The sequence below is a fragment of the Fringilla coelebs genome, assembly GCF_963513975.1.
Source record: "Fringilla coelebs genome assembly, chromosome: 3".
Taxonomy (NCBI): domain Eukaryota; kingdom Metazoa; phylum Chordata; class Aves; order Passeriformes; family Fringillidae; genus Fringilla; species Fringilla coelebs.
This window is the reverse complement of record NC_140030.1, coordinates 76,358,096-76,502,274: the sequence shown is the minus strand read 5'-3', so window position 1 is coordinate 76,502,274 and position 144,179 is coordinate 76,358,096. Positions and strand designations below refer to the sequence as shown.

The 144,179-nt window shown below is 41.6% G+C and overlaps 1 long non-coding RNA gene across 3 annotated transcripts; it reads left to right on the top strand.

Moving 5' to 3' along the window:
* Positions 1-75,821: 75,821 nt before the first annotated feature.
* Positions 75,822-121,157, top strand: LOC311152365. 3 transcript variants are annotated; one of them, XR_014616059.1, is made up of 7 exons: positions 75,822-76,013; positions 92,471-92,574; positions 93,403-94,309; positions 94,481-105,537; positions 112,291-112,458; positions 115,138-115,369; positions 115,602-121,157. It is a non-coding gene; the product is annotated as an uncharacterized lncRNA (long non-coding RNA). The 3 variants fall into 3 exon arrangements; XR_014616060.1 differs by having other exon boundaries at positions 94,481-109,679; XR_014616061.1 differs by having other exon boundaries at positions 94,481-112,458.
* The last annotated feature ends 23,022 nt before the right edge of the window (positions 121,158-144,179 follow it).

The window sequence follows — 144,179 nt, the reverse complement described above, 5'->3', positions numbered from 1 at the left end:
TTTTTCTCCTTTTTTAAAAAAAAATCGTTTCTGTTGGATGTTTGCATAAAGGAAACCAGTATGTGAGTTGTATTTGAATGAGAAGGCCCAGTCAGAACATAAGCTCAATAATTAGGCTTGGAATCTCCTGAAATAGCTTTTGCAATCAAAAACATAGCCATCAGACCTAAGCCAGTTGTCTGGGTACCCACCGTAGCTAGAAGAGGGGTATCCCATGAGGGTAACTTGGCCCTTTTAAAAAGCACTTTTAAAATGAGCAAGATGATTTGTTATGCTAAGGTAATTTTCTGTCTTAGTTAGAGAATGCTTTGGATGACTTGTTTATTCCTACTCTTTGTATAACTTTTTTACTCTATATATACCCCTTATGCTTACTCTTTATATAGTCAGAGTTGACTGAGAGAAATCTAAGCCTGAGTTTGAGAGGCTGCCTGGGCATAACTGATCACAGAGCAGTGCTGGCCACGTTGCTGCTGATTGAGCATCTGTTTTACAGTCCAGCCTCACCAGGCATTCTGCAGCCTGGGCAGGGCCCTTTGCTTTTGTGGCACCCAACAGTGAATTTCTGCCACAGCACTAAAAAGTCCTCTGCAAACTGTTACTTTTCTCAGTCTTGACTTGAGTGTTCTCAATTGATTGCACTTTCTGCTTTGTCTTCAGATTCATATTCAAGCACTGTCGCATTTGCTGGTTTTCTTAGGAATTGTGCTGCTGGTGCTCTGACAGCTGAGTGCTGCCTCAGTGGTGGCATTACTGCGGGGCATTTGTGCTGTGCCTGCAATGACAGGCTCTGACATTCAAAGCTTGGCTTCATCCAGTTGCTTGAGGGGGGACGAGAGCGAATTCTTGCCTTCAAGCTGCAGCCTTGATGCCAAATCTTTTAAGGAAGCCTGCATCGCGGATGTGAGAGCTCCCCTTCTTCCTGCTCATTAGGTGGTAGGATCTGCTACAGTGCTTTGACTTTTACAATGCCACAGGCAAGAGTTGCTGCTGCTTTTTACATTTTTACCTGGATCATTGGCATTCTGCCTCTCTGCTTCTGACACTCGGATAAGGTATCGGATTCAGGAGGAGGCTGTAAGACACAGAAGCATGCAGACTGCTTTCCAAATCAGCCCTGATTGGAGATGAAAAATTAACTTCTTTTACACTTATTATGTATTTATGAAAGCATTGTCTCTCTGCAAACATTACCATTTTTACCAACGTATTATAAGCCAGTCAAAATGACTCATTCTTTGTGTGTGTATTGTTAAACATTCCTGCAATTTTTAATTTCTGAATGTTTATTTTCTGTGTGTGGGCTTTTTTTGTTGGTTTTTTGGTTGGGTTTTTTTTCCTGACTTGATACAATTGATCTTAGTGCCTTGTTTCCGATACCTAGCACTTGTCCTGCAGAGGAGAGAGACAGAAATAGAATGTCAGATCCCTGCTTGGCTGGAAAGGCATTTGTTCCCTTGCAGTGATGAAGAGGGTGACAGCTACTCAAATGGTGCTGCAAGCAGACATGTGAGGGAAAACCCAAGCCAGCTGTCATTGCAAAAACGCTAGCAACCTTATGCACCAGAGCAGTATAAAGAGCTAGAAAATGGTTCAAAAATTCATGCATTCCCTCCACCCAAGTAAAAATCCCATGTAAGTATGTGGTTCTAGATGAAAACCTAGCCTGATCCTGAGCTCTTTGTGGTTACAGGCCTCCCCAGTGAGCTAGCTCGCTGCCTTGCTTCCTCTCTTTGCTACTTCATCCCACTCCCAGGGGAGGAAAAAGGATTTTCTTCCTTTCAAGTTTCCCACACTCTACTTTGACTGGTTAAGTCTTTAATAATTCCCCATTTCTTCTTACTCAATTGCTACCCTTAATAACACATAGAGATATGGATTTTCTTTTATTTTTTTCTTACTGCTGAGACCCAACATAATTTTAGACCATAAATAATACTTTTAAACATTTTGTTCAGAACTGTACTCTGGATTACTTTATTACCTCTTTTCTTGTGGTCATTCTCTTTAGTCCCACACAGCATGTGCTCAAAGACAAAATGAGAAATTGCTGAGTACTTTCCTGTCCTGTTGTATTAGCATTTTGAACATGTTAATATATTTTGAGTCTACAAGTGGCCTTGCAGCTTGTGTCTTTTGAGTATTTACAAAGAGAAGGAACTTCTGGAGCTCATGTCTTTGAGCTGTAGAAGTTGTGCTGAACGAGTTGTGGGTTTGTTTTGTGTAAGGTGGTCTGTGATGGGATCTGAGACTTTTGCAGGGCTTCCAATGAATTATGCACAGCTCCACTCATTCTGCCCAGCCCTAGACACAAGACCAAAAGCTGAAATTCACCTCTGAGATTGAAATACCTAGAATGGTTTTACTGGAGCAATGAGAAGCAGAGGTGGCCAGGCACTCCCTTGTGTTGGGGATCTCAGATGAAGGCACCCTACAGTGGGAGTGAGCGGCAAATGGATTTTGTCACTCCACCATCCCTGGGCCTCTGAGACTAGCACTGGCTGTGGCAGTACTTAAGTACCTGTCACAGGTGTTATTTGTAGGATTTGGCAGTAGAATTCCACAGAGACTCAAGAAAATGTGAGCTCCTCTAGCTCTTGCTCTGTATTATCAATGGGGCCTTTGGGACTGGTGTCTTTCAAAACTTCCTACCCTCTTTCCAGTAGCTCAGGAACCTAGACCCCTTTTTGTATTTTGTTGTCAGGACTGTGCTCTTCAACAAGGCTTTTTCCATGCTATGGTACAACACCTGGAAACAATTAAAGAGAGGGCACAGGTAGAAATGCAACCAAATAGTAAATGCAATGGGAATTTTGAGATAGCTGCAAAAGGTGTCAGAGAGCAATGAGCCCAAGTTCTCAATCACACAAGCACCTCTGGATGCTCAATGACAGGTTTCTGGGGTTAGGACAGAGTTATTTGTGTTAGAATGCTATAATATAATCCCAGTGGGGAACCAGTGCACAACTGTGCAAGCCAGCATCAGCACTCCCCGATTGATGCCCCCATCCCACACACAAAGGAGTAGGCTCTGCCCTGGGTTAATCCAGGTGAAAATTTGTCAAAGAGTTTCCCTACTGTAATTACATAAGTCTAAGTATCTCTTTGAGCTTCTGACAGGCCAGGTCCTGGCAGGGGCACTGTCGATTTTCATGCCTATTGAACAGCATCAGACAGTTTTCCTGATGGCACAAAATAGCTGCTCTCAAAGCACTGCCCTATCTAAATTTGCTCAACTTGTGTCATGAAAGGAACTGGTGCACAGTGGCCTGCTTCAGCCTTTGTTAGCAAGGGAAAGTTAAATTGTGGATAAAGCACACCAGCAAGGAGGCGCACAAAATCACGATAATCCAATATTTGCTGAGTGTTGCTTGTGCGGCTTTTGTTGGGTGGTGTGCATGCAAAGGCTTTCAGCCCCAGAAAGATTTTGGAGTAGTTTTGTACTATCAGGAGGGCCACTGGGATCTTGCCTGAGAAGCAGAATTTCTGTGTTGTGTTTATCTTCTCTTTGTTTGATAAGCAAACATAGATATTTTAAACTCTGCTGTATCCATGTGGTTTTCTCATGGCTGTGGTCTTTCATACAGAGCAAAAAGTTCAACAGACTATTTGTTCCTGCTGTCAGATAACAAGCAAGGGCTGGCTGTACACAAGGAGATGGGACTGGGGTCAGCTTGAACTGAAATTTGCACTTGTTCCCTGAGTTAAGACAAACCAAAATCTCTTCTAGCTTTTTAGTTATAAAGTGAGGAGAAGATGGATCTGTCCTTATAAGACTTAGTGCTAAGTACTGCTAGAAACCATTCTGTCTTGGGAACGTTTTTTTCACCCTTGGCACTAAATGATTTTTTTAGCTCCATTTCTTAAAGCAATTTCATGCTTTAATAAAATACAGCAATTTTTCTATGTCGTATGTAGTAGAGTAGCTACTCTTGAGTAGACCAAATATATTTTGTTGCTTCTCTGTCCTTGCTGCAATACAAAATACCAACAGTAATTAGTCTGCAGCATGAACGAACTGATTAGTTTGGGGAGCAGATACATCTTAAAATGAGCGCCTCTGGAGCCAGATCTCCCTCCTAGTAAAAAGCTGACTAATATTAACAACAGCATGGCGTTCCTATTTTTTTTAGCTCTTTCTTTTTTTGTGTGTATGTCTTTAATTTACTGTCCAATTTAACAGAGCCATTTAAATTCACTGGATTTGATTTATCAAGTGCTCTGTTCCACGTGGGCAAAATAGAGCTACGAAGAGCAGGGATTCATCATACAGTGAATAGGTAGCAACCCTTCCTGATGGAGGGGGTGGTGTGGCTTGGGGCAAGATGGCAGGAGAGGAATTTGTCATCAGAACCCCACAGTGTTGGTTCTGCACTCCCTGCTCTCTGTCTGCAGTGGCTGCTGAAACAGCTGGATATTACAGAGCAGCACGAAGAGCCGTGAGCAGCCTGTTTTAGGGAGACACAGGCCAGCTCCTTGCTGCTCCTGCTCTGGATGGAGTGTAAGGGGGAATGAACTTCCCACTGTGCTGTGTGGCTTATGTGATGCCTCAGTACTTAAAGATTTTCAGATAAAAGGTACAATTAAGTCCTGGCATTATGCTATAACTTAAAGATGGTTGAAACTCTGGTTAAATCCAAATTTAATTAACTTTGTTTTAAACAAAGATTATTGTAAAACCTTTATCCAGCTGAAGCTTTATCTGCCAAGTTTCACTGCAGGCTATGCATTTGCATAGCAGAGTTTTACACATTCCTGAAATTTGTGGTTTGCAATGGAAAACCTGGCAGACTTGGTTATATCAGCATTAACAGACATTCAGTATAATTGGAAGTACTGTCCTTTGCCAAAAATTGTATCCTAAGAGCTTAATAGTTTTTTTTTTTTTCCCTTTTGCTTCAGGTCCTTGTACTTTAGTAGTGGAAGTTGCACCTGAATTTATACCTGGGCCATACAGGGCTATGAATTCCACCTCTTGTATCTTCTACCCATGATCTTGGGAAGAGAATGCAGCCCTCCAATTTAAGAGTAATGCCCAATTTCTGCCCAGTTTCCCAGCATGGCCTTGTGTATGTGAGCAACGGCCAAGGACACCCCATTTCTCAGGTCAAGCAGTATGATGCCCTTTGAAAATCCCTATGTCAGGGAAGAAAGGCAGAGGAGAGGTGGGAGGGATACTCATGTTTCACAAAGTCCACAAACTGCAGCCAGACTCAAAAGTGCTTAAGTACAGGCTGACTGCAAAAGGAATTCAATATTCCATTCTCCAGAGTGAATGATGCTGATCAAAGAAGCTGTGTCTAAAAAGACAAACTCTCTCCTGTCCCCTTCACTTCCAGACTTGAAGGGAAAAGTATAAGAGATCACTATGCTGCAGGAATTGCCAACCCTCATTTCCATAGGGAAAATACTTTTTTTTTTTCCCTGCCAACCTTCTTTCCTTATATCAAAATAGTGTTTATTTTTATAAAGGGAAATGCTTAACTTTACTTGCACTGTAAAAATGGCTTCAAAAAGGGCAAAATAAAACTATTAAGAGCTGCTAAAAAGCTCTAAACAGAGCTGCGTGCAATTTCTGGATAGAAGGGGGAGAATAGAGCGCTGAAGTGTAAGTCTCCTCCTGCCTCTGAGCTTCCAACCATACCATGATACCTGTGCTTGTCCCCAGGCAGCTGCTGCTGCTGCTGTTGTCAGAGTCTGTAGAGGCAGACCCCTGGTTTGACAGAGGACAGACATCATGTTGCCATACCCTGCTAAATGGGAAACAAGATGTTGTTCCTTGTTGCAAGGAAAGTCCAGGTGCACCGTGTCACGGTCCTGCCCATATCATCCCTGAGGACTCATCCTGCACACTTGGCTTTCAGCTGGTAAGGCTGTTAGTGCTGAGCACCTTCCCAGGGAGCATCCTGCTTTCCCTGCAGAGCAGCTGCTGCCTGGGAATGCTCTTTGTGGCTGTGGTCACCTCTGTGGTGGCTTGAGGTGGATGTTTTCCAACTCCTCACCCCTGCATGAGACGGGAGAGTATAGGAAATGCTTCTGTGCAGGGAGAGAGTTACAATCCTCCGGGCCTTCAGAAGGATCCTCAGAGAGGTTTACATTCAAAATACCAAAGCTGAAAGTATGAAAGCGTAAAACTGCATCAGATCAAATAGTTGTAATTATAGCAAGCATATGAGACAAAAACCATTGTCGTTTTATCTCTCTAGGGACTCCACACTTTTTGTTTGAGCCCTATTATTGGTGAAGTATGAAGCCTAAAATTATAATAATTAAAATGATTATAAAATCTTGGGGATTGTAATGGTTTTTTTAAATAGCTGGGAACAGCGTGTTCATTACTGAAGCAAAGATTTGGCTTTAAATTCACATCAGTTTAAAATATAGCAGGAGGGGGAGTGTGTTGATGTGAATGCAGTGAGCATGCCTGAGGGCTGGGTCTCCTTTTACCTCTCTCAGGCATCAAGAGGAAGGGAACTGTGGTGAAGGACAGTCCTGAACAACGGGCTGGAAATGTGTCACTGCTTGACCTTCTGGGAACCCGCTGGTGACTTTGTAAACACGAAGTTGATGGCTCCTGCAGCCCAAAGCTAGCATGTGGGAGCAGGTAATATATTATTTTCATTTTCTGGAAAGAGAGGCTGAGGGTAAAAAATGGAAGAGAACCACTAGAGGCATCAGCAATTGGAGCACAGGAGCCCTTACTGTCAAATGCACCTTCACTGCGTTACTTTACATTGTGTGCTTTCTGCCAGTGCTGCTTCTTGCTGCAAAGTCCCATTTCATTCTCATGGCAGAAGGTGGGGTGTCTCTTGCTGGGGCAGCAGCCTCTGCTAAATGTGGTAGCAAATCTCCACGAGTTGAGTCTGAGCTTTGTAGGTTGCCAGGGCTCAACTGGGTAGCTCAAAGAAGGAACATATTGAATGCCTGATATTCAAAATACTTTTCATTTTCAGATCGGCGCAACTTCTGGGATGAAATGGCCCCAAAATGTCAACCATGTCAGTTCTGTGTCAGAAACAATTGAAAGCTGAGTGTTAGCTTTGGGCACCCATCCAAAGCTGTGGGAGAGGGGAGGAAATCTATACCAGAGATTTCAAAGAGCCCATATGTCTCATCTAGGACTCAATGTCTGTCCTTTGCTGGATCAGGCCCACCTCTGTGAAGAAGCGACTAGGTAGCAACAAGGGGATGGAGGGGAAGGGGAGGAGAAAGGAAAGGGAATCAGAGAAACATTGATAAATTCTATTTGGTGAATAATACAATACATGTAGCAGCACAATGGCCTTTTCTGCAGGCAGATTATCCCAGGCAGAGTCTTTGCTATATTAAAAAGAGGGGGGAAAATAGAGCACCAAAGAAAAGGAAAGGCGGGCTGTACAGCAGCAATCAATGCTGCCCTTTGTGCTGCCTGACATTTGAGGGACTTGTTATCAACGATTGCTGGCTGCTTTATCTAAATGTATCTCCCCAGCTGCCAGGCACAGCGCTGATAGGCAGCGGGACGTGCCGATGGCCCCAGCTGATACCGCGGCCGCCCAATTCACCCGCCAGCCTTGCTGCCAGGGGCAGGATGGCTTCTGTCACACCGCTGGCATGCTGCATCTACTCCCAAAGGGGGAGGAGGGCCATTTCTCCCTCCCCCCTCTCCTCCTCATGCTTACCAGCCGCTTTTTTGTCTTTTTAAAGAAGAAGGAAGGAAAAAGTAACAGCCCAAACAGGACCAACATTTAAAAAAGAAAAATCAAAAAGCTTGGGATGAGAAAGGGATGTTTTGGGGAAAGGAAAATGCACTTATTTTTTTTATTTGTCCTATAACAGCTCTGTCATCTGCTGCTCTGGCAGAAATTCCCATATATGTGCTTGCCTTCTCTCTCCTGCTTTACTGCAAAAGAGTGATAAGAATAATCTAGTGCTTGGCTGCTAGGTTGTCTCTTAGTGTCAAAAATGCCTGTCTAATGTTTTTTTGTTTTTACACTATATATACTTGTGTCTATGGAATGCAAGGGGCTGTATGCACAATTTTGCCTGCAATTATTATTAATTTTTATGACCGGAAGATGATGAATGGACATAAAATAAATGTTAGATTGTGGCATCTCCTAAATCCTGGAGGGTGTATGTATTTAAAAATAAATAAAAGTGTTGCTGTCCACTTCCATCCAGAAACTATCTGATCTTAGGTGTAGATGTTGCTTAAAGCCAACTTAATTATTCCTAAAGTGTAGCCAGTTATTGACACGTACTAAAGTACGAAAGCTCTGAATTTGTGTGGCCTCTTATTCCATGAGACAGCTTAAATTATTGCCTTTACAGCTAAAAAGGTTTTGAGGTCTGTGTGGAAATGTCAGCTCATAGGTTTGCAATTATATTTACTCTTGCTGGGTGCTAATGAAGCCATTAAAAATGCAATACGGCAAAGCTGAAGGATTTCTTAAAAATGGCCATTTTCTGATGTCTGTGACTCCTTCTGGTGAAGCATTTGGAAAACAAAGTAACCTAGAAGCACAATAATAGAGGGCACTGTATGAACTGATTTACTTTTAATGATTCTTTGCCAAAATTTGAAAGTAATCAGAAGTCTCAAAAAGCAGGTGATTCCAAGAGAATAAATTCTTATCTCTGTCATGTTCAACTGTTTTTTCATGTCTGTATATTGCTACCTTGACTATGCTTGGAATATGTTTCATGTGCACATAGTGAAAACTAATGTTGACAGTGCATTTTGAGGAAATTCGGGCCTCTTTGAAGCATAATTTTCTTCTGCAATCACTTACAGCTACTTGCATCAAAAATCCAAGGAGGAGAAAAGTGAGCATGCATGAGGGGGTGTTGCAGACCATAAAAATTCCCCAGAAGAGCCAGAGCCAAAGCCCAGGTACCAATATATACAACCCAGGTACCTGTTCAATAGAAGATTACCCAGATATTAATTAAATACAAGATTTGCCTTTGAAAAATGGCACATTTGAATGCTAGCACTTCAAATGTCTAGGCTGAATATGGGAAATGGAGAGGGGTCATTGATAAAGCTCTGGCTCAGAAAGCATCATGATAAGAATTTACTTCACAGATCAGAGCTGGACACTGTCATTGCCCTCTGCAGATCCCAGTGTTGGCTGGGCCATGGAATTCTTTGTGGAGCCAATGCTACTGTTCTGTATAAGAAATAGGGACAATTTCACTATGCAGTATGGAGTGATCTTAAACGGAAGCTGTTCTGCCTAGCTCCCTTCATAAATTATCCAAAATATAGCAGAAGTGCCTTTAATAAATAACTGCTGTCCAGCACTGCGTGCCTTTGCCTTTCTGCCTGACAGCAGTGAGCAAGGGGAGAGCATTTCACCCTCCTGTTACTCCTCAGCCTTTTGCAGGTGCAGGCAGCACAGCTCGCAGAGCACAAACTCAGTGTGCAGAGAGTATAACCTTCCTGAGCATTTCTCTTTCTGTGGCATTAGGAAGCCAATTCCTCCCAAGAGCATGTTTATATCAATCTAAAATTCATTTCAGCTGAAATATTTATGATTTTGTGGGGGGGAGGCAGGAGGTCTGGGTGTTGAGTGTGGTCAGATCAAGTTAGCTTCAGCTGGCAAGGCTGACACAAGTAGTAATCTCTCTGTCCCTCCTCTCGTACCTAAATGAGCATTTATTCCAAGCCCTTTCTTAATGCTGTAACATAATTCATTAGGACAGCCTTAATGAGCTGGTAATTAGTCTGGTGGGAGGGGGGTGAGGAGGGGAAATAGAAATGCTAGACAGAGAGAAAGTCGAGCAGGCTGGGACACCTTAAAGAGCCCTGAGAGAGCCTTTTGTCAACAAAATGGATCAGGCTTGCAGGCAGTAAAACTTTCAAATGACCTTCGTGTCAAAATATTAGGCAGCTATTTTTTGCTAGATGGTGGTTTCATAAACATAAAAAGCACACATATCATTCAGAGTGTCGTAAAATTTGTCTCAAAGATGTGGTGTTTCCTTACCTCTTTTTTTTATCTTTTTTTTTTTTTTTTGGTTGCAAGACAAATATCACCTCTGTGTGGCATGAGTGGGGGATGGGGTAAGTGGGATGGCATGTGATATCACAAACTTCTGCTTAGTCTGAGCATAATGTTAATAGCAGCTCATCTTTGTTCTGATGGTTTTAAATGCTTGATCTTTCTTTTTAGGGGGTGGGGGGAAATAAAATATATACCATAGTATACATGCTCAAGACAGCTATTGAGATGGTGACATCTTCACTTGTAAAACTCAGGAAAATTACTTAGATGTTTATAATTTATGGCAAAACCTAGATGTTAATATTGCTCTGTGATTTAGAAGACAGATGTGGTATAATAAATACATCAAAGACAACAGCTCATTTCTGCAGAAGGGGAGCATCAAAACAGTTGGCTATTTAAGTGCTTTTTCTTCTGTAAAGTCTTCATTTCCAAGGTTAAATTTTGACATGAAGTTGGAGGGTAAAGGGGTGACTGTTTTCCACAAGGCAAGGAAATGATTACTTAAAGCATCCACTCATTTTGCATTGAGCTTGTCTTTAAGCTCCTTTCCTTTCTGTCCCCTATCTAACAAGTCCCAGAGCAGTGGGACTTCTGTAACTTGGATAAGTAGTAGAATGCTGATAAGGCATCACTTGAGTTGAACCATAGGAATGTGCAAACAGAAATAACTGGGGTAAATAGCCAAGTTAATAAAGGCAAAAAATAAGGCAGCAGAAGGATGGAAAAATGGACTTACTGATCTGTCACAGGGTTAACTATTTCTTTCTCCGCCATCACATCACACAATGCAGAAATGACAAGCTGTTCCTTCTCTGCCTGCTGTCTTTCAACTGTACTTCCCCTTTGACCGCCTGAACCACTTATCCCTTGTAAACAGCCATTGCAGTGATGTACTGGCAGCCAGGCTGCTGCTGGGAGGCCAGATCTTCCCCCAAGAAATGGCCATGGCAGGTGATCACACAGCTTGAATAAGGAAAAGCCAGGGCTGGCCTTAATGAACATCTAACCTAGCCAGCCACCAGGTTGTGACTGGGTGGAATTGCTCAGAATTTAAACTGATATCACATTAAGTATTTCTTATGTGGCTGGAAGTATCAGGACTGATCCTCAGACTTCCAGGTCCCAGTAATTTCCCACCTCTTTGGTGTGCCAAGCAGACTTGCCTGTGACCAGTTAGTGTCAGTGGCTGGAGACTGGCTGGGTCTGTGCCCATGAGCACAGGCCACATGGGACTGGCTGCCTCAGGGATCTACAGTTTAGTGGACTTTCCCTTCGAGATCTGAAGGCAATCTTTCCCACATAAAATGTGAAATGTAAAGGCAAATTTAAACAAGAATGAGATGATGCTTGACTTCTCCTCATAGACCAGAGCATAACAGGAAGTTTTAACCCTGTGTAGTTTCACACTGCTCTTTTATCCATTGTGTGAAAAAGAAAACACTTTGGACTTTCTTCTCCTTTCCTCTGCTTTAATTATTCTAAAGTACTTTGCTGGTGCTGTAGTTCTCTGTCAGAACTGAATCTGGATCACAATGACCTCTGGAGGACAAGTTCTTGGGTTAATAAATGAGGTCATTTTATAATTTTATTTTTTAAGCCAACAGAAAATATAGAGATGCTGTAAAATGCAATGCAACATACAGGCATGCACTCAGGAAGATTCCAAGTGGAGCAAAATATTGGTGTTGCCCTCTATTGAATCCTGCTGTCTGGCTATGTTAAACCTACCAATGAAACTTTATTCCATGTCTCCTTGCTATTTTTTTTTTCCTTTCTTATTTTCTTCTTTTTCTCAGCTGCTTACAGAAGAGACAATTTCTTTCACCCTTTAACATATTCAGGATGATCCAGGCTCACCAATAAAATGTTAAAGCCCAGTAATGAAACTGGATCTGTTCATAGGGTGCAGTGCAATGTTTCTGATACATAACACACCTATGACACCCAAAAAAGTGTCTCAAATAGTGTTTTTTCCAGCACAGTTGAGACCTGTAGTGTTCTATCACATGGATAACCAGTGGGGCTATAATCTATGTTTTGCTCTCTTTATTAGAAGGCTTAGGCTTTTTCTTACATTCTTTTTTTTCTTTTTGTTTCCTTTTTTTTTTTTTTTTTTGGTCTTCTTTTATGGAATTTAAAGTGTTTACTTTTATTCCCCAAACCTTGATCTTGAGAAATTGAATGAAATTTTCTCTGCTGGGTGCCTGCTGCAGAATGAAGTTCATCATTCTCAGGAAAAACAAAGTTTAGGAGGGTTAAGGAAAAATTAAATGCTAAATTCTGGCATCTTTTCTTTGCAAAGATCAGCCAAGACTTACATTCTTTTTAGAGGGATATCTTTTGCATCTTTCTCTCTGCTTTGACAAATTCAGCCAAATTCTTCTGGTTTTGAAAATCTGCAGCATGTATACATTCAATAAACATTTCTCAGGTGACAGGAAGATGTTGTAAGGAGAGGAAAAATAAAATTGGAGGGAAAGGCTGAGAGAAGAGCTCAAAGGAGCTGAAGTGCTGCTGGGAAGGGGGCTGGGGCAGCACATGTGGGATCAGGCAGGTTTTGAAGAATACATAGGGGATGGAGCTGTGGACCCAGCTTGCCAGACAGGAATTAATTGCCTGTGTTTAAGTGCCTGAGGAATGAAGGAAGGAAGGACCTTGGTGAACAGAGAGGGATTGTGAGGGAGAGGTTGGATAGATTAGAGCAGATGGTCTTATGGTGTGTCAGTAAATACAGTTATCTCTGTCCATCACAGCAAATGCCTCCCTCCCTGCTCCAGAGTACCTGGGAAAGCACCTCAGGTCCTTGAGTTTCAGGATTTGTCTGCTACCAGCAAATAGCCATGGCATCGATTGCCAAAGCCTTCCACCCCCTCCGAAAAATCAAATTGAGTCCCAAATTAGTGGTTCCTTTTAGCTTAATATCCCTGTGACTTGCCTCTACGTACCATGGAAGTAAATTAACTGTGAATTAGCGCCAGAGCCATCAGGAACTCGCACAGAAGTTAATAGTTCTGTCTTCATAGCAGGGACTAAATAATGTGCAGCAAAATAAGAGCTAGGCGAGTACATAGAAGAATACAAACAAAATATTGTAGACATGTGGTCTGTGCTGAGGCAAGAGTTCCCAAGGCAAAATACACGATTATGTAATTTAGAGCGGTAACCTAATGCAGTGGCAGTGAGGAAAGGCTCGGCAGGCATCCTTCATTCCGCTGTGTCCTAACTCTGCTTTGCCCCTGAATAATGATCTTTAACTTATCCATTTTGTGAGATATATTTGTCATTGCACTTTCCACCTACCTCCTGCACAGTGCTGAGTGTCAGAATTCACTGTACACCATCCCTCAGTAGCAATGGTATTTTTCTTGCTCTGGAAATGCCAAGGCTAAAATTGCCCACATAACCACAACTCTGGTCCCCTGTGTAAACACATTACAAGACAGTCTTTAATTACATGAGTTTACATTTATTTATTTTTTCCCTGCTGCATGATACTCAGAGGCATCTGGCCATATCATTCAAAGTGTGGCCCAGGCCTTATTTACCTCATATCATCCAAAGAGTGTGCTGAATACAAAATTATTTATTCACTCTTGGGTGTTTCAGCTGCGCTTTCAGCAGAACGTTCTGAGTACTTAATAGACACATGTGGATTCAAATTCACAGCACCCCTGTGAGGCAAGGAGGTGACAGTATTCCCATTTTACAGATGGGGAGCTGAGTCACAGGGAGATTAAGGTCAAAGGACCCACTGATTTTGGGGCCCCAGTTTGATGTTACAGAGTACTTAGTGTTTTTATAGCTCGATATATGTTCAAAGCACAGCTCCCAGAGACTTCAATTACAGCTTCCAGCACTCAGCACTTTGCAAATCAGCCCCCAGGGTTTCAAGTCAGGCATCCAGAAAATGAGGAACACACAGTTAGTGACCACCTGTGGTTTATAACTTGGCCAAATGTGTGTGGGTTTTCATGGTAATAGCAAAAGGCACCTCTCGTATTCCTGGGTGATGCTTTTCTCTCTCAGTCGAGGCATCTGATCCCTTCAGTAAAATACAGAGTGCTGCTAAGGCCTCTCAGTGGAGCAGTCCTGCACCCTGTGGAGGAGAAATGCAAGGGGACCACTGTCTTTACTGGCAAAACAATACTGCTCTCTTTCATCTAATTGGTGGCAACAGCTGAAATGTCCTTTGTTAAAGTTTTAACATAGCTTTTCAATTTCTAAGACACAGCAACTTCCCTTCAAAGTCTGAAGTCTCAGAAGACAAATTGTGAAAAGTTATGGGAGGCCAAAGTGTGACCTTAGACTGGGAGGTAGTGGGCATCAGGGGTCTGGTCTACTTCCAGTGCTCTCTAGCGGTGTCCTGAAAGTGAAGGGGTGATACACTGGGGCCAATGCTCTTCTTCTCCATGGTACTGGTGTGGGGAAAGGAGTGCTTTGAGCTGTGCTCAGTCTGGGACAAATTATGGCAGTCTGATGAAACCCCTGGAAGTGATAATTTTAACGGAGACCTCTGTGGTAGACCACAATTATAGCCACACAAGTGGTTTTCATTAAAAAAATAAATAAATAAATAGAGTAACATGGAGCTGAAATGCCCAGACATGGGTCACTGCCTTTAATAGTATTAACAATAGAAAGATAATGGCGAGCATGGTAGGGAGGATGCATTTTATGAATGAAATAATAAATAGGATTTATTTTCTTAAAATACAGAGAGGTGAAACTGAATTAATCTCAGGATTTTATCTACATTCCACACCTTGCTCTCTGTGCTGGCAGATGCTTATTACTGTGTAAGGTGAAACAGATGATGAAATGAGTTGCAGGTTGCTTCAATCTCACAAAGAAATATTTGAAATATCAGCATATAAAATTATGTAAATTGGGATGAGCTCTGGTGTGGGGAGAACAGAAAGCGTGATGCACTGAAGGGTGCAGGTGGCTTGGATTGAAAGAGGAAAACTCTTTTGAGAATTAGTCCTTAGAGACTTGTGAGATCCTGGAAAAACTCAGAAATTATTTCAAAGTCAGTAGAGCTGGAAGAAAGACACAAGACACCAGGAATGGGCCACTAAGAACTTACAAGATCCAGTTTCCTTAGAGGAGCAGTACGTGTGAAGAAATGGCTGCTCTTAATTTGCTGGGTTTCTTGTTTACTGTGAGTTCACAGTCCTGGTGATGAGTCCGTTCCTTAGCAGCAGCACACTTTGCTTGTTAGGTTTTTCCCTGTTCCACAAAATACCTGAAAGGGCTTGCTGGTAGACAGTCAGATCTCAAGGCAGTGACTCTTCCTGCATTGACAATACTTAAAATCTAACTTGTATGTTCACGCTTGTTGTTACCATCACAGGCCTTTCAAAGCACAATGGACTCTCCAGCACCATATTTATTATCATAAAAATTTCATTATGTGGAGGAAAACTGATCCCTCAGAAAAAGCAGTCAGATTTCTCCCTACTATTTCCAAATAATTCCCCATTTTGTCTCTAAGTTGGAAGGAATGTTCTGAAGAACAACATGTGAGACCATCCCTTAAAATTATGAAAAAAGAAAAAAAATAACCACAAGAAATGGAACAAGGAAGAAAACATCTGCCTTGCCTGAGCTCAGCTGAATCCTGCTCATCTTTTGTGAGCAGCTACCTAAAATTATTTGCCCTAGGTAGACAAGCAGAATTTGTTCCCTGGCAATGTTCAGAGGACTTGGAAGAGAGGCAGCCAATGCCTGAAGGAAATAAACCCATGCAAAACAAACTTTTTAGCCTCTCTTAACAACAGTCCTTTACAGGTTGCCTTTAATAGGCTTGCATTTATGACATTATTATTTGATCTTCCTTTTTGTATAATCTCTGCATGTAGGCTGAAGCAAGACTAAGAGTGCCTGAAAAATATAGAGGCTAATTACAAGAGTGTGAAAGTAAAATAATGAGAGCTTGAGAATGTGACTGATAAGCAGTTAGATAATAGACTAACAAGCAGGATGTCTGTAGTCCATCAAAGGGCTAATGAAGGTCTCTGTGTCCTCTGCTATTGCCTGAGGAGAATGTACAGATGGAAAATATCCATACTCAGAAATGGCCTGTAAGGATATACGCTATGTAACAACTGCATGGTGATATAACGATTGGATTCAGTGAGTGCTTAACCTATGGATAAAGTAATTAGTTATAAAGTGCACACTAGATGCTGATAACCAAGTGGGACATGCTTGAAACTAATGTTTACGAAGGAGGCTCATGGTTTGGTTTCACCTGCCCCACGGCAGCCTGCAGTGCTGCATTGGATTCAGAGCCCTGGGAAGGTGGCTCAGCAGCACTGAGGTGGACTGGTGCCTGGGGGTGGCTGTCTGGGGAGCAGGAAATTGGGCTGCTGCTCTTAGAGTTAATGGGGGCATCTGGCTCACATGCTCACGTGCAACCCCTCATGTGTCACAGTAATGCAGGAGGACCTTTGCTGATAACAGCTCTGGGGACATGGATGTCTCTGCTGTATTTTCAACCTCTGTCGGACTGGCTGACATTTCTTAGTAAACATGCAAATTCTGACCCTTTGGGGTGACCTGTTTCAGACAGTGAAATTGGGGAGCTAAGCACTTTGCCAGGCCCAGAATATGTCAAGAAAACAAAAGAACAAACAAACAAACCCTTGACCAGAAAAGATTAATAAAAAAAGACATTTTGGCCATTTGGTCATAAATAGTACTGTTCAATAGCACAAGAAATCATGCAGGCTGTGCAGGGAGACATAAAACCACTGAATTATGTATTAATATGTCATATAAAAGGAAAAAGTACTAAAGAAATACTGTTGGAAAAATAAATAAAACCACCATTAAAAGTGAACATGTCCCATTTGGTCAGTTATGCCAAACATAAAACAACAGAAAATGCCATTTAGAAGTTAACAACACTTTTAATTTTACTACTGACTTTCCCATTATAAACCATACAAAGGTGTGGTTAGACCATAGGCTGGGGAATTGATTTTATGTCCGTGCTCATCTAAATCAGCAGGTTTTCAAAACATGTATCTAGACCAGTATTTCTCTGTATATATGTAAGAAAGAAGAGAGGAAAAAAGGGTTGGAAAGCCGAGGTTGTGTGAGCTGGCCAGTGCTAAGATGGAGCTGTTACCCTCTCCAAGGGACTGCTTGAGTAGAAGGAGCCAGAGCTGAAATCTGCTGGTGGTGATCACAAGGCCAATCTTCTCCAGACATTTGCTCTGCAGAGGTGGGATGTGTGAACACATGGAAAAGCCACATCCTGCTTGCAGCAGGCCGGCCTGTCCAGCACATTGGAGACGCTGTTCAAAAGCACCTGGGGGAACAGTGCGGCCTTGCTCAGGTTTCATCTTGAATTTCACTCTGTCCCTCAAATGCCTCTGGTTTTAATGTGAGACGACAGGTGCCGTGGCAGGCCAGCCTGGTGGAACTGGCTGTGGAAGAGCGGCAGGATCTGGGAAAGGGGCTCCCGCACCCCCACAGCCGGGCCTGCGCTGGCAGGGCCCCAGGGCTGCCCCTGTGTCCGTGCAGGAGGGCAGCCGGGGCTGGCTGTGCAGTGTGTCCGTGCAGGAAGGAGGGCAGCCGGGGCTGGCTGTGCAGTGTGTCCGTGCAGGAAGGAGGGCAGCCGGGGCTGGCTGTGCAGTGTGTCCGTGCAGGAGGGCAGCCGGGGCTGGCTGTGCAGTGTGTCCGTGAGGGAGGGCAGCCGGGGGTGCTGTGCAGTGTGTCCGTGCAGGAGGGCAGCCGGGGCTGGCTGTGCAGTGTGTCCGTGCAGGAGGGCAGCCGGGGCTGGCTGTGCAGTGTGTCCGTGCAGGAGGGCAGCCGGGGCTGGCTGTGCAGTGTGTCCGTGAGGGAGGGCAGCCGGGGGTGCTGTGCAGTGTGTCCGTGCAGGAGGGCAGCCGGGCCTGGCTGTGCAGTGTGTCCGTGCAGGAGGGCAGCCGGGGCTGGCTGTGCAGTGTGTCCGTGCAGGAAGGAGGGCAGCCGGGGCTGGCTGTGCAGTGTGCCCACGAGGCCATGCTGGCAGCCCCGGTGCGGACAGGGCTTTGGGCCCACTGGCCTTGGGGAGCTTCTCCCCGCCATGGAGGGCAGGGCCACGGCCGGCTGAGGAGCCTCCCTGCGAGGGTCACTTGTCTTGCACGCACACACCTCAGGAGGGATTACAGTGAAAACAAAAATAGGGATGGAGAAAACATTTTGCTGGCAGAAAGTGCAGATGACATGGAAACTGCTGGGCTGCTGCTTCACGAGTTACGCTGGCCTGCCAGAACTGCAGTGCAGATATCCTCCCGGTGTGTTCTGAACAGCAAAACCCCCTTTGGTCAGCCCCACTGCGCTTTCCTTGCTCTCCTCGGCCTGCCTGCCATGGTCCCAGTAACATCTCTGTGGGGAGAGGGGAGGCTGGGAGCGGCGGCAGGGACAGCGGGGCTGGGCACAGTGCTCCAGCCCCTGCCCGCTCCCCTTCCCCTCTGCTTTCTGCGCTGGGGAAAGGCTCCAGACCAACATCTGACAAGAGGCAGTAAAACCTGCCAAAGCCCATCCTTCCTCTTGGGGTGTGGGGATGCCTGCACAATGCTCCACAGCTCCACGGTGTCATCTCTGCTGGGCTGTGGCTCCAGCATATGCATTTTCAAAGATGGTGCTGCAGGGCTACCTTCATCAGAGCCCAGCTCCAACATCAAGAAAACATGGAGCTTTGATTTTGTTTTGCTTTAATTTATAGTCCTGGGACACTGTTACAGAGCATGAGAGAGGAGAGAAAGAAAAAATAAGAGGGAAGTATGTAAATAATCACAATTAATCTGAAGGTCTAATGGCCTGCCTGCCTACCTTCCTGCTGTAATTTACCATATGCTCTAGTACTTGTGTGAGGTTCCCTGGCTCACGTGTTGTTAGTTTATGTAAGTGTGCACAGACCTTTGGCAAATTTGTATTTTTATTATGTAGAAGCTAACATTTAGCTTTCTTGTTGAGGGTATGTTGTAGCATATGTTAGTGTTTATGTTGCAGGGAAAATGAATCTCTTGACTAGAAAATATCTTCTACTATTCCAGTGATTTGTTATTTTGACCTTTTTTGTAATGATGTTTTGTCAATAGCAAAGCTGAGTGGGACGGACCAGGTAAAGGCTAGTCATTTGTGTGTGACACACATGGTATATCGCTTCTTCTGGGTTCTTGAGGGGATAATCACATCCAGATATGATTCAGAAGGTCAACCTGAATTGGAGGGAAATGATTTCTCAGGAGTGGGTATGAAATAGGATGTAGTTTGGTTTTCCTTTTTTTTTTCTTCCCCTCCCCTCCCCCCAGTTTAAGTTGGAAAAATGTATTAAAGGGATGCAATGGCTTTTTTTTCTTCGTTTACTGTGTATATATGTTACCCTCAGCAAATTTTTTTTCAAGACAATTTTATTTTTAGCTTTTTCATTGAAGAATCTTTAATGTTTTCAGTGGGAAAGATGTTTACATCATTGATATCTGTTTTCTCCAGGGCTAGTAAATAGGATCACACAATATGTTATTAATGGACCAAGGCCAATGTGACATGCAGTGATTTCCCACAATTAGTGAGAAAAAAATTCCTTAATGCTAGCAGAAATTTGAAGTTTTACAAAATTTGGGGTCTGTTTTTTCCCCAAAAGCCTGTGTGAGAAATGGAAAAACTTCTCTGAGCTCCATGGTGCCTGGATTTGGCAAAAAACTTAAGCCAGCCCTAATGGCTGGCATGAAGCCAAAGAAAGAAGGAAGTCCCTGCACTGGGCTCCTCTTGTGTCCTGAGACTGAAGTGTGTCCTCTGTAGTCCCACGACTGGAACGAGTGGGCACAGCTTGGAGTAGTTCTCTAACACTGCTCCCATGTCTGGAAAAGACATCTGCATGCTAAGGGAGAGAGTGGGAGAGGTCTGCCTTTTGCCTTGGTTCTCACTAATTTTATTTTACATCATTCCCATGTGCTCTGACCCGTGGTTTGTTTTTGGAAATATTCCTGTATTTGCAGAGAAGTCTGATTTCATTATCGGCAGTCCTGTGACTTTGTATGCTGTGTTCAGGTCAGATTCAGTAATTATTGTCTATAAGTTAATAGCTGTGGGTTTTTACGACCTCATGTGATGGCTAAGGCAATGCATTTGAATTCATAATGAACAGTGATAAAAGGTGCTTTTGCCTGTGTGACTATTTGCTTCTGCACTTGAAGCACCATGAGTTACTGCTTGTGACTACCATGCAAACCAGATCAGCAAAAAGTGGGAAAATCTTTTCAGTTCAGACATGAATTTTCCTTGGACTCCATACCCATATGGGAAATTTTCTCTTTATTTCCTGCAACCTAGATTTGACTGCACCAGAGATGTGTGCTATGCTCTCTGTCTTGAAAATAATGGGTCTATTGAGATGAACATCCAAAATAATTACTACTACAAGGATCAAAAAAGAAATGGTTGAAATACGCTTTTAAGCTTGATGTGACAGTATTTACAGAAACTAATGTTTCCTGGATCTCTACAAGTCATGTGTCTCAGAACTGCTGAACGTAGTATGAAAAGACCCTGACACTTAATGATTTATAGCACTACGGTGTTTCTGAACAAGCTGCAGCCCTATATCTACCAAGTACAGAACATGACCCGGGCAACAGGGAACCAAAACCTCATTTAGTTATACAGAAGCCTAAATTGAACAGTGATTGAAAAATCAACAGGATCTTGAAATGAGTCTTGTAGCCAGCTCAGCAGCAAGTGAAAGATTTTGGATGTGAAGAGTGTGTTTTTGACCAGGTTTAGACTGTGCTGAAGCTGGGACAGCTGGATTATGTCAGCTCCCACTCCAGGGAAGCCTGTGAGAAAAGACATGTCCATAAACTGGTAACTGTCCCTTTTTCCATTTTTAGCTGTTTTTTTTTTTTTGTCTTTGGATGCATCAGAACATCAGGAACAGGTTTTTGTTCCTTTCCAGAGTGTTTAATTGTTGCCACCCCTTCAGTGCTTTCTACTGCGATATCAGCAAACACAAATATTGCTTCCAAATGATTTGCCAAAAATGGCAAGAAAACAGCAAATTTAAAGTTCTCTGGCATAAAGCCATACATATGGATTCTCATTAGCTAATATTTGCTGGGTTTTGGTTTTCTTCCCCTTTAAGTGAAAAATTTGTTGACCCACTGAAAATAGGATGTCATGTACTTCCCTAACTGATATGTAATAGAAATATTCACATGAACTCTGTGTTTGATGGGCAAAAATACATGGAGGAAAGTGTCTGCACTATTGCAACAACTTTTTTATGGCACATGACTAGCTTTCATTCACGTTGTGAAAGCATGAGAATAAAAAGGAGGCTTGAATATTTTGCTACAAGGGTTTTCCTACAGTTTTGCTTTTTCTTACTTAGGTGCTTTCTAGCATGCAGCACAAAGAGGGATGTTTACCTAGGAAGTGCTAGGTTGTTTTGCGAGTAAAACACTGAGGAAAAAGATCTTCACTGTGGAAACAGCACTGTTCAGTCTCCAGTGTCTTAAGTACTTACCAGCTACTGCAGGGGAACAGCTATTAATAATGCACATATTAATACAGCCTGCTCAGCCTGTTCCTCTTGGATATGCATCAGCACATTCTGGGTGTATCCCCCAAACTGTAGCCACACACTTTCAATCTGTCTTAATCAGGTCTTAAGGGATTGGCTCCTACCTTTGTTTTCTAGGAAGGTTTTCATGTGACATGGGGTCTTTGCAAGACTGCTTTATAAGCTGAGATCCTAGAAACATGGAGTTTTGTTTTCCAAACATCTGCGGCCCAGTGTTCTCCATGACCAGATCTGTTAGCTTTCCTACACAAAAAAAAAAAAAGGTGTCCTGCAGTACAAACCAATGCCTTCTGATCTCTCTCTGCTGCCTGAGATTTATCTCATCTCCTGTTTTCCCTTGCTCTATAGTTTTCTTCAGAGCTCTTGGAAGAAAACATTTCTTTATAATTTTGTTCCTCCTAGTCAGGGTCAATGCTGGTGCTGATAGTCCTGACTGAGCAATCCATTCTGAGATAGAGATGCAGACCCTACTCAAAATTAAAAAAAAAAGGAAAAAAATGCACGGCAAGGAGTTGTAGCAAATAATGGTTTTGTACATTGAAACGACAATGGTTTCAATGTACAAAAATTCTGTGTTCTTATATAGAATTCACAAGCTGCACCTTGAATCCTTGATCCATGGCAGAGATACTTATCCTGTGTCTACACCACAGTAATTATGTTTTTTCAGAAAGCGATATTTGTTGACAGATTATTCTATGCTTTCTAAGCACATATTGAAGAGGGTTTGGGCTGTTCTGAATAACCAGCCACATCAACAAACCAAACTGTTACACAGATCTCTACTTCTGTGGAAATATATCATGTGCTGGTACATCTGACCTACTAGGCATCATTTAATGCAGTTAAAATCTTCCCTTATAAGATTTATTCTGTGCAGAATCCAACTTTGTAACACTATGCATTTCAATTGTAACACATAGTTCCTACTTAGTCTAGCAGTAAAACCATTGCACTGACTGGAAACAGCTTTCTTTAGCATCTTTAACCCAGAAAGATCTGAAGTTGACAAAGTGTTTGTGGCATCTCTTGTTTCTTGCTATTTTTCTCGATAACTAGGCTCTGGGGAAAAGTCTTCAAATCCTTAAACAAGCTGAAGAAAATGATTCCCTCTGATTTGCACTCCTCAGTGGAATCTCTTCACTGCTAGCTCCATACTTGGCAGTGGATGAGCCACACAGAGGGCATCAAGAACTGCTCTGTTTGCAGGAAGGGCACTCACTAGGAAAAAGCTCTGTGGCTCCACTGGCTGGAGCCAGTAATAAAGCTTTGTCTCCTTGATGAAGCTTCATTGGCTTGAGCAAAAGTATATGTATATTTGCAGAAAAGCCTGGAAGGATGCCTGGTCTGGGAAAAAAAAAAAACCAAAACAGCCAAAAAAACCAAAACCTTCCAGATTTTTGGTTTCTTCCCTTTCCAAGGGAAAAACTGAGGGATCCATGTAGTTGATGCTTGACACTTTACACAGCAGTGTCAGACACTAGCAGCTCTTCACTCTCCAAGAATAAGTGTAACTGCTATGATTTAGCACAATGTTGCTAAATGTTCCCATTTTTCCTTTTTATGATCCATCTAAACATTCATACCAAATTTGCTACCATGAACTCTGAATATAAGTTTGATTATGGGCCAGATAAGTACAGCACATATAGCCACTTGGAAACTTCTACTACAAAACACTTGCTTAACTCCTTACTGTACTTGTACTAATAGAAAAAATTAATCACAGCAATATTTTGCATCATGGTTGTACCTGGCAGCCAAAGATTTTCAAGCATTTATGAAGTAACTAGATTTACTCTATATTTCACCAGGTATCTTTTTTGTTTTCCAATTTGTATAAGATCACAGTGAGCAATTCCTTTTACAGATTTGAGCTTTTTCTCATTGGGATGAGTCCAGCCCAGTACTTCATTCACTTGCTGGGTGGGTCTTATCTAAAGAATTACTACAGAGCAATTTTTGATCTTTATATCAGTCTTGGTCTTTATACTGATCATCTTTACTCAGTGCATGGTAAGACCCTGGAACAAGTTTGCCAGAGAAGTTGTGAATGACCCATCCCTCGAATTGTTGAGGGCCAGGTTGGATGGGACCCTGAGAAACCTCATGTAGTGGGTGGCATTCCTGTCCATGGTGGAGAAGTTGAAACTAGATGGCCTTTAAGATCCCTTCCAATTTACCCATATTATGATTCTATGAATATGTGCCTAAAATTTACCAGAAAATTTAGGATATATCATGAAAAGGAAATGCAGAAAATGTGCACGTTTTGGAGGTATTTGCATAACAATATTTACAAAACCTGTGTTAAAAAACCTGAGGCCCAATCATGGTACTCCTTTGTTTTTCCTTTTATCTTTTAATGCCACAAGCACCTTTGTGACAGAGAGCTGAAACTGTCTTCAAACTCTTGTTATTATGTGATAGTTTCTCATCTGGTAGAGCTTGAACGAGAACAGATGCATGCAAAAAATGTAAGGAAAGGAAATGTATGCAAGGAAAGGTTTCCAAATGTTTCTGTGCACATCCAGGGCTAGTAATGTGTTAGGGGTTCTGCAGGCATTCTCCAGGCAACGCTCCTGCTCTACTGCTGAGCTGATCTCCAGCTCTCACTGCTGAAGGATTTCTTTCATGTTACTTCTCCCCTTTTTCATCTATGGAGAGGCACACTCAAAGGACATCATTAAAAACTCTGGAGCACTTGAACATTTCTGCAAAAGAAAAGATGCCAGTTAGTAACAATACCTCACACAAACAGTCATATATGTGTGTGCGCCCTTGACATGTATCAGAAACCTCAGAAAGCCATTCATACAAATGCTTCTCATTTTTCCTAGAGGCAGAGAACATACTGGCAGTTTAGCTTTTACGAATTGCTTTAAGTTGGAAAGAGTCAATGGACCAAGCTGCATCGTGCTGTGGGTGGGTAAAGCTTCTGTGAAAGAAGCACTCACTCTCTTCATTGATTTTTTTCTTGCAGCATGAATTTGTTCCACTGTCCCTAGCTCATGAGACTCTTTTCCCAGTCTCTCTCTCTCTTTCCTATTTATGTCTTAATTCAGTGCTGTCATGATTTATACTAGCAATACAATGTGCAAGACATGAAAATCTATATATCTATCATACTCCTGTCTGAATGCTGGGATATGACATTTCAAAATTATTTTTTCTGTATACATTTATCATACATTTTTTTTTCCAAAAGGAGACACTGTGAATTGAAACAGACTGAAGATGGCCCAACATCTCTGCTATCTTATTTCATGTACTCCACGTGGTTCATGGGATAGAAATAGGGGCAGTGTTGGGGTTTAACCCCAACCAGCAGCCAAGATGCATGCAGCTGCTGGCTGCCTCCCCCACCAGTGGCATCAGGGAGAGAATCAGAAGGATAAAAGATACAGAGCTTTTGGGTCATGATGAAGACAGTTTAATATGGGAAGCAAAAGCCATGCACACAAGCAAAGTAAAATAAGGAATTAATTCATTGCTTCCCATTGCAGCCAGCCATGTGATCAGCCACTTACAGGAGAGCAGGGCCCCATCATATGTAAGAGTGGCTTGGGAAGACAAATGCCATCACTCCAAATGTCCCCCCCTTCCTCCTTCTTTCCCCACTACATATACTGAGCATGATGCCATAAGGTTGGGAATATCCCTTTGGTCAGCTTGGGTCACCTGCCCTGACAGTGTCTCCTCCCAGCCTCCCATGCACCCCTAGCTTCCTCCTCAGTGTGGCAGAAAAGCAGAGAATGCCTTGGTTCTGCTGTGCTCAGCAATAACAAAAACATCTGTATATTATCAATCCTGTGTTCAACATGAATCCAAAACCTAGCCCTGTACTAGCCACTGTGAAGAAAATTTACTCTACCCCAGCTGAAAGCAGCACAAGGAAGCAGTGCTCTGTTGCAGTTCTATGCTCCTTTGGCCAATATTGTGGAGGTAAATATTTTATGATTCCTGTAGAGATTAAGGGAGGTACACATAGCTTGCTATCCATCAGTGGCAATTTGAGGTTTAGTGTCAAAGTAAATTGTTCTTTAGGGAAGAATAAGGATCTGTGCTGGCTTGTACCTGCAACTGACTGATCTTTATCAGCCTTCTGACAGTCCCACAGGGACAACTGGTCGTAATTAGATCATTTAATATTGATTAAGTCTTTGGACAATTAATCAAAATTAATCAGGGTTCAGTAGTGTTTTAGAGTTCTGAAAATATGAGAACTCTATATAAGAGCTTGGGATTCCTGAGTGTGCAGAAGGAAGCATGACATGAACACTGTCCCAGGAACTGCATAGAGTTTCATCTCTCTTGGAGATTTGAAAGCATGTAGAAACTTTTTAAAGAAATCTTTTGCTTCCTCTCCCTCATCATCACCTCTATACAGTGTGACTCTGGGAGAGGTTGAGCATAAATAACAAAACACACTGAGACAAATAGATCTTAAAAATTTTTCTGCCCAGTCTTAGATCTTTCTTTTCTGGTCATACCTGCTAGCAAAGTCCTGCCTCCCAGAAGCTGTAAGGCACTGGAGCCTGAAATTAGGTGTTGATCTTATTACTGAAGCCCTTGTGCTTTTTTCCATGCATCCACATATTGGTAGTTACACTTGTTCTTTGTAATTTAATTTTAGACATAAGATAATCTTGTTGTACTAAAAGCTTGTGTGTCTTTGTGTGTGTGTGTGGTTTTAATTTTTTTTTTTTTAATAAAGCATGAACTGCAGTATCTAGATGCTAGGCAAGTAAGTTGTAGTACAAGGACCAGATTTAAATTTTTTGTAAATCCTTTTATCTTTTTAATGTGTGTTAAAAATGGTGAAAATTTTTGAATGGTAGAACAAGCCTTTAATACTGCTGGAATCTAGTTAGTAATAATTTTCACTTTTTTTGGTTTTAATTGTTTTCTATGTGGATCTCCTGAACAGAGTAGATATCTAGATTTTGTATCCTTAGATATCTGTGTGTTTTAGAAATGAAATTTTTTCAAATGTAAATTGGTTTTTGAATTAGGAAAATAAGTCAACCCTCATATTTTAGATTTTCTCTTGCAAGACTTTGTAATGTACATTTTTCATAAAAGAAATCACTTCCTATTCTCCCCATTCCAAACTATTTTTTGACTAAGTTACACTTGGATTAGGAATATTATGAAGAAATAATTTGTGATTTTGCAGGCAGTGTGATAATTTAGAAAGAAAAAAGTCAGACAACTGATTAATGCTCTAAAATAAGATATAGCTAAACACTGAATATCTCCTGGATTTGCATTAATTCTGTTTATATTAGATCTAAGCCTAGTACTAATTATATTAGCAGCAGTAAGTCTAAAATTCAAATATATAGTAATGTGGAGCAAGTCAATGACTTATCAGAACAAGAGTAATTTGGTGAGTAATTAACTGGACTGTGCTTGAGGGGTTATTTTCAGTCAAGGTATTTAAACTAAATATGCTGTTCTTTATCCCATCACAACAAACATATACACAACATGTATATGCTACATTCTGCACTGGCATATGGCTTCTACCTCATGCCATTAGTAAAATGGTTAATATCCACAATTAATTAAATACTTTTGGTACCCTGTCCCCTCTAAGTCAACGAGCAGAACTGGATATAATTTGAAGATTCGGTGGTTTCTCCTCTGTGTTTGAATTTTCCTCTGAAGTAGGCAGAGATATCTGGGTTAAGAGGCTGAAGTTTTGTTGAACTTCCTCTGTTTTTTGTGTTAAAGTACCCTGTCATATAATTAAGAGTGAGGCATTTGTGTATTTTAAGGATTTAAAAAGTATTGCCAAAGATGTGTTATTTGAGATTCATTTTGCCATAGGTCTTATTGTCTGAAAGATTTAAGAGTAACTTTTTAAATTAGAGTCCTAATAATGTATTTAGATTAGATTTAAAATGACAGTTATTTGTTCTGCTAACAAAGGTCCCATGGCCTATGAAAAACATTAACTGAGGATTAGCACAGATGTAGTAAATTTAGAAATCTTTGATGAAAACATTGCAAAGCATCATTTGTCATTTGTGATTACTGCAAATATACTAATGTCATTAATGTGACCATGTACTTATAAATCCAGCAGATTTTGTTCAATTCAAAACAGTTTGCCAGCCAAATCAATTGAGCTTTTTTATACGGTGTTTAAAATTATGGCCATTTCACAACTGTTTGTAGATGCTCTTACTGCAGACATATTGTCACTTACCTGGTCTGCGAATGGAATAGGTAACTGTGCACTGACTTGGAGATCAGGTATGTCTAGGGATGCCTCCCTGCAAAATAAAAATATCTCAAAAGAGACATTTCAGGCTCTTCTGGAAGCCTCCAGGGAAAAGGTGTTTGTATATTTGCACATGCATAGTGTGACTGTATTGCTCAACTGCAGCGGTCATATGCAGAAAGTTGCTGCAACTTCCTTGCTCAGTCTGGGGAGTCCCACTTCCCTGCCTCAGTGACATCCTCTGCAGGGAACACAGTTAAACCTTGGGGGAGCTATCTGTGGTGTGTAGTTCATAATTTTCTATTAAGTATCTGCTGGGGACAGCCTCTGCCTGTGTTAATTGACAAGGCAAGGCCAAGTGGAACTGTTGCTGGTGCTTCATTTTGGACTGTGCTAAACTGATCCCCTGTGCTCCTATTCTCATTTCTTTGGACAATGTGATTTATGATGCAACTTGCTCAGGAGGTGCTGAGAATTTTGATCTCTGAGGCTAATCAGTGAAGGATGCCTTGGCTTGAAGGCTGCTGGAAGGAATAAAAAGAAAAGAGAAAGAAAGAGGACTGACTATATCTCTTCTAAAAGATCTTTTCATGAAGAATAGGAAATGGAAGGGGTGGGCCCAATGATTTTCTACTCTTTGTGTATGTGCAACTGTTTTCAGTTGATTGGCTTTTTCGAGAGATGACAGTCAGGATCAAGAAGGATCTTCTTTGCCAGCACCATAGTGTTCTGTTTCTCTTTTTAGTATTTTAGGGAGATAAGAGAAGAGACTTCATGGTTATTCTGCTCTGTGTATCCAGCCAAACTTGTCCTCTGCTTTCTGCCTCAAATGAAGAGAAGGCCTCTTTGTCTCTGCTGGTCAGTTAATGCCTCAGTGACACCCTCTCCTACTATTCTCCTGCTATTCCTGCCAATTTCAGACTTACCAATTTTGTTCTGATGACAGGAGAATTCCCTAGCGTGCTGCTAGGAACTGGACAGGCAGTACACATGGTCTTGCCTTGAGGGCTGTAATGCAATCTTGTAGTAGAATCTAGTAAGGATGTATTATTATAAGTCCTTAGCATGTTTATTTCACTTTTGATTCACATTCCTTCCAATCTTTTGATATTTAGCCTTGGGGCAGATGTATCCAAGGATGCAACTTTACATTGAATTAATGGGTATCTTTTTGCTGGTTAAGAAGTTAACAAAAAAGGAGTAGGTGTCACTATTTTGCTTATGGTGGGAATTTGACAACGCACTGAACCAAGCACAACACACTTCCAGAATCTTAACTAGTTTGATTGCACCATCGACACTGTTATTTCGACAGTCCCACTCTCCGGCATCTGGCATAATTGGAAGCAGCAGCCAGCAGGTATCAGATGTCAGTATGAATTGTCTCCTGCTGCGTGAGCACTGACTATGAAATTGATTTGCTGTCTTTTTTACACAGTTTTGTAATGAAAGTAATGTAAAGTCCCAAACAGACAAATTCTGCATTTGTGTACATACGGTTAAAGTAGGCATATGTCTGAAAATTAGAGAGGGGGAAATATATCAGCAGAAAAGCAGGATGGCACCATCAGGCCATGCTTCCTCACAGGTGGTTGTGGTGGCAGTCCCTGCTATGTTTCTGAGCTAAATCAATAGCTGGAAACCAATTTCTTTTGGGTACTTGTATGGATCAAAAGCATAAAACATGAGAAAGAAGAACCCTTCAGTGAGTGAATTTTATCTCTCTACTTTACTCACCGGTGTTAATAAGGCAAGCGAAAAAGACTTCGGAAACCAAGTCTTCAACCTGGAGCAAATTTTTCTCTTATTTGTCATCAGGATGATCAAGGCCCCTAAGGTGAAAAAAATTGGCCTGAGCAAAGTCATTGGTAAATTTCTGTAGATTTACTATTGCCAGGATGTTGCTTTAGGGCACATGAGAAATAAACGACTATCAGTGGTTCAAGATGCTGTTGTGCAGAGCAATTTCATGTGTATAAAGGTACCGTTTCAGTGACTGGAATCTTGACTACCAATTTGAAGAACTACAAGGGAGGATTTGACCAGCTATAAAAGAGGTGCTGTCATCCCAAGCCTTGAGAAAAGCCTTTGAGCAAGCCTTAGGGATTGCTGACATCTAGATGATGGCAGTAGGAGCACAGGATGCTGGGCTTCACTGGCAAGAACTGGTGCCTTTTCATAAGCAGTTACAAGTGGCTACAGAGCAACCATGTTTATTGGTCTCTTCCTCAGCTTGATGCAATACTTGGCTTTGAAACCCGAAGGCTTAATCAGCTCCTACTGTAATCAAATAATTCAAGATTTTTCAAAGAGAGAATTGAAGCAAATTCCTGTCCTAAGAAGTCAAGGTCAAAAGCCTATTTAGAGAAATCAGCTTGAGTGTTGATTACTGAGTGCGGCTGCCTTTTAGACTAGCACAATGGAGAAAAACACTCCCAACATCTGGTTCAATGAGGCCCAAGACCAGTGTTTAATTGTGTTTTTGCTCTGACACCCAGTTGCATAGCAATAAGGGGGAGCATATGATACAATAATCTATATATAGGATAGGTGGAGCTGAACCTTTGACTTAAGGCCAGCTAGTCTGGTATTCCAATCTTGGTGCTGACATGAAGGCAGCCAGTAACCTTAGGCGGTTTGCTTGAAGTTCTTCCTGAATTTCAGACCCTCTGTTGATGAAAGGACCGGTCTGTAACTGTCTTGGGATCGACAGTTGTCATAACATGATCCAGCAGGCACTTTCATACACAACCAGGGCATGAGTGCCCAGAAAAACATTCCGCCCATTCAGGACAGGCACAAGATAATTTACAGGCTGCTCGACTCAGAGAACAGTTTTCCTATAGAAATAAAAATATACTACGGGCTTCTTCCCTGTGGAGGGAAACCACCCGGGTTTGAGTCTGACCACAGGAAAAGATGGAGGACAGCCACTTGAGCAGCTGGTCCTCTTCTTTCTCCCCCACAAGGTACAAGCAATGGTGCTATGGCTCATCATGATGCCTGAACTGCTTCCTCCCCAGCCACCTCCTGCCCTAGGAGCACCTTGTTTTCTCTATTTCTGAGGCTAGGAAATAGAAGCTGATCCCAACAGCAAGAAGACAACCAGATGACAGACTCAGGTCCTTTTGCACACAACCAGAATTTCTGTCAGATTTTAAACCTATGCCTTGTCCACAAAGATGAATTGCAATTCCACCTGCAAGAGGGTATTTTTATATGGATGATCTCTGCAGCTCACTCCCCAGGGGGATGTGGTAGAAAGAAATCCTCCCACCTCTATGTTGGAGCTCTGCATAGGCTTGCTCTAATGCATGTTGCTGACTTAGCCAGCCAAATTTGCTGTTATATTCTACCCCTTATTTTCTTGGGAAGATTTCCTAAGTTGTCCAGGTCTTCAACAGCAAGGAGGAGGAAGAGGACTCTATTCTACCTACTGCAACAGAGAAAAATTGTCTGTTTCACTAGAAAAAAAACTCGTTAGTCATACTAGAGCAGCTGTTGCCTTATTACTCTGTCTTCATTGAAATTAGAAGAACAGAGACCGAAAACCATTTCCATGTCTTAGCTAAGGAAGAAAAATCCCATCATTTATTTAAAGGGTGCTGTTACCAGAACCCACAAAATTTTTCATGGTGGTGCACTCATTGGTAAAGAAAAGAATTCCTGCAAGAAAAATACAAACCTGGATAAATTGAACTGAGGTCTTACAGCAATACATTCTATAATGCATTTAACAGACTCTTCCAAATTACATTCTTCCAGTCTGTTTCCTTCCCTTCATTGTTGTGCTGCGAAGGCAAATGAGTGGTAATGCTGGACATTGTGGTTTCTGAGACCCTGCTCTCACTACTCTGCACAGCACATGGCTGTCATTTTACAGTGACTTTTCCTGCTTTCCAATGTTCTCAGACCTTTATGAGGATTCGATAATCTGTGTTTTTCAACAATGGTTGAGTAGCTAAATCCAGTATGGTAAGTGAAGTTGCAGAAGTGACATTTCCTCACTTCTTTCAGGTGACTGTTCAACTTTAGCTTTTTTCTTCAGTTTCTTCCTCTTAAAAGGAATAGGCTAGTTCATATCTTCTCCTGGATTATCTTTAAGAGAAATTTCAGGCAGATTAGTGTAAGCAGCATGGTTAAAATCCTGGCTGCTGCTTGCTGGAAATGTCGTCTTTAGCTATTGTTTTAGTAGCAGTAAAACTTTTGGAACTGAGTGACTTTTTTTGAATGTTTTACTGTTTCTTTTATAGCAAGTGTTACAGCATGCACATATGATGTTAAATTCCTCTTAAGAGCACTTGATTTTTAGAGACATGAATATGACACAGAGGGACATGAGAACCGGCTGTTGACTCAGTCTCTCAGTGCCCTTTTGTTTGTGTCTGTGACCTGGTCACATAGTACAAAGAGTTTCCTGCTGAACTACATGCAGCTGCCTGGCTGAAAAGCATGTGAGAGCTTTATTTGTCCTGCCTGCAGTCCCAGACCTTCTTGGAACAGGCTCACAGATCCTTCTCAATCTGGAGGTGGGTGATATCACTGTGCAGCCTTCCAAAGGATCCTGTCTTCTCTGGAATACACCACCAAGGATCTGCAGGGCATTAAAGCCTGCAATAGCCTGCCACCTATTTTTGTCAAGGAGAGCAAATGTAAATGGGGAGCATAAACTGAGGCTTGACTGGTTCATATCCTTTTTTTATAAAATTATTTTAACAGATTTACACACTCCCATACTCCCTCCTGCCACGCCTTGGAATCCCTTATGCTGTTATGAAAACTACTCAGGCCTGCTTTTCCATTTTCCCATTTTTTGGTGGATAGGAAAGACCTACAGATCTGTATTGATCCATCTGTTTCTTGAGATGGGTGCACCACATTGCACCCCACCTGCAGCATGGTAGGCATGCAGCCTGAGATCAGGAGGAGTCAGAAACGTTTGGGTCATACAATGGCCTGCATGTTCTGGGGCACTGGCAGGCTGGTCGACAGTTTTAACTAGAAGTAAAATGCACCTTGCTCTGGAACAAGCTCGGGTGCCCAAAGGGCAGTGGTGTGTTGCTTGGATGGCATGGGTGCTTGGTTGCATATCCTGAAGGGGCCTCTGTACCACTGGGTGTCTGACTGCATTTCCTGGGGCTCAGGACACCCTGACAACTGAGCAGAGTCACACTCCTTGGTACAGAGTATCACTGTATGTCCCAGAATAAGAGGAGGCTACAGATACAGACAGAAGAAAACATAAACACCCCACCAAATCATGAAAACAATCTACATGCTTCTCAGCAGCAGCCTTAACTGAAAGAATACACTTTTCCAGTACATCCCATTGTTTTGCTTTATCTGCTTTCTGAAGTGGGAGCCTGGTTTTGTGTCTCACATTCTCCTAAAGTCGTCCATACCTCCCTTTACCATCTCCTGATGCATGGAGCAACACTCTTCCACCTCTCACATCTTTGGGTTACTTACATCCCCATTTCAACACCAGCTAGTGGTCACATGAGAATGCAATATTAGGAAATGATTTGGTATATTTTTAGCAGGGCTCAGGCTGAAATAGCAATGAGAATGGAGGAGTGCCAGTCACACATGACCAACCAGCTGTCTATGGCCCACATTTTGGAAATCACTGATTCAAGTAGTTGGCAATAGGTTATGGAAAATTTCCCTTTTAGATTGCTAGTGCAAGTTGACCCCAAACTATACAAGGTAGGAAGGTCATCTTGGATGTACACTTTATGATGGGTGAGCAGACTTCATCCAGTTTTTTTGCCTTTTAATGCAAGAGAACTATTTCAATTGGAAGTGAAATTTGTGACTCTTAGCTACAGAGGCTGCTGAAACATGGGTATGGCCGGAATGGAGAGGCTGTGTGGCTTCAGTGTGCTTCTTTCGTACTCTTTGGCACTCGGTCACACTGTGATAAGTGCTGAGCTCTTCTCTATTGTGTAGAGAGAGGGGGAACCATCTAGCGGGTCTAGCTCTGTAAATTGTGATGTGACAGCCGTGTAACAAAAGCCTTCACATTAAAAATGTGAATCTTCTTCCTTTTCCAACCTCTGCCATGCTAGTACTTCTAGTTTACCTCCTTTCCTGTCTTCCTAATCCATGATATTTTAGGAGTCAATAACTCCTTGTCAGCTGGTACCTATTGCTATATATGCATCAAAGGCAGCTGCCTGCTAGAGTTCTGCATGCTTTTGGGGTTATTCAACTACACATATGAGTAGATCTTGCATTCCTTGTATGTCACCCATCTGTGAAATTCCCTGCACCAATTTCAAACAGGCTTGCTTTATTACATTCCCTCCTTGCCAGCCTAGCAACCTGCTCTAGTCTGTTTCCTGCCTCAATGGGGAAGAGGGGACTGTCTTTAATGTAAGTTGCCTGACTTCTTATGGTTTTCAGCTCCATTTCTCTTGCTGACTCTCAGACCATTACTGAGCATAGCAGAAAGTGAGACTGGGACTCTTTCAGGCCCCAGCATGTGCACAGTGTTGAGTGAAGAATGACTGCTATGTGCTAACCACCCCCAAATCCTGAGACTGATAATCAGCCCGGTCTGCTTAGGAGAACAGGATCCTATTCCCCACACGATACGGGGAAGCAATCAGAGAATCCTAGTGGGAACTCTGCTAGGGCTGCTCCATCCCATTGGAGATTTGATCTTCCTTGTAGATCTGAAGCCTTTGCCAAGCTCCCTGCTCTGCATTGTCTGCCAAGGAGGTGACAGGCACCATGCACCAGCTGTGATGGACGTAGTGGAACTGAGTGCTATGTGTTTTGATTGGACCCACTTTGACTCCAGAGAAAAGCCCCCAAAACAATCTTTCAACCTCCAGTGAGGCTATTTATTTTAGTTTTTTAGGAATGCATTTTGTAAATCACTCAGGTGATGGCAAGTTTATGTATTTGTATGGCAAATTTATGTTGTGCTATTAGTATCAAGGAAATCCAACTGAGTGTGTAGATTTCAGACTCCTGACCTCTAAGCAGAATGCATTTTTTTTTTGAAGGGGTGTGAAATTACCTGTTCATCTCCATGAGCTGTAAGCTCTGTTGAATGAAAATGTGCTCTGTAGAGACACAGGAGATGTGAGGGGTGGGAACTGCCATAGATCTGAATCAGTGATGCCTCCCTTCCCAACCTCTCGTCAGTGCATCTGATACTGTGCTAAAAACTGACCCAGTACCTTTCCAGTCTTGCACTTTGTGTTTTTCAGAAGGTACCAGGGCTGCTCTATTGCTGGCTCCCATAAGGAATGGCAGTCACCATCCTCTGGAGATGGGTCTCAGGGTAAGGGTTGCCCAGATCTCATTGAGGACAAAGAGGATGCAAGGAGGAAAAGGAGGAGTTTGTTTACTCGCCTTGGACCTTGTTAGGGCTAGGAGCATGTCTGTTACTCCAAGTCTTGTCCCTTTTTTCCTCCTCTACCACCCCATTACCCCTTTCTCAGACTTCCCCTGCCTTCCTACACAGATCCAAACTTCTCCCCCACCCCTGCCATACGTGCTATTTATTTAGCTTCAGTGCAATCTGAGCTTTCTGCTCTGTTGGTTTGATGTCTATCAAACTGCAGACTCCTTTGACAGAGGCAGACCATGACAACATGCTTCGCTCCTCTTCCCATTTTTTCCATGCTTTCTGCCGGCGGTCAGGTTTGAACTGACATTGGCTGGTTGTAGGTCAGGTTCAAAAGCATCAAGCACTGTCTGAACATCCCCTCGAGCTATCAGCTCATGTGAAAACGAGTAGTCTAGGAAACCTCTGTGACTGCACAGAATAACCCACTTTATGATTGAGCTCCTAGGGTTAGCAGACTTCTCATTTAATATGGGGTTTCCCATATTTTAGCTTGAAATCCTGCATCCTATGGTAAAGGACAGGCGTAATAACTTCCCTAGTCTTTTTTTTCAATAAAAATCATGTCGATTTTTAGCCTGAAATATGGAAAATAGTCCCACCTTACCCTTTTTCTCACAGTTTCCTTGGTTGTCTGAAAGCTCCTACCTTGCCCTGCTAGTAGAAGTGGTTATAAGGTGGCAAGAGGGAAGTGTGTGTACATGAAAGATAAATGGGGAGCAGCACACAGAAGTGCTGTGGCAGTGCAGTGGGAACATCCGGTATTTTTAAAATGCCGACTTTAAGAATACTGATTCCTATTTTATTTCTCAAAAATTAATGGATGCAACAGAGCATCTTGTGGATGTCTAGAGTGGTTAAGACCCAAATATGGGGGGAGAGAAAAGAGCTATAGCTACAGTGTGTAGCCGCTGAAACTGGCTTCCCTGCTCTCCCCAATTTGTTGTACTGTCTTAGGAGCCACTTGCATAAATGTTCCTAAATCTGGTGCACACAGCCTACACTGCTGCCCACAAAGTTCCTAACCTTTGTGAGCATGAGGATTTTAAAGCCTTTGTAGAACTGAATATTTAAACAAAGAAGAGCTTCTCTGCTGCAATTGTGGGGGAAAGATTGTTCTGCTTGAGTCAGGGTGCACATCTTTAGCCTGTTTAATTCAGCATCAGCTTGAATGAGACTCTGCTAATTGACAGCTCCTTGATTTTTTTTTTTTTAATAGAACTTGTGAAGTAAAGGGAAATGATGGTCAGTGGCTTAGAATTCATAATACTCAGCTCCTGGATGTTTTCAGTATGCAGCACTCATAAGCCATCACTTGATGAATATGGCCTGAAGTGATGCAGGCAACTTATTGTAATTTTTTGCTGTGCTCTGTTTGGATTTTTTTCTTAGTCAGTCAGGTGGGACACACTGTAGGTTAAGACTTAGCACATGCATTTTGAATCTGTAGACTAGTACTTAAGCTGAAATAGGAATTCTTAATGTTTCAGAGAAGAAATGGTCTAAATTTCCAGAATTAACCATAATAATAAACTGCTTGTTTCCTGAGTCAGGCACATAGTGCAAACAGCCTTAGTCTCAGCGCACCCTGTTTTTTAATGAAAATAACAGGGATGGGAAACGGTCCAAGAAGAGTTTGTTCCCTTGGCTTGTCTGATATTGTTTTTAAAACTCTCTTTACTATGAAGAAATATAATTACAGAACCATTTAAAAGTGTGGGTTTTCTGAAGAGGAAAGTAGATGGGGTTATATGTAAACACAGAGGTATGAACAGCACTTAGGCAAACCCAAAAAGCACGTGGATGCTGAAATGTCTGTTTGCTGGGATGTTTTTGAGTGACTCTCCTAATTTTGTTAAACCTGATATATAGAATAGGACTTTCCCACTGACAGTCCCTCCCTTGCTTTTGTGTCTCTTTCAGACATCCTCCTCCTGTATCCTCCTTCATCCTGTCATTTGCTTCACAAGGAATTTTCAGGGTGCTCTGTTTGGATCAGCAGCTTGGGTGGGTCTGGAGAGTCTGCCAGCCTTCTGTAGCAGAGCTCACATCAGACACTTTCATTGCATTTCTCTCTTCAAAGCCCCACCTCACAAGAAAGTTCTCTCCGACTCTGTGCCTTTCCTTTCTTCCCAGGACCTTCTGCTTCCCTGTTTCATACTTCACACAGACTGTGAGACTCCCTTCTTTGAACCACCAAAATGTCTATAGTGGTCTTCCTAGAAAGGCTTGTGAAGACACTAATAAAGTGCAGGTATAACTGTTCAGGCCTCAGTCTCTGCTGACAAATGTACAGCTTAAAATTATGTCAGCAATGATGAAGATGTGAGCAGTAGAGTAAAGGTGTGATGCTAGATGTGTTTATCACTGTGGGGTAAGGGCTGTGTGTCAAAGCACCACTGAATCACAGCAGAGGCAGGGCAGACCTACCTGCATTCCCTAAGCAGCCTAAGACTTTTTCAATGTGCACTTCGTTATGAGGAGATCTTGATTTCACTTGGTTTCTGCCAGCTTGAGACAGGAGATTTTACTTGCCCTGTGGCAGAATGTAGCAAACAATAGGTCTGATTCCCCACGAACATGAGTTTGTGCCAGGCAAACACATACCACAGGCTCACATGACAAAAGTGGTGGCTCATGTTGACTGAGAGCAAGGGAGGGAGGAAGCCCAGGAATGAGCCCTCCTGTCAGCCATCCTGTCAATTGTGATCGGTCAGCTGCTGCTTATGATGAAACCAGTCTTTGGGAGATTTCATTCTGCATGGCTGGCCAGCTGGTATGTGTTTCTGTCTGGGGTCTGACAGCCCTGGCCCTCATTTGAGGAGGGAGGGCCCTCCTCAAATGTTTGTTCTGTATCAGGCTTCAAATAGTTTGGCATCTGTTGGTTTGTGTTGTCTGCTCGACCATTTGTTGCACTAGCGAGCTTCCTTCTAATCACAGCTCCTAAAAAGTCTGTTCCCCTGAATGGTTTCTGCTCTGAAAAGTTAAAGTAGATGTGTGTTGGCAGTAAACACCTGAACCTGCTCTGGTTGGAGAGGTGAGGATATCTGCACACAGAGGGGATTGAAACCAGTTACAAGGCTTTGCTTCTGATTGACTGTTTGGTCACACAACAATTTCTTACCACCAGGGCATGTTAGTGATGAAAAGTACCAGTCGTGTAATCCATACTTCCACTGCTTTGCAGACCGCAGAGCTGATGGACAGAAAAGACTGGTAGTGATTAGATCTGCAGCAGTGATTCACAGCCCAGGATTATAGTTTCTGCAATTTGCTTGAGTTTGTACAACCCAAATATCAGATAACATTACAATTTACATTTCCATGAAATGCTGTCTCAAGAATGTATTGATTTATACTGCATCAGATTACTCAGGGGTTGGAGAAAGCCAAAAGGAAAATTTGACTTTTTTCCTGCTGACATTTGAGAAACACGATTACACATCTTCACACCTAGCCCTGTGTAACCTTCAGCAACCAGCCTTGGAAAGTTGCTTAAGAATTACAATTTTTTAAGCTTTCCTCATACAGTTAAGAACTCTCTTCAAATCCCTTGAAGGCAAGGATTAGTCTTTTCCTGCCACCTTTGCCGCAAGCACTATGCGGAGTGAGGGGGGGAAGAGATGGAAATTTGCCCTTTGGGTCCAGCATCACCATCTCTGCTTCAGATGGATCCAGGTTTGCTCATTTGTGTCCCTGGGCTCCTGGACGACCAAACCTGACTAGAAAAACTGCTGTTTTTAGTGTCAGTGAACTGCCTGGAGAAGTGAGGGTACTGCTCAAGGGGGTTTGTGAGATTTGGGTGGGATCTGTCATGCTTTGCCCTCCCTACTGGTAATATCTATTGTAGCATTTGGTCCGTGCCACGTTGATGGGAAAGGGGTTCTGCCATTGCACAGCCCACTGCTCACACCCCCTCAGTGGTACTCAGTGTGGTTAATGCTACAGAAACTAGACTTTCAGTGTTTGACTTTTTTAATGATTTTTATTCAGTATTCATTTGCCCTTACTCTCAAATGAAACAGTTTCCAGGAGAGCAAATTAAACTGAGCCATAAAAAACCCTAATGTTAGGGCACCTGCTTGAATGTATCCAGTTTTCAGAGGAACTGAACCTCTGCATTCCTCAAGAAACACAGTTTTGAAGCAGTGAAGCCCCTGGGCAGCACCAGTGCTCAGTAACTCCCCAAAATCAGGTCACTCTTGGTTGTATGCCTAGTTTAGTCATCGGATTTTGGCCTCAAATCTAACATGTGTGTGGAGATGAGTGGGGAGGGGGAAGCTGAGATATATTTTTTTTTAACTTCTCAGCTGCTTTGCTTAGAAGCCACAGACTGCTCTTTGTAAGCGTGCAGCTGTGGCTAGTCCGTCACACAGTATTTTATTTTAGGATGAGACAAGCACCAAGTCAACGTCGCTCCTATTGTTACTTGTCTGTCACCCTACGTTAGCAGAATTCAATGCACGCAGTGTTCACCAAGGAGATGTGGCATTAGAGATGCATATGCAGATGAAGGCTCTCCAGATGTGTTGCACTGAAAAGTTCAGGGCCTGGAGCACACAGCAGTTACTTTTCCTCCCCTTGGAATCTGTATAATTCGATGAGGCACCACAGACTCGATAATCTCAAAAGAAGTAATAGGCTTTGCCACAGCAGGTCACTCTCTGATGCAATGCGAGGAGACATCTTTGCACTGCTGCGCCAGGAGTTATGCAATCTAAAATGTCAACTTGAAACATGTCCAAGCAGTACTCAAGAAATAGCTGCAGCACTGAACACTCAGGTGCTAGAGATGCTTGGGTACTCGGAGAGTGTGGAAGCTCAGCAAAATTACTCTTGTTGTGCCTGAGAAAACAATGTCACTTGAAGAAATTGAGCTATTGAGAGATTCAATTTGCAAGGAAGGAGATGGAAATTACCTAATTGTTTCAGTGTACTAGAAGAGGAATCTATTTCTTGGTAGAGAGAACTCTTTTCTTCTTGTAATTGTGTCGTTAAGTCCCAAATCTCTCTTCAAGGAGGGATGCCATGATTCTGTCTGGGATCAGTGAACTTTCTGCTCACTTCCCAATGTTATGTGGGGTACATATGCCATCTTTCAAGAAGGATGGTGATGTGTGGGTTCTTGCAGCATTAATATCGTGTCCTATCTTGCTTCGCAGTTTCAACTCCTTAGCATACTCCATTGCAAGAACCAAGCATTGGAACCCTGTGTGAAGAATGATTTTGGGGTAAGATGTAGACTGCAGCAAGCCCAGATTTGATGCTCTCGTAATATCAGTCACAGTTTTGCAGCATAGGCATTTTCCTGGCTACAAAGGATTTGGCAGGCTAATGAAACTGCTCCATGGGGAAAAATGTTTTCATGATAGTTGCTTCTGTATACCAGATATTACAGCAACATCTCTCACTAGAGTAACTCTATTCAAATATTTCATCTCAGGCGTTTGTTACCCTTCACCAGTTCTTTTGCAGGGTGCACAGAACTACAGGCAATATTGCATTGCTAGAGAGGAAGGCATGGACAAAAGTCACTGTAAAGCCAGCAAAAGCCAAGAATTAAAGAAATAATCCCAAGCTAAAGTGGGTACGGCTGGATCAGGAAACCAGAGAAAAAGCCTTAAAAAGTCTGGACTATGAAAGCCGTTTAGCAGGTGCAATGGTGAACCCCAAATATGGTGCAATTAATCTTAGAAATAGTCACCAATTGTGCTACTTCTTACACTGCTACCTCATTCTTGGTAATAGCCATAGTGGAAAGTCTGATTTTTCCTTGGCTTATTCACAGAAAATTAAGGGAAAGGGGCTTCAGCCTACTCCTGACAGTCTTGCAACCCAGAGAGTTGCCCATCTTTGGAGGAGGTCTGTGTAGCATTGTCTCACATTCAACAGCTCCTTTTCCAAGCTTATATAAGAGCTTAAGGGAAGTCAAGCTAATTAACTCAAACCATTTGCTTAAGAGGATTTCTGGAGATGGTAGATGGTGCAGGAGGAAGACCATGCAGGATAGCTTATGCCATTCACGGATGGGATGTGAATCGGTCTGTGATGGTGCATGGTGCAGGACAGGCAGAGGGAGGTCTCCTAATGTTCTTCCAAAGCTCTGGCACAAGAGCTTGGGTAATTAAACATGCCAGAGTAGAGTTAAGTTGCATCATTGGCAGACAGGTGCTCACCAACACAAATGACTTGAGAAGAACGTGAGGGGAAAAGACAGGTGAAAACCACTGGTCCATAGATGTGATGTGCATCTTCTCCCATGATGAGTTACAAAGAGATGCACTACTTTGGGATTGGACTGCAGGTAACAGGCTGGGTGACAAGGGGCTTTGTGTGGAAGGACGTAAGAAGACATAAAGTGACATATAATTCCTTAACATTTCTTAGCCCTTTGCATTATCCAAAGTGAATCTGAGAGATTCGAAAATCTGGTAGATACTTTTTTTTGACTTTGCAGTTCAGGGAGTGAATTACAAAGTAGAGATAATAACACATATGATTTTTAATGACAATTGATTGGCAACTCACAGTAGCTAAGCTTTTTGAATGGTGAGTCTATAAATTCATTGTCTAAATTTGTTTTCAGAAACAATCCCTGAGGTGATTAGAAACACGGGAATAAATTCATAGTTAGAATGACCTATTTGCAAATAATTTCTTTAAATTAAAAAATGGAGTTCATTTGAAGAGAAAACAAATCTCCTGTAGTGAATTATTTGCTCATATCTGTTTCTGAGGTTTCTCATCTCCTTCCATAGATTTCTAAGCCTTTATGCATGAGTCACTAGCAATATGATGAAACAAGGGATTTGCATTAAATAAAAATTTCCCCCATCTTTTAAGACACGTTTCATCGCTTCTGTGCTTCTATCTTTTCTCTCTACAGCAAATCAGAATAGAAAAAAAATATGTATAGACTATATACCTAATGATATCCTGTGAGGTTGTTTGTTCCCACCAGACATCCATATTATTCATACCGTTATTTGTGAAGCTGTTACTGATCAAGAGATTTTAAAATAATTTTTTTCATCCACAACAAGTTTTAGTGACATGTTTTGGAGAGTTTGCTTTCTATGGCAAGGTTCCTCATCAGCAGATGTTTTTAAAAATTATAATGTGTGATTTTTATTCTTTGAAAAAGTGTCTTTTTTTTTTTCATAGAAGACTGACAGTAACTCCATCTCCAGTTATCTGTTTATGTAGTTTCTAACTGCATTACTTTCATAATGATATGCTGTATGTGCTATGCATAGATCCAAAAATACAATACAATAAATTAGAGAAAGATGATGATTGATTTAAGAGACCTACTATTTTTATCACACTCTGCTACTGGCATACCAGGAATGCAGTTTTAACATTCCACTGCTATCAATATCTTTTAGATAAGCTTTAAATAACCACTGGAAAAACACTCTGGACAGCTTTATGAAGATAATAACAGCAATTAAATCATGATTCTTTGGGGAGAAACCCGTAGCAAACCACAGATGAAAATTCCTCCATGAGATCTCCTCAGTGCAGAGGCAGAGAAACCCACCACACGGGCAGGATCAATGGGGCCCCTTGTTGGGCTGCAGCTGGCATCACACCCCAGCAGGTGTGCAGGAGTTGGGCCACGTGCCTCTGTCAAATCCCCATGCTCCTGCCTGCCTCTTGCCCCATCCTTCTGGCAGCTGGAGGGGGCTGCCCCGCTTCTCCCCCTGGCACCTGGCAGCTGTGCGAGGGCTGCAAGGAGCCCTGCTCTCCCTGCACACAAGGATTGCACTTTATGGCAAAGGCAGAGCCTGGCTGCTGGGCATGGACAGTATCTGTGTGCCAAATGCTCTGGGCTGGGGCTTGGGAATGCCCCTGTCTGTCCAAACAGTGTACAGAGCCTTCCCCTGTCACTGCCTTGCTGAGTACCAGGGTGGTTTTTGCATAGTTTCTGTCATTAAGGGATGGATTGCAAGTCAGACAGCTAGAAATGCCCCTCTGCAGTAGTCCACCACTTGTTTTCTGGTGGATTATGCTGGGCTTAAGGCAAAAGTAGCTCTGACCTTTAGGCTTGAGGACTGTGCAGTGGGATGCACAGCTTTGCAGGAGGCTTTTTCTTCACAAAATGTGAGGATGGGCATGGATGTTTAGTGCCGTTGGGTTTTCTCCCTCTATCCTCTCAGAAGAGTTGCCCCTACTCAGAGCTAATAGCAGCAAATATGTGCTGGTTCCACCCTAGTGACAGGGAATGGACCAGCCACAGGAGTCTACGCTAGCACTGGCTGGCACAGTGGCTTCAAGAGAGGCAGCATCCTCTTACCCATCACACACAATCCCAGTGGAAGAGTGTTGCTGTGAACTGCAGGTGCTGCATATATCCTGAAATGCCTGTTGGATTGACAGAGGCATGGTGGAGTCCTGTCATTTGCTCTTTATTCTCCCTAGGAGAGCAGTGGAAGAGGAATTCACCATCTGACTAATACCCCAGGTTTCTTAGTCTCTGCTATGCCTTGCAGCCACAAGTCGAGTCCCAAGACCAATCTACATTTCTGTTTGGAGACTTCCAAATGTGTGTCCTGCTGGCAAAACTTAATGGCCCCTGTTGGCTTGGCACACCCTGGTCAGTAGCAGGGTTCCCCTTGGTGTTAATATCCTACTGTTCTCCAGCATTGCATTGAGAGGTGCTGCCTATTCCAGCCAGCAGCCTGGGCTGCAGAGCACTTTCTCACTGCTGCCAGTCAGTAGCTAATGAATAGCTGGAATTTGCACAGAGAACAAGTAACAGCACTGGGAGTGGACCCCTGACTTTTCCTGCTCTGGACACTGCAGCCCGACAGAAACAGGGTGAGCAATGGCAAGTTGCAATTTTGTTTCAGGCCTTATGTTAATGCTGAGATGCAGAACTGAGATGTGTAAAGAGAGTTTGTGAACCAGAAAAGCTTTGGTAGAGAAAGAGGAGAGAACATCATGAGCAGAGAGGGAATACCCCAAAAGCATGAATAACAGTTCCTGGTGGGTACAATTACCTAAGCCTTTGCTTCATTTATATTCCTCCCATACCTAGCTGAGTGCTCACCACTTCATGGTGGCCTCCCAAATGTCCTAAAAGTTGTCACTTTGCTAACTTCCTCCAGGAATAAATAACCCAAGCAGCTAACATGGATTTGTGGCTATCTGGGGACTGCTATTTTTATGGGAAAAAGCTCGGCATTATGCATGTAGACAGCGAGTCAGCAGTGAAGCCAAAGTGAGGAATAATGGTGCCTTTAGAGCTTCTTTCCCAAATGCCTGCCATTAGGGTTTTAAGTTCTGAAAGGAGCTTATTGCTTTCAGGCAGGACTGTTTTACCACAAGAAAATTGGAAAAAGGAGGAAGAAAGAAGAGGGAGGGGAGAGGAAAAAAAGGAGTCTTGTATTGTATAAAAACAATTGAGACAGTGGAAAGTGGAATTGGTTACTAATGATCTGTGGCTAAGAAAGCATTAAACACATTCAGACTCCAGCCTCTGTGATGATAATACTCAGTGGGTGAGAGGAAGGCAACGTGAATGTCAGCGAAGTAGGAAAGAGCTATAGTCCTGCTGCAGCGTGGTGTGACTGCCACCCCGGTTTCCGCGCTCAGCCGGAGCCGGGCCGCCTCCTGCCCACGGGGTACCAGGGATGCGCTCCTACATCAGCGATTAGCAACTGCTTTCCTGGCTGCTCCTTGTGGGAAAGCAAACAAACAAGCTTTTGTCAAATGTCTGTCCGTTTCCTCTGGAGTCCTGCCGAGAGTTCATTTGAAAGTGTGTTGTGAGGAGCCTCATTGCAGCAGGGAAGAGTAGGTGTTACTGCTGCAGGAGATGCTGGATAAAATTCTATGGCTTGCGTTTCACAGGGGGCCAGGCTACGTGATTGTTGTAGCAGTTCTTGCTGCCCTTAAGATTCACATCATTGTCTGCTTCAGCAGGGCTGGCTTACAGCCTAGGGGCTGCTACACAGGGTTTTTTTTGTGAAATGCTGATGTTTTGGTCATCCTGATGCCTGTGACTTTAATTTATGCTGCTCAGAAGAGTTTGTCTTATGCACTAGGTTCATATGATCTGCTTGATTTAAATCTTTTAAAAAATATTTGTGATGACAATACTTTTGTGGCCACAGCCTCTGTGGACACAGGACATCTGTGACATGAGTCCTTGCACTGCATGGACATGTCCCTCATCCTCTCAGTAGACTCCTTGCCCTGTACAGCTGTTCTGAGCAGTCTGTTCTAAGAGTGTCCCTGCCCTACCCCAGTGTCTCTGCACTGCTCACCCTTGCAGCCAATAGCAGGGCAGTGGGAAGAGCAATCTTTCTGAGGTCTTTATGTTTCCTGCCTGCAAATGTGTCAGTCAGCAGCGAGGAAGGTGAAGGCAGGTGTGTCTCTTTTCCCAGCTCTGCAGACAGGCGTGGCTGCCCTGGAGTTGCACAGGGATAAGTGCAAAATCTAGCTTACAATTCCACGTCAGCCACTGTATCCTCAGGTAAGAGAAAAACTCAGGAATAGGTCCCAGTAACTCATCACAGTTCACACAGGGAGGTGCTGCCAGACAGACAGGTTTTGTGTCAAAACTTCAGTCCAGTCCCAAAAACTGAGAACATCTGGATGATTTCCTGACAAGGGCTCAACCCTGCAAGGTGGCCAGTCTGGCTGTATTTCATCAGCCAAAAAAGAAAGAATACAGTGGTTAGGTAACCAGGTTCCCATTGGAGATTCTCATTTTATTATTTTGCTAAAATATCCTCTAGTTTGATGACTTCAGTCACAGACTGCCTTGTTTATTTGCTCTGCTGCTAAACTGTGATTTCTGAAATCACTCCCTGTTGGGCCTTTTATAATTCTCACCTTCCCTAATAACCTTCATTTTCTGTCACAATTTTCTTTTCCAGCGTTAACACCTGCTATTTTACTCCTCTTTGTAAACTGGAAACTCTTATGTCAAGTCTCTCTTTAGTAAAGTGGTTATGGTGAACATAACCATATCCTAATAAGATCCTGTGTTCATATGGAGCTTAGGTGCTGAGGAAATTTGAAAGATGTGTGAAACACTTTTCTATTAAAACAGTGAAAAATCATTCATCTTCAGTAATAGTGTATAAGAAATTTAACAGTAAAAAATGGTATGGTCATTCTAGTCAGACTACGGCTTTTGACCTTTCTCGTATATCTGAATTATTAAGGAAGAATAGAAAGAATCCATCATATACAATTTTTAATGTAATTAATATAAAATTTATTTAATATTTTTTTACTGTGGTAAATAATACAACTATATGACCCAGTAGACACTGGTCTATTCTTCATCTACTAGGAAAGCACTTTTGCTGGGAAATCTTCTTCTTATGCTGTCTCAGATATGTGAGGCCTAGCTGTGCTAATTCTCACCATCACACCAGAACAAAAATTAGGTTTTCTTTAACAGACCTGACATTTTTTGTGTTGCAGATAAAAACTACCTCAGCTTATGTACTATACCACATATCTGCATGAAATTGTTGCCATCTTGGCGTCATTTGCTCCTGTTTAAATGTAGTAAAAACAGCCTGACAGTCCCAGGCATCCCTCAGTTTCCAGTGAGGATGCATTAGTCAGAACTGGCTCCCAAGATGGAAAACTGCATCAGTGTAAATCTTGGCGTGACATCAGTTGCCTGACTCTGGATCTTCATCAGTGGATGCTAGAGGGCATTTCCTTCTCCTTTGGAGAGTTGTTCTGTTTTCAACAGAAGTGCAGTGCCATGGGGCACTTGTTTAACTTTTGCTAGCTCTGAGGGAGGAAAATTATTTCCTTTATACAGGGATTTTATCTTGAGTGGATTCATTCTTCCAGTTGTTTTGTATCATAACCAGTAGAGGAAGAGACTTCCCACGGTATCTTCCACAATAGAAAGATGTTACAAGAAATTGGAGTGCTGAGGATAATGCAAAACCAAGACATTATGAAAGCAGTCTTTGTCCAGGATTAAAGTTGCCTCTTTCCAAGCAGGCACCCTGGAAATAGCCACCTTCAGCAAAGTTCAAATACTCTTACTTCACATGATTTTTCTTCAAGTTCACAGGTCCATCATTGATGTGCATGCACTGCTTGTGATACAAGAATTTACAATGGTTTATGGCTCATCTTTTTATCATTTGTTTCTACCTTTGCCATTCCTGTTCTAAAATGAGGCCAATATGTTATGATGACTTTGAATTTGTGCAAAGAGGGAACAGGAAGCTGTGACTGGTTTAGTGCATTGCTCAAGTGAATTTCCCAATTACAAATAGACTCCTAAGAGTGTAATCAACCCAGTCATGCTGAATGTGTACAATTAATTATTTGTACCAGTATACCCAGGAAATCCAATTCAAGGACTGTGATACAGATAGATACAGAGCAACATGAAGTCCTTGCTCTACAAAGCAAACTCTTTAGATATCAAACAAGATATGCTGAGCAGTACAGATCCCTGTTCTGAGGTCATATCTTTTTATTTAAGTTTAGCTCTTACAAGCTTTATTTGACACTTTCTGCTCCTTGCAGTGGATGGACAGTGAACAGTCATTTCCTATCCACTAACTTCACACCATCATGAGTTTTCAGAACTGTGTAAACCACACCATAGTTTATCATAGCTGGTCTTTCTCTGAGCTTTAGCCACCTCAGATATGTCCTTTGTGTCCTTTCGTTGAGATGAGGTGACCCTAACTGGAAAAACATTCAAGACGTAGATGAGCAGAGTCAAAATTATGTTTTTGTCTTGTTTTTTGTTACTGGCATTTGAGTTGTTTTTTTTTTTAACTGCTACTGAGCAGAGCTGATGCTTCTGCAGAGCTGTCTGTTGTAACCTTGAGCATCCACTACTGAATAGTAATTGTCACCTCAGAGTCCATAATTTTATTTCACTGTGAAGGGTATGTGTTCTATTCTAAGTGTAGACCTTCCATTTCATGTCTTTTGGCCCTTTATTTGTCCCTGCAGGTCTTTTCCACTTATGCTATGACTGCTCAGCTTCTTTAAAACCATTGATGGGTGACTTTACCCAAAGAGTTCGAACATCCAGTTGTATTTTATTTGACTGTCTCATCTGACCCATATGTTAATTAACTTCAAAAAACTCAAATGGATTTTCCAAGGCATAATGTTCCACTACAGAACTGACATTGGCTCTTCCAAATAAGTTGCATTCAGACACATATTTTTCCTTTATTGTAACCTTTCCAAATCTGTGCGTTAGAGTTACAAGCTTGCAGGTCTGTAGCTCTCCAGATCTTCACTGGCGTCACATTTGCTAACCCTCAGTGTTCAGGGCCTAAAAATCAACATGGGAGGTTAGATACCCCTATCAGTGACCCAGCTCTTACTTCCTTGAGCTTTCTCAAAACTCTTGATAAATACCTGCCCATCCAGACAACTCATTAACACTTGTGTTAACATTACAACAGCCTCTCCACAGTCAGTTGTGTCTCACATAGATCCTCTGCAGTATTGCCTGCATAAAAGGTTTCTAGTCAGGAAGTATATGCTGTTTCTTCTACAGTGATCCTAGAAACATATAATGATAGAATGATTTGGATTTAGACATTAGAGATCATCTAGTTCCAGCCCCACATGCCTTGGGCAGGAACATGTGTCACTAGAGCAGAATGTCCAGAGCCCCATCCAACCTGACCTTGAACCCTTCCAGGAACAGGACATCCACAGCTTCTCTGGGTAACCTGCTTCAGTGCCTCACCACCCTCACAGTAAAGAATGTTTTTTTAATATCTCATCTTAACCTGACATCTTTCAGTTTGAAGCCATTCCCCCTTGTCCTGTCAACACATGCTCTTGCAAAAAGTCCCTCACCATCTTTCTTGTCGGCTCCCTTCAGGTTTGGGACGGCCACAGTGATGCAGGTATTCACTCTGCTCTTCTGCAGCAGTGTTATACCCTGAGCATTCAGCCTGTCAGTTGGCTCCACAGACTGCCTGGCAGGCTTTTTGTTCTCATGTTGATGATTCCTGGGGAAGAGGAATTTAGTACTGTGTTTGATTGCTCCAGCCAAATGTTCTTCAAACTTTTTTTTCCCCCTGGCCTGACTAATTATATTTTTTGCATTTAATCTGCCAGGTTTTATGATCCTTTTTATTTTCTTCATTTGGATACAGCTTCTGCCTTTGAATGATGCCTTCTCAATTCTAATAAACTCTTTTACTTCCCAAATCTTTAGCTCACTGCTCCATCACACCTGCTTCTTTTAATTGTTTCTCAAGTTTTTCCTAACAGACAGCGTGCACTGGAGCTCTGCTTTCAGTAGGATGTTCTTTGGTAGTCCCTGTGTTATCCATGAGGATTTTGTTCTCTCAGAGAACTCTTTTAGTTTCTTTTTAAACAATTTTCCTCCTTTTCATATACTTCAATTTCTTGAGGTTTAGCCTAGTTGTGGTGGCTTTTTGACCTTTGATGCTCCAAAGAGTATATTTGATCTAAGTATGTTGTGATCATTGCTTTTCAGTGGTGGTTTTTCTATGAACATTTGAACCAGAACCTACATAGTCTTCACTGTCATGGCACAAAGTATTTTGAAATCCTGAGATGAAAAAAATTTCAAGGTGATAAGGAGACAGCTCAGGCACATGTACCAGAGTCAAGGGGATTGATTTGAAGACAAAAATGGAGAACAATTTTAGGAATATATTTTGAAGTATTCAGCTGTTATGGAAATGATCAGAGATCAGGAAAGAGGGTAGTGGTGTGGAGATGGAATGACTTAGGCTAATATCTCTGGAGAAACAGAGCTGTGCTCAGTAAGATACCATAGAGTGACTTCAGGCAGAATTGAGAACAAGCAGAGGACAGGAAATAATGGACCAGGAAGGTAATTTTTGGTACCACACTTAGAGTGGATTTGAAGAATAATCAAGGAATATTTTGGTTGGATAGTGTGGCATGAGGAGATAATATGACCTTTCTCCATACTAATTTGTTCATGCAAACAAAGCTGCCTCTATGCAAACTGGGTCAACATCTTGAAGGCATTTGGAAAACTGGGCCCTGTCTGAAGGAATTCATACATTAAAAAATTATTCAAACCTCAGAAAATGTTAATGGACTAATACATGAGAGAAATTAAGGATTAGAAGTTGTGAGTAGTGCTGATGGTCTTGAAAATATACCAGAGTCCTGCAATGCTATATAACTTGTGCCATACTGCTTAGAAGATCCTCTAGGAAAATTAGCAGAAGAACCTCAGGTCAAAATTGTAGCAAAAGGCTAATCCTTCAATTAATCAAATCATTGCGGATGAAGTTTTTTTTATGCAAAGGGAGCAGATAATTTTGCATTACTGTTTTGCTCATCTACAGGCTTTATTCACTGAGGAAATGTAATCATCAGTCCAGGCAGTGCTTTTCTCCTTGCCTCCCAGCCGCTAGCTTGGAAATAAATGTGTGCAGAATGGATGTGTGTGGTAGTAGCTATATTCTTTCCCTCTGATTTATTTGGTTCCATACACGCGGAATACATCAGACATTTGTTTAAGTGTATCTTTCTGAGTAACTGTGGACTGGAGGAATATTGAACTTGGTATAATACGAATCTCTCAATAAATAAAAAGTCTCCCACTAAATCTCCCTTTATAAAGGCTGAGAAGAGAGATCTGTAGCATTCCACCTGCGTATGAATCGATTTCAATCAGCCTTTAGGAGGTTTCAGGCTGTGTTAGCTGTAGGATAGCACAGCACAGCAGCAAAACTGCCCTCACATCCCTTATTGACAGGTTTGTTATGAAACATGGAATATTTAGATTGAGGAGATTCATCCCAGTACTGCAGATGCCCAGCCCTGTTATCTTCATTTCAAGTCTGCTCTAATGCTATCCACAAGCACACCAGCTTCCCCATCATATGCAACAGGACACTGACTTCTCCAGATAAGCCTTTCCTACAAATGAATTAGCTCTTTAAGGCCAGGACACTGAGGGGGATATTTTCTGGCTGCTTTTTTTAAGGGCAATTTCTGTATTTAGGAAAATGGGCCAACTTTTCCATTTCAGAATCCTCTGATTCACATACGGGCAAGGTGAGAGGTTAGAGGCCTCATTGTTAATGAGTGAGGCAGCCTCTGATTTTTACACTAATTGAAGCATTTACATTTTTCAGCAGAACTAAAATGCAAAACTAACACATTCCTTGGAGATTTATAACCCCACAATAGATTCTCCTATCCTCTCTCCCTTAATTATCCCAAATTATCTGAACTCTCATGAAGAAGAAAGAAATTAATATTAATATTCCATTTAGAATATACTTTAAAATGCAGTAGAAAATGGAGGCAATAATAATGATAAAGAGGGTAGCTAAGATGATTTGGAATATATAATCTTTCTTCTCTTCATTGCAGCTTCCTTATACTAGAGTAAGCCAGAAAAACTCAGTCTTGCATTCATTTAGCAAAGCAATTTTTTTTTTGCAGTAACTTCCAGTGTATAAGTAAAAGCTCAGTAAAATATTGTTTTGTCTGTTAAATGTAATATTTTGGCTCTGCGCCTTGATCAGAAAAAAAATAGCGATAAAAGAAATTGGATAACTCTTTTTGAATAGTGTTTGTACATGGGGGGCAAATATACACGTGTGACTCATCACTGGAGAGTAGGCAGGAAAAATAACTAGAAGAAAAGAGCAGCTATAAACTGAGCACGAACTGAAGCAGAAATTATAGTTTAAGTTAAAAGAAAGGAGGAAATTACAGTTACCAGAAGAGGAAACAGTGGGGTCAAACTAATCAAAAACTGCATATGTTGAATTTGTGTCTGTGGACCACAAGTCAGAGACAGAGAGTGTACTTGCATGAAATTGGCAGAGAAGTGCCACAGAGAAGGGTAGAAGTGGGAAAGGAAGAATCTCTCTTCGTTGGGATGGTGAGACCAAAGTGCCTGCTAAATGTCCAGCTGCCCACTGTTGTGAGTCAGAGGTTTATAGCTGGCCTTTCCTGCTCTGAGATGGCCACCAGCTGCTGCACCAAGATCCTCGCCCCCAGCTCCAGGGCATTGACTACAGGGCTCCCACTGCCCTGGAAGTTTGTAGTTACAAGACCTGAGTGGAGGATTGGTTTAGTTTAGGTTTACAAGATGGAAAACAGCCTTGAGAAATGGCCCTTGATGGTGGGATACCGTTCACACTGAATGTAAAAGTGTGCCCAAGTTCAGCTTTAAAATTGAGAGAATGTTATATGCCTGAGTCCCAAAACCACTTCTACAATTTGTTCAGTGTATCCACACTGGGAGAAGTCAGAGACTTTCAAAGGACCCACCACTTGTGAGGCTGTTGGCTCACATACACCTGCCTTGGTGTTGCTCTGTGGGCTATGATTAAAACCATGCTATCCCAAGAAGTAATGTTTGATTTCTTGGACAATATTTTGTGTCAAAACTGTAACTTTGTAAAGGTGGGAGGGATGTGAAGTAACTCCTCTCTCCTGTGCTTACAGACACTTTTCTTCTCACTGTCTTAGTACAATGTTAGCAAGTTGCTATCCCAAGAAGTAATGTTTGATTTCTTGGACAATATTTTGTGTCAAAACTGTAACTTTGTAAAGGTGGGAGGGATGTGAAGTAACTCCTCTCTCCTGTGCTTACAGACACTTTTCTTCTCACTGTCTTAGTACAATGTTAGCAAGTTGCTGTAAGGGTAGAAGACATCAACTACAGTGAAGCCCATTTGCAAAGCTCTTGCATAGGGCATCACAGATTGGGCCTGAGAATGGACTGTGGGTGAAAAGACTGTCATGTTAAAAAGAAACAAAACGCTAACAATAGAGAATGATACTAAAAATAGTGAACAGACTAGAGCTCAGCTGTGAATTAGGAAACCCATTTTACTGTTTCTTTTTAGCTTGAAAATAGCCTTTACTGTTTTTGTAACAATTTGCCTGCTGTCTTTTGTTTGGTCAGCTTTCAGAGGCTCAAGGCATGTTTGTGAGAAGTATTGAGGCATGTTTGTGAGAAGTATTGAGGCATGGAGAAATGTGTAGAAACTGGTGATGGTCAACATACAATCCAGCTGCTCAGGACTGTGCGTGGCTGCACAGAGTGGTAGTGCTGTGTGTATGTACAGTTGTAGTGCAGCTGGGGGTACTTTGGATATTTCAGGTTCATTTTTGGTATAGAGCTTCTGTGAAAGGAACTTGTGCTTCTCAGCCTCTCCAACAAGACAAAATATTTGGGAAGGAACACTAGGTCCCAATGAAGTGTTTTGTTGTTCTGTTCAATATAGCAACATTCAGTCTCAGGAAAAGCCATTTTGTGATCCTGCCTCCTTGGTTTTATTTAAAAGTCAGGAAAAAACCCCAAATCAAACCAAAACTCATGGCAAAGGATGTTAGTAGTAGCTACAGGTTTTTGGTGTGAATGTGTGTTTTAAATAGTTACTAGCAATACGTGACCTTTAAACATAATGGAATGGAGAAACTAGATTTTATTTCATTTAGTCAGATGTAACAATCAAGAACGCTTGCAATCCACCGCTGAGAAACAGTAATGTGATAGATAAAGCACTGGACTGGGGTTTTAATCTAGGCATTGCTGCAGAATTTCTACATCAATTTGTCCAAGAAAATTAACCAGAACACTTAGCCAGGACTTTGCTATCTGAGAAATGAATATGATAATCCCACATTACCAGCCTGTGACAAATCCATGAATATTTCTTGTATTTACTAAAGAGTTTCAGATTAATTTTTTTCTTCTTCAATTATTTAAAAAAATAACTTTAAAAAACCGGACTAAGGATATGAAAGCCATTACATTACACGACTAATATAAATTGACTGACACATTCTAGACTGTTGAATGTCCCTGGATGAGAAATTAAAATAATTTATTTAAATTATTGAACAACTGGTTGCCCAAACTATCATATGACCAAAGATATCTCTTACTGACTTCATGATCACTGAAAATTTCTGAAGCAGTCATAAAAAATTATGCATCTTAGTTACATTCCTCATTAGTTTTTTTTTCAGTGAGTAAGAGATATGAGACTAAAATGGCACAATTTTAGTATTAAAACAAGAGTTTGATTTCCAAATATATTTTTTTTGCAGGAAAAATTTTATGGATTGTTTTCTTGTTCATCATTTAGTAAGTAGCAAAATATTCTGCAAACTGCCACAGTTTGCAGAAAATAATATATACGAAAGGATGAAGAAGGAAATAGAACAGCACATGCTATAAATTGAACAAAATAAATGCACAGTATCTATGCATGCCTTTTATTGCATGCCTTTTTCCCTATTACTTTGGGTAGAAAAAAATATGCTACATTTCTTCATGGGCATTAGGATAAGACACTGAATTCCAGATGCTGCTTGGTACCTTTTCTTAATTTGGAAAAACAAGAAGTGTAGGGGTTTTCCATTCTTTTTTCCATTTCCTCACAGTTGTCTTCTGTACATCACATATCAAATCTGCAGTGGTGCTCATTTGCAAGACAAGTGCCACATGTGAGTGCATGATGGTCTGATTGTGAAAGACTTGCCTTCTTTCCCTTTTCTGGAGATTCCAAAGGCCACATTTGTCTTTCAGACTCTTTGCTATATGTGTAACTAAATGTAAAACACTTTGGGATGTTCAGCTGTATAAAGTATTGCCATTGAAATGCAAGCTGTTTTTCTGCAGAAAAACACAAAAAGGAAAAAAAACAAAACAAATAAACAGCAACAAAAAGCAAATGAAAAGGTTTCCAGGGAAAAAAACTGTGAACACTGTTAGATAAATAAAACATTAGGAAGAAGGGAAAATACTTCCGGAAAACAAATCAATAAGATTAAAAAAAAATTTGTTTGAGAAAGTTGACAGGCTTGCAGAAATTTCTAGCTTACAAGGTATTTGCAGAGAGAAAATATGATGAATCAAGACACTATCATCAAAGTAAAAACCCTAAGTATTAAAATTTTAACTCTAACTTGTAGAGAGTCCAAATCTTTTTCCTCTGTGACATAAATTTGCACAGGCAGTAGAAGCTTCCAATTACAGAGTTTCTCCAGTATTTTACATCCTTGGAGATAGTGTTTGTGCTTTTGTAAAATGAGTGTGAGATTCTGTCCTTCCCAATTTATGACTTCTACATGACACATTAGGAACTGGAATTATTTATAAAAACAGAAAAACTAAAAAAGGTTGACAAGCTCATTGATGGATAGTCCTACTTATTCAGTGCAAAAGGACACTTTTGCCATGGTGAAACAGCGACAGGGCTTACCCGAGTTGTCATTCAGTCATGGACTGGACTCTAGGTATTCAGTCTTTCAGGTAAATGCCCTAATAACAAGGCTGTAGAAATACAGGCATAACCATTTATTTTTTTCTCTCCATTGATTCTAGTAGTTTGTGTCCAATGCAACAGAATACCCAACCCTCACATTGCTAAGTAGCAGTCCAAGAACAAGTATCACCATACCCAACTCCTCTTTGATCTTTTTGGAAAGGTAGCCTCTGTCTAAATCCAGGAACACTCACCTGCTCCTCCTTCCATCCAGGTTGTTTTAGGAAGACACAGCTCTACCTCCTTGTAATCTTCCTCATGAGAGGTTCCCATCCCCACATGATCTTCTGAAGGAACTTCTCTGTTGGGCAGGCTGTTTGAAGCAGGGCAGAGACACATGTTGTCTTCTGGCTCCAGTTGTGCTGAGCAACTATTTCTAAAATTTTTTCACAATTGAAAGTTTCTGGAAAGTAAGTGAAACTGTGACCAAAACAGTTTTGCTTTGCTAGAGATTTGATGTTTGCTATACACATATTTTCCTGATAACTTAATAGCCACACAAAAAAAAAATCAATAAATGTTCTCTATTAGACTTCTAACTTTGTTTCAGTCTCCAATGATGGCTTCTCATCAAAATTCATGTTCTGAAGGTCATGGGTTTGAGTTGGTTTGAGTTAGCTTTTATAGCTTTCCCATACCAGACCATATTAACTCCTGTTTTAATCTACCAGTCTATGCTGAACTGAAACTCATGTTTTGATGCCTCTCTCTTTACAAAATGTTCCTGCTTCTCAGGTTTGGATTGTTATGTGTTGAAGGACAAGGAATAACAGAAGTGTGAATTGCCTTTTAAGTTTGTGGTTATCATCTGCATTTTAGTTACTTATGCTAAAATGTCTCAAAGGTGTCAATTCACTTTTTCTTAGAAGTACAATTTGATGAAAATTGGATCTTCTCCCTGGTTTAAAGGATACATATCAACAAACATTTCCATGCCAGATATACTTCAGAGTGAAAAGTTGGACTTCTCTTTAAAATTGGACTATTTTTTCATGTTTTGCTTAAACTTAACTCAGTTTGGGTAAACTGGCTCTCCTAACATTTGATAGTTTGCTTTAGTAATGCTGTGCACTCCCACTTTTTTAGTGGGTGTGTGCAATGGTTTAGGGAAGACTTGACAAATTCTGAATGTTAGTTTTGCATTTCCCTTTTGTTGGGAGAAAGAACCTGGTGTATTGGATTTCCTGAAACATATATCTACATGTTAAGGATACATGTCTCACACAGTTGCTTTTCTTCTGCCCTAGACTGAAATGCAGTTTGCAGGCAAAGGAAGGCCTCAGCTGAGTTGAAACTAAAGAGAAAAAAAGGGCACATGTAGCATTAAAATCTGTATCCATAGAAGGTAGTTTTTTGGCAGCTTTATTTTTGTGGGTTTCTAACAACCATCATATTTAATCTGATTGTGAATAAGGGGAGAAGGTGTACTGCCATGAATGCTAGTGCATGGTCTAAGCTTCAGCTTTCTTTATTACTTCCATTATCACAATGGATCTCCATTGGCCTGAATTGCTAACATCCTTATAGAAACGATAAGACTTAAATGGTTCTACCTGTCATTCACTGATGTGGGAATTGACAATCAAATGATTGATCAGTTTCTCTGTGCTTCAATCCCTACTTTCATTCTGATTTGCTGTATAAAATGCTGCAGTTTCAGCTAAGTTTTCTAAGGGGCAGGTAGAGTAAATTAGGCAATTAGACATAATCTTAGATTTAAAAATTGAAAATTCATCAGCATCTCTATCTTGCAAAGAAAATGCATTTCAAAATCTGAAAATACAAAAACTTTTGTAAGGAAGAAATATCCTCACAATAGAAAACTCCTGTATTCCTTGCATTCTGTGTGTGAATGGCTTTCATGAATTTCTAATATATTTTGCTTTTGTTCATTTAAAAAAAAAAACTTTAGAAGCTTTTAAGAAGGAGAAGTTTCTGAAGTGGAGCAATAGGAAGTGCTAAATATTTTATTAGTGATTTGCAATAACATGCTTTTCCTTTATTCCTTTAATAGAAAAAAATCATGACAGTTAGCAAAATGATGAGGATTAATGTATGAAAATGTATTGCATGGCAGCCTCTGAGTAATGTATTTATAAACAGTTTCTTTTTAAAAGAAAGTATGTCAAAATAGATTACAAGAAGACTAGGAAATTATTGTAGTCAGATCAAACAGAATTCACATTCTGTGAGGTTTTTTTGTAACATCTGCTGCATCCTGACTGAGATCACCCAATCTTCATCTGCTTCCCTCTCTCACAGGAATGTCATGTTGCTTTTGTTCACCTCCTTGGTTTAAAACAGAGTAAAGTGACTGACTATCTCAGGAGTTTAATGTACAAAAAAGGCATCATGATTTAAGTGAGGTTTCATCCCAAATCACTTTTCAGTTTATTTAGTCCTTTTTGCTGCTGTTGGTGACCGGTGCCCTTCCTGGTCTACAGGTAATCATTCACTTTTAAACGTTAATATGACCAGAGTTGTATGTTCTGCATAACCTGTCAAAACTAAGGAACAATTAAGAGCTGCAGAAACCAAAAAACTCCATAACCAAACACCCAAATATCATGATAAAAGCTGAGACAGAGACCATCAAAATAGAAAAGTTGAGGCAGACAAAGGCTGAGTAATAGTTTTGACAGGCTGACTGGAAGCCGCTGTGCTTTAGGCTGTGAGGGCTTCATCCAAGTTTTACTGGTGGCAGTAGAATGGCTTCAGCAGGCTTTGATTCAAACTCAATTCAGCCAATTTATTGAATGATTTCTTCATTTTTGTCACACCAGTCTTGTTGCTGAGCAGGAATGAGGAGGAAGGGGACAAGGGGAGGCCAAAGGAAAGTTGACCACACAAACGTAATGTTGGAAGCATTAGACTGCATGGGGTTGTTCAGCCTCCACAAAGAACCAAACTTATTCCCATGGAAACCAGTGTTCAAAGATGAATAAGTAGCCTGGCTCTCAGCAGCTCCCTTTCCTTTTTTCTCTTTTCTTCTCTCTTGGGATGTTTTGTTGTTGTTTTTGGTAAAGGGAAAGAAAGAGTCTCTTCACCTCCGAGCAGCTTGAGAAAAGACTGGCAACATTCATTCCACTAATAAGGTGTCAATTAATGCAAAGAGGAATGTCCTGGATTTCTCAAAGAGATGTATTTTTCAATAGGAGCTAGTCAAGATGTTGATGAGGTTTTGTTTCTCTCTCTTTTTTTGTTTTGTTTTGTTTAAATGGAACATAAACTTTCTTGAAAAAGGGGGCTGCTAAACTGGTGTTGTAAGTCTGCCCTCACGTGTTGGATTTTAACTCTTCAGGAGAGAAAGTGAGCTCAAAGAAATCCATCAGATAGATGTACTGTGGCACCACCCAGTAAAGATACTCAGGTCTGCTTTTTTTAGTATTGAGGTTTGGATACTGATGTAGGTGTATCAATGGATTGCATACACAGGAAATGCACAGAGGCGTGCACTATCCATTCAATGCAGCAGATGAGGGTCGTTTTCTTGCCTACACTAAGTAGATAATGAATTCAAAGGGAATGTTACAGAGCTGTTGCTGATGGTATCAGTGTTATAATGTGTTGCAACAATTGACCGATATCAAGAGAGATGAAAGGTGGGCTGAAAAGCGTGAGAATGATCAACTAACTTTTAATAAGTAAGGAAGGTAGTCTCAGAAATCTGAAGGAAATCCTTTGCCTTTGGCTTCTTGCAGGGAGGGTTTCTGAGAACAGGAAATGCCGTAGCATGCAGCGTCATATGGGAAATGTCCAGTGTGAGTCAGCATGAATCAGTGCTTAGATGGGGCACAAGTGCTTCTGCAGGCTTTGGAACCAACAAAGCCAGGTCTCCTGCAGGCATCCACCTGGGCCAACTGAGTCTGATGTCTCTGAAAGTATTCAGTGCCAACTGAATTTTTGGTGTCATAAGCAACTACAGAAGAGCTTTTCTGTCCAAAGGAGGACCTCTTCTGTGTGGATCCTCTGATACCTAAATGATGATCTCATGCCGCAGCCTTTCCTTTAGTAGGGAATAAATTTCTCCTTTCCAGACATCTGTTTCTGTAAAATTTATAACAACATAATGTCTGTCCATCTATTCCACTTGGCTGACATCAGCCAGTAGGCTCAAAATTATTGGGGAAACCAGCCAGAAAAAATGATTGCCTAAGCCTCATTTCCTTAGGAAACTCAGCTAAAAAGTTAATATTAGCAATAACTTGTGGATTGGAGCTACCACTGGGGGAATGCAGCGTGGCACTGAAGCTGTGTATGGCCGAGTGCAATCTGGTGTGTTGCTCCCATTGCACTTTTGTTGCAAACTTTCTCCTGGGCCCTGTTGGCAAACAAACCTTCCTCCAGCTGCTGTATGGGTGAATGGTCACAGCAGAGTCCTTGGCAGGGCCAAGAGCCTCATTGCTTCTCAGTTTACCCACTGCTTTTTTGGGGTGTGGGCACCTGCTCACCAGAAGGGGATAAAGACCACACATCCATTTAATATGGGTTTCCCCTGGCCTTCTGCACATTTTGGATCTGCACTCAAATTAGCAGTTTGCAGTGGGTTTTAACTCCTGTTACTGAGTAATTCATTTCCATGGCATTTTTAAAAAAAAGTCTTTGAAAAGACCTGCATGGTCTTCTCCTTCTGAATATATGAGTCTCAATTTGGTTTAATGAATCTATCTGGAGTCCTTAAATTGTTTTTTAACTTACGCTTTTAAAGTTTTGTTATTTCTTGCTAGATAATGATTCATGGATGTGGAGTGTGAGAAATGTGTTTTCTGCTGCAATGGGTAGAAACCTGGGTCTCCATTTCTTCACTGCTGTCTAGGGTCTTCATTTTTACCTGCATGGTCTTGTTATTGCTATACATCCTCTCTTCCCTCCTTTCTTTTTATTAAACACTCAGAACAGTGCTTAATAAATTGCATTTATTTTTTCAGAACACTGAAATGATAATCTCTGTTAAAAAGACCCTTAAACCCCCACCACATTTCACAGCATTTCACAGCAGATTCTTCCTTCTCCATCTCCATCACATATGGTCAGTGATAGTTACCTCACTGTGATCCCTTCAGCTCCCAGTGTGTTTAAGAAGTTCCTTACATGCTAAGAAGGGCACACAGCCAAAGCTGCTTGTGCTGAGATTTTCTTCTGTGTGCATATGAAGCAGGGCAATGGCATTGCAACTGCTTTGCAGCGTGAGCTCATTTTCAGTATTCTCTTTTATCCTGAGGCGATGACCTTTCTATTACCAGCCTCTCTGAAAAGAAGTACAACCACGTCTTGTCTGTGTCTTCTTGTTTATGGTTTATATGTGGCTCAAAGTTCTGCCAGAAACTTAATGCCATTTTACTGCCTGGTTTTACATTCTGTCTGTGATGTACTAATTATCAGGGTGTGACAGAGCACTTATTTCCTATCATAAACCAGGGCTGTTACCCAGGAAGGAAATTTTGTTTTAGTCATGAAAGCATATAACAATATGAAATATTCTCTGAGGACCATTTTCTGATCCTGTTGACATTGACAGGAATGTTGGTTTTGTCTTCACTGTGAGAGCCACATAATGAAAGAATAGGCATTTCTATGCCTGCTTCTATTTTATTTTTGAGAGCCAATTCCCCACAGTACTGTCAGCACTGGGCAGTTGTATGCCTCAGCTGAATACCTGGTGCAGCACTAGCAGGGGATACTCAGTATGCTAGAGAGCCACAGTCTTTGTGGATGTAAATTAGCGTAGCTCCTTTCACATCAGGGGCAGGGCACTGTTTTATATTATTGGGAAGTCTTGCTCCCAGCTTCAAGCTGCCATTTCCTTCCCTTTTTAGAAGGGAAAAAGCAAAGAGTTTGCACTTTTAATCCATTCCTACTAAGGGGAGGATGGGAGGAAAGAAATAAAACAATTTGGAGACTGTAGCAGTTTCCTAGTTCCCTACTTGTAATACACAGTTAATGCCCATGACTTAATGGGAATACACTTGCACTCGGCCACACTTGCCTACAGCAAAAGAAACAAGGAAGTATTTCTGCTTATACCATCACAAGGCTTCACTTGAATAGCACAAGCACAAGGAGAAACCAGATTCAAACCAAGAGCAAGGGTGAAGAGAGGGCAACTTTCCTCCTGGCCAGGGCTCTGAACACTGTGCTCAGCAGCACTGATTGTTGGGCACCTGTGCATCAGGTTCAAGCCTTGTGCTGCTGTTGCTGTTGCTAGGTTTTCATACATTCACTGGCTGATGGATATTTCTTCCTACTCTGTGGAAGAGACTTAAAATTTAAGCACAAAAAAGTTGGTCTTTTCAGACAACTCCAGCAGACTATACAACCAACGGTGTTCAGAACATGTGTGATATTATATTATAGACATTTCTGGTGGTAAGAGCAGAATTTAGCCCTGAACTAATTTACATGATTAACATGAAGACAGAATGTCCCACCATACTTTTATAGCTCTGAAATGCAAATTTCGATTTACATTCCAGCTCAGTTACTTTTCTGACTGATATCCTCCCCCTTCTTATCCTCCTCCTGAGAAAAAAAGAAAGAAAAAAAAAAGAAGCATTTTCATCTTTAACTTTTATCTTAAGTATCTCTTTCTGATCTTCTGCAGACTGAACCTTGACAGTTTTCAATGAAATAGATGACCCCGTCTGTTCCACATATCCCATCATTTATTGGCGTCTTGCACCTGTCAAATGCCACATTTTCTCCCTCTGGGAGCAAGCCCCTGCTCATGTAACCCTTCTTTCCTTGTAACTAGAGAGAGAGCTACAGGTGTCAGTTAAGCCATGAGTATTTCTTTGATCTTTCATAGATATTTTTTAATTGGAATTTTTCTTCTGAAGGGTTTTTCCTGTGTAACTCTACTTTTGAGTAGAGCAGCATTTGTTTTGTTTTCATTAAGCCTGAAGCCCAAACTCTGCTGGTGCATCAGTGAAAGGCGGAAATGATTCCCCTCATTTTGGCAGATCACTCTGCATTAAACCTTATCCACAAAATAGTTTTGGTCTCCCTTTCATCTTCCACTTCTTTTTCAGAAACAAGATACCTGTTTATGAATAGCCCTTCAATGAGTACTTCAAATCCATCCCTTATTTGTGAAAACACTCAGATAGTTTCCCAAATCAGAAATATAGAAAATATTCACTTATATAGAAAAATACTTCTCTATCTGGAAAAGCAGGTATACTGAAGAAAAAACAGATACTTAATAATTTTCTGTGGAATTGATATACCCTTTGTCAGGACAGCAATCCTTTCTAACTGATGTTCTGCAGCTGAAATGGAAGATGAGAGTCTAAAGCACGCATTACTGGGGAGACCATTTCCTTTTGCTCTCCAAGAGGCCAGATGCAGTCCCTGCTGCCTTTCTCTGCACCATTGAAATTAAAACTGAAATTGGCCTCATCTCTGTGTCTTCTTTCAGAGATTTTAATAGTAATAAATCCTAAAAAGAGCGTTTTAAAAACTAACGCCATCAAGCCATAGCTGGCATTTTAAACAGCTCTATCTGGATATCTAAGCTGACCACTTTCATTTTGGATTCTGACCCTTCCTCCTCCCTCTGGTTCTCCTGTCTTCGCAAAAAGACTCTGCTGCCTGTGTGAAATGGTTGGAGAGTGTCTGCAGTACCTGTGAGGTTTCCAAAAACTCTGAAACCATTTCTGCATAATATTTTTTTTTAATTTCTTGGTAGTGCTTTCCTTTCTATGTCAGAGCACTCATGTTGGGGCAGAGCCCAGACCATCCTGTTTCAGGCTGTCTTGTGCTGCAGCCAGTGATCTTTGTACTTTCTGCCCTGCCTAAAATGCTCCTGAACGGTACTGCAGATCCAGAACAAGACCCCTAGGCACCCCCAGCCCCCAGTCCCACATCCCTTACCCACCCCACCCCAGCTTCTGTCCTTCCACAAGTCAGGGCGACCACACAGCACTTTCTGCCTCTGCCCACAGGAGCCATTCAAGATAAGTACATGTATGTGTGTGTGTGTACATGGATGCATGTATATTTTAACCCTCCTTGTAATAAATTTCTGTCTCCTTTCAGTGTGACATGGTAGAATTTGGAAAAGTTAGAAATTAGTTTAGCTGTATTTCCCTATACTTTAATACCCCTCATACATCAGGCAAGGTTCCTGGTAGTGCATGTTTTTTCATCTCAGCCTATTGAACTATTGTCTTTAATGTATTTCTTGCGACGTCTCTTTGGAAGTACATGTTTTAAAATTGTAAGGAGGATGCATGAGCTTTCTGCTATGTTTATTCAATTCTCAACCCTCCAAACACTTGAGAATTCGAATTATTCAGCTAGGCTTAATGAGGCTGACTCCGAGTGAAGTTCTGTGCATAAAAGTCAAGGATAGGAGACCTTGATGTTATGCATTTTTAGGTGGTTATGGGGTTTTCAATATTAATGTTTATTACTGAATAGTCTGAAGGAGAACTCAGGCTGTACCTTTTCATCAGTGCTAGTTACCTTGCTGCAAAGGAGCTCCTTGGGGGGGTGTCTGGAATGTGGAAGTTTGTTTGTGGAAGCACTGCCATCTGTCAGTGCAGATCTGAGGGCTTCATGTCAGCCACTCCAACCTCAAACCTTGCCAACAGCTAAAGCTGCAAGCTCTGTGTAGGTTTGTGACACTAACCTCTAAGCTCTCAGAATGATGACTTTCCCTTTGCCCCCATTTCCCAATTAGTAGAATGTGAAAAACAATTTTGGACATTCAAAATGACCAGCATGAAGCATCGCTGTGCTGTACTGTGATCCCTAAAAAAACCCACAAAGAATTGGTAAGAAAATTGGACTAGACTAAAAGCCTGACCATTTTCCCATCCCAGCTTGTTTGGGTGTTGAAGGTTGGTTTGAGTTTTTTTTTTTTCTCTTGAATTGTCTTTGACCCTCTCTTTATATGATCCTGAGGAATGTGAGAAGGACAATTTGCTTGTGGCCTTAGCAGATTTGGGCAATGGGAGTGCAGGAAGGACTTCTGGCCTCATGCTGGAGACCTGAAAAGAGGTTCCCATACAGCTCTGAAGAAGAGATTGTTCAGAATGTCTGGCAAAGATGCACATGAGCATGGGCACATTTAGTGCTGGGGACCAGGGACTCCTCACAATTAATCTTACAAGCTTCTCTGGGGCTTTATCCTCATCTCATCCCTGCTCCCATTCATAAGTATAGTAAGAAAAAATCCTGTTGAGTCACACTAAGGATATATTTAGAAGAAAACTCATTTTTTTTTTTCCCTAGATGTGGCCCTTTGCTCTGCTAAAGCAGCTGCTGGGTAGGGCCAAGTGCCATCCTAGCCTTTCAAAGTAGTAGATTTTGCTGAATGCACCTGTGAGAGCAGAGGAACAGGTACCTTTTATTTTTGTAATGATTTTTATTCTGATTTTACTTAGACCTTCAGATATGCATATTTGCATAACTGTCTTTACAATTTTGAGCTAGTAAAGGGATTTGGTCAGAACATGCTGACTGCAGGAAATGGAAGCCTTTTTTCAGAAATATCTCACTTTAATGAGGTAAATATGTTATACTCATATCACTCCCACAAACCTGAGTACTTGTCCTCTACAGCACAGTTTTGGGTTTTACACCATATTGCAATATTCATACTACAATTATAAAAAATGCATAGGCATAGAATTGCTTTTGGAATATTCTATTTCACAGTAAAGGTATGAAATTTTTGATTTTTTATCCTCATTCTACTTGAAGGAATATTGAAGAATCTGAGAATTCCCCACAAAATAAAAATTCCAACTTTTAATTAGCTTTACTAAAATAAATGTCATCCACACCTAGCACTATGGGATTTTGGAATTAAAGTCCCACCTGTTTCTTCAGAGCATTTTTGTGGAAGAATGAGAAGTGGAAGCACAGGAGAGGGAGGTATGCCTGTTGGTGATTTGAAACATAAGCAGGACCTCCATTCCAATTTTATCTCTAAAGCCCTCCCTGGTGTGAGACAGCTGTTGCCTCTGAAGCCTTTTACATATCTCTCAAAATCCCGAGGGTCCTTCTTTTTTTAACCTATATTGTATCCCCACTGCCCTTGAGATCCTATATTACAGCTACTTTCCTCGCAATGATTTGATAAGAATATCTGTTTTGGACCATGTCAGTGTTAGAGAATTGCTGTCAAGCATCAAGAGATGCTCTCTCTCTCCCCCTGAGGCTTTAAAGATGCTATTCTAAAATTAAAGTGTTTGGTATAGATAAGATGCTTAGGGTTATAATGAGGTCAAGAGTTGCTGGCAGTTTCCAACAAGATTCTTTTAAAAATAAGTTGATCAGATCTCTTGCTGTGGTTATTTCCTTTTTTCAACAGAGAAATCTAGAGAGATCATGCAGAGAAATAGTTAGGAACAGAAAATTTTAGAAAAATATTTGGAAATTATTCTGATTGCATTGTCTAATGCAAGTTGCCCCATTTTATTAAGCTGGCATCCTCTGCAATGCAATGTGACATGGAATATGTGATGTAATGAGATATGCCCGCTAAAATGCAATGTGCTTTGTTTTAGTCAGAATATATTAATCCACTTACTGAATAATTGACCCAAAGAGATTCTGTCAAACAGTATTAAATTATTCACTGGATTTCCAAACCAGCAGGCAGTGTCCTTTAAATATTTAAGAATAATGTCAAATAATTTTCCACACCAAATTTATTCTTTTTTTGTGTGTGTGTTTCTTGAGGTTCCTTAGCTGTTCTCTGTTGTTTAAGGAGGGCAGGATAATTAAATAAAAGCCAGTGTGCCCTTCAGGTGCTTTCTTACCTAGCACCACCCCAGAAGGGGAAGGAAATGCTCACCTGGTTCAGCTGTCAGACCCAGCCAGATCCATTAGCACTTTTTATGCCTCACCCATGCATTTTTAAGGAAACCCCAAACTCTCCACATACCTATACCTATAATTTCACCACGTAGCCTGTTGCCTCAGCAGTGAGTTACCCCAGAGAGGGTGCAACACACAGGCTGTGAAGTGTCCTGCTATTTCCTACCCTCAGGCTTCATAGCACCTGTCTAGGTGTGCATTATGAGATAACAACCTTGCCGGATCAATTTTGGTGTGGAAAATAGGTTTCCTTAAAAAAGGGACACCAGTATAGCAGCATTCAAGTTCTACCAATTACAGTGTCTGACACCTTTCCCCTTGAAGGTTGCATGCTGAACGAGTGCAGGGTATATTTCTGGCTTGTTTAAAAAGGATGAGGACAGGCATCTGATAGCTTACCTTAATTATTCCATTTCCTCCTCCCTATATACATTTCCAAAATCTAATTATAGTGCTCATGGCCCCTGCTATCAGCCAGCACCCAGATTAATATAAAGCCCCGGGAAGGACAGCTACCTCCCTTCACGCTTTCCACAACATTGCGAATCTATTCCAGCAGTCTTTTGATACTAATATTTTGATACATTCATCATTGTGTTAGCATCAGCAGTGAGCAATATTTACAGTCTAAAAGCTCTTCCAGGACCAACTGTTCATATTACTCCTATTAAGTCCATTCAATTTTCCACCTGAAATACCACGTTTATCTAGTCAGAGCTTGACATCTACTTTTTGGGAGGGGAGGGGTTTGCTTTCAATAACAAGTTTTATTTAATTGTATGTTTTGCTTCTCCTAAAGAAGACACTAAGGCAATCTGTTACATATTGTCAATCAAGCAAGATGCACTTGGCTGCATCTTGGGCTTTATTATCTAGGTCCTGATATGGGGACATTTTTGCGCAGATGCATCTGTGTGTGCTGAGGTGGAATTGCTTATCTGCTCTGTAGCTTTATTTGGACTGGAATTTGCTGCAATGTCCTCACAAGTGCAGGAATGTTGTCCAGGGTTATGGTCTGTGTGCAGTCAGGGGACAGCAGGCAGCCCTGCTTGATAAGATTGCTATTGCAAGCCACAAGTATTGTCACACTCTGCTTCTTTTAGTAAACAACCAGACTCCAAACACAATAAATATTCTTTATTTGTCAAAATAAAGTAATGATTATTTTGCAACTGCTCTACCTTAAAGGCATTTAAATCTGGCTTTAGGAGACAGCAAACCCTATGACTCTGCTCAGCCACAGTGGAAGTAAAGCCAAATGGAACAAAAAAATATATAGGAAATTCTTATCATCATCATCACCTTCTTCTTCAGACAAGGGAGAAAATTATATCAGCATTAAAAATAAACTTTGCACCTCCTGCAGAGACTTACATAGAATCTCTGAATTTTAAATTCCAAGACTGCCACGGACATAAGGGATTTCAATGTTCTGACACTTTGGGACAGCAACAGCTAACCAAGACTTGACTAAAGAAAGCACTGCTCCTTTATTTTGCCTGATGCTTTTTCCCCTGCTATAATCCCTACTCACTGCACAGGGAAATTTACCCCTGGAGCAGGAGCTTGTGACAGACTTCTCTTGGTATAAACGGACACCTTTTACTCACACCTCCTGTGTGCACAAACACCACGGTTTGTGCACAGTACTGATGTGAAAAGAGCATATCCAAGACTCCTGCTAGCAGTCACCACACGCAGCACAGGTGATGGATGGAGATAATTGCAAAGGAAGTCGCTGTTTTATGAGAAATTCTACATTAAATTCTGTTAAATGGAACAGGAACAAAGAAACCCATAGTAATTTCCAGGAAAAAAAAAAATTAGGGTCATACCAAAGGCTTAAGAGAATCAAAACCTTTGATTCTAGTTTCAACCGTTAAAAAAAATCTGTATAATAAATGTACACATATAAAGGAATTAAAAGCCATAAATTGAAGGAGAAACTATTAATCTTCTTTTTTAGAAATGACCTGCTAGAGCACTGTGATCTTCCTTGGATGTTAATTTGTCTGGGCTCCAGGTTTCACTTTTTGCAACCTTTTTCCTTGTTGGTCTCTGATACCTGAGGTGGGTCAAGCCCAGATTTTCCCCCCAACATGCTGTTCATACTGCACCTGTTAAACAGGGCAGCACAGAGCAATGGCTTCTGTTTTGAGAGGTAATTCCTCAAGCAGCATCCACCACTGTGGAAGATCAATAGGCTAGGAGAGGAGGTGGCCATGTCCCAGGGACCTGCCCCAGCGAATATATCTTCCTGCAGGATCTTGTCAGGTTGGAGGCTCTCCTGCAGACACAGCAAGGAGAAAAGGAAGAGGAGGGCTGGTGAAGGTCAGGATATGGTTCCACTTACTGTTCCTATGGGTAGAGGATCACAGGTGCTGTGCAGACACCCCGCTCCATCAATGGAATGGAAGGAAAATTTCTCCTCTTCAGCACTGAGGGAAGGTCCTGGGACTAACAGACACTATAACCTTGCCTTGGTGGGATTCTTACAAGTGAAATTATGTCTTGTTCTGAACACAAAGATGTGGAATGCTTTCCCCAGATATGCAGCTAATGGCTATTAGAGCTAGAGTAAAAACCTTTCCCTTCAATTTCCAGTCTGAAGCAAGACTCAGTGTCTCCTTATTGCAGTGCATGTGGCAGTGGCTGTGGTGTTCCAGTCTGCTGGTAAGGTTCCCTGTGCTGATGGGCGTTACTGTACAGCTCACACAAAGCCAAGGAAAGAAGTGTGGAGGACTTGCTTTGCCTTGGCTGCCATTCCAGTAGGATGCTGACATGTTGCTGACTGCGCAGTCCTGCAAACTAAGCTTTTTGGGAGCAAGGCTGCCAAAGCTTTACAGAGAAGCATCTTAAACCTCAGGTGCTGCAGCATCATCAGGCAGGGCAGTGATGTGCTGTGATGTGCTCTGTGTGTGTGTGTGTGTGTGCTGGGGGCTAACACCAGCGTGAAGCAAACATCTTTTGAAGGAGTTGGTGCCAGGAGGGACATGCACAGCATCCCAAGGCAGCCTCAGCGAGACACCCGACTGATTAGATATTGAGGTCAGGCACTGAGAGACCAAGGTCGTGCCACGTCCTGCTTTTCTCATCCAGCTGGGACCCGATAAAATAGCAGCTGGTAAGACCACCAATCAGATAAGGTGGCAATTTTCAACAGTCTCAAATTATTGTTGCAGCCAGGGAGGTCCAGATAAGATCAATCAGATGCAGGAATGATTTAGCCATTTCTGATTTCTCCCCCATGCCCTTCTTTTTCCTTATTCTTCCTTCTGAAGCCAGACAGTCATGTAAATGTGAACACTGGGAGAACTCACAGAGTTCTTCACCATCCTCAGAACAAAATGTGAGGGTTGATTTATGGGATGGATTACTTGGCAATGGTAATTCTTTGCTCTTTATGATGTTTTGTCAGAAGGTGCAGTGCCCTCCAGTCAGAGCAGCTGGATTGCACTGAGATTTTTACAAAAGAGGTGAGAGAAGGGGGGTGGTGGTGAGTGCAGAAGCTCCTCTAACGCAGCAGTTAATAAGACACCAGCACATTAATCATGTGACAGATATTGAATCTAACAGGGCAAGGCAATAGTTTTTAAAAACAGACAGTTAAGCTACTACCTGGTAGAAAAAGGCTGACTGAACAGCACAGGTTTTATGCCACTATTTGCAATTAGAGTTATTTTTTATCCTTTTTTTTTTTTTTTTCCCTACCTGTTTGAAAGTCTTAAAATATCTTTTTAGACCTGTAAGAAAATAAGAGATAAACCATTCAGGGCTGTAACAGAGGGCTGCACAGTCCCTTCCCCCTTGACCTGATGTACCCTGGGCTGCACCTCTGGTGTTTACACAGAACCCTGCTGTGGTCCCTCTCCTGAGCTGTACTGCCAGGGCTAGACATGGGTGAAAGACTCCTGAGCGCCATGGCACAAAAAAAAGTCCCTGATGCTGTGATGCAGCCAGGACAGACTCCTGATTAAAAGAGACGTGATTATCAACTGCAGCCCAGAGATGTGGCTCCCTTCTTTCATGTGACTCTCCAGGCAGTTTTATCCTGCCAGATCATGTACACCTTGGCCCCTTTTATGGCCTCCTGCCTGACTAGCAGTGGTAAAGTGGGAGGAGAACTGGGGTAATTTTGGTGCCAGGAGGGGCACCAGATGAGCCCACATCACAGCTACAGATGAGCCCACATCTCCTTGGTGTCCTTTATTTAAAGGAGCTTCAGTAATTTTAATGCTGTGGTTACTGATGTTATAGTGAAACTTACTTTTCATTGCTAAACACTGAAAAAAAAGGAAGGAAAAATTACTGAATGAACCACTCACATGAGTGTGTAGGTTTTTGGCATGTACATTTGCCCTCCATTTTGAGCCTTGGTCAAACTGCTTGCCATGACAAGTTGGGAGCACTGGGCAAGACCAAAGCAGACAGAGTACTCATAAATAGAGTCATAGATTTGTCAAAGTTTGAAAAGACCTTTAAGATCATCTAGTCCAACTGTCAACCCAGCTGTAGCACCCTGCTCACGATTAAGCTCCATCACTTGCCTTGGCAGTCTGACTAGGTAAAGTTTTGTCTTGCTTCTCACATGACAAATATAGATTTCCAGGGACATGCCTCTTGGCCACTGCTGTATGATGAAATGGGCCCTTAAAGTAGGATGCAAACAGATGTCACCACTGTAAATGAATCATAAGAATTGCCTTCCCAGAGGACATCTCATGTCCATCTTGCTCATTAATCAGTCCCTGACAGTGATCAAAGCCTGATGTTAAAAGGGAAGATAAAAAAATAATTGTAACAAACAGAGACAAAAATGCTTCAAGCCAGTGCTATGGGAGAAAAAAAAAAATTTCTTTTGACTCTGGACGAATCATTAGCAAATGCCAAGCAACAAAAGGCAAATACGTGGTTCTGCTGCTGAGAATCATTAAATGGAGCTTCATGGTCAGTGTTGGCAATAGCCACAGTAAATGCAGCTGCCAGGGCTGACTGTGTTTGTAAGATGAAGTCCATACATTTTGGGGGTAGGTCATTTAGGTAAGACACCTGAATTGCCTAAGAATCACCAGCTCCAGGAAGGCTTGTGAGGAGTTCCCTTTTTTTCAGTGAATACTGTAACTGCTGCAACTCATTACAGCTTTGTGTGGTTGATGTGTGGGAACATTGCTTCAGTGGACTCAAGGAAACCACGGTGTTTCTCAACAGCTGAACACCTGACCCACAGCTTTCAGATGTGGTTTAGTTTTGTTTTGCCTTTTAAAGGTTGCATTTAGAGGTTTTTGTGTTTGGTTTTATGGACTTAAGAAGACATTTGATAGCAGCAGTGCGGAATAATGTCTGCATGGATTTCCTGGTGCTAATCAGATTAATCCTTTTTCTTTTTCTTTTTAACATAATTTTGAGCTAAGGAGGTGAACTGAGACTAGGAAAGATGTGCATAGGAAATAATTGCTCTAGCAAGTTCTGATATATTTTTCTGAAAAATAACTTAAAATATATCTTATGGTTTCCCAGAGGTTTTCTCCCTTAAATTCCCATGTCATAGCATCAGAATATACTGCAGGTTACAAGGTAACCGAGGAGATGCCTGAGCTTGCTCTGAGTAGGAGTTTGAAATAATGATGCTGCATTTCATATTTCTTCTGGTATCTAAGCCAGTTTAGAGTGGTTGGCTATCTCCATCTCACACTGCTGTCTGGGATGTAGATATATGCTTTCAATCCTTAGGCAATTAACAGAAAATATTGACAAACACTCACACACCATAATATTTGTTTCTCAGTGAAAAATCCTTCCCTAAGTACATTATGGTGTAATTTCACTTGTAGCTGGCTAAATACAAATATAACTTCGGCAGATGTGTTTGCCACCCACCTCTGTCTCTGAGAAGCTGTGGGCAAATCCAAGGACACACCAGTTCACAAGAGCAGCGAAGCTGCTGCTGCTGCTGGCCAAAGGAAACATCTTTGCCCCATTGAACTCACTGGCAAAACTCTTGTTGACTACTTTTGGGACCAAAATATGTACTACAGTGAACATTCAGCATATAAAGAACAAGACTGACTGTTTTGTCTCACAGAAGCCACTGAACTTGGCAGGTGGACTGTCACTTTGAGCATCGGTGCTAAACAAATCACCTCCCGTGATATCTTCTCACTCTAGAGGAGCACAGGTCTTTTTTCACTGTGTTGTTCTACCATATGGTATAATTACCAGCATTTTTTTCTTTTCCTACATACCTGGCACTTGGATTACAGTTGGTTTTAGGTGTTTGGGGCTTTTTTCCCCAACACAATACAGAAAAACAGGGAAGCATGAGGTTGCTTTATAGCTGCCAGAACACATAACTTGAAGAGTTTAAGCCCACCTAACTCCAGCCTATACAGTCTGCATTTCATCTAGAATCTCTGTCTGCTGTCCAGCACTGACTTCCTAGGAGTCCTTTCCCTGCAGACACTTGCAAGTGTTAGATAATTTCCTAATTAGCCTGATTAGCACTACGATGGCTCTGTTTTAGTTGCATATCTATTCTTGGAAGCAGATGCTTTCAGGCAACAAGGTCTTCCTGTGAGCCAGAGCTGTGGTGCAGTGAAAACAGCGATGGACAGGCAGCTCACCTCCACCCCCTTCCCCAGGGGGGTCTGCAAAGCTTCCTGAAGGACCGTGCTGTGCCACCAGGCAGGAAGGGAGTGAACCCAAAAGGTGCATAGTAGCTCCTGCTCCTCCAGTCTCTTCTCTTTTGCAGAGGAATATCTCTGGCTTAAACCTCAGGAACAGAGGGAAGACTGAATCAGTGATTAAGTTATATGGATAGATCACCTGTGAACGTATTTGATTATTTGTGAAAATAATTCATTTTCTTGTTAGAAAATGTAGCAGTCATCTGACAACAGAAACCTAAAATTTTCAGAGGCAGCACTTAAACAGGACAGATTGGGTTCCACTTTTGGTTAGTAGGTTGACAAATGGTTTATAAAGAAATTATAATATAACAATAAGAGATAATACTAATAATAAAGTAAAAATTAGAAAAGAAAAAGAGACAATTAAATATTTAAGTGACAAAAGCCACTTTGTCTTTTTTTATTCTTAGGCCTTTGAAATGCCTCAAACTTTCTTTTGGTAATTGCTATGCAAACATATTTGATGTCTGTGCAAAAACATCTGGAAGCTTACAGGGGCATCTGGACATAAATATTAAAAGATCAACAAAAACATGATGTGAATTAGCCATGTGGATACCCATAAAAACCACAACCACAAAACCCTCCTCCACATCTTTGGCTGCAAACGTGGGTGCTTTCTCACTCGGTTTTAATGTGTTTATGAAGCGACATTCAAAAAGTGAGTGGCCATGACTAATGACTTGGTTTCCTTTCATTTTCACCACTCTTTATCTCACCTGATTTAATAGGAAGTAGGATAGGGAATGTCCCTCATTCCTTTTCCAAGACCTCTTCTTAATTTTGGTGTTCCATATGGATGTTTTGGTTCAGTTCGTGAAACGTGTGCTTGCAGTGCTCCTTGTCCTGCAGGACACAGATTGGACTTGCCCTGATTTCTTTCTGTGGTGGGCAGAGCTACCTGAGAGTAGTTGCTGTGGGCAGTCACTGCTCTGTGTTACCAGAACTCTTGTTTTAGTGTACTCAGGTCTTACGCTAGCATGCTCACTGGTGGGGTGTGCTCTGATGGAGGAAAGGTGACTCTAAGGTCCAGCTCACATAGGGCAGCTGAAGGAAAAGAACAACCTCCATCCAGCTCTCAAAAGTCAAAAAGCAAGCTAAAGTGGCAATTCCATAGTTATTTTTTGGCTTATGCAGTCTGGTCTCATGACATTTAAGCCCCTCAGATTGGCAACGTTGTGAGTCACTTTTTCAAAAGTGGTAAGATGAAGGCACACAAACCTCTTTGCTTTTTAATGAGTCTGTGGTGCAGATAATCAAAGGTTTTAGAAGCTGACAGGAGTCAAGCACATATGGATTTGATAACTCAGGTCTTATTACTTTGATTTTCTCTCAGTAAAAACATACATAATAGCTTTCTGGCTCCAGAAATGAACACAGGAAAGATTGAGCAGTTCTAGTACCGTAGAAGTCCTCTACATTTTCCAAAGAGAACTGGAAAATGCACAGTTCAGTGATACGGATCAGCAGTGCTGTGTCTTCTAGGTGCCATCACTTGCTCTTATCTTTTTCCCATTCTTGTTGTTTTCTTCCTTGTTTTTAGCTTTGTTTGCTCAATCATTGCAGATGTCATTGCTATTCACCTCATTCTAAGGACAGTGTTCAGCTACAGGTCATAGATATCCTACTACCCAATCTGGACTGCTTATGGAGTGGACTTGTTTTTAAATGGTGCTTCTGTTTCTTAATTGCCTGAAGACATGCATAGTATTTCACAATGGAAACAGAAATGCTGTAATTGGCTGTTGCCCTCTCCAGTTGCTACCCACCTGGGATATTCTGGATAGGACCAACTGCAAGGTGAACAAATTACTCTAAAAGACTCTCAAGAATGGAAACACACAGATGTTCGTATTTGATTTCTGCCCTAATATTTAGTGAGGACGATATAATTTAAATAAAAGGGCTAATTTTTCCCAATTTAATCTCCTTTAAACAGTGTGGAAGTTATAAACATTATAATAATGTTACCACTTTCATATTTAAAAATATGCCCTCTAAGCATTTACATTCAAGATTTGTTTTTCTTCAGATGTGTAAATAACGCATAGCAATTTGCATCTCATGCATAAATCTTTCTCCTGTTGAATGCAAATTAAAAAATAAAAATAATCTGGCCCCCAACCCCTTTCATTTGCTTCTTTTCCCACCTCCTCACATTTGTAGCAAGTTAGCTGGCTAATTCTTCCAGTAAGAATTTGAAGAGTTTATGTATGTTTAAAAAATTATCTGACTGAAGTTTTCTTCCACCGAGTGAAAAGAAGCCTAGAGCTGATTAATAGTGTTTCCTTTTCCAGTCCTAATGAATGTTTTGCAGGTTTTATGCATCCCAGATGAATCTATTTTAAATGGTCTGTGTCTGTTTGCTTGCATGAATGTTGCTCTTTCTTGGGATTTATCCCAAATGAGTTTAGCTTCTCTGTACCTTGTAGGACAATATCGATACTGGCTTAATCAATTTCAATTTGCTGTTAAACCAGAAACGAAGCATTTATCAGGATGAACCAGGAAGGGCTGAATGGACTTTTTGTGTTGCTGAGGTTTCTTTATGAAATCTGCTCCATGAAGTTTCTGGAGCTCAGAGTTTACAGGAAGCTCTTCTCTGACTTGCACTTGCCACCTAGTCTGGATGCACCCTCAGGGCGGTTTTACTCTACATGTTTCCTGCGCTGGCAGTGTGGTGTGTGTGCCTACTGATGAGTATCATGGGGCTCAACCCACTAAAAATAACTTCTCTGGATAGTCTTGCTGCCTTCGTAAAAATGCGACCAAAATATCTCATTGAATCATCTTCCTCAGCTCCGACCGGCCCTGCTATTTATGACTGCGGAGTCACTTCTGCCTCCCCGGCTGCTTCGCACGGAGCGCGGAGCCAGCCCTGGCAGACGTGAGAGGTGCCAGCAGCAGCAGGAGCTCTCTGGTGGGTGAAACCTTCTGCTCGCACAGCACCTCCCGGCCCCGAGCTGCTGGAGATCCGGGGTGTTGCAAACTCCCCGGCTCCTGGAGGCAGGTGCTGCTTTAGCGATCAGCTCTGAACGCCCTGGCAAGCAGTGGGTGAGCATTTCTTCCGCTGCTGCCTGATCACGGCAGTGCTAATTTTAAAGTGGTGAGGAAGCGCAGGGAGGTGATAGCAGGGTGGTCCCAGCTGTTCATCCCAAGGACGCGAGTGGCACTTCTGTCTGAGAGGGAAGGCAGGAACTGCCATTTCACTGCACAGACTGAGAGAGTGGGGAGAAGACAGTAAAACCTTCCCTAGATTCCTGTTTCACTTCAGAAAAGTGTTTTCAAAGGCTCATCCTCCCTTCCTCTCGCCCAGGTTATATTTAGTTTCAAGCTCTCCTGGCTGCTGCACTGACAGCTTCTTACCATTTCCACTGCAATTAATCAAAACAGGGTTGATTATGCTTTTGTCTCTGATTGTGTAAATCAGGTTCCTTCTGTCTAAAATGCGGGGACCTTTGCTGCCTGGATGGACTGCCTTCCATCCCCTTCCATCCCATCTCTTCAGCATGGCCAGGCAGCCAGGCATTCTTGGATTCATGTGGCATATGGTGCTCTGGTGTTGAAATTGGGCCAAGGAGGACTGAGGTGAAGGACTAAGCAAGCATCATAGCTTTGGTGAGAGGAGCTGTAGGATGGATGAAGTCACTGTTTCAGGGGGCCTGTTAACCCACTTTCATGCTGTGGTGCAGGGGGGAGATAAGAGGAGCTAGAGGGCTTTGGCCCACTTGCTCTGCAGCACAGCCAAGCTCATCACTTCAAGAACACTTCTTCAAAACCTGCTTGAATAGGGTAGTGCTCATGCAGTAGGAACTGAGGAGTTAAAGTAGGTTTGGATAGAAAAATATCATAGTAAAGAAAGCAACTCGAGATCCCAGTAGTCTTTTCTAACAGCCTGCAGATGGTTTCTATCCCTGTTTCACACAAAACATCATAAGGGCTTTGGCCCCCACTGTGAGCCTGCCTGGCTCACCTTGAGGCAGCCAGGCTCTCCCTTGAGATCACTGGTCTTACTGGGACAGCATGAGCACAGAAAGAGCAATGAGGACGTGTGACACCTTCTGTGTGTTTGGAGAGGTTAATTAAAAGAGCAAACTGTAATTGTAGGAGTCCCCAGCACTAGTGGCTTTGCTGGCTCTTCAGCATTAGCTCTTTTCCTTCCTACCAGCCCGTGAGCCTGGCCAGAAGATATCATCTGTTTTAGAGTAAGCTGTGCCTGCAAATGGAAAAGCTCTTTAAAAATATTTAGACTCAGCGCTCCTGTGGGAGTGACTGCTTTGCAGGTTTGTAGTCTCAGGTGCACAAGGGTTAAAATTATTTGCTCAAAGACTTAAGATGCAGAGTAGAGCAGGCAGCAGGACCAAGGAGTTGCAGTCCTTAAGGGGCCACTCCTAACACTTGTCCATAATCCATTCTTTTCAGTTAGTAGGAAATGATAATTTATAACATTGCCTCTTAAGAAAGCAACTGCAGCGTTGCTCTCCAAACCAACCCAGGTCAGAAATTTTCCAGTTACACTAGCTAAAACCGCAGGAAGTATTTCTGAAGGACAGACACACTATGCACCTTTTTCTTACACCTGCCTAAACGCTGGGCTGTGTGTTTCTGTTCTGGTCTTGAAGAGAAATGATGAATTGCAACTCCAGCTTGCAGGGTATAACATTTGATTTTGCTGTATCTGTGGTTAGCAGATCACATTCTTAATACACCCTTACTTGTCAAACAACAGCTCTGTAGGCAGAGATCAAAGGAGCTGGCAAGAGCATGTTTCCTTCACTCATACAAGAGAAGATGAGAGGTAACATGATCTTGACCTCTGAAAGTCAGGTACAGCTCTGAGAGTGGGTGACATGAGCCAGGACTTCTGTTGATCATATAACAACAACAAATACTGGTGCCATAACACAGACATGGATTAGTTCTTTGGAAGGAGTTGTATTTTTGCAGGTCCTAACCCCTGTAAAACTGGAATTAACTGGATGAATGTATCCTGTATTTGTAATTTTAACAATTTTTACTATATATGTATGAACAAAGCAAGCTGATTCTCAGTAGATTGCGCTGCTAAATTTTGGGTGGAGAAAAAGCAACTCCTTGAGTGAATTACATGTTCAGATTATGTCACAAAGACTGTCTCTGCAGGGTTTTATTGCTCCCTAAGTAATGTACTGCCTGCCCTTTCCCAGGAAGGTTTTACACCATCAACAAACAGCAGGGGAGTGAAAAATATCATCTGTAGGACATAGTAAACTCACACAAGTAAATGTGGCTATAAACTATAAGTAAGCTAGCAAATTTACAGATGTTCAGTCTAATCCAGATGCAGCTAACTGTATCTCCAAGGCCTCACAAACATAGTGCAGAAGCTGCTTTGCCACATTGCATGGAGAATTAACCAAGTCATATGATGGTGTTGTTGTTGCCATATTTTCTTTTTCCCCCAGCTTCTAAATTACATTAAAAAGCACTAAATAATCACTCAATATTTTCCTTAAATAAATTTATCGTGTAGTAATCATTGCAGTTAATCTCAGTGCGTGTATGTGACTGTAGGTGGGAGGTGTCAATCAATGTAATTAGAAAAGATGTGCCTGGAAAACAACCTCTGCATTACAATATTACCCCCACTATAAACACTCTACCACATGGTGTGTCCCTTCTTAGTTACACAGTATAAGTCCTGTGTTGATTCAGGCTTGAATGACACAGTAAATCTTTTTAGTGAATTTATAGACTGTCCCTTTGAAGGCAGAATTGTGCCAGCCTATTTATTTGAAGTCCTTTTTTCACTGCAGCAGTGTGCTTTGGAGATCTAATACCTTATATGCAAAACTCCTGAGTGACAGCAGCTCTGCAATCTCATGATACTTATAATACATTACATATTATCAATAAAATGTTGCAAGACATGTCATAGATCTTATTAACATAACTTTAAATTATGGGTACAAGTTTGACCTATCTATTGATGGATTAGACGCAAAGCTTAGACTGTTAAACAGAATTAAAAGGCTCAGGGCATCATTAAACAAACTGTTTCAAGTAAAATGTCTGTATTTCACCATAAAAAGTCAAAGCATACCTGAAAAGCCAGCTGTCCCCAAGGCAATTTATAAAGTTTAAAGATATCCATGAATAGCTCTCAAGTATTTTTTGAAAATTATTTTTGCCATTGCTGTCATAATAATTATCATCCAAATTTCTCCCAGAAACCTTGGCTGCCCTAAAATTTTTTGATCTGTGTCTCTCCCAATCCCCCAAAGCAAACCAGAGAAAATCAGCTCTGAACTGCCAGGAGGTCTAGACAGCACCCAGACCTTTGGTATCAGTGACATGTAGATTGCCTGCCTGTTGTGTCCCATTTCTGAGTTGAGATTCATTATGTCAAGACTGGAGAGTGCAGTGACAATGAGGCTCCAAACAGAGATTTACAAGTGACTCCTCAGACATGCAGGAGTCTGTGCTGGCAGATCCAGCTGAAGACTTTGTACATTAGGTCACAAATGACTCTTCTGCAAATTTTCAGAGACATTTTGTAGGGTTTGTTTATTTGTGTATGGTTAGGTAGCTTGACTAAGTTTTATTTATGGAGTAGGTTTTGGCATTTTAACCGTTGATTCTTTGCCACATCTTTTTGTGTTCTCTTTGTGTTAGCACTTTGGCAACAGGGAAAAATTAAGGCAAGTTATTTAAGTGACTTGCCTGAAGTTATGTAGAAAAACAAGGATAGGGCCATAAACAGCTCAGAGATGTCCTGTTTCCTAGCCATCCACATATATCCTGGAAATATTCCTTTTTTTCTGAGTGTCATTAGGATTAACTGTCTATAGCACAGTAAATAAGGCTTCTTCCCTCCATACTTTGTTTAAAACACTGAATTTTATTTTTAGGATGTGAACTTCTGTGTTGTGGGGGGTGGGTAGGGGAGTGCGCTTAGTCTAATAAAGATGGAAGGCAAGAAGCCCAGAAATTACTGCCTTTTTTTTCATTATTTCTATAATATAATTTCTGGATCAAGTACAAAATCATGACTGAGAGAGAAAGAGAACTTTTCCATTGACTTGAGAGGGAATGGAGAAAGACATTGAAAAGAAACGTGTCTAGCCGATGAGTAAGCTGGCATGCACCACTGAGTCATTAGTTTATTCTATTAGAGTGGACTGTGTTTTGCTGGTAAAAACACCAAAATAACTCAGTCCATTACACATTAAATTAAGAGAACATACACATGCTCCATAATCACAACTCTCCCTGAGCACTGATCAGCAATAGTGACCTTTTGGGTAGGGGGTGGAAGGTGACAGCCTAAATAGTTTTTTGTTAATTATTACTCCTCTATGCTCTGGAAAATCCTAAAATTTAAACAATTTTGCTGTGCCTCAGGTCCCTTGAGACCTGACATTAGTAACGGTAAAAGAACATACTTATTTGGACAACAGTGTTAAAAGTAATTCTGCTGCTTGGTGTTTGTTTTGATTTAGGTTTTGTTTGGTTGGTTTTTTATTGTACTCTCTCCTAGAATGATAAGAAGCTTTATTTGACAAGTTAAAAAATGTTATTTTTCACTCGTATTTATTCAGTCTCATATACTCAATAAATAAAGGCACAATAAGAGCAGCTTGAGCTCTGCAGTGGACTTCCCTGACTCTTTAGTTAACCTTAAAGTTCACTGTGCTGAAAACTAATAGCATTTAGTTGTCAAGAAGCCAGAGTAATGACATTTGGTGCCATTATTCTAATGCATTTTTCACTGTGCATTTTCTTTAATTATTTCCATGACTAATATCATTATGCATTCATGCCAATACAATTCTGATAATTAATTTACATGATGGCAATTTCTTAATGATTTTGATGTCAAAGTTAATAGCAACATCTGATAGTTGATCTGTTTGAGCTGACATAAATTTAACTTTTAACGTATTGATGCCAAAACCAAGAGCAGCATCAAATTACATAGCAGAAAAATAAACATCCACAGGGTAAAATTCTCAGTAGGAAAGTCTTGATCTTTACCCAAGGTTGATAGGTTCAAAATAAAACCAAGACCCCCTAGACACGATGCATGTCAGACTTTTACTTCCTCTTGGTTTTTTTATTTCATTACACATTAATGGTATTGATGTCTCATGCTTAAGAAATCAAGGTATATGCTATCATATAAAAGATGTTGTACTCTTGCCTCAAGATTGTTGCATGTATTCCATATATTAAAAGGAAAAAATGCATTAACTAAGCTTTTATCTTTCAAGTTCTTTAAGCATGAAGTCTAAACTGCTCTGTAGGTGGGGAATTTAGGACTGATGTCTGGACCCAAATTTGTGTTTTGGTTTGTCATTTCAGTTTGCATCATATGGTAATAAAATCTGCAAAATAGACTTTATTTAGAGGCAAATATTGTTATTATCAATAAAACAAAAAACAGAGCAATGCAAAATAATGTTTGAGATCAATATTTTTAGTACATTTTTGCTATATGGAATTGATGCATAGATAAAGTGGTAATTTTATGTGTTACTATATATATGTATCTATCTTTTTAATATCGACTCATGTAAGTATTACAAGACAATTAACATAAAATAAACCCACATTCTTCAAGTCTTTGTCCAGGAGATTTGAAGATCTCTTTACAAGTCTATGGTATTTTTATTTACCAGTTAAATATTTTAGTACACCTTAGTATTGAAAAAATGTATGTGAAACAAATTATGATAGCCATAAAATGGTGATGGTTGTTTTCCCTTTATATTTTTAATGAAAAGCAAGCCTCATTCCATGACACAGTCACTAACATAATATTTATTTCCCCCTGCTTCAGCCTGTTAAGTGTATAGATGAAATGTTAAAAACCATTAGAAATAAAATTGATCCTGCCGTATATCTCAGCCTTTTCCTGAACTGGCTTTTCATCAATGATATCCACCAAGGGAGGGCACATTTCATTTTACACCGTGAGGAGATAATTATACAGCCTCAATTAGACCTTTCATTGCTGGAGTACAAAGGGCTGCTAGCACAGACCCAGATGATCTGCCTCTAAAATGCACTACCTTTCCTTCTTCAGACTTCACAAGCAGGGTGCCTGTCCCTACCTGCTGAACAAGAAGCTATGACTGATTGCTTTTAGCTTCTCTTAAACTTGTCTTCACAAACATGAGGACACTTGCTTGTTTGAAGCCAGGCCCCCAAGATTCAGGCAGGTCAGTGTCCATTTTCTGTGTCCATCCTGTGGAGATGAACACTGCTCACCCAGAGACAAAGTCTGCTAAATGATTTTAAGTCCCAGTGGTGTGGGTGAAGGTGCAAACAACAGCAAGAGCTTAATCCCCCGTGTATATTTCTGGGGAGCTGTACTTTGGAAGGAGCCTGTGGGATGAGAGGGACTTGGTTTGCTCAGAATTTTTAACTTGTGCAGTGCACCAGGAGTGCACACGTTCAGCTGTACACCTGCAAGTTCTTGTAAGTGTAGTGCTGTGGTGGAGTACATGAGAAGAACATGGGAGGAGATGTCTGAGAGCCCTTGAGTTTCAACCACCCTTTGTTAGGACACACATTCAGACATAAGCTGAGTCTACCTCAGCCTTTTGCTCTTAAAAGAGAATTGGTTTGAGGCAGATACTAGTCACACAAGTAAGGACAGTGAGAGAGAAGACTGGAAAAGAGTCTGATATATAGAATGGGAATTTTTTTGTTATGCAGGCTTTGTCAAATGCATTTCCTACTCACACATTTGTGATGAAGATCTGCGATGCTTTCCTCTAAAAGAGCAATTTAATTTCAGAGCCTTTTGGGGGGAAGGGAGGAGAAAAGGGAGATTTTATTCTCCATAACATTACCCTGTATTAATAAAATTTTATTTTGATAATAAATTTTTTAAATAATAACATTTCATATTATGGAGACTGAGAAAGGAGTGGAATACTGACTGTCCTTTTTCCTTGGTCTGCAGAAGGTATGGATTTTAGCTGCTCAAGTTTCCATTGGAAATAGGTTAGTCAAGAGCACATCTTGGTTTTAAGAATAGCTGCTCAATGAGAAAGAGCAGTGCAAATGTTATCTTTATCCCAGGTGAGGAGAAAATCTCTGAAAAGCATTTCTGAGGAGCGTTGTCTTTGAGGGCTGATTGTTGGAAGGTGTGAGAAATATGACTATGATTGTGGTTTGCACATCGAGAGACTCTCCCCCACAACCCAAATGGCTTTCTTGTGTGTGGCATTTCAGAAACCCCTTTTTTCTGCCTCCAGGCATGTGGAATGCCTGTGTAGAAATTTTTTTTTTTTTTTTTTTTTTTTTTTTTTTGTGCAGGGCTTGTCATGAGCTGGACACAACCTCTTTGGAATGCAATGTAGGAGTTTGAAAGGAAGGTTTTAAAAATTCAGAGATGCCTGAGGACTGTGAGTGTTACTAATGAAAATGTGGTTGAGTTTAATGTTGAAACTAAATGTCCCACAGAACAGAACGAAATTAACTTCTTCCCTCCCCAAAACTCATAGTGAACTTTCCAAAGCCTTAAATCTAGCCCAGAAAACTTAGCCTCTGAGTCAAAAACTGCTCCCTATGCCTCACATAAACACCCACACCCAGGCATCTCGTATTATCTTCCATTTCTTCACTCTGCCAATTATTTGTCACACCCTGTTATTGTGGACTATTTTAAATTAGCTCTTTAGTGACTCAAACATTTATTAATTGCTCAGGAACCAGGAGTTCATCATGTTAAGGAGCTCACAGGCTTTAATTGTTGCAATAGAAGTCGTTTAGGACACTGATGGTGGCCATGAATCATGGCAGAGGCAGCAGGAGCACCGCCTGGAAACAGTGCTGTTTCTCCCAAAGCAGGGCATGTTCTACTCATCCCCTGCACCAGAGAGACATGGAGTGCTCTACAGGTGATGGGATGCATCTTGTAGCAGTGTCCCTTTGAGTCATGCAGCCTGAGGGAGATGGCAGCAAGAATCCACTACTCCCTCTCTTCAATCAGGTGCGAGCGCAGAGGCGTGACTGTGGGCGTGATCTAGCTGCCTCGGTCCCCAGGGCAGAGGCAGAGAGCGCTGGTCCTTTCTGCAGGAACAGTAATTAGTCAGAAGGCAGCCGAGCCACCAAGTACAATGCTCATTGTTTCTCTCCTTGACAGCCAGCTCAGGCTGGTTATTAACACAGAAAAAAAGCTTTCGCTTTGAAAGTAATTTTGTTCTCTCCATCCTCCACTGCTACATTTCCTTAGCAAAAACCATGCTGAGTCACATTGCACTTTGGCTAAGGTTGTGGGGCCTCTTTAAGGTGCCACTTTGGCACGCTGGTTCAGAAGTCTCAGACTGGACCAAGACCAGAAAAGCCAGCAGTGAGGTGGAGGTAGCCTCCCAGTTCCCATGGCACAGATGGCTGTACAGTGAGCTGGGAGAGAGTTTTGTGGGAGACATTCCACAGCAAATTACGTGACAGCTTTTTAACAAGAGGGAAATTATGTCCTCTGTTACTTGTTGGACTGGGATTGATTACACTGAGTCCTGTAACCCTCTGGATATTTTAAATCTGCAGACCACAAAGAGCTTTCACTGTAACTGGACAGTCCCTAATGTCCATTTACTGCACAGTTCTTGTCATCTGAAGCTTTCAGTCACACAGTTTACTGACTAATTGTACCAAGCAATGTGTTTTTAATACAATGGGTATTTACAACCTGCAATAGTTATATATAAAGCCTTAAAAAATATGCAATGTCTGACTACTAAATCATATGATTTTAAAGGAGGTTGTGTATATTTTTACATCCACTTTAGACTTATACACAGAGAGTATTTCCAATTGTTTACATATGTTAGAATCTCTTGCATTTAAATAGCTCATTATGCAAATATTTACAAAATACGTGGATATTTATTTTTACTGTACCCTCTATTCAATCACTGAGCTAAGATTTAATGTCTAAACATTGTCTGCAGAGTCGCATGTGCAGTAATGTATTATGAGTAATTAGGTACTATATACAGTTATACAACAAAAAAGATTAAAAAAATATTAGCCTTTCAAAGGCAAGCACTGAAATTTATGGAGCACCAGAGGTAAGGCGCAATCCTATTTCAAGCCCCAACTATGCACATGTGCCTTTTACCCTGGTCTTCACTAGCCAGGCTCCAGTTGTCCCCCAGCTGCCTTCAGCTGCGATGGGTGCATGTGTCCCACACTGTGTCACAGGCCAAGGCTCCAGCCAAGCCTTGGGATCAGACCAAGGCAAATTTATAATGTTTCCCAGGCAAGGACTTTTTCTGGATTTGGTCACCTAAGCAACTGACCTGGCTCAGCGCACATGTTTCTGATTTTCCCACTCCAACAGCAAGAGCTTGCAGAAAGAGAACGCCCTGTACTAATTCACCTCTCCGACTGGAGCCATACACCAAGCAGGACTAATTTTGCATTTGAGACATTTGAAAGAGCACTGTGTTCTCGTACAATCAAAGACAGACTGAAGTAATTGTGTTGAAGGGTTTTCCTGACCAGAATATCTTCCACCAGGAAATGCTGCTTTGTTGGAATTGAAATACTTCATACGAACATTTTGTTTCTGATGATATTTTTTGACAGAAAAAAGTGTGAGCAATTCAAAATCTGAAGAAAGTTCTTCTCACTGCTGGTTGTTTCAATGTAGGCCTGATTTAATTTCTTTTGGTTTCAGAGCATATATTATTTATATTTACTATTCATGAGTTAAATATTATCAAATACCCTGCACAATGCCCTTGGAACATTTCAATCATGTTAATTCTGACATTGACCAATTTGATTATTAGAAGGCTTCAACAAGTTTGGGTTTTAACAGTTATGTGTTTATTGGCCCTTCTGCATGCACAGGGCTTCCTTATATTTAAAAAAAAACAAGAAAAATTCAGAAACTTAATTTCAACAGAATTTACAACTGCTATGAGGATGACACCCAACCTAAAAAAAAAAAAAAAATCTTTTTAAGTGGATAAAGTTTTCACAAGTTAAAAGCAGCCAAAATAAATCTAAAAATTATTGAGTGATCTCAATAATAGATGGCAACTTTTGTTCCATCTACTACACTGCAAACAATTTGTCCTTGGAAGTTACTCTGAAAACAGTATTTCATTTTTTAAACAGTACAATTTATAGACAAAGAGCAGATCCTTGAAGCCAGATTTTTTTAGTGCTAGCTGAATCAGTGATGAATATGATGTATGCACCTGCCTGTAGTTAAAATTTCCTAAAGCTAATTTATAGCAATATGCATCCTGCATATTGATAATGTCCTAATAAAACCAGACTAAATAGAAGTTATCTTAAACTGAAGACAGGTTGGACTACAGTAATATCATTCAGATAAAGATTTCTCAGGATAATTAAATGAATCTGATTGCAAATCTTTTATTTCCAGTTCACAAAACATTTTGTAACTTCCTGGGTATTTATATTAATTGACATACGTCTTACTACATTCTGATTATGGAAAAGGTAAAGCAAAACAGTGATGAAGGAGACTCATGTAGACAGGTATCAGGACATGTTAAGAGTTTTATTAAAAAGGAATGCTTTCATAGCATTTCATGCTAAATAAACAGTGTTTGGCTAGTGTCTGACATAATGGATCAGGATTCTTCAATTCTTTACTCGCTTGCTCTCTTTGGAGATAGGAGCGCTCACAGCAGGCGTGCTCACATCTGTAATGTGGGTAGTAAGAAATCCACCTCCATACAGTGCACTGTAACAAGCCCTTGCTTGGCTGTAGGCTTGGCTGCTTTTTATATCCAACATTAATTGGTTGGGCAAAAAGAGATCATCCTGGTTTTCCACAGACCCTTAGCCTGAGGTGGCTACAACACCATCCAAACTTTTTTGCATTTAATTTTCTACTAGCCACTTGTTGGGGATCTTAATAGAGAAATCAGCTTCTGATCTTCCAGGGACTGAGATTCTTGAACAATTTTCCTACAGACATGTTGAGGGGCAAGAAAGCCAAGTGGGATTATGAAGTGGATCTCATGTGTGTTTATGAAAGGGATTATAGGCCACGTTTTTCTGCAGCAGCAGCCAAATGTGGTTAGTGGCTCAGGAATTTCTTATGTTTGCTGAAGCAGACTTGTCCAAACTCAAAATGACCAATGTCTTCTCCAAAGCTTCAGCTCCTTTCTGGAAGCCAGCAAAAGCTATCTGAGGCATAGGTTCCTGCTGCTGAAATCCAGGGACAGAACTCAGACCAACCTCTGGGGTCCTGTCTCTTCTGCTGGCTTCCTTCTCCTCCTACTCCCACCTCAGTCTCACAGAGTAGTCTTGGGAGAGCCAAGCAATGTACACATCACATTTTCACATCTAAACCAATGGGTGAAACATTGCGTAAACCACTCTGATGAAGGCAATGATGCTTGGTTAAAATATGGCAGGTGTGCCAATCATTACTGCAGTCAGGCTGCAGCACAGAGTCCACTGCTCGGAAGGCACCAACCCAAACAATACTACAGTCTCAACTTGCTCTGCTCTAAACTTAAGACTCTCACTCTGTTCCCCTGACCTCCTCTTCTATCACTGGAGATATATTCCATCACACTAGCTCTGTTTCAGGTGGAAAGCAGATTGCCTTTAAAAAAAGAGAAAAAGGAAGGCAAAAACCAGGACACACCTATGTATTTCACATGTGATTTCCATCCACCTCCTGCCATATAGCTCCAAAAATGTTGAGCTTATTTATGTATAAATAAAAACACTTTTTCATCACTGCAACTTGTAAATAGGAAATGAAGTCACAATCCTCGAAATTATAATGGCAGGCACACAAAGACACAGTTGCTGGCACGGAATTCAATTAACAGATAGCAATCACCCTTGGGTGACTGTGTGAGGTGGAAATATACAGGCATGCTAATAAGTAATATCTTAAAGCCAAAGCGTTTATCAGCCAGCAGCCAGACATGGGCATAAGTGTGGGCAGACAGCACTGCTCTGGGATATTTAATAAAACCTGCTCTCTTCACTTGAGGATTTGTGTTTAATCATTTGGTAACATTTTAGAAACATCTAGCCTGGGAAGCTTCTCAAATGGAAATGCTTAGGTCAGAAAATGTAGAGAGTTATTTACTGATACTAAAATAGCCAAAGGAACAGAGTCGATTCTAGGTAATATTAACAGAATGCTTTGTTGCCATCTTTTTGACCTTTTAAGTTTCTGGGGTATGCCTGCTACGTGAATCGCAGCCTTATCTGGGTAAACATGCAGGAGGCGTTCATTAATACTGGGAAAGTGAATGATTGAACTGCTGTTTGAAATATAATTTTAACTCTTCTTTGCTTGGTTGAAAGCCTAAAGCTAAAATAGTTTTCTTCTAAGCTCCTTGAACTTTAATTTGCATTGCATTTTGGCCTTTCAAAGGCTGCAGGCAGGCCAAGGTTTGTCATCGGCTGAAAGATGTTCAATTTAAACTTTCTCATCAGGGCCCTCTTTGTGCCACAGCAGTAGGGTGAAGTCACAGGGCTGTCTTGCACGGCTAAATACCACTGCTTGGAGGAAAGGCAAATCCAGTAGCAAAGTCATGAGTTTCTTTAAAGGAAGGCAGTTCAACTTAGGGAGACATTTGTTATGAGTTTCATGAAGAAGAAATGTAAAGGTGTTAGTAACCTAGAAAAGTGTTAGTACATTCTAGGGTAACTCCCCAGGGTTAAAGGACTCATTAAATGAAAGTGGCTTGGAGCAGGACACAGGAGGCCGGCCAGCCTAGTGATGGGACATGCAGGGAGCAGCGGGTGACAGCCATGGTCAAGGAAGGCTGGAGCATGTTGGCTGTGAAGCAGACACTGTTGCTAGTACCTGCTCTTTCTGCTTTTGGTTTCAACTCTGACCTGGGTGTGCAGTCATACCTTCTGTGGTTATTGGCTCTGCCTCTGCTACTGGGCTGGAGACAGCAGAAAGTCTGTGGTGCCTTCACTCCTTCCCTGAGAGTGGGGAACCTCCCTCTGGGCGCACTGTCTCCGCAGCCTGCACTGTCCCTCTCGCTGGTGTGGCTGCCTGCTTTGCTTTCTTTGGAACATTCCTGGTGCCCATGCAGACTCTGGTGGCCACCAGCAGTTGTGTGGTAGCTGAAGCAGTCGGGTGATTGCCCAATTTTCAGAGTCTTAGTAATTTTGCTTTGTCAGAGGAATCCTCAACAGGTGGGCTGAAGCAAATGTTAGAGATGGGCAGTGACACGCAGCAAGCACCCTCTAACAGGTGCTCTCAGTACCTGCTGCCTCTTCCCCTGGGCATCCACGTGACCTATAGAGCAGTGGCCAGAGCCTCTGCCAGCCCTTTTCCACACTGCTGGCATGCAGCCCAGCCCAGGCTCTGCTCAGGAAGCTGCAAAGTGGCTCTGAATAGCTGCTGTGAAGCTGTCCCTGCGCTGCTCCTGTCACAAAGAGTTTTCAGTGCCCGCCTCAGTAATGGATGGGTTTCTCCTATACAGAGTGCCAAACAATGCAGTGATACATTCAGGTTTTATTAGTGTGAGTTTAGCGTGGCCACATTATTCATAATGGAAACAGCACAAGAGAACTGCGCCCTTCTTCCCAAACGCGAGACCATAAATCCTGCGAGCCGCGCAGCACCATCGAGTGATGTGTTTGCACCACTTATTTAGCAGGAAAGCTATTTGTAGTCCCTCTGTATGTAAACCCAAGCTGTCTTAATATTGCAAGCCCAAACTGTGTTGGAGGAGGTAATGGCAACAAAAAAATAGCAACCAGTACATTTTAGAAAACTCAGGGCTCAGCCCCCGCCGCGGAGTGAGAGGGGACCAAGTGCTGTGGATGGGTGCTGTGCTGAGGGGCTCAGCCCTTGCCCATCTCTGGGCTGTGGCTGGGGGTGCTGTGTTTGCTTCAGGACTGAGCATGGACCTGCTTGGCTGAGCAGTGTGTGTTTGTGTGGGACACAGGGAGACTGTGTGCTGCTGCTCCCTCGGTTTGCTTTCGCAGGGAGCAGCGGCAGCAGCGGGGTGCGTGAGGTGTGCCTGGTGGAGGTGCATTAATGGCCGGAGTGCAGGTAAGCTGGTCAAGAATTAAAGACAACTGTAATTTGCTGTGATGAGGAGGACACATCACCTGCTTAACATAAATCAGGATTTTAGGTGCCAGGAAGCCATACCAGCTATATGTGTTCCTTGGGAGGAAGTCAGCCTGGGTTCAACGGGGAGCAAGAGCTAGGCTGAAAGCACTGCCTCCCTTCATGTAGGCTCTGTGTTACTGCGAGGGAGATGAAGCTGACTTTTGTGTGCTTCTGCATTCAACCTAGTGACCTAGAAATGAAGGGCTACAGAAGCTATTACCAGCCTTTTCAACTACTGCCTCTTCCAGAGCTCCTGTCACCCTGCTTCCATCAGCCTTCTCCAGGCCTGGAAGCTGGGCAGTGGAAGCTCCATCACCTGTGGGCTAAGCATTGTTTCTTTGATGCTGCACAGCACTCATCGAGGGAAATGTTCAGGAGAAGATTCATGCACATTTTAGATGTGAGTATTATTAGTTGACTCAGATACAGTGGCTCAGGGAAATTATTGAGCAGGTTCTTGCTGCTTTTGCAGGAAATATTGCCTGAGCTTGTGGGAACACCTCCCCTCTCTCCTCACCCCTTCTCTCCTGCATCCATACCCTCTCCAGTATGGCCATTAAAGCAATTCATCCTGGGCTGACAGAGGAATCTCTGATTTCCTAAGCCTCACCTCTGAAGCAAACTCTCTGCACTCCTCCAGCTACTTTGTTCACTGTTGGTATTAGCACTGGAAATGCTGACAGCAGCTGCTAAAGGTTAAATGTGTTTGTAGAAAATCAATAGTGTGGTGCCCCGCTCTCCCTTTCCCCTCAGCTTCTCAGGGGAAAAATAGCCCCTGGATACATGAAGAATATGACTTCACATTTCTCCATCTCAGAATGCATGCATTTATGCAAGAGGCTTAAAGGATATCTTTTATGATCCTGATACAGCGACACTTCTCTTAATTCAGTGCTTGGAAGAGTGACAGAGGCTTCTGGAAGTGTTGGTTATTATGCAGGGCATGTGTTTTAAAACGTTAAGTACCTTGATTGTCTCTCACATAGCTAGTGCTGTCAGCAGTTTGCACAGTGCTTTTATGTGCGTTTTTCCTCCCTGAGACACCTGTGTTAAGTTCAGAACTGATTCTGCTTCTGAAGCAATTTATTAAACATCTTCAGTGCACCACTTCTGTGAAGAGGTCAATTTCTTTCTGCCTAGAGATGCAAAACTCTGGGCTTCAGTCGGTAAATGCAAGTATTAGGTGAATTTCTCACTGTTTAACTTGAGCTTTCCTTCAATCTGCTCTCTCTAGTGATCCCCCCCTTTAACATAGGAATTTATTATTCATGAAATGTGGAGACAGGCTACTGTACCAGTCTAGAGCCGGTGTGGTTGGGTAGCCTGACACGCACACGCTCTGCTCTCCACCCTCTTCTGGAGGACACATTTTCCAGACAACTGAAAACATCTGCTTCTTTCTCTTACGTTCCTTTGTCTCGCTTGCAAGGTGCCAGTGTGGTGGTGGTGGCTTGGCACACCTTCATGCCATGAGGCTCCTGGAGCACGACCAGCCTGAAGCTGGTTCCTGAAGCAGCTCATGCACAGGCTGCTGGATACCTGTGAGGAGCCTCTGGCTTTCGGTTCTCTCCTGTTTTTAACCTCCAGGGAGGTTAAAAACAGGAGTTTGGGAAGGAGTCCTCCCCAAAACCCAATTTTGTAATTATTTTCCTTGTCTTACTGCTTGAAGGTTTTCAGGGTGATGTTGTTTTCTATACATACTCACCCTCAGAGGTCCAAATGCCTTTATGTGTCCTTATTTGTGGGTGGACATTTATTTTTGTTTCTTTGCTTTGTTTTTAATTTGGATATTTCTGATATGCAAATTGACCTGGGTCATATCTGCACATACTAGATACAATGGTTTAATATAAAAAAAAAATTTAGGTGTGATGAACAGGATCAAAATTAAAATTTACTTTGCAAGCCTTCTGCATGAACTTTTTCCCCCTCTTTTTTTCTGCCACCCATCATTCTTATAAGTATTCTGGGATCACTTTTATTTTGCTTTTCTAGCTAGGAATATGGCTCATGATGTTTTGCTAGCCCTCCAGTTCTGGAGAATTGGTAGGTATTCCTAAAGCTACCCCTAGCACCTCGGTCAGTCTTTAATGAGTAGACCTGAGACAGCAGATCCTGAAGTGAGAGTGACCATTTCTATTGGAATATCAAATTAAACTGTCATCCCAAGACAAGCATGGACATACAAAGTTGATATTTCCCCTGATCAGTGAATATTTTGGTAAAATTTTTACATTACTTATTACAGAAGTTACAGCTTTTTGGCAAGATTTTTATTCAATGTGATTTAATATAATTTTGTGGACTGTATTTTGCATACAATATAGTTTCTTTCAAAGTTTGGTTGTTTTTGTTGTTTTTTTTTTCAGGGAGGGTGTTCTGGTTTTTTTCTTATTTTCTTTTAATTTTTTTTTTGGTTAGACAAAGTCAGACTGCAAATTTAAGAAGCAAAACTGAATACAAAAAGTACCTGGAGAGCATTAATCAGTGGGAACTTGAGAAGCATCAGATTCTCAGAGCTAGTGGTAAAGTAGTATTTTTCTTCTTTCTTTTATTATAGAAAGAGTGTGTAGAAATATGTACTTGAATCACTAAAAATGTCCAGTTCTCAAGGATGTTGACCAACTTGGTATTCTTAATTTTGATTTAAATGAAATATTCTCATCATGTGCTTCATTTCCAAACAAATCAAACAAAAAAAAAATCTTGAACTGTAAGTGATGCTTCACATTTCCTGTTGGAAAAGATTCCAGAAGCTCATAAAATATCTCCAGCCCTTACAATATATCAAGTCATATTAATTTATGGTAGTCAATGAACAGTCAGAAATGGTGGAGGAGAGAGATGGAGAGCCTATAATATTTACTTTCTTTCAGAACTGTATATTAGAGGGCTTTTTTTTTTTTTTTTTTGCCTTTGTACACAACTCAGGCACAGCATCTCTTCTTTCTTGCTTCAGGAAAAAAAGGAAAAAATGAAAGAAGGGAAAAAATCTACATATTTGTATTATATTATGTTCTCCAAGTAGCAAATTCCCTCTGCCAGCTATCTGTGGGTGTGCAGCCCTTCCTCAGGAACATGCTGTATCTTCTGAGTTCCTGTGTTTGTGATATCACAGTGCTTTTGCTCTGAAGAACCATGAATGGGGCCATTATGAGGGGCCAACAGATAATTAAGATTCTGAGAGGGGCAGGCTGCTGAAAGCGTGTTTAGTGAGGAAATTACAAGGCCAATAAAAAAATGTCTTTGCAAGTTCCGAATGTATTCTTTTCTTCACTGGGTCTAATTTTTCAAGGTCTGGCTGGATCATGATGAAGTTTTCTTTCATCCTTTATTTTTTCTCTCTACAACAGGAGCTGAGGCTGGAATGTAAGTCCAAGTTAATGAAGCAGCCTCGAAGCTGAGGAGGAAGAGAATAAACTGCAGCTCTGAGGCACAGACCATTGGAGATTCCTCTTTCAAACCCTGCCTTTGCCACTGGAGTTATTTGATTTGGGAACAAGATAAGAATTCACAATATCTGATTTGTAGAAATAACCTGGAGGAAGGAAAAACAGTCAGAACTACTAATTTCAGATATAATTTTCAGCTCTCAGTTTTCTAAAAATCTTTCTCATGTCTAACAGCATTAAGCAAGTAACAAATACAGATTTTGGGGAAGTTGTGCACCGACTGACAAATGCATCTCCAAATAGCCCAAAGTTCAGCACTTCTTTTTCTGTCAATACTCCGTGACCAGGAAAGGTTTGGAGCATAATTTTCTTCCAGCAATCTATCTTCTCCCTTTCTCTCTCTCCCTGTTTTTTTTTTCCTAGTAAGAAATAGACCTGGAAATTCATTGCTGATTTCCCAGGAGTGTTATTCATGCCAGTTTATTTATGTATTTATTATTCAAGTGCAAACTATTGCAGTTCCTTGTGGTAAACTGCAAATCAAATTGATAGAGGCAGAGGGCTGGCTGTCACACCAAGTGCCAATGCTACTGCCCCTAAGTGATGAGGTGTGAGGACAATTCAGCCTCCTTGGTGCCCAGGTCTGCCCAGCCCTTGGCTAGAGCTGGAAAAAACAAGTATGCCTTCACCAGGATTTAATTGTACAGCAGGACATTTAATACAACTATGTTTTAACATGTGAGTGTAGTAGTTTATTGTAGTTAAGTGCTGGAACTGCAGATAGGAGAAATATATATTAAGGCTCATAAGAAAGGAGCAATTTCAACTTGGAATGTGGTCAATTGCAAAACTAAAAGATGTCTCTAATGTAGCACTTTTTTCTAGGCTTCCTTCTTCTTATTCCTGATTTTTCATGACCATTTCTCATAATTTATTCACATCCATGTACACAGTCCTTTGTTACTGTGTGAAAAACCTACAAAAAGGCAGTTCACTGATTATATAGAGGAAAAAGTGAAATTCCTGTCAATGCTTAAAGAAATCAAATCTAAGAGTTGCCATTTTGCTTTATTGACTTAGTATTGTTCCCTTTCATAACAAAGGATAAAAATGTGAGTTTGAAATCGTTGTGTTCCTTTGTGTGGTATCTTGATTTCCATGCAGATATGCTGATTTACACTAGCAGAACTCCTAATTGCTCATTGGAATGCCATCTTCCTATGTCATCTTGGTAGAGACATAATGTTCCTGTATTTTTTTATGTGACCTTGTCTCATCTGCAAAGCTCAAATTTCATTGCCACTCTGGGAAAGGTTACTGGTGAGAAATGTTTGAGCCTTAAATGGATTCTTAAATTTGAACAGGACCCCTTTTTTATGTGTTTTATAGAAAACCACGCTTAGATCTAAATACCTCGGAAACTTGAGAAGGTTCAAACTTGATTTAGGCTGAATTGTGCAACTTCAATCTATTTCAAGTACATAAATAATTCTGTGTGCAAAGAGTGTAAATCCACATGTACATGTGGATTTACATGTACATGAGAAAGATTTTTAGAAAAATGAGAGATGAAAATTATATCTGAAATGTACACACAGAGGCACAACATATGTATGTTGATACATAACCGCACAAATGTACATGTCTCGTTTTAGTCTCACACTTGGAAATAATAAGTGACATATATCTTTCACTGGAATTCTGTCAATGTTTACTCTACTTCCTTAAAGAGAATTCAAATTTTAAAAGTTTTAAAATAATTTTTTTTTTTTGAGTAGCTAAATAATTACTGATGGGAGAAAAACCAAAACCAAACCAAAACAAAGGAATTTCACTTTTTTGGAAAATTTCTCTCATTGGCCATAGACTAGATTTTAGCCATAACTGTAAGTAGGGTATTTTAAATGTTTATTAGTTCCTTATCATTGTTCTATATAGAGGTCAATACAGATTTTAGTTTGAGTAGGACCATGAAAAGGAGACAGCCCTCTTTATATGGCTGATACAAAGTAAATGAATTTTGGAAGGGTGAAGTAGTGATTGGTCAGCAGAGGGAAAGGATGTTGTGTGGGATGGATGGCAAACCAGGGAATCAAAATGTGGAAATGAAGTAGACATAGAACCATTCTGGTTGTTTTGGAGAAAATCACTGTCTGACTCCTGGTTCTGCAGAAACAAAGACAGGGTGGCCTGGATTCTAATCCTTTTTTACCAGCAAATCTGGTCTTCAGGATAGTTTGCATAACCCATTCCAGCTTTGGCTCATGTCTGTTCTGAATAAGCAGTTAAGCAGTTTGGGTATTTTTCAGTTCCCTGTGGGCTGGCAGAGAAAAGATATGCAGCACAGAGGACTGAAGGAGAGGATTTGTTTAACTTTTGCTGGCCTGCATGGATGCACCTACCTGAAGGCAGCAGCATTCAGCCACCCTCATTCCCAGTACCAAGTAGAACGTGCTGGTCTCACAGACAGAAAATGTTTGGTGCTCAGTGCTTCAAACACCTGTTTACAGAGGTTTATATAATTTAGGAGCATAATGGAGCTGTCTGCTAAAAACTTGGGGTGCTCTGAACTTGGTGCTGGTTCCAGCTTGGCAGGAATGGCTCCAGTGGGCTCAGGAAAAACAGAGAAAGCAGTCAAGTGTAATATCCCTCCCCAAACCCTTATTTATGAGCTGGTGCTAAACCTCAGCTGTACTGCAGATTCTTCCTATGTGAGTGTCCAAATGTGTCGTTAGCAAACCAAATCACAGGAGCCAAATTTCATCAGCAGGTTTGTGGCTGAAGCAGTTTTTTACGTGTGTAATGTTTTCCACATGGATGTGACTTTAGAACAGGACATAAGACATTAAAAGGGAGAAAAATCAAACTTTGACTTAAGTTTGCCTCACCTATGAACATATATAAGTTAAAAAAAAAAATGATTGAACTGTTGAGAAAGTGCAAGGCTTGTGTTCCTCAGTGGGCAAAGACAAATATTTGGTTAATACCAGCATTCCAAGGACCTGGACAAGACTTAGTCCTTTGGTGCAAAGTGCCCTGCAAATCCAAGGTATGAGACAGCTCCTGTCTCCAGGAATTTGCCTTCTCTGCTCATAACCTGTGAGGAGGGAGGATATCCTGCCTGAGGCATTGCAAGCGGCTGACTGGAAAGCTGAAAGCAGAACCCAGTTCTCCAGTCCAGTGCCTTGCATGATGAGCTTCACTCTGGATGGGTTACTGTTTTCCCACAGCAGGGCTCTGCTGCACTAATTGGGATTAGGTCCCCATTGCACTTAATGCTTCCTGAGCACAGAGGAGGAAGCAAATTCTGCCATGAAAAGCTCGACAGTTGTAGCTGCTTAATTGATGGGGTTATTTTAAATCCAGTCACTTAAATTGCTACGGTCACCCTTTATTATAGCCTAGGCAATTTTATTTCAAGTTAGCTTTAATCAATTAGGAATTGATTTTAGCTAAGTCAGTATAAGAACATCTGATCTGGTTTAACAAAATTGGTTTTAGAGAAGTGAAATGGGTGCAGATTCAGCATGAGCCCAAAGAAGGCTTGCTTTCTCTTTTTGCCTGCTAATGATCAGGTACAAGATATCCCAGTAAAACCCCAGATCCTGCGCAGCTTCAGCAGATCCTATCCCAATCTTAAGCCCTGGCAAAATAAAACATACAGAAAGGCAGATAATGATGGTTGCCTTAATGAAGGACTCTCCTCAGCAACTTGCACATGTGTGCACAAGCACATCCTCGTCCTGACTGCGCTGGTCAGTGGAGGAGCTTGGGGAGCAGCAGGTGACATGCAAGTGAAGAACTTGCTAACTCTGCCTCCCCAGGCTGCTGCCTCCCAGGCCACTGAGGCAGCAAACCATCTTGGTCTTCCACTGTGTGCTTTTAACACATTTGTTTTCAGCCAGCTTAGTGTTTTGAAGAGGTTTGCAACGATGGGATGCTGAGCTGGAGGTATGGTGAGGAAAGTGGCTGGGAGAAGGTGGAGGTAGGAAGAGGAAGCAGCAGTTCTGCTTCTTGGCAGAAGTGTGGCACTATACTGTGAAAATGGAAATCCCAGGAGAATTGAGAATTATCAATAGAGCATTTGAGCTTTCACAGTTTCTAACGATGTCTTGCCTTCAGGGCTATGAAACATTTGCAAGGTTTTATGACACTTTTGAAGCTTATTTCTCCAAATGACTATTCTGATATTTTTACCATATTGTAAATAGATACTATGCTTAAAAAAAACACCCCTATCTCGTTCTCTTCAATTTGCTGCTGTTTTTATCATGATTTTTATGAGTTCTTATATAGAAACTCTTTATCACTGAATGTTGGAATCTTTCGATTCTGTTCTCATAAAGGGTAAGAATAAAGCTATTGTAGTCAAGGACCCACTATTTCTGGTACTATCAGAAAAAAAAAGCAGTATTGCTGCCTAGGACTTGTTTACTTTGTGCCAGAGCCATTCCCATCCTTGACTTCTTCTGTAGGTACAAGTAGTGTTAATGAGGTGTTAATGGGTATGGAGGCGTCGAAGACACAGATTTGCCTTTGATCAGTCGGTGTTATTTCCCTTTTTTTCTTCCTTTTTTTTTTTTTCCCCTAACCTCGAAAAGCTGTTTGCACTATGAAAGCCTTCTGACTTAACAGAAATTTTTCCAGGAGCTGAAAGAACTTCTGAAAACAATGTCTAGTGAAACTCCCACTGACTGCAGTGGGGTCAGTACTGCTCCTTTGATTTCAATTGTTTGAAGAGCAAAAACATACTCCCAAGTGTTTGCCTACATGCAGTGTTCATACTGCTTTAAATATAGGCTTGAAACTAGTGTATTGAAAGCAGTGTATAAACCCTAGCACAATGCAATCGTGCTACTATCAGGAATTTTTGCTGATCTTGTTTGATCCCACAAATGCAGATCAGACCACAGTCTTTCCCTATCTGTATTAGTATAATAACTACCATGTTTTGGGTTTTTTTAATGCACACTAAGGAGTTAACTTGGCACAGAGACTGGGTGTGTTAGTTTCTTGGTTTATAATTATTAACACACATGAAAAAATGAAAGCAAGACATTTAAAGCGAGAAAGCTCCAGAAGATAGAAAAACTATGCTCTCATCTTATTGATGTGGGCTTCCTTATCCTGTTGCCTTTGTTATCTCTCTTATTCACTCCTGCTGACTTAAAGCAGCATCACCTCCTGTTTATCTGAGTCTCATGAAAAAAACAATTGATTGGGGTGTGTGTGTGGCTTTCATACAGCAAACACGTCCAAAGTGAAGTTGAAAAGGTTCAGTGCTCACGTCTCCTTCCCCAGACTCTCTAGGCATCCACCTGGGACTCTGAGGCCTGGCACAATCATATATTGGAGTGGAAGACTGCGTGGGTTTCTGCATATGTCTCTGCTGGGACATCCTGTTTGCTGCAGTCCCGCCTTACCAGCGGCCAAGAACAGACTCTATTGCCCCAGGTGCTGCCCAGCCAAGCCAGCAGACAGGTCCTGCTCTCTGCACAGCAGCCTGAGCCCTGCTGTTGGCCTGGGCACACGCAGCAGAAGGGAGACGTGGAGCTCACAGCGGGAGAGAGCAGCACGGTCACAGCAGCCAGTGTGCTGGCACTGAGAGTGGTGGAGGGCTGAACATGGGAGGTTTCCCGAGAAAAGAAGCTGAAATGGAAAAGGAGGGAAAGTGAAGTGAGAAAGAGAAGCTGGGGGAGATGTATGCTCCAAGAAAACTGTGATGCAGGCTGGAGGAAGCAGCCCACTAGCACAAATTGACAGCCCAGTCAAAACTGTGTGAAAGGCTCCAGGAGCAGCTGGAGGCTCCCAGTGATGATGGCTCTGTAGTTTTCCCTCCTGGCTCTCTACCTTTCCCTCCTGGTTGGGTCTCATTCAAAATTCAACTTTCTCCCACAGGCCACATGGCAGGAAGGGGAATCAGGCTTGAAACACGGAGAATTGATTTAAAACAGCCAAGCTGGGCTCCTGTTCCAAAATCCTACTTTAGAGGATTTCTGTCTCTCCCTTGTAACTATAGAAAACCCTGGTATGATTATCCTTGCCAAACTTCAGTCAACCTTTGGAAGCGCTTCTCTTCCTCCTTTCTCCTAACTCCAAAAATGAGGTAGAGGGGTAGGAGAGGTGGCTCACTGCCTAAAGCTATGTCCAGGGGTTCTAAAGATGTAGAGAAGCTGGAGGCCTGGGTCCCAGGCCCCTGGGTCCAGAGGTTTCTGCCTTATCTGCCTGTAAGGAATCCAGTTCTGCCTGTTGTGTTTGGAAGAACACAACAACTCCTAAAAATAGGAAAGGGAAAGTGTAAACACACTAGCAAAGGAGAGGCATAGCAAACTAAGCTCATCTCTGTGTAAAACTCTTATTTATAGGGTTTGTTCCCGGAACTAAAGCAAGCTTGCAGCAGCAGAGGTAAATCATGTGGCCCTGGAAGCATTTGCTCTTTCCTACATAAGCAACAGCTTCTACTTCTTCCTCCCCCACCCCGGTTTATGTTTTGCTGTCCCAGTTGGAGTTTAATGTGCTTTGCAGTTTCCTCTATTTTTCTTTTCGAGTGTGTTTTGATTTTTTCATGTTGAAGTCTCTGCTGACAAAAGGTGTCAGCCCATTTAACAGCTGCTGGGAGACAAGTGCTCCCTGGATACAGACAGCATGGCAGCGTGGGAGGCCAGACGAGGCATCCATCGGGCAGGCAAGCACCATGTGTCCTTGGCCTCTGAGTCCATTTTCCCCTTCAGCTGGATGCTTAGAGCGCATAGTGGACGATGCTGATTTTTGGAATGGGAGCTTAGTGTTTTGGATGTGAAAGCATGCTGTTTGTTTTCACACCTGAAAGCTCTTCAAGGAGAGATCCGAGATCTCTCCTTTTATGCGCATACATTGAACTTTCTTTGACTAGCTTCAGACTATTTTTTTTTTACCACATATGGTGATTGCTTCCAATGTGTGCTTATAGAAACTGGAGACATTTACATTCCTAGTTTAGGGAAGACTTGACAGATATTTGATTTGAGTTGGTTTGTTATTCCTAGTTCTGGCTTATTGCAACCACAGTGCCTACTGCTGTATCTCTATTGATTGCAGACAGACATCCTGAGGGATAACACTGTCTTCCCTTTCATTTAAAAAGGAGAAAAAAAGGCATGTCTCCAGCCCTAGTACTTGTGAAGACAGACACAAATACCTAATGCAGACTGTTTGATGAGACTGAAAGGGTGTCACTATGAGTTCTAAAACGTCATCATTTATTCACCCTGACTTCTCTGTCATTCACCAAGGTACCCACAACACTAATGTGCAACACCGTGCTGAAAAGGCTGCAGAAGAAGAGTACCTGCAATTTTTTGGGTTAAACTAGCAGGAGAGTGCTGAAGTGAAACCCTGAAGGACCCTCAAGCTGAATTCAAAACTCTGCCAACTCTATGGCAAAATTTCGTCTGACACCCCCTACTCATATTCCCTTATTTCTGTCCAGGCAGGAAAGTTCCATTTGACCCCTGGTTTTAGCAATTTTGGGATAGTTTCCTTGAGCCTTATCCAAAGAAGAAACGAAAATTGGTTTATATTTGCATGTCTAGAGCACAAGAGTCCCTGGGAGTTTCTCTGGCAGCCCAGATGCTTTTCCTACTAGAAACAGGCCCTGACCATGTCCCATTGTGGCAGTAGACCAGGGGCGAAGGACAAGTATGGTTATCTTCCTTCTGTCATCATAGAAACTTAATCAAAGAGTCTGGTCCAGTTCTTCAGCTTTGCCTTCTCTTGCCTGACATGCCTGGGCTGCTGTTCTGACTTTCCCTTAAGACACTGCAGGGTTTGCCTGCTCTGAAGGTGAAGGCAGCTTGCACACTTAGCACAGGTGAGTAACCCAGAGTTTACCTCTGGCCTCTCTGTTGCACGTTGCCCAAGCGTTTGTGGGGGTCTCTGATGTATTGCCCCATGCCTCCTCATTTAAAGCCAGCATGGCCAAGTTCTCAAAAACATCAAAGATTCCCAAAAATGCAGGACTCTGTCTCACAGGATGAGAAGACAGTCAGTCTTCAGCTTTTTTTCTAACCTCTTTCCTACAGCTCCTAGAAAATGAGGCTAGGAGAAATGGTAAACATCATACTCCAAGCCCTAAATATAAAAATTTGCTGTGGTACAAATCTTTCAGAGCAACATGTTTGCTCTATTTCATTTAATGAATTGATCTGATGGCTTGTGCTCCTGTGAAGCTGCTTCCTTTTGCTCATTTAGTTTTCCTTCCTCCCCCCTAGCCCCAGAATTTAGACCCTTCTCATCACACTACCTGTCTATTGGAAGGAGATCTCCGCTCATTCCTGCCAAATGAGAGAAAATCACAGTCTGTGCTGAGCAGCAGTAAAAGAGCAGTGCTGCTGCCTGGAATTACATCAGGAGCTCCTTCCGTATTAGAGCGTGCAAGTGCTACAGCAGGGAAACAAGTAGCTGAGCCTGTTCAAAAGCCTATGAATTCTTTCTTGCATTAAGTTAATTAGTGAGAAATGAAACAAGAAGCTGGTGCGTGAAAGAAAAGGATTAGGTATCCTGTATCTTAGTAGCTCAGTGGAATTGCAAGGAAAAGGGATCCAACTCATCAGTGATGAGAAGTGTTTTATCCTTGTTTCAGTTTTGAGCAAAATTCGCTGTGTTTTACCTGCTGATGGACAGAGAACATTCAGCTGCTGAGGCAAACATGATAACAGATAATCTAGGAAAATTTGTGTGAACAGCCAGCGCTCAAGCACAGTCCTGTCTGAACCATGTTCTACTGGCTGAGTAGCACCATCTAATTCCCTTCTGCTCTCACTCTAACTGGCTGATTCAGGGCGTAGGAAACTCAGAAATGAACACACTCTCTCCTCCCCAGCACTTAGCAGCACCAGGAAAATATGGCAAACAGATGGGAGCCAATGTATCATCCAAATGAAATCCCACCCCTCATGAAAATGTGCCAGCTGAAGAGGAGACAGGATTCTTATTGGTGTCCTTTGCCATAGATAGCAAATGTGAATCTTTTGGCTCAAAGATAGCAGTGAGTGCTTTGCTTTTTTCCTCCTTTGGGTGCTTGTCATCTTGGCCAGGTGGTCTTTGAAGCTTGGGACATGCAGAAGCATGAGACTTTCCAGAGAAAGCTCCAGATGCCCTTGGCAAACTTGTTTCTCCTAAATCCTCCTTTCCTGCTGTGTCTGTGGCTGGGGCTGAAATTTTCACAGAAAAACTAGCAGGATAGTTAAGAAAAATCTGACAAGCTCTTGAGCTGTATTTTCTGTGGACAAGATGTACTTCCATCTGGAGTTGGGGTGGCAGCTTTTCCTTGCCTTGCTGACAGACTTCATGTTGTCATGAGCAGAACTTGCTTTTAATGGGTACTGGGATCCCTTTCCCCTTCATGTGTTTCAGTTGTGACATTTGGAAATATTACTCAGGAAATCTCTCGCCATCTGGGTCTCCAGCAGCCTCAACACCTGCACCACTGATGCACCCTGGCCTCTCTCAAGAGTAAGCCCATCTCTTCCCCTGCAGCTGTCCCCTTCAGATCCTCTGCCTCAGTCTGTCAGCAGAGTCACCAACAGAAACCATCTTATGGATCCTGTTCTGTCCTTTTTCCAGCCTATAAACTTGACAGGAGACTTCTCTATTTGCTCAGTTTCCATTATTTGCCACAAAGTGAAGAACCTTCCTGCAACATTTGAGGAGGCACAGATTTACCTGGAAGTCTCCCTACCTGCTCATAGGGAGCAAGATGTCACTTATCTTTAAAACTCACAAGACAAGTATTTCTTCAGTCTGAGTTTTGAAGGGGGCAGCTTAGGGCTGCCTCTCTCCCTTCTCAGCCACAGTGCAGCCTCACTATGCCCATACAAAAGGCTCTTAGCCTCAGCTCCAGGATCACCTCTGCTTTGCTGAGCATCTCCATCAGCAGCAGACAGCCTCCTGAACAGTCCTCTTCCTCTACTTCATCCCCTGCCAGTTCAGGTGAGGGTGGCCAGGAGGATGTTTGTCTGTCACCTCTGGAACAGCACTGCTGATCTCTTCTCAGGGCTGATGGTGAAGCTGAGGTCACCCCACAGGGCACAACTGCACACTGATGCACCACGGCTCACCTGCTGGCAGCGAGCAGCCTGCTGGCACCTTCACTCACTCTGGGAGCTTCCTGGTCTAGCTGAGCTCTGAAGGGCTTATCTGCTCCAAAATAAAGCTGGCAGGGGACTGGCAGGAAGTCTTGACTAGCTGTGCTCCTTGATCTGCACTCAGGGTCCCAAGCAGGGTAAGCTGACAGACTGAAGTGGTAGGTGGCTATGTGCAATTTTCAATGTTATGCATGTTCATAATTATATGTACTGTACTTTATATATGTATACAGTTACATATATAAAATATTTGTGTAAAATACTGAGGAGAGCTATGAGCATATCACTCAGAAACCATCCAAATTATAACACCACAGCAGAAAGCTGGATCAGCTCTACTGAAGCCAATGGAACAATGAATCAGATTAATGTGCCATTTTCCTTGGGTAAGGAAAGATATTTACATGAAGTACAGCATTTCAAAATGGTCAAGGGTGCTTTTAAGTCTGTGAAACATTGTTGTTTAAATATATGAGTAAAATTTCCTTTCATAGCTGGTAAGACAGTTGCTAGGGAGTTTACTAGCATGAGTGGTCTTTTCCAAATTAATTTTACACTTTAATTAGAATAAGTACTGTACTGCTAGAAGACAGAGAGAATATGGAAAGAGCATTAAGTTCATTCCAGTTCTAGATTTCACAGGTAGGTATCATATATTGAAAGGCGGACATATTTTGGGAGTCCTAAGCACTGCTAGCAATTCCATCTAGCTAGTGAGTTTATGTAAAATCATTGACCTTGATCTGAGGATAGACCTCTTTAACACAATCAATACAGGTGCAATCAGATAAGAACATTCTACTGTTTTATTAAAGTGCATCTAATTCAAAACTCAATAACTCTCACAAATCCTTAATCAGAGAAGACATCCTGGGAGGTATTTAGGTGAGTGATCTTATAACTCTTGCTCTCTCCTTGTTAGGATGGCATTTTACAAATAGACATGTCTGTTTCCTCCTTACCCTCCCTGCCATAATTCTTTCACTATACAGTTGTGTTGATTATCACGCATTTATCAAGTATTTTTGCCCTCATTTATCTAGAGAGACTGAGTCAAGTGACAGCTTCTCTTTACCCTGTCCCCCTGCATCAGTGTGGCCAAGCATACAAATGCAAATGTGGCTGGCCTGCTGGCAGGCTGGGTCCTGTGCTCTAGTCCTTGGCTTAGATGTGTGGCTCTACAGGAGGTGCAGTGTTAATGCAGGCTCTCTAGCTCAGGGTGGCCGGGGATAATGAAAGAAAACAGTCCATGTGCAGCATTATGTGATAGCTTAAGCAGAATGAAAGCCAAAGGCAATGACTGTATTTTTAGAAATTATTTTAGATCAAAATGATGCATACCGAATAAGAGAAAATAACCACATGGCAGAGAGCTCTGAGAGCACTGCTTACAGTGAGGTAATTATTATTTTTTCCAGGTGATGCTCAGCATGTTCCTCGATAATGCAAAACAAATTGTAATTTGGAGCAATTGAGCTGAAGGCAGATTCCTTTTTCAGTCATTTAAGTTCGTACATGGCAGATAGACCCCTGGTTCCCTGCATTACACAAAACAGCACTTAGCCAGTCCATAGAATAAAATAAGAAAAAAAAATCAAATTGGTTTGTAACAGTGTACAGCATAGAGAGGCTCAAGAGACTGTAGCACTGCAACAGTCTCCTTAACACACATGTCCAGTGAAAAGATAGGATGTCTTGATTGTGACTCCTCACAGTCAGGAAAATACCAGTTTGATTCTGATCCCTTTACTCCCTCAGACTTGAACCTTGAACTTTTATTCCAATAACTATATATTAGTTATTCTAATAACTTCTTCCTCAGTCTATTTCTACCTCAGGTGTTTTAAGAGCTAAGTTATTTGTTCAAGATGATGCCTACAAAGGACAAAACTACCAAGTTCCAATTCCCGCATGCACAAACACACCAAGATCTGTGCTTTCCAGGAGAAGAATTCTGTGTCTCCTTTTCCAGGTGGGCAAAAGTAATATCTCCTGTGGTAGAAACAGGATTTGAAAGGGGGTGGACTGACCTAGTTGGCTGTGTTCTGCTCAAGTTCTGCTATCTGGGAAAAACTCAATTATCATCTTTCTCTAGCAAGGAATGTGGCCTGGGTCATCCTCTTCTGTTCTAGGGAGACAGACTGAGGGTGAGAGTGGCGAACACCAGAGATTCAGGCAACCCTCCTGAAACTGGTTTGGTGATGCTCCTACAGCTGGTGGCAGCAGAAGGAAAGAGTTGATCCTTCCTGGCCAGCCAACACAGTAGCAATTGCCATCACAGTTGTCCTGGCCTTCCCTTCTGTTCTCACCAAGAGCATGAATTTCCAGGGCTCTGGCGCAGGCAAAGCAGCGCTCGCAGTTACTTTGCTGTTTCTGGCTGCCTATTAAATTAGATGGCTTTCTGCTTGGCTGGTGCTTCATCCCCACAATTTCCTCTGCTCTCCATGTCCAGGAGTGTGCTTGCTCCATGTAGTGATGATGATTCAGTGCTTCCTGAGGCACTTCTATACCTCTCAGATACCCCATGATGCTGTGTTGTCCTAGCTTGGGTCCTGAGGTCACTGCAGCGTTAGCACTGCACAGTGTGAGACCCAGTCACTTCATCATTAGCATCATCTTCTCCAAAATGCTGAGGGGATTTATCAGATTTCACACAACTAGAAATAAACTACTGATGTAAGTGCTATGTATTTGTGCTGGGTTTTTTTCTGGTGTTTTGGTTGTTTGTTTGTTTTATATTACTGAGCTTTTGATTACCTCAAAAATCTCTTTAAAACACAGTTTTGAAAGAAGATGTGCTGGACAGTGGAATGGTTAAATGCAAAGGCATGCTAAGTATCTTGGCCTTTGCCACAAAAAGCATTGCTGATTCAAGACATTGCATAAAAGCTTCTGCTGCACTGCAATCTCTCAGTAGTTACTCTAGCTAGCCTTTTCACTCTCCTTCTGCAAGACTAAATAATACCCTCTTTTTATTTTTGTAATCAGAATTTATGTCATATAATCTCTGACACACTTTTTGTGTCTTTCAACTTTGATAAGTGCAGTGGAACAGAAATAAAATTAAAATTTATCTCTGCACACTTCTGTGTGCTGGGCCTACAGTTCAAAAGCAACATTATTTTGGAGAGCTTAGCGAGGGGGAGATGCTTGTGATGAAGAGTTAAAAAGGAAAATGCTATTTCTTAATGCTAAAGGGAGAAACAACTGTGAAAGAGACTGAAAAACCGTCCAGATGCTGCATTATATCCACAATGATATGTAACTATTCTGTATTAATGAAATAAAGCCATAGGCTCTGGGTAAGTTTGTACTTTTCACTGATGTGTTGGGCTCTAAAGGATTCCCACCCCCAATGGAAAATAAGGATACAAGAGATTAATTAAAAACTGGAGCTTGAGAAGCACAAGACTTTAAACTCTTCTTCTACTTAATGGAATTTGCTGTGGTGCTAAAATAGTATTCCCCCCTGTTATTCTGACATGAAAAACATTAGTGAATATTTGATTTTATCGTGGAACAAATTATGGTAATAATGAGTCTTTGAGAGAAAAAAAAATGCTCAAAATGGTAGAATCTCATTTAAAATGTGCATGTGTAAAATAGAGCAGATACACAAAGTGTTGTGTTACTGTGTTAAGAGACTGTTATTTTATGAGCTGCATGCCCTTTCAGCATAGTGCTCAACATGTACCATTTGCCTGTCTCAACCCCACTCTTACTGAAAACTCCTTTCTTTATATAATTTGGGCATTGGGACTGTATGAACTGCCAGGTTTCAGCTCCTACTCAGCAGTCTAAAACTGCAAATTCAGGTATCAGTGGGCAGAAAACTCTCCTTATCTTTCCAACTGATTCTCAGACATGATGGCATCAAAGACTGATCACTTCCAGTCAAAATGTGAACAGCCAAGCAACCATTTATGCTGGATTTGTTAAATTTATTAATTTAATTTGTACTTACTGTTACAAGAATGAACTCCAGACAAGAAAGTCAGGAAGAAACACCGGAGATGAATGGACTTAGAAAGATTATTTTAAATTTTTTTTTTTTTTTGGCTACAAATACACCCATTACTGAAGTGGGTGCTGTCAAGAGAAATGCCTCCTGCTACCTTTTGTTCTTAATGTTGCACTAATTTTAGAAAAGTTGATAAGAAAACAGCTTCATCTACTTGAGGATGAGATGACTAAGCTTCCAAAATCCTGTTCTGGTAAGGAGACTCTCTATAGCCTATATCTTTACAGTAGTTCTTTTGACCTCCCTTTGATTTTTTTCCTTGGTAAAATGAAAATACCCTCTACTTGCAAGATTTATTAACAGGAATATGTCAATGAAGATAAGAGGCACTTTGGTGCATGCTGGAATCAACAGGAAAATTTTCAGTAATTCCAGTAGGTCGGGTCACACTGTCAGTATGGGTAGCTGTAAAATAAGTTTTCTTGTCCAAATGAGACCAGTGGATTACTTGGTATATCCTCTGGGAAGCAAAGAGGTGGTTGTCCTGTCATATCTTCTTGGGAGCAATGGCTTCAAGGTTTAATGGGAAGTTTCCTCATTCTAGAGGAATGTGCTGAATTTATATTCTCAATACATTGGAATACATCTCTCTTCAGCAGAGCCTGCCCACACTTCAGAGTGTCCTGGCCCTTTTAGGTGTCTGTGAGTATGGCTCCAGGAAGGTGTATGTGGCAGGGGTGGGGGGAGAGATGCTTTTTGACCCCATAAACTCTTTGTCATAATGCCTTTATCAGAGGACATTTCCAGAAAACTCCAAGGTGACCCTGGCTCAGCCTTTGCAAATTTCTGTGTGCATTTTCAGCTATTTTTCTTTTGCTGGCTATTAATGAAGATTCCCAGATTCCTTGAAGTTTGTAGCTCAAAAAAACCCTTAAAAACAAAAACAAAAACAAAAAAATCACTGAGTTTTTCATCAGCATGAGAGGATAATTTTGTTTTTCTGTCTTTAAAATCAGAAGTATGTCTGTGTCTTGAATGGCTTGGGTCACATAGTTAAACACACATGTAGACATTACAGCAGGGATACAATTTTCCTGCAAATGTTATTAAGGTGACTTTTGCTTTATTTTGTGAGCCAGAGATTCTCAATGTTACTAACTTAATGACAAATTAATGGGAACGATGAATGTCAAATGAAAGATCTTTTTGTTATAGCTGGGTTGTCTTATTTTTATAAAAGCATCTAAAAAATAAAAACAAACCAGGGTATAAGTATATGTTCCTTTCCTCAGAATGAATCATATAAGCCCTTTGCACTCTGTTGAGTGATTAAATGAAAATGACTTGGGCCAGTGAAGATGTGAAATGGATTTTTGTCACTGAGCAAGCCTATTGAAATGACTCTGTTTCACAGAGCCAGCAGCATGATGTTTAAATGGAGTTTGTTTTGGGGCATGGGGCACTCTGGGGCAGGTTTGCTCACATTAGCTACACACAAATGTAGGCTAAAGAAAACAATAAATGTGAGCTGTCAGAAGATCTTATTAAAAATTTGCAGAAGATCTTACTCTTAAATAGGATGGAGGAAGGAAATATCTCACAATCAAAGGCTTCACTATCTTCATGGTTCGCCTTGTCCCAGTCTAAAATGTAGGACACTTTTAATATAATCTCACTGTATAATGTAATCAGACTGTCTGAGGGATATCTTATGCTACTCTGATAGTCAACAATCAAGTCTGGTCAAGGACAGTCAAATTGTTTTATTGCACATAGCTTGGCAAGGGCTAAGGAAAAACGTGTATGAATTTAATGGCTCAAGGCTTTTATTACTTTCCCAATAGGTGATTTTAAAAATGTACTTCCTTGCCTTCATGTCAAATGCAAAGTAAAATGGATAGCCTTAAAAATCATAAGTTGGAGAGAGAAAGAGAAAGAATAGCATTCCCCAGATGTAAGCCTGCAAGTTCAGCCTGCAAAGAGGACCTGAAGCCCAGCAAAGAATGTCCTGGAAGACTCAGGACAGCTGTAAAGGGTGACACTGCAGGACACATGTGAATTCATGAGCAACAGACCTGATATCAGAGGACAGGCTCATGGAAATTTCAGTAACCACACAACTGAGGAAAGACTCCTGCTTTGCTGCTCTAGAGGTACTATAGATGTCCTGTCTACCTCATTTAACCTTCCTTTAATGGAAAGAAGTCCACAGGGAATGAATCAGAAAAACAAGGGATTTGCATGATTCATGTATGAGAATGAGAACAAATATTTGATTTGGGAGAGAAGTAATTCTATGGAACTGAAATTTTTTTCCCTAAATGATCATCAGATTGAGGATACAAGAAGCAATCCAGAATTAGTTTTTTCCCTTTGATTACAAGGCCCAGGTTACAATGTCAGTGAAGTGAAACTTGAGTAAGTGATTTAATCTTTATTAAAATTCTCCTAGCACAATAGAACTGGAAATATTGCTGATACAGATTTGGAAATAGTTATACACTGACCAATATACTGCACTTCTAAAGCATTTGTAAATGTTCTCTCTCTTGTATGTCGGGCAGCCAGAGCAATTTTTTTGTCAACCCACAGCAGTGCCCCCAAGTGTAGAGCTTATTTTGTAGATTTGAGATGGTAAAGAGCATGACTAGCTGGACTACAGCTACCCAAAGTACAGCTTAAACAGGAGGTCATAGCTGGTGTGCAGCAACTCTTGCCTATGTGCTACAGAGTCTCTGTCAACTGAGAACAACCAAATTTGATTTTAGTTTGTGTCACAAAAAGGCACAGCACTGGTGCCCAGCCTCAGACAAGATTTGCCATTGAGTCAGCATTGGTCAAAAAGGCAGAGCTCCTGCAGTTTGAACATGACCTGCAAAAACAACCCAGCTTTTCAAAAGAAAGTTTGGGCTTTGACCAAACCCTGTGAATCTTGTAAAACTTGACAGGATCGTGTTGAAAAGGCTTTAATGCAGGATTTTGGGGAAGTGACCTTTGATTTCAGAATGTTCACAGGCACGTGAGGTAGGTTGGCTGACTTCTGTCAGGAGATATGTCCTGGAGGCACTGCTAGAGATATTTCTTCTAGTGGAAACAGACATGAACACTGAAGATTAATTTGTAGTCCAATTTTTTTTTTCTAGATTATCTCTGACTTTTATCATGAGCTCAACATCGTTCATATGGTCTTCATAAATTTATACTGCACAGTTAAAGTTCTTTGAGGAGTTTAAGTTTAAAGCAGAATTGAAATATTTTAAAGCACTTTATAATGACATATTGGAAGCACAGCAAACCCTTTGATAGCCTAAATGGATGGAAGCATCCTAGAGTACAAATGAGTTAGAGATTATTTCATGGCACCTTGTGCAGGCTTGGGGAATTCTACATGTTTGAAATAGTTCCACAGCACAAGCAGTCTGCTGGACAGTAGAAATGTCTCTCTTCACTTCCCAAAATGAGTGTTTAGGGGAAGGAATTTTTCTTCCTTTGCTGTCCTCCCCATTGCAGCCTTTTTATTATCAAAGAAGTTGAAGAAGTTGTAGGACACTCCTCTGTGTACTGCAAGTTATGGAAAACATGTCATAATAAGAATTCAGAACGCAGGAAAAAGACTGGTTCACATTTAAAAGACTGTAGACTAAAAATGGCTAAATGCAGCTGGCCACAGGAAGAGGGTTTAGGATGATGAATCTGCTGAGACAAGTGACCAAAATGTCCAAAATGTCCCATGGTAGTTAGAGAAAGGAAAACTTTCTATGTCCTAAGATTCCCAGTTGAAATTAAAGCAGGACTTGGAAGCAGGTTTGCATCTTTTGTTTGAAAGTACAACTTGAACTAAACAGGGTATTTTTAGAATCAAAAAGAACCTCTATATGGTGTCATTGCTGGAGAATCTTCAATTGTCCTCCACTCTTTTTATTTCTAAGAGAAAGGACAGCAGGACTGGGGATTCCAGTATCATTCAGATGTCTCCTCTTCCTCCAAATGATCAGCAAAAGCTGAAACTGATATTTCCCCTAGGGAATGATTTTTTTATTTATGTATTTATTATTATGTCTGTAGAAGAAATATGTGCAATACCTTTTACCTTTCCCAGTACTTCCTTGGATTGGAACCGAGTACATCCTCTTGCAGAGACTCCAAGCTGAGAAAGTCCATGTGCTGCTGAGATTTTGGAACATTGTGATGGATTCACTTTTATGGTGGGTTAGCTTTGGCAAACATCCAAATTTCCATCCAGCTGCTCACTCATAACCCCTCTCCATGGGGCATGGGGAGAAAATAGGGTAAGAAAGCTCATTGGTCAACATAAAGTCAGGGCAATTGCTCACCAGGTACTGTTGTAGGCAATACAGACTTGGAGAAAGTTAATTCAATTTATTGCCACTTAGAATAGAATCTGGCAGTAAGACATAAAGAAACACAAAGATTTATCCTCCCATCCCCTTCCCTTCTCTTCCCTCCCCTCCCTTCTCCTCCCCAGACTGTAGATGGTCCCCAGGTGGTGCTGGGGGCAGTTGTGGTCAGCTTGTAGAGGTTTGGTGATTTCTCTCTCCTGCTCTTTTCCTCTCACACTTTTTCTGTGCTTTCATGTGGATTGTCCTTCCAGTCTGCAGTCCCTAAGGAAATATCCATTGCTTCCTGGGCACTCCATGGGCTACAGTTCCTTCAGGGGTACCTGCTCCACTCTGACCTTGATGTTCCCTCTGCTGTTTCTCATTCCTTTTAGTTCTCCTCTCTCTCTGTGTTACCTTTTCACAGAGGCACCACTCATGAACTTCTCTGTGTCCTGCATGGGTCTGGTGGAGCCAGCTGGAGCTGGATGTGTCTGCCACGGGTCAGCTCCTCATCTCTTGGCTCAGACTCATCCCTGTAGTCCTGCCTCTGCCAACAACTTGCTGTGGACACTCAACACAACTTTGAAGTTAGGTAAGTGGGGCGAATGTTTGTCTGTTCTGACCAGTTAGCTTTGGAAAATGAACAGTTTTGCTCACTGCACTGTGACTAGACTTGACTGTGACAAGACTCCTTTAGGATAGACAGGAGAGCTTTTTGTGCTACTGGTAACTAGATCTAATTGTTTTAACTCTCCCGTTCAAATTAAAGCATGCAGTGACTCACCCAGCCTGCACCCCTTGTCCTACTGTGTTCCAGGAGAGCTTTTGTTTGTCCTGCAGCCATGGGGATTTGGGCAGGTGGCACATAGCTGGACTTCTTGGCATTCCTATCTGAAAGCACTCCCTGCTTTTCCTACTAAAAAAAAGATACAGAGCTCTTTCCCAAAAGAGTGTTGCCCAAGCACCTTTGGGTGATCATTTTAGATCCTTCATGAACACCACTTTCTGAGCACCAACCTTCTGCCCACACTGTGCTGGACTTATTTGAGCTGTGAGAGAACAAGTGGCAGACAGCTGAGGGAAGAGTTGCTGTGAGGTGGGCATAGGAGCTCCTGCCTCACCGTTTTCTTTGTGAAGACTAAAGGTGCAAGGGTGTCAGTCATCTTCTATGCATGTCTGAAAAGGCTCTCAGAGCTCAGTATTTTTAGCTCTTTAACAGATTATCTCTTTTATTTTTAGAGGTAACAATAGCTCTTGGGTTAAGAGGGAGACAAAAGCTTCATTAGTTTTAGAATTTCAAATGAACTCAGTAAGGGATTGAGGAGATTTTTTTTTTTTCCACGGGAACCTGAAGAGTTGCTTAAAGGATGTTGTGAAAAAGAAAGAAAAATCTCCAGCTTAGGGAAGATATACATACAATAGGAGATATTGTTGAAATATTTTACTTTTTCTCTAGTGGTAGTTTTGCTAAGGGAATGTCATCTCCTTACTGTCCTCCACACTCCTTCTGTTCTGTTTTTTTAACCTCATCCAGATTTTTTTGTTGTTTATTTTGAGGGCTATTCAGGGTGTTATTTGTTTGAGCTTTTTCCCCTCTAGGATATGATAAATTCAACCACTTTCTTGCAGATTCCCTGAATCAGGAAACTGGATCTCTACCATGCTTTACCATGGTTCATGTGTTTGGGAATAGAAGCTTTCTTTTTTTTTTTTTTTTTTTTTTTTGATGGAAAAGCCTTTGTGTTGAAGCTAAACTTTTGATGAAGTTCATTGATGCATGATGCTCATCCAGCAGATCCTGAATGTATCAGTAAATCAAGTGGCTGCTCCAAGAGAGAACACTTGGCTCAGAGAGGACCAGGCTCTTTGGTGTCTACTCAGGAGCATTGCATTTCCATGTGGCATTTTGCTTTTTGCCTGGGGAATGCTTTTTGTTGCCATAACTGAGTTACTGATGAAATCTTCTTCCTTTGCACTTTCTATAATGTGCAAAAGAGAAAGAAAGGAACCATAAAAACATATATTAGAATTGCACTGAGCACATTTCTTTTGAAACTATAATTCGTAAAAATGAGTACATATGATTTTGCAATTATAAATATATGAATTAAATGCATTAGTTAAGAAGTTAAGCTTTCAAAGGTGCTAATTATTAACCAAATGCATTTTACAGTGTTTTAATGACCACTTTTTCACATTGTGTTAATATCCATTAGCTATATTCATACTAGTAATGCTAATATTGTGCAAAGCCATTAGTTAGCTTCAAAGTCAATAATAAATGATACTGATTCCAAGCCTTCACTGCACTAAAAGATAGATATGGGTTTTTTTGGGTTTTTTTTTTTGTTTGTTTTTGTTTGGTTTGGTTTGGTTTTGGTTTTGTTTGTTTGTTTGTGGGGCTTTTTTGGGTTTTTTTTGGTTGAGTGGGAAAGATAACCTGAGTTTTCACTTGGATGTTGTCAATGAATCTGTTTATGCTGATTATGCAGATGAATGTGGAGACAGTTATTGAGAGCCTATGGACAACATACTGCTCTGCCTCTGTCTGCTTGAAAGCAGAAACTGGGTTCAAAATGAATTGCCCTGCCTCCAGAGGAGGGCTCTGAATATTTCTTTTCATGGACTTTTTCTCAGCTGCCTTGTAGATAGAACTCCTTCGCTAGTAATTTCTCATTAAGAAGCTTCAGCAACACTTCTCAGACAAGATGTTTTTAAGGAAAACTCTGGAATATTTCATTCACTGCATTATCTGAATGGATTTTCAGACAGTTTATCCTGTTAGCCTTCCTCTCAAAAACATTCACTGTTATTTTGTCAAATATCTCTCTAAGACGTAATGATTGTTCGGGGGGCGGATTGAACTAGGAATGGTTAGGTATGTGCTGCATTTTGCTCCTTGCTTTAGGAAAACTTTTATAAGATTATTTGCAAGTAAAATATTTTATTATAGCAATATCAGGAGCATTTTATGCTACTAGTAAAATGTGTGCATTGTTTTAGAGGCTGGATTTTAAAACTAACCATATATCTTGTAAATCAACAAAAAGAAAGAAGAAACCACAGTGGTTGTCTCAGATATTAAGCATACAGATTTTAGTAACAGGGTGTCTATGTTTAATTTTTAATTTATTTAGCCACAATATCTATTCTAACTTACTGCAAAAGGCTTACAAAATGCAAATATTGAAAAATTCTTTAATATGGAACACACACACAGACATTTGACTTCCAGCTTGGTATGTTTCATCTGCTTCATCTCCTTTTGCAGGGTGTTAACTTCTGGGAATAAACTGCTCTCAGCTGTAGAAATGAACCCTTAGCCCATGTGTTCATGAAATGGATTGAGTTCATTGTGGCGCTGATTTACTGTAACTAGATGCAAGATTGATGCATCCAGGAGAAACCATCCCACATATCTCATCTGTCTCTGGAACTGCCCCCTTAATCTCTTTACTAGATTTGATTGTTCTCTAACAGACCAGCAGATACCTCTAGAGCAGGTGAGATTTTTCTTTCTGTGAAAGACCCAGATGGGATGAGCAGAGTTATTGTGGCCAGGACAGATTAAAATGTCTCAACTTAGTGTAGGCATCAGCAGAAATGGGTTTGGGGAAAAACTCCTTTGTCTTCTTTTTCTTGCTCAGACGACAGGAAAAATGGAGTGGGGGGTTAGAGCCCGTGCTGCATCCTCTTCCTGTGATCCTGATGCTCTGTTTCTTTGTCCTCCTTCAGGCTGTGATGTGAAGCATAAATTACGGTGGGACTTTTGCTGAGGTGTGGATTTGGGGCTAGGAGGCCCCGTAAAGAAAATAAAACCATAGTGCAGGACAATTAGAAAGTTGACAGCTGATACAGCTCCGTGGAGGATCATGGAGTGATTCCTTGCCAAAGTGAACTAAACCAAAAGTAACTCAATTAAAGAAGGCATATTAAAACCTATTTGGAGGGGATCAGAAGTGGGCCCTGTGTGGGAAAACACAAAGCACTTCAGATAATTGTGTGGAGAGCAGGGAGTAGGAAAAAAGTAATATCTTACCTGACAGAAATCTTGGTAACCTGGAAAACTAGGTGAAAGCCAGGAATACAAACATCCTGTCTTGAAAAAAAAAACCCAAAAAACTCCAGACACTCTCTTGACATTTAAGGAAGACTTGAGTTCCTAATGAAATAAATACCAAAGAAGACGTAATATATTGTCTTCTTTAGTGCTTGTGCTTGTGGAGGCTCCCCAGGGAAAGAAGAGAAGAAGGAAGACGGAGCATACATAAGAGCAATCCTCCTTTGGTGCTAGGGAGGAAGGGACTGCAGGCTTGGGAAGCCAACCTGGAGCAGTCAGACAGAAGAACAATGATAACTTTTTATTTCATCCTGTGAAGTCAGTGGGCTGGACTTAGCTCCATTGATCAGAGCATGGTTCTAATAACACCAAGGCTCTGGGTTCAATCCCTGTATAGGTAATTTACTGAAGAGTTTGGCTTGATAATTCTAGTGGGTTCCTTCTAACTCAGAATATTCTGTGAATCTGTGAAAAATTTATTCACCAAAAATGCTCCTACAGAAAAAGGAGGAGGGTGGGTATTAATCTCCTGCAGACCAAGGAAATACTTTGGAAACAGAAGGCAAGTCTCCTGTGGTTTGGATTCTGGAAACAGATTTCTCTTTCCAAAAAAAAAAAAAGCCAAACCAAAAAAACCCAAAGAAGAGTTTGGGTTTCGTCCATGGTACTGCCATTCGGGGACCAACTGTAATCTGTTTAGGCTCATATTCTGCATTTGCAAGTACTGGAATCAAATGCAGACAGTTCTCACTAGTGCATAATTAAATTCTTATTCCCTGTTGAAGCCATTGGCAAAACTTTCACTGACTTCAATAGTGCTGGATTAAGCTTTCACTGCATGTCACGAGAATTTGAAAAGCAAAATCAATCCAGATTTTATAAAGAGCCGCTTGTCTTTGTTGTGGATCAAACCAAAACCATAAAGTAAAAAAAAAAAAAAACCAAAAAAACAAAAAAACCCCAAAAACTTTGTCATTAATGAAATAAGAATAAGGAATCACATTGGTATCTTGAATACTTTTCCAGAAGATAGACAAGCCGAGTCACTTGGGGGGCTACAGTGATAATAAGAATTGTGTAAGTACTGTGTAGCAAAAAATATTTCTGGGTTAGTCTGCTCTTTTTGGCACAATCCTTCTGGCAGAAATGTATAAATTTATTTTGTTGTTGCTCAAGAGCTCCTGGTGAGTAATTCCTGCTCTGCAGATGGTATATGATGTAGATGATTTTTCAAGTCCAATTTCAAACTGTAGTGCTGGGGTTTATCACAAAATGTTTTGCTGTAGTCTAATGGCTAGAACTCCGAGAAGCCAGATTCCACTGTTAAATTTCAAATAATTCCCATCCCTTGCTAGGTGTATACCTCATTATGAATTTGCAATTTAAAACCAATGAGAAACAGGAGTGCCTGGCTGTAGAGGAAGTTCTTCCCTTCCAAGCCCCATCCTACACCATGTGAGTGAAGGCTGCAGTAGTCTGGGAAACTGGTAAGGCTGCAGAGATTTTTCTCAGGGGGAGTGGTACAAAATAATTATTGTTCATCTTACAGTAACCCCCCTCCAAAACACCCAAAACAACCCAACAAAACAAACCCAAAACAAATTCAATAGAACAGAATAACTTTATGTAGAAATAGCAAATTTATTTGGTCTATTAATAAACCACAGTTAGAGATGTGTGGAATGGAAGGTGACCTGAGTTTCCCTTGATGATTTAGGGGATTATTCTGGTGCTCACTGAACAGAAGCTTGTCAATAACTGCTGCTCCCAAGCCTTTGCTTTGTCATAGCAGTGACCTCTGGTCCTTGCTACAATTCCCTTAGGATCAGAAGGAAATTCTACCAGGAAAGATCAAGAGTCCATTTCTTCAGAGATGCAAAGGCTAGGAAAAACCCCATTAACAGGATTTGCTCCTGCTCTGCTGTTGTGACAGCCCTAAAAGAGGACTGGACTTTCCACTCTTACCAACTGAACTATATTGGAAACACTTCATCCTTCAGTCCTGTCTTTGAGTTGTCAACATTTTCCTTTGGCTTTAGTGGTGACATAATGGGCTAAGTAGGGCTCAAACAGATCCTGCATTTCTGAGGGGGGCACCAGAATAGGACTGCAACTGCTGTGATCACTCACCAGCGTGCCAGGCCTGGACTGCCCTTCTGGCTATGGGCTTTCTCTCCTGTCCACCACTGCCCCAGTATTCCCAGCTCCCCATCCCTTGGATAGAGGGAGTTGTCAGCCTCTGTCATAGCCACATCTCTGTCTCTTTTTGCTGCCTGCTCCTGCCTGTCATGGTCCAAGGGGTCTGGGTACACAACTAAAGTGTGTAAATATGGTTATGCTTTCTGGCACCTCCCATAAGACAGTATCAGCTCTATGTTGTTTATCAGCAGTTTCTGATTACACGTGAAGATTGGAAAACATGTATCCAATCAAAATGTTTTTACTTTGTGTGTTTTGCCTCCTGAGATACTTTATCCTTGCTTTTATTCCTATTGCATTTCCACAGTTTTCTGGCAGGCCTGTTTTCTTTTTCCGAGTGTGTGAATTTTACCCATCAGATTGCACTGGAGAAGAAAACATTTATTTTTAAATGTTTATTGGAATAAAATAATAATGCTATTATCTACACTCTTGATTACCAGGATTATCTGGTGTATATACAGATCCTCCAGATAGGCAGATTAAGTGATCAGAAGGTTCTTAGTGGGCCCCAGGCTCAGAGTGTACACTAAAGAGGATCAAGCCTGCTTTAATTCATGTGCTGCTTTGCTAATGCTCCTGCTCTTTCTCTGGAGAATTTCTGAAATATGTTATCTGGGTCCCAGTGAGTTGGATAGACAGTCTTTGGCTTTAATGGACAATAAACTGGGGCTGATTTGGAGCAATAATGTGTAAAGAAATATGTATTTTGCTTCTCCAGGGCTTGAGCCATCCCAGTCTTTCACATGTGTTGGCAGACCTTGAGTATCTTGTTCTTGCTCAGTGTTGCTAACAAACACCTCTGGAGTCTAGCAAGAATGCCTCTTTGTAGCCATTCACAAATCCAAGGTGTTTGAGGGAGCATAGGAGAGGGCCAGCTGTGTCCCTTAGAGAAAGAAAGAAAGGAAGTGGAACAAAGGCCTTTGCTAGCTGATTGAACAGTTTTTAGGCAGGCAATGGGACTTGCTTATAAAGAAAGTTTCTGAGAAGCTGACATTTCTCCATGGCCCAGCTAGCATGTAGCAATTTGAACAATGAATATAGGAAACCACCCTGCAAATATGATTTATCCACCAGCTTTTTTTTTTTTAGAAAAAGACATGATTGCTTTCTGACTAGGATATGTGCTGTGAATTGCTTAAGGACTAGGATATTGCTGTGAATTTTGAGAAACTTCCTTTATAAAGCTTGAAAATACAATAACGTAGAGATGAAAGTCTCCTTTAGAATTAATGATGGGGACAGAACTGAAGTGACATCCATGTTGAAATGCCACTATCTTAAATTGTTATTTTTCCAGTTACTGTGTTTCTGAATGTGCCAGTGGCTCCCAGTCTTTGTCATGTCTGCTAGCAAATATTGGAGCTAGAAGATGACAAGAAATGTGCAGCAGTGGAGAGTGTTATGGGGTAGGAGTGAGCTTTTGACACTGAGCCTTAGAAAAAAAAAGGAAAGATCTTTTTGCTCAAGAATATAAAATTACATGAAAATTGGGGCTGATAAAAGAGAAGTAGACAAGAAGAGGTGAATAGACAAACTGCCTTGAAAGGAACAATGAGGGTGGATGCAACTGTTGAGGAAGGGAGGTCCTGAGGATGTGAGGAAAAACTTCACTGCACCTCATAAACAGAGGTAGAAGAATTGAGTTTAAAATTGAAGAGTAGGAAATCATTGAAAAAGAGCTCTAGAAAGTTGAGACAGACAAGAAGAAATGACAGTCGGGTGAGTTCAGTAGCAGCGTTTTGAAAAGATTATGCTGTAGTGATTTCACTGGGTAACATTCCTTTCCTCACTTCTCTTGTTTCACAGGGAGGAGGGTAATCTCTCATTTATTTATAACTATCCCACGTGTGAGATGAAAGTCAGAGCTGCTAATGTTTGGCTCCAGAATCCACCACAGGTATAGGACCCTGTGAGAAATCCTTACTTGTCAGGCCTCTAATTTTATGCTCTGGCAAACTTATGCCATGGCAATGAACTCCTTTGAGACCCAGCGACCGACCCAGTGACAATGTCAAGCTGCCCAGTTTAATTTGATCTTCCATGAGCACTGCCTTTGGTGTAGGAACAGTGCTATGACACAGAGGTGAACTTGTATGACTACATCCTCAGAGCGAAAACTCAGCCTTCCAAAACAGCTTGTGTCTGTCCTTTTGGTGGTCTTCCATTGGTCCTTTTGGTGTCCTTTCATTTGGTCTTCGCCCAAATAAAAGGAGCATGCCTTCTAAAAATATTATAAAGGAGGCAGAAAGCAGTGTTCTCTCCCAAGGGCAAAGCTCAGAATCAAAAAACCAAAACAAAACAAAAAAAAAAGCACTGTCAAGCAAGACTCTTCCTTCTGTTTTTAATTTCAGGAAAGCTAGTTTGGTAAAGCTTGGACTGGATGGCTTTCAAATGCAAATCCTCCAGGCTACTTTAGGCGAACCTGATATCATCTTTGAGTCAGACTCGTCTCTTAAAATGCAGCAGGACCAAAAAAGGACTTGTGATTAAGGAGACCGCACATCCTTGGTGTCCTGGAAGCATGCCAGGGTGTGAGATGATATTTCAGTCCTTTGCATTCCTGAGAATGTCCTTTTGTCCCATGAAAGGCTGACATCTTCCTGTGTCATAACGAAATGGTGAGACAGGGAGGGAGGTGTCTGTCTAATGAATCAGTCTGGAGACCAGCGAGGTCTGCCGGTGGGGTGATTGACTGCTGCTGTTCTGGGCTCTCCGGTGAAGGGGTGTCGGTCTCTGGTGCTCATTCCTGTCCTCTGGCTGCCCCCTGTTGGCTGGTCCAACACGTCAGTGATGGACCTGGCATCCCCCACGCGCAGTACTTGGAAGGGCTGGACACAATTGAAAAGGATTTTCAAAGGAAGCCATCACTAAAATTACAAAATCGTCTTTTTGTCTGTCCCTTAATGTGACGAAAAGTATTGCGGTGCGGTTTTCTTTTGTTGTTGTTTCTGTTTTTTCTCTTGCCAAACACTGTATGGTCTAAGTTTAAAAGGGTGATGACTACACAATTAAACTTTTGGAATGCTGTGCTGGAAGCTGGTGGCTGCTTTCATTTCTGCTTAGATTTACTTTCATTTCTGATTCATATTTTCTTTCCGTGGCTTTCTTGCACAGAAAACTTTCTTTGCCAAAAAGACAGGACTATACAATCATTGCTAACTTTATAAGTATAAAATGGCTGCATTTGCTAAAAAACCACACTTGTATGAAATAGCTGCATCCGAAATTCCAGACAGGTAAACTCTTCTCAGGTTATATTAAACATATAGAAATGTGAATTCCAGAAGTTCTACCCTCAGCCATTCAAATACAAGTTGTACTGCAGGGGGTGGGAACTTAAACAAGCTTACTGAGGGGAGAAATGAGGCACCTCTGCCGTAAAGAAATTGGGAAAGACGTCATTTTTCTGCTACCATACCCTCTCTCCCCATAGATCCTCCTTTAGAAGGACAGGAGAACTCTCTTCCTAGATTAGAGGGCCATCTAGCTCAGTATACAAGGCTGACAGGGCTACCAGCAGATGCCTAGGGAGAGGACATCAGCACAGGGTACGTACAACATGATCTTTCCTTTGGTGCATCCTCTTACCGCCCAGAAGCCACCATTTTTGAGACTTATTATGCAGAGGCTGGGTAAGGTCTGTCACTGTTATGGCCACCATAATTCTGTGTCTAAAAGCTGCCCTGTTACTCATGGATATTTACCAGTAGCCCTGCTAACTTTGTGAACTCCATGCAGCTCTAGATGCTCGTCTCTACTGTTATTTGACTAATATATCGTAAGTAATGCAGTGAGCTAATTCTGGAGCACATTCCAATTCTATTTTCTCAGCTAAAATCCTCTCATGCTCCTCCTCCTTCTCCTCCTCACCATGGTGTGTGTGGGCAATTCACATCCAGCTGTGGATGGCAGCTGGCCCACCTCACAAGACAGCTCTGTGAAGCTGCTTTTTCAAGAGATGCCAGGTGGTCAGTCGCTTGACAGGCTGTCCATATTGTTGTTTGTTATGGGCAGAAATAGTGTTCTGTGAGTCTCTGCAGTGGGGAAATACATGGAATGATGTTCTGGTTCTGTTTGGGCCCTTTAAGCACACAGCAGGAGCTGGAAGATGCCTCTTCATGATTCCATGCTGTGTGTAATGGACATGTCTCCATGATGAGTCCCAAGGTGTCTGTAGCAATGATCACAGTAACTTAGATGTTAACCTTACCAGCCTTATCCTGTGTGACCACATTACAAGGTATAGAAGTTGGAACTATTTTTCAAGCTCAGTTAGATTCCTGGGAACAGCAGCAACCCAAGATACAAAACTTTCCCAGGCCTCCAATTTAAAGTGATCATGAGGGGAAATGGAGCCATGAAGAGCCAAGTAAGAACCTCCAAAGACTCAAGCCGTCATAAAGGCTGTGTCCTTTTAGCAGAGGATGCACAGGAGGCCAAGAGAAGTGGGATAAGTGACCGTGCTATGACACACTTTCCCATGAGAAGCACAGCCCCGCTGCCCAGGCTTTCTGAGAGCCCTCTCTGGTGGCTGTGCCAATGCATTCTGCACTGCACCCCCAGACAGCTGGAGGCCAGGAAATCTGACCTACCTGGTAGGGATGTGAGACTTTTCAGCAACTGTTGACTACAAAAGACAAAGGTCATGCTGTAAAGCAGAATAACTCTTTTGAGACGAGAAATGGATAGAAATAGCATTCAAAGCTGATGCCCAGAAAGGGTAATGGGGAAAAAAACATGCATGCAATCTATGAGCATGGATTCTCTGGTCCAGCAGGTGACAGTCTGCTGCATTTGCAGATGGCATATCAAGGGAGCCCCAATGGCTAGTTAGAGCAATTCCTGCACTAATGTGAACAGAGATTTTGATTTCACGGTCTGAAATAAAATGACCCAAATATAATTATGCAAGCTTATTAATTTATTTGCTATGGGTCGGTAACCCTTCATAGTCTATAGCACGAGTTACATGAAGGGCCAGGGGGATTGAAGCTCAAATTTAGCAGTGTTGGATTCCTATATGGAAATTGGAAGAAACGAAGCACTAAATTGCATGTTTTATGATGATATCTTATTAAGAAAAAATTAATGCCCAACTTTGAAAGCACCAAATTCATTCTGAACAGAAGCAGTATAAGAAGAACCAGCCTCATGAAGGTTTGAACTGAATGAAATATAAGCAAGTCATGTCCCCCTGTCCAGTAGTGGAAACATGGACAAACCTTGAAAGTTACCAGCTCAGGATGGCCAATATAATATGAGCTTTCTATATGCAAAGGCAATTTCTACAGTGGTGCCAAAGGCACTACTGGCAGATTTAGTAAAGCCAGGGTACTGCATAAAGCGTGTATCTTGGTTTGGAGACAGGTTTCAGGAGCAAATGCCCTGGAATGAGCATTTTGTCTAAGCATAAAGGGCTTCAATAATTCCCTTTTCTTTTACCAATGAGAGAAATGGATATCAGGGGGTGAAAAAACAAAGTTTATTAACAGAGAAAAAAAAAAAAAAAGGAAGGGTGCCCGCAAGGCACAAGAAAAGAAAGAAAAAAAATTGAATAAATGCTAGATATTGAAATTGTGCATGGCAGCCTGTGTTCCTCTTGATGACATCTGATGCTTTGTCCTCAGGGCTCTGTGAGCATTTCAGATTTCAGTATACTGAGGTATTAAGATCCTTCTCCTACAAAACGGGAACGGGGTTATTGGATCAGACGTCTTCCATTCCCAATTGCATTCTTTCATGCAATAGGCTGTTATGATATAGGGTGTGTGCACTGAGTGAATGACTATGGTCTAGACACACTGCACTATGTTTGGAGGCTTAAACAAGACAGAGAGCCCGTCCCACACAAAGTCAAACAGAACAGGGATGAAAGGTGTCAGACATTTAGTTTGGGGGGTGCCAAACACAGGTGGAGCCTTGTTGACTCTCTCAGGAAATAGGACACCATTACATCTGTGTGCCAGAGTGGAGGAGCCACTCGATCAATGCATAGATCACAGAACTGATTAGGGTCACAGAATGTTCTGAGTTGGAAGGGACCCCGAGGATCACCAAGTCCAACTCTTAAGTGAAGGGCCCAGATATTACAGTACACTTTTCCCACATGCAAAAGCTGGCCCTGCAGGCCCTCCCAGCTGGACCTAGAGATACTTAGGACCCTCACTTAGAGCACCTCACAAGGGCACAAACTTTGACCACTGTGAACTTGATTTGAGCCTGAGAGCCAGAAGCAAGGGAACTGCACACCTGCCTCAACTCTTCAAACTACCTCTTAAGGGCTTTCATTGTACATAAAACACTACCTTGTGTTTCTTCCTTCAAAACTGTCTTGCTATGTGTGATGGAAAATCAAGGGAGAAAACTTTCTAGCAGGGATAAAAATTAAACCTAAATAATTTTCCCCTACTTTCTCCATTCATGAGGAGGTTGCCTATGATGGCTATGTCACTGTCAATGGTGACAGCTCATGGCTTCACCTCAAAAGACACTTCATACCTAAATAACATTCTGGTGGCCTCCATAACACAGGCGGGCTCATCAGCTTGGTATTAGACAAGATGGCTAAGTGTCTTTCTGCAGGAGAGGGAGCTGTGAGGTTGAACCCTTTAAGGTACAAAGAATATCAAATTGGAACTCACTAAGGTGATGGGAAAGGACTATGCCTGAGGTGTGATAATGTTCCAGTTCCTCTTCCAGAGTTACTACTAGATTCTTTTTTTGAGGTACATACATCCAAGGGGAAATAGCAAATTCCAAAGCTCAGCATATGCATTAGTATTTATAGAATTTTTTGTTCCATATACTGTAATTAGGACTAACCTTGATAATGTTGATTTATCTATCCTTTTGATGGAAAAAAGCCTTGCTATTAAATCAAATGACTGCTTTTTTTTTTTTTTTTAGAGGGTCTGGACTACTACATATGGCTGTAATGCTCTCTGCAATTGGAGTAAAGATGATGCATTTGATTTAGGCAATAAAACTGAATCCTGCAGGTGATTATTTGATTGCACTTCATAGAAGTTTATTATAGAAATGTAAGAAGGACTAACAGCATCACTTTAGAAGAAGATAAAAAAACTGACCCTAATCTTCTCTCTGCACTGAAATGAAACCCAAAGTTATTCCAAATTAATTTTATAGAAGGAGTCTTATCAGTTCTCTACTCATGCTTGACATTTTACCAAGTTCTTTCCCTCCTGGTGCTTTTCTCACAGGACACAATGAAATTTAGCATTCATAAATTGCTCAGGACCTTTTGTAAAATCCCGGCCCATGATATCAGCACCTTCTTTGATTGTTCTGAAGATCTTGTTACTGAAATCAGATCTTTCATCAGTCTCTAGCTGGGGTCTGCTTGCCATTGCATCCAAATTCCACATCTTCCAGGGCAGATAAGTTGATGAGGATGCTTCAGCCCCACAAGACACAGTGAGCAATGGGCTTTTTAATGGTGGATAAGGGGCATGCAGAGAAATGTGAAGACTGGTTCATGCCTCAGTGGCTTCTGTGCAATATAGAATCATAAGATAGAGTCATTTATGTTGGAAAAGAGTCTAAAGAACATTGAGCTGAAACATAAACACAACACTACCAAGTTCATCCCTAAACCATGTCCCTAAGAGAGCACACCACATTCATTAGTAGCCATTTACCTTTCTACAGTAGGTAGCACAGATAAACTAGCATTGCAATACCAACCTGAGGGATGCTCAGTGCAGCTGCAGCAGAATGCAGCAAGGCATGGATTGCACCTTAGGCTGGAGGTGCCCAAGTAGCTCACACAGATCCATGCTATATCAGCTTCACCCTTTAGGGGTATTCAAGCAGTCTGGTTTAAAGCTCTGTCTGCATGATCTCTGCCTCCAGTGTTGTATACTCCATGGTTGTAGAGAAAGAGTGGGAGCATGGATAATAGAAGGCTTTGGTTAAGCATTGAGCTAAGGAATAGGTGTAAGCCTTCAATTTTCCCTACTCATGAGATGCTCAGTGGTGATGCTCAGCTTGCTTGAAGGAAACTGTAGGAGCAGAAAACTGACTCTGCTAGGGGAGGCAGTTGGACTGGCAATGGTTAGGTTAAGCCTCTGCTCTCAGGAAAACACTTAGGAGAAGCCCACTCACCATGGCTGCATGGGCTGGTCATTTTAAAAGTGGAGCTCTTATCTGATAGCCTTTCCACAGTTTTTTCCCCCTGAATCTGCATTTGGCTGCCAAAGGACAGCTGATGTACTGGCAGTGTTGCTCCCACAGTGCCACAGTCGTAACTCTTCTCCTGTTGCATAACAGAACTCCTCATCAACACCTCACTGCTGCGGGGTCAGGATTTAATTAAAACATCATAAAGATGTCCTTGGGGAACTGGACACAGGATTATTCTGAATGCAATGCAGTATTGCAGGAAAAATGTGACTCTGTCTACTTGTGTGTACCCAGGGCACAATTCAGGTGACCAATAAAGACTAGCCAAAACATATAGGATCAAGTGGATGAAATAGACTAAGCTTGGTTTCATCAAAACCTACATAAGGTGGGCTAATTTCCAGTATGCTTTTGTAAACAGCATTTGCTTGAATTCTACTAGAGAAAATAAAAAGATACTGCCAAAATAAGAGTGCTGAAGCCTGAGAAGGAGCAAAAACAGTCTACCTACTTGAAATCTTGTTTGAAACACCTAAAAAGATCTCTGATGTCAGGTAAAGTTTCTAAACAGAACTTACTTCCAAAAAATCCTAGGAAGATAGTTCTAATTTAATTAGTTTCATTTTGTTATAAAATACCAGAGTATGAAGCGGAGAAGGACAAACTGCTACCACAGTTATCACTGTGCCTTCACCTAGAAAATTACAAGGACTGTGTTTACTTCTGACTCTGGTCCATTCCTGTTAAGTCAGATACGTGGTATCTCCTATACCTCTGGTTTTGAGCTTTATTCCTGAAAGACTTGATTCACCACCAGATAACTTACATTTCATGCTGCCATAATTCCATTGATTTCAGCTAAATACTGAGAAGTTATTTGGTGATGACAGAGCAGCAATTAAAAAAACAAATCTTGTAAAACTCTTATGGATTCTTTTTGATTTTAAATAGTTCATTTTAGTGGTTCCAGCTGATAAGAATTAAAATGATCCAATTAACAGATTGACAACCATGCCTTTGTCACCTTTTTCTGGTCTGTGTGTGTGAGAGAGAGGGAGGGAAAGGGGTGGAAATTGTCCCTGAGTTGCCTCTTTCCAGCCTGTCTGGGCTCCAGCTGGTTCCACTGCTCACTGGTTCCAGCAGCAGTGCTAGTTCACTGCCCATAGGATAAGGACCTTTATTTATGGTTTTGAGCCAGAGCTGCAGACTGCCAAGGAAGAGAAGGACCTGACACTGCCTGCCATTGCTGCAAATGATGATAACTCTATTGATTTCAGTGCCATCAGGCAGCTTCAGAGTCAGAGAGAATGCTTGACCTAACAGGATTGGTTCCTGTGTGAGGAAGAACAATTTTATTCTCCCAGCATTCCTGGATCATATACAAGGAGTTACACAAAGAACTGCTAAAGGAAAGAGAATGTGATACATCAGTTCTTTGGGATTGGTGATGCCTTTTGTATGACATTTACTATTTTTTAAAAGGAAAAATTGGAGAACAGTGTTTCCTTTCTATCCCAAACTTGGGTTCATGGCCAGCTTTTTAAATACACACATTCAAATCAACCATTTAGGAAATCTGTAGCATAAGCCAGTCTACCCTCACTAAGCCATATTTCCTCTAGTAGCAAAAATCATATCTCTAGGGACAATATTCCATTTATTAGATTCTCGGGGGAAATAAGGGATAAGAGCTGTAAAGATGAAGTTGGCAGCCAAGGCTGAGGATAAAGACTCAAAAGAAAACCATCAATTCCCAAGGGAATGTGCAAATTCCTCTAATAGACCTGTGGCATCTTTACTGGAAGCTGTTTAAACATGACTAAGATCGTGAATGCTTGGCTGTACAACTGTGCCTCTGTTAGAAGCTAACAGTGCTTTCAGTGGGTCAAATGCCTGACATAATTACTGCCTGGGCTCGGGGTGCTTGGGAGGGCTTTTCTCACCCTTCACACAACTTCTCCCATGCCACAGAGATGAATGGAGACTTCACTTCCTCAGCACCACCAGCTCTTTGCTCACACCAGCCAAGGGACTCTCCCTGCTCCATTGAGTCTGAAGGATTTAAAGGGGAGGCTTTTATCAGAGCTCCACGAAATGCCTTTCTGCTCCCTGAGCTTCTTCATAAACCATGACTGGCCTGCTTGTCTTTCATCACATAAAACTTCATTTCCAGTGCACAGATTCCTTGGGTCTCAAGCAAGTGTGTGTTCTGAAGCATTAAATTTCAAAGCTCAGCATGGGACTCATGAGGTCACGAGTCATTTTGCTGTCATTTTCTTCCTTGGCCTTTTCACCCTAATAACTGTAATGGTTTTTCCAACATTGTTGGATGCAAATTTGAGTATTAAATATTATAGTCACAGCTTGGATTTTGTTTTCTCCTATCTCACCTGTGGCTCATTTTCACAAGTTGTTGTTTGTTGTATAAAAGATTCTGTCTTGTTTTTTTCTTGAATATATTGTTGTCCTGGTTAATAGGCAATGTTAATTATGTCAGCATAAAGAGAAGTACATTTTTTTTCTTCATATTATACACCTTGCTTAACTGCATTTGGCTTGCCTCTAATAAGAAGCTGGTTTTATGTGCTCCTTAAGGAATAATTAAAAAGTGGTGGTTTTCTGTTTATTTGGTTATTTAGTTTGGTAGGGGGGTTTCAGCAAGCAGCAAGGAAAAGTTTTCTCCATCCCACAGGCTAGCTATGAACACACCTGTACAGGTAATCCTTCTTTATCCAAATTTGTAATTAATTCTATAAACCTGAGGCATTCATCTGTCTCCACGCATCTTTTTTTTGCCACAATTATTTATATTGCCCAGTTTGAAAAGGTTGCTATGAGCATGTAAGTGACATGATGTAAGCATGTAAGTGAGCATGTAAGTGACATTTTCACTCTACTGAGAGAGTTTGTCAGTCAAATGTGGTTGGTAGTGTGCATTGCTGTGCAGAATGTGGATACTTTGCTTTCTCTGCAGTGCCCAAGAAGGTCCCATATATTTGAGAGTTCATGGTCCTGATGATTGAAAATAGTTCTAAATTTACTTTCTGAGGTAATCTATTGGTAGTGTTTTCCTCAGGATTTTTAATTTCTGTGTGTCTTTTTGAATTTGCATCTGATTAATATGCCAGAGAGTAAACAAGTCATACCTGCCCAGTCTTACCTCCCACCCTTCTGTCCCCCCCTCAGGATAGATTCTTTCTAGTCTCTGCTTCTCCTGTTCCTTTTCTCTGATTTTTGCAGGAGTACAAAGGACATGGAGAGAAAGAGATGGGTGACCCCTCTCTCTGAGATGAGGAAAAAGATCTGCATTTTTTAAATATCAGGATGGAATAAAATTGTTTCTTCTCCACATATGTAAAGGGAATTTGTGATCTCATCCATCCCTTCTGGAACCATGTTTATTACCTCTGAATGTTTCCCTGGGAAGGTTCTTTGAAGATGAATATGGCTCTGTCACAGGAATAAGTTTTTTTTTTTTTTTTAATTAGAGTGTGACATGACATTTGAAGTCTAAATGATGCAATGGTTTCAGAGGTGATGACCATCAAAAGGTCTGACTGGCTTCATTTACAGTTCTGATACTCAAGGGACCAAACTAAGAAAGTCACCTAAATCCTGAAATGGGTAACTGAAGCCACGCATATTTGAAACCTCAGCTCTTGGTGTTTCCAGGTCATCAGCAAATGACACAGAAATAAAGAAACTCCAATACCCAGAGAATGATGCCAAGTGCTTTCTCTAGATGCTTCTAAAGCATTTACCACTGCAAGAATCCACTCCCAGCAGTGAAACATGGAGTAAAGGTTTGCTTGATTTTCTTTAATGTTTAAACTTTTTATAACTTTCATGAAAAAACCCAAAGAAATATAACAAATAAATAATGTTGAATGTCATTACCAGTCAAAATTTAAAATGCTTTTATTGTACAATAAGGCAGTGATAAAACTAACAGAATAACATAATAGTCAGACATAAAAGATTAACAAAGAGTGTCTGGTTTTGGCCAAGGACAGGTTAATTTTTTGTAGTTATGCAGAGGAAGAGCCTGGAGCTTTGTGGGTGTGGCCAAGACTGCAATATTATTTCATATCCTAAGTCCTTGCTAGGAACTGAGGGGAAAGGGACTCTTGCCTTCAGGAAAAATGGGTGCTCCTTTATGGTCAAGGGAAAGCATGGTCACAGGGCAAAGGGTCTGTCCACCATTTTTTTTCATCATCCCAGGTTTGGTGAGTTTTTTGTACGCAAATCACCCTCTCTTTGTACATTTTTGTGACTAGTATGTTGCTGTTACTGTTAGTTTTCTTACCTCGTGGTTGTTCCCAGTAAATTGTTCCTGTCTCAGGCCAGGATTCCCCAATTTAGTACGATCCATAAAAGAAAAACAAACCATGAACTGCTCCCCTCCTGCCTTTCAGTTTCTTTTTGCACAGTGACACAACTTGATTTTGAGCAACGTTTTCATATCCACATAGCCAAAGCTAGGCTACAGCATGGTGGTCAGGGCACTCTCCAGCCAACTGCAGAGTGAAAAGTCATCATTTTCCAGCCTTTCATCCAGCTTGCAAATAGTATTTTTTACTGCTGGTGATGCTGTGTTTTTAGATGAATTTAGGGTTTCTAATAGGTACAGTGTGAAATCTCATCACCCAGCTGCAGTGTGCCTGAGGAATAGGTCCTTGGCTGCTCTAATCTGCACACCTTGCCCTGGGCACGAGCAGGCTCCAAAGCAGGAGCCATGGGAGACTGCTCCATGGAGTGACAGTGCCAGCTGGTTTGGGGTTTCCCAGAATCAGAGGGACTGCATCCCTCTGTGCCACCCTGGGGCAAGGCAGGAAGTCTGGCGTTTGCTCTACTCCCAAGATGAAGTGAAAGTCTTGAGAGAGCAGAATTGACTTGACTTCTCCTTGTCTATTCATATAACATGGAACCAGACATTGTCTGTCAGTACTTGTATTGCAGATCTCTCAGCCAGAGCCATACCTTTGCATTCCACACAGATGCTCTGAGTTTACATGGATAAAAGCTCCCTAAGGGGGGACCGTGGCCCAGATCCGATAAAATATTCAAGTTTCTCACTTCCCACTTAAATCAATGATCAGCTATTAACTGCCAAGCATTTCAGAAGTACTCCTGGTGCCATGGAAAGATCAAGGAAGAGCAAGACCTCAACTTGGCAGTGAGATATTTGTACAAGGAATGAGGTATTTCTGGAGACCAAGACATATACAAGGTAGAAAAATAGACCAATAGAAAGAGCTGCAACCTAGATTCTGGAATTAATGGAAGAATTCTGTGCATCCAGAGTATTGTCTGTGGGGACAATGGTTAGAAGAAGAATGAGAAATCAAGAGAAATATTACTTCTGGTTTAGTTCAATTATATCATTCTTGTATTACCACAGAAAATCAATCTGAATTTTCATTATTGAAAGAGTTTAATTTACATTAAAACACCAACACAGCAACACCAATGATGAAAACAGTAAAAATCTTCATCTCAAATAAAATACTGTAAAAATTGATGTGGCTGGGATTACCCAAGTATACTTGGAAGAAGCAAGAAAGAAGGTGATCTGAGGAATAGTATCAGAGATTTGAAGTTTATAAAAAATGAGAAGTTTCTAGAGAAAAAAGTGGAGGACTGAGGAGATAAGAGACATAAAGGCCAAGGGAGAATAGGATCTGAGGTATGTTGAAGTCACCTGAGAGAGCCAGAAGCGTGACATATTTGACAATTATGAGATTACTAAGGTCCTTTTTTTTTTTTTTAATGGACTGCTTTAGAGGTATTGGAAAGAGTCTACAGTAGGAGTGGAAGAAAGGACTTCTGATGTTTACTGCAAGAAGCATATTCCATAAATCTGAAGAGGAAAAGGAGAGGGTAATGAGAAAGCAAGGAGTGGAGAAGCAGAGCCAAGATTATTTTTTCTTTTTTTTTTTCCCCTAAGACTTACTGTGAAAGAAGAGTAAGAAGAGACTAAGCTGCTGAGGAGTAAGCTGCAGAAAGGTCTTATAAGAGTTTGTGCCACGAAGTGAAGCATCTGTGGCAGGTGGATGGGCTGTAAGAGCAGGGGAAGCATCGGCGCTTGGCTGAGAGCTGTGTTCGGCTAAGAGGAAGTCAAGTGGAAAGACCTTTCCATGGGCAAGAGAAGTTATGTAGGAGCTACAGTGCGGTAAAAACACGAGGGAACAACACATGAAGGTGCAGATCAAGAAAGCTCAGTGATACTGAGGCTGACATCTCAGATGAAAGATTGAGATGTAAAGAACCAGATGAATCCAGAGTTAAAATTAGAGGGCAAGGCTTATGGAGAGACAAGAGATAGCAAGAAAGGTTGAGGTGAAAAGAAGTATCAGCTAGAGTGTTGTGTAGAGGATAAAGAATGAGAAAGGGAAGGAGGAAAGACTTAGAGGAGAGGTCAAACTTTTCCACCACAGCCAAAACCAGGAAGGAGAGAGGGAGAAAAGGCTTCTGTAGGTGAAGGTAGCTGCAGACAACAGACAGAGACTTAATCTTTGCCAGAAGGTGGTTTTAATAGCTCCTGATGGAAAATTAGGAAAGCCTGCTTCCTCAGCTCCCAGAGGGTAAAAAAAGGGAGGGACACAGAATAAACTTAACAGTGTGTGTGAAGGACTTAGATACAAGGGGATAAGAATGTGCCAGAAGGAAAGAAGGTAGATTATAATCCTAAAGATTTTCTTTTCAAAACCTCATTAACCATATTCACAGAAAAGCTGAGAGAGATTGAAGTGTAGAAGGAAGGTTTCAGGAGACACTACTTTAAAATGTACCTGCCAGGATCTAGTTCTCAGAAAATAATTTTAATTTCCCCTGAACTTGTCTGGATAGAGTTCAAAAGCCTTTTAAATCTTGTTTTGGCTTTCTGCCTTCATAACTGTTTATTTCCTATGACTTTTATCCAACTCAAACTTTGGGGGCTACTTCACTGAGCTGTTTAAAATTTAGCTGAGACATTCTGTCTTTCTTAGACCAATATCTTAAATTAATGGAACTCCATAATGGTATGAAGCTTTCTGTGATGAGTGAAAGGAAACAGTGATGCTGGTTGCTTACTAAAAGCCTGGTGTCAGACAAGACAGTCCAACTTAACCTTCAAACAGAGCTGGCAGCAGAGACCTTCTGTGCCGCAGGCTTTTGATACAGTTCCACGTGGGGTTTTTTTTCATCTAAAATGAAGACTAAAAAGTAAAAATATAAAATTTAAAACTTCATATAGCAGTAAAATTCTGTGAAAAATTTTGTTATAACTCAAATTTTCAAAGCATTAACCTCTATTTAGTCACACATTGACCTCCAAAATTGAGTGAATATCTCTGGGGCCCTTGAGGCAGAGCAGTGCATCTGTGGCAGATGACACCTCACAGCTTCAGGGTAGAGGCTTTCCCAGGGGGCATGGCAGGGAATTGTTATGTGCAAATACCATCACCATTGCAGCAGTTACGTGGAAAACCCAAGGCTGTTCAAACAGAGAAGGGCCTTCTAAACAGAGCAAAATATTTTTCTCTAGGGGTTTGTGGAAACAGTGTTTTTCTAGGTGATGTTTCCTGGACAGCTTCACCTCGGAGATGTTTCTACCCAAGAAAGAGCCCTGCTTCCTGTGTGGGCTTGGCTCACCTCAGCCAGGGCTGGCTGGCAGAGGAGGGCCTTGGACCAGGGCTCTAGGGGCTCCAGAGGGCTTGGAAGCACTTGGCCCATTATACTCAAAGCCAGAGTAGGAAATTAGAGGTCACCAAGAAAATAGCTGTGCCCTTTAGGTTTTTCTGGTTGGGTTTTTTTTTTCTTCCTTAGTATATTAAAAAAAGCCCTGAAAAGTAATTTAATTTTTCAACTCTTTACATTGACAAATCTTTTTAAAATTGTTCATTGAAACCTGTTGTGGACCAGAAGAGAACTAAAGAAATGGAGAAGTCTGAAGACTCAAGTGGAGGGAAGCTGAGGAGAGAAAACACCTCAGACAGGCAGTTTAAAATTCCAGTGGTGCTCTTCTTAACACCTATTTATCTTTAGTGGATTAACAATTCAGGTAAATGGGACCAGGGTCAAAGAATTACCACCTCAGTCCCTGCAGCTGTGGAGACACAGAAACCACGTAAGTTCTCAGTGGGCATGTCCGCCTGATTGATGATACTGAAACACCTGTATCAATTATAAGTCCTGCTGGTTTTTATTTTGGCTGAAATCTGTATAAATGAACTTTCCTGTTGGCACTGGGTAAGTTTATTGAAGCCAGTGGTTTATAATGAACTGGAATGTTTGTATTTATGTTATTTGCAGCAGCCTGCACCAGCACAGGAAGCAAAAGCTGGCTAAGGGAGGATTTCATAATCAGGGGAGGTTCATCAGAGACATCAGGAATCATAAGTTTACCCTCCACAAGCAAAGGCACAGCTTGTGTGCAGGGCTGAGTGCCCCTTTGGCAGCAGTTTAACCACAGACTGGCCTCAACCACTCATGAAATCACAGCTTCGTAAGCTTTCCTTGGTCTTTGGGTTCCACTACATGGACAAGATCTGAGACCTGAGGTCCCCTGATAAATGGATGCAGAATAAGATATGGTGTTAGACCATTTCTAAGCAGAAGAATGAGGAGGAAAAACTGCCTCAGGGAAAGAAATGTCCCTCACTTTATCTCCTAAGATTGGTTAGAAATATCATCAAGTGGATCATCTTTGTGACAGGAACTTCCAGAAAAACCCCAAGAGCTCCTCATCAGGTCAAAAAGGGAGTTTCTCATTTTGAGGCTAACTGCAGGTGGTTCTGCATGTGTTGGTAGTTTTGAAAAGGGTAGGGTTTGTGTTTGCCCTCTTAAGCTGTGGCATAAAGGTTTGATTTGGTTTTATCCAGACAACAGCTAATGTGGTGAAAGTACCTCCCTGCTAAATCCTGTCTTGAGACAGGGAGCCTGTGTTCAGTACAAGAAAGCCACAGAGCTTTCCTTTTTAAGCATAAAAAGCTGTGTCTTTTGCCATACACAAGAAATATTATACAATGAAAACACAGTGCAGACAAGGTTTGTAAGTTTTACCAGATGAAAACTTACTGAAGTGAGCCTCATAGCGGGTACAGGGCTGATCTTAGTGAATTTACCCTGGGGCAAAACTACAGCACATTGCCTGTGCTGTGCTTTTGCCTCTGTCTGCGCAGGAATGTTGCCTGGCTGGGGGTGGGTAACAAAAAGGACTGATAAAAAGACAGTTTAGGTGAAGCCAGAAGTCTCTCCTCACCTGTTTTACGGGAAATCAAACTGTCTTGGTCTCTGCCACTATTATTGCAGCAGGATTGGGAATTTGTGCCAATTACGCATCAGCAAAATTAACTCGGTGCAAGAGGGTTGCAGCTCAGGCAGAGGGAAGGAAAGCCTCCATGAGGGGATTGCTGCTAGCACACACTGGTGTGTGCAGCACGTACATCTGCATTCTTAGACACATTAGAAGCAAGAGCCCCGGCACACCGAGAACTTAGCGCGGGCTAAGCTGTAATGCTCGATCTCTGCGCAATGCTGTTATCCTATAATTTTGCCTCAGGACAGGCTTAGCCAAGCCTGCATACATTTATCTGTATGAATAGCAAGTATTTCACGGAAAGCAGGAAGCAAACCAGGTGGGTTCGCTGGCCAGGGGACTCGTGGTTTTATTTACAAGGAGTGAGTGCATATCGAGCGCCTCGCTCCCTATTCCCTTGTTACTTACAAGTCCATCTGGTTTTTGCAAAGGCCCTTTCCAGGGCTTGTTGCTGGAATCCTGCATGCTGCTGACAACGGGGAGGTCTGGGATGGTGGGCCACATTGGTTTGAAGTATGTCAGCTTAGCTGCTGTTCACCCGCTACCATGGGTAAATGCTCTCAGGAGCTTTCTCTCTCTTTCACTTCTCCACTATTTTTTCCCCCTTTTGGTTGTAGACAGAGGAGCCTTTGAAAGCTTTTGATAAACTTATGTAATTGGGTATGTTTTCCAAAGCACATCTCTGTTCTTTCCGAGGGCTTAGCTAAGAACATTATTCCAATTCTTCTCTAGGCCTTCAAAAGTGCCGATCCTTTCAAACATGTGCAGTGTGAAGGATTACAAATTTGTTTTTCAAAGGACCCCAAATCCCTGCTGCTCTCATCAGTTCCCTCCTTGTGCTCCCAGTTTTCTCCCCTCACCCCCATCTCATAGCCCCAGCTCTGAGCTGCAGGATGCTGACGCTCCCTCTTCTCCTGTCCCTCCACCTCTCACTTTTTCCTCTCCTTTTCAGCTCCCCCCACTGCTCATGCTCCCCAATATATATTTTTTTTTAATATGAAACAAAAGTGTGAAGAAGCATTGCCATGGCAGCAATGCTGCAGTGGGCCCTCCCCTCCGTGTGCATGCGAGCTCTAAACTTTTAATATAATGGCCTGAAAAGAACAGGAAGGGGACAGCTTGAGGCAGAGAAAAAGAGTGAGGGAGAGTGCAAAAGCAATGAAAAGTGGGACAAAACCATTGGAAATGCATTCAGGCTGACATCACCACCCTTTCCCACAGTGGTCATTCACTTAGGAGGCTCCAGTGTCCATTCACTGGCTTAAAGCTAGCTTTCTAGAGCCCTGGGAGACCATCTTTCCCGGCCTGAATGCCTTTTTTGTTGTGAAACAGTGAACTGTTTCTGAAACCCTGCATAAAGGGCTGAGTAATTCACTGCAGTTGCCAGGAAGTCTGAGCCACTTGTGAGCTAACAATAGTTAACTTTATCTGCCGGCCCGAGCCCCCCTTCCAGCTGTAGGTCCTGAATTCTAATAAGGGTTTTACTCATGCCTCTGAGGTTATGGTAATATTTTATACATCTTTTTTCATTAAGACACAGTCATAGCTACTGTTGAGGCACCGGAGGCAAGTGCTGTCAAATGATGTGGGATGGGGGGGAAAGGAGGAAAAAGAAGGAAAATAGCTTTTTACATCAGGCAGGCAGTTTGGTCATTTTATACTAGGAATATAAACTTCGTTTGGGCAAAACCAGGGAACATAATTTTTAAACATTCACTTTACAAACCCCAGAGTGAAGCAAGACATGATTGTTTTCTAGCTGTGAAACAACCTCAGCTTTCCATAATTTGGGGTTGCTGGTTTTATTTTTTGCTTTCTTTCTTCTCTGTCCCTGCACTGTGGGCATGATGGTGACAAGTGAGTGAATCATGAAGGAAATAGATGAATTTGTTTGGGTTTCCCTTTTAATCCAGATTTGGATGTCGATGTGCAGAAAAATTCTTCACAGTGACAGCACAGCTGTGTATAAGCAGTGACACAAAACAGTGATTCATGCAGTGATTCTGCAATGCTGATAACGACAGTGTGTCTTTGAGAGATGTGGATCATCAGTTTTTTTCTTTACCTTCTGAACTACTTGCTTTCTTGATAACTGAAAAAAACAAGTGTAATGGGAGTTCTAAATTGTCCCTTTGGCCTCCGGTGTTTTGAAAAGGAAAAGAAAAATTGCTTATTCCTCACTTTTAAACAAATGATCACTCAGAGTGGGATTTATTTCAGAGCATCACTGTGACCATTCCCGTTCAAGGTAAAAGACAGCACAGCTTGAACAACTCTTCCATGTCTTTAGTGTCCGTGCCTTACTTGCTATGCCTTGAGAAATAGTATTAGAAACGCCTGGGTGGAAATAAAAGCAGTTTTATTTCAAGGTCCCACATAATACTTTATTAATGTTTATAAAAAGTGATTGAAAGATGTGTACAGGTTTTGTAAAACTAAACCACCATTGAAATGTTCCCGATGTATTCTCCTATCACAGCAGTACTTTTTCTTCATCTGTACTCATGACACCAACTGATGCCAGTGGGAGCTGCAAGAGTTGTGGATGAGGTCACTGCAGGGTCACTGCATAGTAAATAAGTTGCTTGGCTTTTTGGTTAAGTTCAAGTATTGAATCACTTTCATATATTCTCTCCAAATGACCTTTACCAGGGAGAAATACCATGCTCTGATGGAGTGACAGATTTGAACTGGCCCTTTTACTGTCTAACAGCAGTGACTTCTGAGCTCCTCTGCGGGTTTGTCTTGCTGAGAATGAAAAGCTGCTTTTGGCGGGTGGAGGCTCAGGGGCTGTGTGTTGTGTGCGCATGCACATAGGTGGGCACACATCCACCCCTCCCCAAAAAAACTCTCTTTTCCCCTAATCCAGATGAACTGTGAGAGCAGTCAGATATCAGAATTGGCAGAGGCCGCAGGTAGCAGGCAGAGGGGAGAGTGGAGATGCAGGAGAGATGTTTTACAGAGACTTTTATTAATAGTGAACTAACTGTAAAGTTATCAAAGCTATCCCCATGGTCCTGACTAAAGGCTCTGATCTACTGGTAGTGTGGCTTTCTCTCAGCATGGACTGCTTCTGCTCTTGAGATGAAACATGTGACCTGAAGCTGACTGTGTTGCATTTTGACAACCCATTTAAATAAAATTAATCTATTTGCTAATCCTTTGCGGGCAGGGAGTATAAATTAGAGGGACTAAGAGCATATGATAGAGAGAAAAGGAATCCAGCTTTCTAATTTACAATGACCTTCAGGACTCACCATAAACCTTTACCATTCACAAATGAACATTTCATCTCATTCTGGAGATAAGTTTTGAAGCATGAAAAAATCTGTCCACTTTTTTACATGTCCAAATGCAGACCAAGCACTTTTCAAAGTCACGACCTGTGATCTAGACTTAAAATTTGTCCCTTAATATATTAATTTGTCAGATGTGTCTGTATGATGCAATCCCTCTCTAATCATCTCCTCCCTTTCAGAGCAATGTAAATACTCCAAGCAGCTACATGCCTCAACTAGATGCAATATGATTTCATTCTCTCACATCACGGGCTATCTACCCACCAAAAAGTGTAGTATTGAAGAAACATTATCAAATTTGGGTGTTATTGAATACCAGGAAAAGACCAAAACAAACCCTGAAAAATATACAGTAGCACTCCTGTATTTCAAGCTGATAGGAATGACTTCTGGAAGAAGATAGAGACAGAGAGTCTAAAAAAAAATCTTGGTAACCAGGTCAAATACTTCACACCCTGTGTCATGAAACCTCAAAACTTCAGCTGTAGAGTTACCTGGGATGGAATGTCTCTGGGCTTCTATGTTTTACTTGCACTTTCAAGTTCCATAAATCAGCCTCTTTCATTTCAGTGCCCTACTCAGCCCCTTTTCCCTCCTAACACTTTGTCACTTGCTTTTAGTGACTTGTTTTTTTCTTATTTCTAAGCCAGGTCTCTCCTTCTGTTCTGACAGACCTTTTTCTCACTCTCAGAGTTTTCATTATTTAGCAGGATTCTTTATCCTCTTCTGCCACCTGGACTGTGTCCCACTTGCTCTTGCTCACTCCCACTTCAAAGGCTTCTTTGTTTCCAAGCCTTTCCTGCTGGACCTGGCTTTCTGTTGTATTAGATATTTCTGACACAGAAAGCGTCAGCATCCTCTGAAGGACCATCTTAGCTCCTGGTAATGATGTTCTACAGCCCTAGAACTGCTCAGAGTTACCTTGGAATCCAAAACTCTGGGGAGAACAAATAGCTAACAGCTCACTCAGAGCTCTGTTCTTCTGACAGCGCTGTCCTGGGAGAAGAGAGGTTGCTGCTTTGCCTCTCCACGAGACTCCTGCATGACAAGATCCAGTAGCTCTCCACCCACCTGTGGCTTGGGGACAACATGAAACCCCAGAAGCTGAGCTGTAAGAACAGACTAACTTTTCTGGCACTGTTGTTCCATCAGACTTCAATGGTTCCCCAGGCTTTTTTACATCTGGCTTAAGAGAAATGGACTCTGAGCCAGAAATGGCAAGGGCCCCTTGACTTAGTGTCAATAGTACTTGACACTGAGAGCCACAACATTCCACCTCACCCATACAAGGACCAAGGAAAAGCAATGAAAGCTATAAGAGAGTTTTATACATGGATTAAAGAATGTTTCACTCTATGACAGTTCTTAGCTAGAACCCCTCTTACAAGGAAAGTTGAGGCAGGAGGAAAGGCTCTTCCTCTTCTTACATCTTTAGAGAGTAAATATTCTAAAATAAAGTTACACAAGAGACAGTAAAGCCAGTGAAAGTCTCTGTTATATCCAGCATTAGCATACCAAAGTCACCAGCATGAACCCAGCATGTGGAGCTTGCCTGTTCATTAGCAGGATTGCTCTATTTTGATGGTGCACTGGTTTAGCACTGATGTAACACCTTCACAGTCAAACACTGTGAGCCTCGTTTGAAAGACTGCAAGCATTTCCTTCAGGTGGCCAGGCAAGCAAAGCGAAATGAAAGCTGCTGGTGGGTGACAGGAATAAAAATACAGGATAAGAGAGTGCAATATTTCTCAGAGCCACACTGGGTACGCTGCAGGAATCCTAAAGAACACATCCAAGCTGAAAGGAGAGAGGAAGAATTTTTGGCGAGAGGTGATGCAAACAATTACTGTGCAAGCACTAAGAGCAGACCTGCCTCTTGTTTTCTGTTTTTTTTTCAATGGCTCAGGGAATAGATTTGGCAACTCTTTTCTAGTTTTTAATGCTCTGTGAAACACAACCAGAAAACTTGATGGAAAATACCACTTAAGAATTGAGCCACTGGTCATTCAGAAACCTGATGTTTGTGCAGCTATTCTTTCAATTCATCTTCACCAGTGAAGTTTAATTTCAACTGCATGCGTGTCTTTATCATTTCTGAAGCAGGAAATATTAATCACTAAATCTGACTGGTCTCACTGCTGCTTGCCCCAGGGCAGCTTTTTTAGCTTATGAAAACCAATGTCAGTTGACATTGTCATCCACATGGCTTGATAACTAAGAGCTGAAGATAGGCTATTTCCATTTTAACTAGACAATAAAGCAGAGAAGCTGATAAACGCTGAGGTAGGGCAGATTTCAGCAGGGAGGTTTCATGAAATGAAGTTTCTCATTGGCCTCATATCCACCCTATCACTGGAAATGGAGCTGCCTATGCTTATCCTTTTAGTGTTTTTATTAAGAGATGCCAGCAAAAGATGGGAGAAGACTGTGCAGCCAACTGAAAAAATTAAGAGGGAAAAGGCTTATTGTTATATAAATGCCCTTTCCTCCCACTTTTGCAGAGCTGCTCTTGATCCTTTCAAAGCAGTCTCCCTTCCAGAAAAGAAGATGCTGCTAGCTGGAATCGTGCAAGGAAGAAATTACAACAGTTTGTCTTTTATGTTAATATTTTAGTCCATTAATGCTATTATTACTTATCTAGCACAAACTGAATGCTAGAGGCTTTTCAGATAGCAAACTCCGTGCCCCGGTGTATAGTGTACGGGTGATAGATGCAGGAGGATGCGTGAATCGGCATCTAATTAGGTGCTGGCATGTACCTGAGGAGATGGGCACTGGGCTCCTAGCTCTGCAGCACGGGGGTAAGCCAGACCAAACAAGATTTTTAAAGTTGTTCCACTCTCAGCTTTGAGGTATGAAGCCTGATCTCGGTGCATTACTTTTCCCGCTGGCAAAAGAGAAGCTACTGTGGTAAAAGAGAAGGTACTGTGCTTTGTCCCTGTGTCTTTAGATTTCAGAAGGTGTCACAGAACGTAACTTCCTGTGTAGATAACGATAAAGGCCTTCATGCACTGCTACAGCATGAGACCTCAATAAATGCATTTCTTTCTCTGCCAGAACATCTTTTCATTTCTTGTACTTGGTTCCACAAACAAGCACTGAAATTTCACCAGTATTTTTAATGAGTGTGCTCTATATCCCCTTTTAATTTTTTTATTTGAAGAATGAATATTTTAAATTAAATAGAAATGGAAAGGGGCAAGACAAGTACAGAAGCAAGGCTTACAATGGTTAGGATGAAGTCTATTATAATTTCTTCCATTTTTCTCCTCATGTACTTCCTTGGACAGAAGTTTGAATGGAAAATCAGGCAGAGTTGATTCTTGATTTCTCTGGTTACCACTGTAGAGGAAAATTCATTACACCTAATTGCCTAGGCAATTGCCTAAGCAGGTAATACCTTCTGCTCTTGATAGATAGAATTTTCTAAGCTGATGCACTCACCTCCTTTCTAACAAAATCCATGAAAACTGAAGATGAATGGTTGACCTGGTCCAGCAGATCTCCTCCATTTTGCATGGGAGGACTGAGGTTAAGCACCTGCACAGGGTTACTGCGCACACATTCACACTTCAGAGAGACTCCCTTCAACAGAAGCAGCAGGTTAAAAGCAGGGCAGAAAGAGAGAAGTAGATGTGTTTTTTCTGAGCCTTCTCACCTGCTTCAGGCATTGCACATGCCAAAACAGAGGTGACACAAGAGCAGTAGGAGTGGACTCCTCTTTGTTTTTTAAGGAGGATCAGGGCTCGTCCTGATAATCTGGAAAGAGGTTTTCCAAGTGCCCTGGGGCATCCTGTGGCTTCACAGACAGTCAAGTGCTAAACAGGGATGTCTTCAGTTTTGAGTTTCATACAGCCGTTTCTGAAGGTGAATCCCTTGTGCAATAAACTCTGACATTAAAGACCCTGCAACCCAAGGTCCTCTGTAGGGACAACTGTGAGCAGTCATCCCCTACTCCTAAACCAGTCCCCTTGGGATTAGTTGCTGGCATACTGGGGAACATGGATTGGGTGGTCAGCGGTCCAGACCACACCACCTCTATACAAATCTAGAAGATACAGACATATAAACATAGAGCCCGTGCTTAAAGTGAACATCTCTGAAGTCTTTGGGTATATAGTGCAATTCAGGGTTTGGCTTAGCTGAAATAAAGAAACAAACAAACATGTTTGGTTTGGAACACCTGCCTATGGCTGAACGATATGACAGTTTTGGCCTAGTATCTCTGACTGCAATCTAATCTTCCTTTATACGCAGGGTGACGCCTGTGTGTACACACAGGCAAACACAGAGAAGCCTCTGGGGAAGGTGAGCAGTCAAGTGGGGAATTCTGCATGTTGGGAGCCCACACAGAGCCCGGCTGATGAATAAATAAATGAGTGCTGGCTTCTGACTGTGCCAATTTCTTAACCTTTGGGATCATTAATGACTTCTCTCTTCCACTGGAAAAAAAAAAGCCAGCAGTTCCTGTATTTTTCTGAGACACAAGCAAAGCATTTAGCACCACAAATAAGCTCATAATTTGACAGGCAAAATGCCCAGAAAAGTGAAAGTAGATTTCTCTCTCTAAGTCCCTGAATATCTTAGTGGTCCTTGGTTTTCAAGGGCTGTTTCCTTTCTGTTTAATCACACGTTTGGGTCAAGCCACTCCTCAAAATATCATGCCCTGTCCATGTGCATTTTCTTAACCTTTAGTATGTTCAGACGCCACACAGAAATGCCTACACATGCCCAGAGCAGCTGCTGAGTAGCTCTCATTTTTAATTTACCTACCATCCATCCATGTGTTTTTTCCCTTATGTGCAAATCCAGCATCCACAGAGTTGGCATAACAAGTATTCAAGAAGCTGTATTTGCTGTGAAACTGAGCAAGGGGAATTAACTACAGTATGTAAACAATAACTTTATAAAGAGTTGAGGCCACAGCCAGGCAGAGTGTTCAAGGCCCTTGAAAATTAAGTAATGCTGTTTCTTTCCCAAGAGACTTCCAGCCAAGGAGCCCAGTGGATTCTCAAAAGTGCTGAGGAAGCAGGTGGCACCCTGAGGTAGGGTCTGCCTGCCTCAGGTTCCTTGTTGGAAATAAGCCTTTGGGTGCTCTCTTGTAACTGCTCTGAGAGGATTATTGTGCATCCCCAGCCTGTCTGAAGGACCAGACTTCCCTGTCACACATAACCATCCAGTCCTGGATAAACATGATGCTTCAGCATGCTGGGTTTCCCAGGGTTCCCTCATCTAGGGAGGTGGTTCAGGAAAGACAGCATCAGAGCATGGGGCTTTGCTGCTTTGCTGTGTGGCTGCTGCTGCTTCAG